This window comes from Cetorhinus maximus, unplaced genomic scaffold, assembly GCF_964194155.1.
Source record: "Cetorhinus maximus unplaced genomic scaffold, sCetMax3.hap1.1 HAP1_SCAFFOLD_501, whole genome shotgun sequence".
Classification (NCBI taxonomy): Eukaryota; Metazoa; Chordata; class Chondrichthyes; order Lamniformes; family Cetorhinidae; genus Cetorhinus; species Cetorhinus maximus.
Genome location: NW_027596443.1, coordinates 94,464 through 238,642, shown reverse-complemented (window position 1 = coordinate 238,642; position 144,179 = coordinate 94,464). Strand labels below are relative to the sequence as shown.

Here is a 144,179-nt window from a genome sequence, read left to right as displayed (position 1 = left end):
AAACTGCACACTGCTGAACAGAAGCTGAGGCACTGGATCACTACAAAAATGGTTTTCAAATGACCTAGAAAATGCACCAGATTGTATACATTTGATGTAAATACCTGCATTTTTTGAGTAGATGCATGCAGACATCCCTGGAATAACAACCTAGCCCTTCAGTGCTCAACTAGCAGATTTTAGAATGTGAGGAGTCCGCAGAATGGAGCAGCTTTTGGAGGAGATCCAAAATCTTTTGAAAGACCTTCAAAATCAACATTGCTGGACTCTATGGGTGTCCTGATAAAATAGCAGCCTGTGGTATTGACTGGCATCATTGCTTTCCCTCCAGTGATGCAGGTAAAACCATCTCCAGAGGTGGTTGATAGTGTCCTCAGCACCACTAATACAACCTGATCTACTTTGTTGCACTGAACACATCATTGTCTCTAGCAGCAGCTGTAACATCAAAGCAACACAATGTACCCAAAGTTATACATACAGGGAAATCTTTTGTTGTTTTTACTTAGATGCATTAGTATATGAGAATGTATATAGCTGAGATAAAACACACTCTGGAAAAAAACAAATATCTAAATAAAAACAATGTAAAGGATTTGAATGAACCTGTTTCCTTTTAATTTTAGCTTCTTATTGTGTTGTACAAATGGTTTTATGGTGTCTTAAACCTTTAAGAAGAGGAATCCCTGAGAATATGTTTTTAAATATCACATATTTATTTACAATACTCTTAGGAAAACTGGTAATTATCAACCACGTGTACGTGAAGTCAGGCAATATAAAGGCACAAGGGAAAAGCTTCTTCATTAGTGATGGATAATAGGGAAGTCGTTAAACATGAATTGCTTTGATATTTTGGAATATTTTTGAGCCAGTGGGATTAGTCTCACTGCAACAGAATGAGCAAGCAAGTGTGAGGATATTGGGCAGAAAATCCTTTCTTCAGATCTTTGGCCTGTTAAAAATTCAGCAGGTCAGCCTTTAATAAACCACTTGCTGAAATCAGGGATTCCCTACCCCATATGCTGCAATGGGTATGCAAGGCCAGGCACACTGTGGCCTTTCAGTAAGTGACTTTTTAAGTGGTGAACTGCTGCATTTCTCACTGGAGTAATTGGTGAAATTTCACTCTGGGTTTTTGACAGCTGAATTTGTGATTTTTTTTTGGTATCATCATCTTTTGATTTTTAATTGCAACAATTAAGACAATATGAGTATTTCTTTTTAGCTTAGTTTTTTTTAACAAAGGAAATAAGACACAAAAGGAACTGTGCAAGGGAGATTTGGTTGCACTGTCCTTGACAAAAAGGCTGCTCTTACCCACACAGGCCTTTGTGCAAGCCCAGTTAATGCCCACTTGGAAATGTCCAAAGAGTATGCAAAGGCTCTGTTTCTCCAGGAGTTGTGATGGAGCACCATCTACTGGAATCTAACCTACAGCTAACCTGCTGGACAGCGAGTCTGTACAGTCTTCAACTTTTATGCCTCAGGCTCATTTGAAATCAAAGACATCGGCAAAATTTATCAGCCAGGAGTGCAAAATGCATCAAATATTAATAGCCAGAACAAAATAATTTTCTCATTGGAAAAATTGCAGCTGAGTATGAGATAAGTTTAGCAGTTAATATAAAAGGGAACCTAAAAATCTTTCATAAACACATAAAATGTTAAAGGATATTTAAAGGAATGGTGGGAATGATTAGGGACAAAACAATATATGTGTGGTTGCAAAGGGCATAACTGAGGTACCGGATGAGTACTTTGCATCTGTCTTCACAAAAGAAGAGGATGAAGTTAACTTTGGAGGATGGAGTAGATATTGAACAGAATGAAAAACATAGATTGAAAGGAGGTGCACTTTGGCACTCAAAGTTGACAAATCACCCGGTCCAGACGGGATGCATACTAGCTTGCTGAGGGAAGTTAGGATGAAGATAGCAGAAACCTGACCACAATCTTTCAATTTTCCTTGGAAGGTTTCAAACATGGAGTTTAGGGCAAAAGGGCACAATTTGGGAGGCAACAACAATTGAAGGCATTTGGAGAGGAAAGGGATGTTGGAGATGGGGCAGTAATTTGCAAGGACAGAGGGATCAAGGTTCTTTTTATGGTGAGTGGTGATGTTGGCAGATTTGAAAGAGAGAGGGACGGTGACCGACAAAGGAACCATTAACAATATTAGCTAACATGGGAGCCAAGAAAGCTGGGTGGTCAGCAATTTTGTGGGAATAGGGTCAAGGGAGCAGGAGGTGGGCCTCATGGACAAGGAACTCAGAGAGGGTATTGGGGTAGATAAGAGAAAAAAAGAGAAAGATGTATGTTCAGACCTAGGGCAAGGAGGAGCCTTAGAATAAATATAGCACCATAGGCTAGAGGAAGGGAGGGAAGTGGCTGAAGCAGCTGAGTGGATGGTCTCCATGAACTCCTTGCACATGTTGGGGATCAGGATGGAGGAGGCAGGGTTCTGGGGTTTAAGAAAATGGTTTTCAGTAGAGAAAAGAAGCTGGGAACTATATTGACGTTCCAGTATGATCTTGGAATAATTTTGGCAGATGAGAGCAGGACCTGACAGTGCTTTATGAGGTCCAGGCAGATCTGGCGAAGAATGGCTAAACCAGTAATCTGCCATATCCATTCAAGTTGGTGTCTCTTAGACAGTTGGCGTTTTGAAAGTGTAAGTGAATTGGTAGAGAATCTTCTTTCAGGATGTGAACACATAAGGAAGTAGCTTTGAGAGGAGGCTGAGGGATGAGTGTTATAAAGGAAGCCACCAGTGATGCCCTTATCTATAGTGGGACATGTGAGATGGCAAGGTCAAGGGGAGGGCTGTGAAAATGGTTTGGGAGTTTACATGGAGGGAGAGGTTTAGGGAGGATAAGAGGGTGTGAAATCAGGAGAGAGAATATCATGAGTTGAGATGGAGGTTGAAACCACCAAGGATGAGAAGTCACTTGGTACAGAGGCTGAGTGAGGAAGCAAAGAAGATATCTCAGTGAGAATTTTTTTTCAATTGTCCTTGGGAGGACGATAGAGAATGAGACTTTTGAATGAGAAGTCAGGGGCGGGGGGGATCAAGGTGATTGCTCAAAGAAGGAGAGAGTGTCAGAGGACTACGGGGCACACCAAAGTATGATGTGGTGATAAGTGTCCCACCAGCATGGTCTGGGTGTGGCAAGGTTAGAAGGTACAGTCTAGCAGGGAGGTTTCATTTCATCCCTTGGCCAGGCTTCCATCAAGGCCATGATGCTGATGCAATCATCCACAACGAGCTCATAGACAGCAAGGTATTTGTTCACAAGTGAACAGAAATTTGGCAAGGAGATCTGGTGAAGGGTGGTGAGAGCTGATTGCTGGCAGAACCCACAGGGTTAAGACTGGGAGGGGTAAGTGGACGGTGAGGAGACTGGCAAGATTACCTCCCCAATTGTCATGCTGTGCAGGAAGTTCGGTGAGATAGTTGGATGGGGCAGTTGTGTTTAACTGCTTATAAGGAGGCAGCAACGAGTGCCTCGAAGGGCCATTCAGAGGATGCTAATAGAGACACAGAAAGAAGATATACGCTTATCTAACAGGGGGTCAAACTTGAGAAGATGGCAGGAGAGGAGGAAAGTAAGGGAGCATAGATTAGGTGGGATAGGAATTTGGGAAAAAAGAGTAGTTCAGATTGTAGAAGTGAAAGGAGCTGTGATGACAGTAGGGACAGATCTAGGAAGGATAGGAGAAAATAGGTTAAAGGGATAAAATAAAAGTGGAAATAGGAATAAATAGTGAGCATGATAATAACAGACTTCAGGAGGACATGGTGAAATGGGAAGATACATACCAGATAAAATTTAATGTGGAAAAGTGTGAAGTTATGCACTTTGGAAGAAACAACATGAAGCAGCAGAATAATCAAAATGGCACTCTTTGGGGTGGGGTGGGGTGGTTGTAAGAGCATGAGTACCTGGGGCTGCATATACACAAACCTTTGAAGGTGATGGGGCAAGTTCAGAAGCCAGTTAATTATTAAAGACTATAGGATACTTGGCTTTGTAAATTGAGGCAATGAATACAAAAACAAAAACATCATAATAAACCTTTACAAACCTCTTGTTAAGTCTCATCGAGAGTATTGTATACAATTCTGGGCACCATGCTTTAGCAAGAATGTCAAGGACCCAAAAGGGAACAGAGACCTAATAGAGGTATTCAAAATTATGAGAGCTTTTGATAGAGCAAGTAGGGAGAAACCATTTTGCTGGCAAGTGGGTCAGTAATTAAAGGTCGGATTTAAAATAATTGGCAAAAGGACTAGAAGGAAAGTGAGGAGATGTTTCTTCACACAGGGTTTCAAGATTTGGAATGCACTACCAGAAGAGATGTGGAATCAGATACTATAGGAACTTTTAAAATACAATTGTATGTGTTCTTGAAGAAGACTAATTAACAGGGATACAGGAGAAAAGCGTGGGATAGGGAGCTAAACTGGACAGCACTTTTAAACAGCTAGCGGAGAATAGCGTCCTTCTATATTGTAACATTCTATGACATCCTAAAGCTCAGTGTCTTATTAATAGCATCCAAATGACCACTCGGGCTCCTGTATACAATTCTCAAAGTCTTCACTAACCATAAGTGCTTCTACTCTGTCAGTGCCTAGGTGGTCAGTCACCAGCAGCATCGGAGAATGCAAGTTCACTTCCCGCATAGCAATGATGCCTTTATTTTAAGTTTGTTGCCTGTGGCAGTGCAATTTGAAAGAGAATGGAGATTGGAACAAAGACTGCAAAGATTCAGGTCTACCCTCATTCTCACAGCTATCAACATTAGCTGAACAAAGATATGGTGGCTCAAACCTTCTGGTATCTGGATTGTCAGAGATTGGATATAGCTTGGGAGATGCATATCAGGATACTGCATGAGTCCTGATGCACACACATGTTGAAATTGCCTGGGGAGTTTAAACTGCTGACGGTCTGATTTCTGCTGCCCAGGAGCCTCTGCGAATATCTCCAACACTGAGCTCAGTGTCAGAGACGTGGACCAGATACGTGGGACTAACCTGGATACTTACCCTGGAAATGTGATGCTGGTTAATACCTGGTTTAACTCAGCATTACTGAATTAAGCATCACGACAGATCCCCCCAATCATGCCCCCGACCCAACTCAACTAGCCCCCGACATGACGCAACTAGCCCTACACCTTACTACCCCACCTCCACCCGACTACCCCACCCCAACCCAAACAACCCCACTCCATCAGAGCTGATCCAACTGCCACCCCCCACCTAACAACCTCCTTCTCCCAACTACACCCTCGACCCGCCACCCCAACCCGACCTGACTACTCCCTGACCCGACTACACCCACTGGACTATCCCCTCTGACCACTTGGCTACCCCTGACCCAACTAACCCTGACTACCCTCTCACCACCCAAATGCTCCCCGACCACCTGATTATCCTTGACCTGACTTATCCACTCACGCGCTCACCCACACACTCACTCACTCATCCATTCACCCACTCACCCATTCACCTACTCACCCACTCACTCACTCACTCACCCACCCTCGCTCACCCCCTCACTCACCCACTCACTCACTCATCTATTCACCCACTCACCCATTCACCTACTCACCCACTCACTCACTCACTCATCCATTCACCCACTCACCCATTCACCTACTCACCCACTCACTCACTCACTCACCCACCCTCGCTCACCCCCTCACTCACCCACTCACTCACTCATCCATTCACCCACTCACCCATTCACCTACTCACTCACCCACTCACTCACTCATCCATTCACCCACTCACTCATTCACCTACTCATCTATTTACCCACTCACCTACTCACCCATTCACCCACTCACCCACTCACTCACTCACCCACCCTCGCTCACCCACTCACTCACCCACTCACTCACTCATCCATTCACCCACTCACCCATTCACTTACTCATCTATTTACCCACTCACCTACTCACCCATTCACCCACTCACCCACCCGCTCACTCACTCACCCACCCTCGCTCATCCACTCACTCATCCATTCACCCACTCACCCATTCACCTACTCAACCACTCACCCACTCACTCACTCATCCATTCATCCACTCATTCATTCATTTACTTATCCATTCATCCATTCACCTGCTCACCAATCACTAACTCACTCACTCACTAAAAGACTTGAGACCTTTAAAAGCTTACCTAAATATGGCAGCTACAGTGATGTAAAGGGGGCATGTCCTGTCTACGTCTGTCTTTTCTTGGTCTCGACGGTCTTCCTCATGAATGTCTGTGCTGACCCATCGATGCTTCAGCTCAGATCGGAGGTCCCAGCTGAAAAATCGCAAAAGGCCTGGGTCACAGAAATCTTCACGGGCAGTGACAATGTGCGCAGCATCAATGCTAACCAGACAATCTGGAGCAATGGCTTGTATACAGCCATTTCAGTCATTATTGAGCATACTATAGTCATTTTGAAGCATCTCAAATGTCTGAACAAATCAGTGGGCGTATTATGTTATGGTGCTATCAGTCTTTAATATGATTATGCTCCTGTGCATGCTTTATTTATTCAGGATGTAGGCCAACATTTATTGCACATCCCTAATTACCCTTGAGAAAGTGGTGGTGAGCTGCATTCCTTACCGCTGCAGTCCATGTGGTGTATATACATTCACAGTGCTGTTAGGTTGGGAGTTCCAGGATTTTGACACAGCCACAGTGAAGGAACAGCAATGTATTTCCAAGTCAGGATGGTGTGTTGCTGGGAGGGGAAATTACAGGTGATGGTGTTCCCATGCATCTGCTGCTGCCCTTGCCTTACTAAGTGATAGAGGTCAGGGGGTTGGAAGGTGCTGTCAAATGAACCTTGGTGAGTGGCTGCAGTGCATCTGGTAGATGGTACACACTGCAGTCACTGTTCATTGGTGGTGGAGGGAATGAATGTTTAAGGTGGTGGATTGGGTCCCCATCAAGCGGGCTGCTTTGTCCTGGGTGGTGTCAAACTTCTTGAGTGCTGTTGGAGCTGCACACATCCAGGCAATGGAGAGTAGTCCATCAGACTCCTGAATTGTGCCTTGTAGGTGGTGGACAGGCTCTGGGGAGCCGGGAGGTGCGTCACATGCAGCAGAATTCCAAGCTTATGACCTGTTCTTATAGCCACAGTATTTGTATGGCTAGCCCAGTTTAGTTTCTGGTCAATGGTAACCCCCAGGATGTTGATCGTGGAATGCAGTGATGGTAATTGAATGCCACGGGGGGATGGTTAGATTCGCTCTTGCTGGAGATGGTCATTGCCTAGCATTTGTGTGGCATGAATGTTACTTGCCACTTGTCAGCCCAAGCCTGGATGTTGTCCAGGTCTTGCTGCATTGGACATAGACTGCTTCAGTATCTGAGGAGTCGCAAATGGTGCTGAACATTGTGCAATCATCAGCGAACATCCCCACTTCTGACCTTATGATAGAAGAAAGGTCATTGATGAAGCAGCTGAAGATGGTTGGGCCAAGGGCACTACCCTGAGGAACTCCTGCAGTGATGTTCTGGAGCTGAGATGACTGACCTCCAACAACCACAACCATCTTCCTTTGTGCTAGGTATGACTCCAACCAGTGGAGAGTTTCCCCCCAGATTCCCATTGACTCCAGTTTTGCTAGGGCTCCTTGGTGCCATGCTCGGAGGAGGGAACCAATTTACAATGTTAGCTAACATGGGACTCAGGAAGTGAAATTGAGTGGTCATTAATTTAGTGGGACTGGGATTAAGAGAACAGGGATGAGACTCTTTAACAAGATAAACCCAGTGAGAACACGAGGAGATAGGAGAGAAACTAAAGAAAGGCATTGGATTGGGCTAGGCTAGGGGTTGGGGTGCAGAGCTGAGGGATCATTTGATTTGGTGGGAAGGGCCAATGTGGCAGAGGCAGATGAATGGGAAGCCCATGAGTTCATTGCACTTGTTGGAGGTGAGGCTGGTGGGTCTAGGGGAAGGGGAATAAAGGAATGAATGGTAGTGAAGAAAGAGTTAGTGGTTATCCTGAAGCAGTTATTGCTTTTAGCAGTGATGCCCAATAACGCTTGATGTGGTCCAGCCAGATCTAATGATGGATGATTAACCCTAGCAACCAAGACTTTGCCCTTTGGACTTATAGGAACAATGAGGGGCCCTTCCAGAGGGAACAGCTGTGATGGGAGAGAGTAAACATTTATTGGGACAAGAACATCAGAGGTGGAGGGGGAGGACTGATTGAGATAATCAACACCTACAGAAGTATTGTACTGAATGGAAGGCCAAAGGGATTTTGAAAGTTTTATTTTAAGTAACTTGGATGAGAGTTTTTTCCCAGGGCCAAACAGAGGAAGTAGAATTAGCAAAGGGTTATACAGGAGCAAAAGGTGTGGTTGAGGTGACCTGAGCTTTCCATGAAACCATGCGAGATAGTAAGGTCTAGGAGTTGGCCATAAATATGGTTAAAGGAATTTATTTGGAGGAAAAGGTCTAGGGAGAACAGGAGGGCAGTGAAACTAGAGGATAGAAGACACATTAATGCAGATGAAGATTAAAATCACCAAGTAAAGTGAGTTTCTCGGTGCAGAGGCTAAGGGAAGAGAGAAGAGACAATATCTTAGGAAGAAACTCAGGATGGGCCTTTGGGGGAGTGATGGAGAATGATGATTTAGAAGGAGAGCTGAGAAGATTAGAAAAAGACGAGGTGCCTGAAGGAGGAGAAGATACAAGAGGATTGGGGGGGAGTGCATTTTATGATTTAATAATTGTGAAGTTCTTGGGAAGAAACGGTAATATTCAATAAGAAGTATTCAGAATCAGAACTGCCCGTGTTATTAAAACGTGGATTCCTTTTACTCCCTTCTAGACTCCCTCTGCTGGTATATGTGTATGGTAGCCTTAAGTGGACTAAATACCCAATGCAATTTTCAATACACTGCAGTGATAAGGGCCACACCATTGTCACAGCGGTTTGGGTGGGGCAGTAATAGAAGGTATAGACAGGAGGCTTTCATGTCATCACCCGTGAGCCTAGTTTCAGTCAAAGCAACGATATCAATTAAATTATCCACATGTTACGACCTCGAGGAGCGAGAGGCCACTAACTTTACTTTTAAAAGTAGATGAAATTTGAAATCCCAGCTATTTACTAAAAGAATAAAACCACAAGATTCTACAGTTTAAAACAAGATTTTTTTTATTACATAAGACTCAACAAAGCAAACACTAAATATTATCTATCCTATATGCTAATGTTCAGAATTAACATGGTTGAACATGAATTAACAGGGTTGAACATGAATTAACAGGCAAATTGTGGTCGGAAATAAACAATAAATTCCACATTAAATGGCAGATACAACTAAGACAGTTCTTATGAGTTAGCTCAGCAGTCCGCTCAGATTCTGGAGATCACGCTCAGTCACAAAGTCCTTCAAACTCTGTCTTCCTCATGAAGAATTTCAGCTCCTCTTCTAGGAGCTAGTCTGATCCCCAGCCGCAATGCCCAACCACCCTGAGTTCCACAGATACAGTCTTCACCACAAATGGTACATACCTGCAAAACCTGCTCAATGCAGTCTGGATGGGGTGGATCCACCAGTGTTATCTTCCAGTGCCAGAAACAGCTGCAGCAACATATTCTCAGCTTCTGGATCTGGACTCTGCTTTCTTCATCAAATGCTATTGCCCAGCTTGGACTGATAAATGTCCTTATATTTCCTTTAAGCAGGGTCAGTTTGCCCAGAAGGTTTGGTTTCCAAACCTCAGTTTGCTTTTGTTTCCTTAGAAACTGGGAGAGTCAGTTTCCTTTCTTTGTTGACCTGTTCTGTCTCCCTTTCTGTTTCCCGTTTCAGTTCAGTTTCTGTTTTAGCTCATGGAAATTAAATTTAAAGACACAAATTCCTTCACACACAATAAGGGTGTGGATTGCAAGGACAAAATTCACAAGTGAATGGATATTCTGGACAGAGATCTGGAGAGGCTGGTGATTGTTGGTCCTCTGGCAGAGTCCGAGGAGGCAGTGGCAGGTGGGATGAGTGGATGGGTAGGGGGTTATTGCTAGTGGGTACACTGGGTTCAGAGCTTCACATGAGGAAAAAGGTGCCTTGATGAAACCTTCAGAGAATTCCAAGAAAGGCACAGAGTAACAATGGCCTTATCAAAGGGGTATTGAAGCCCGGGTTAGCCTCAGAACAGTAAAAGGCAGAAGAGTCATCATGGATTAGGTCAGAATTAGAAGAATGAGGTGCCTGAGAGGGTGACAGGAAGAGTAAAGCCTAAGAGAAGGCATGGACAAAAGAAGGATGGAGGTAAAAATGGATTTGAATCCAGAGTGGCAGCAAAATTGGGCACCATAAATGCACACAGATGAAACTCAGGTTCCAAAGGCACAGGGGAGATTAGGAGAGGTATGTCCTGACTGCAAACAGGGGGCAGGGAGGAGACAGTAAAAGAAAGTCCAAAGTTAAAGGCTGACCTTTCATAGTAGTTTGAAGTTGATTTGTAAACAGGGTGGAGTCAGCTTGGGGCATCAACAAAGTCCAGATCTAGAAATAATTGTGGAGTGAGGGTAAATTCAGGAGCTGTTTTGTGGGCCGAATGTCAGTGGATTCATTGCCCAAGGCTGTCCATGGGAGCAGAGCGTGGAGAAGAAGTGGGAAGCCAACTGTGAGCTAGCAGAGGTTGATTCAGGGATCCAGCAGAGACGTGTACAGCCTTAGGTTAGCGGTAGACATTGGTAGATTTGGTACACATCGGTAGATTTGGCACACTGGAGGACTGAGAAGCAGTTATAGTGAAACTCAAGAACCCAGAGCAGTGAAACCCAGTGAGCTGGAGGACAGAGAAAGGTAAATTCATCGAATCAGTACAGGTGAGGGGGTCTGTAAATAGGTGAGGAGCACACAAGATCAGACATGGAAATAAAAGCAAAGAATGATGATGGAGATGTGAAGGATGTGTGGAACCAGCAGCCACAAGAAGCAATAGGAAAACAGCAAAGCAAAGATCGTTTAGTAGCAACTGAGCAAAGTGGAAATTCGCAGGAATAAACTCAATGTAGAGTGAAAAATTCCCAGCTAAGGAGCAGATAAATGCCCGCAGAAATCGGGGCAGAAAACAAAAAATATATAGTGTCAGTAGAAAGCAGCAAAGGTAGAGATTGTAATAAAGCCCAGATGTCAGCAGGGAAATGGACTTAAGCCCAAGAGAAGATGAACTTCTGTTCAGAACTCAGAGCAGCCGAGTAAAGCTAAGAAGGCAGGATTGCATTGAAATACAGTCTTCAAGCTCAGCAGGTAACAACAATAGGTGGGCTGAAACAAAAACAGAAATACCTGGAAAAACTCAGCAGGTCTGGCAGCATTGGTGGAGAAGAGCAAAGTTGACGTTTCGAGTTCTGTTAGTTTCTGAACTTTTAGTTCTGTTGAAGGGTCATGAGGACTCGAAACGTCAACTTTGCTCTTCTCCGCCGATGCTGCCAGACCTGCTGAGTTTTTCCAGGTATTTCTGTTTTTGTTTTGGATTTCCAGCAGCCGTAGTTTTTTTGTTTTTATATAGGTGGGTTGAAGACTGTTGGCACTCTAGGCAGGAATAGGCTATCTTAAACCTGAAATGACCAAATGGCATAACAGTCACAGCAGCCAAGGCAAACAGTGTAATCCAACAAAGTAGTGCACCCCTGAAAGCAGGAAGTCCAGGAGGCCAAGAAACCAAACTTGAGCAGAGCTCCAGGGCTTGAAAAGGGAGCAGAGAAAGCTCTACCAGGAGCTGTTAAACTGAGGTCCTGCCTGCAGTGGATGTTAAATATACCATGGTGTCCTGGTCGATTCTTAGCCCTCAACTAACATCACTGAAACAACACTAACATTACTAAAGCTACCACCTTTCCTATATGGCAACAGTGACAACACTTCAAAAGCTACTTCATTAACTAAAAGCATTTTGGGATTTCTTGAACTTGTGAAAGATGCTGTACAAGTATTTGTTTTGAGGTCTATAAAACGGGATTAGGTCAGAGTGCAGACTACAAGAAGTGCCTTCAAACAACGCTTTTATTGCAGTGTCCTTACAGCATGTGATATTTTCATGGTTGTTTTTATGCCTATGACAGTAAGTAGGAGACAAGTGCAGGATGTTACTGGCTCTGAGCTTTGCTAGGGTTTTGGCTTCACCCTTCCCCTAATCCTTTGATATTCTTATGCCTGATCGTATCCAGGGTAGATTGCTTAAATAAACTCAAGGATTTGTGGTGTTTGTGACCTTCTCCAGTTCTGGTCTGTTCCGTGTTATTCTATGAGATCTTGTCCTGCAAATAGAGGTTTTAGGCTTAGCAAGTTTTGGGAGTGCACACAGTGACATACACATGTCACCCTGCAGACCACCTTTCCTTACAGTAAATAAACACACATCATGCATTTAGATAATTTTACGAGGATTTACTGCTTCAAACCTGTGTATGTTTCAGTTTGGCGACATTTCTGGTTCTAAGTTGCTTATTTTATTTGTGCAGAGAAACCATTCAGTAGGCTGTTCATCTTCTGTCTGGGTCACACAGGATAAGCTGGTCCAAATGGTTAGGATAAGGTAGCACAAAACAACTTGCAGGTTACGAATGTATTCTTAGCGTTGTAGCTGGCGTACAAAGCTTTCTTCAGATCCACCATCTTCTTTCTCATCACATCCATGGCTTTAGGGTTGTGTGGGCAATATTAACTCTTTCTGCTATGTGCTACTTTTGAGAAAGATGCATGTAAGTCAATAGTCCTTTCCCATACTGTTTGTATCAACAACTTCGGTGCTGTCACACCAAAACAAGAAACTGCCATCTTTGAATAATATTAAAACTTAACCCCTGTCTTGCTGTTGCTGTGCCCTGAACAATTGCAGCAGTATAAATGGCTGTCTAAGCTACTGAAATAACACGCAGCTGCTTAATGATACAGTGCAAGTACTCCATTGACAGCCTACTGTGTGGGCAGGAGAGGCATAATTTAACCAATTTGCTTGAAAGAAACAGCAGTAATGGGGGTGGGTCAATTGTCAGCAGGCTAGTATTCTGTAATCTTTTTCTTCCTTGTAGGCAATCCCTCAGGATCGAGGATGACTTGTTTCCACTCTGATTCATTGGGTTCTGAAATGGCTGATAAGTCCAATGGATGATCTGCAGACTCTGCCACATGTGGGCAGGCGATGCACGAAGGGTCGGGTAGATAGGTTGTTTGGAGGTTTGTGCGCTCCCTCCAATGCATCGAATTCATCCCTGCACGTTCCCGACAAAGTCTTTCAATGTGTTCGGCGCTTTCCTAAATGACCCTTCTCTATTTTGGTCAGTCACAAGCCAGGGACTCCCATGAGTCAACAGGCATGTTTGACCTCTTCAGGGATGCTTTGAGGACATCCTTAAAGGATTTCTGCTACCTTCCTGGGAGTCTCCTGTTGTGATTGAACTCCAAGTAGAGCAATTGCTTTGGGAGTCTGGTGTCAGATATACGAATGACACGTTCTTCCCAGATATAGTTTTGAGTGATTAGCATCCTAATGCTGGGCAGGTTGGCCTGGGAGAGGGCACTGCTGTTGGACCAACTTTCTGACCATTGGATTTGGAGGAGCATTAATGCATTATTAGCTCCTAATTAACATAGCTACAGAATTTTCCAGATTCCAAAAGAGTTATGTGTATTAAATGGAATAATGGCTTGATAAGAATAAGGAACATGAGATGGTTTCACTTTTAGAAATCAGACTGTTAATCCTGGCATTTTCTTTTTAATTTAACAGGAAGAGTGTGTTCGTTCAGTTTCATTTCAATTGCACCAAGTCTGATCAGTGAGGGTTCACCTACAAAAATCTTGATTTACATGGCTTAACAGCCACTTATCTATCTGGTCAAGTAACATTCTGTAATGATTGTGAGTATCAAACCATTTCCTACCGTTATGGGGATCATGTGACTATATAGACCAATCATCCCTAAGTGTGAAGAATCATAGGGGTGGAGCTTTTGAACCTTGGTCTTGGAATTAGCATGTAGCCTCATCTGGAGTCTGTTCATATAGCTCACTGTTTCTTACAAGAAACCCGTCCTGCACTCTCCAAGTTTATTACACATTCTAAGACATTAATCAAGTGGGGAATTGCAAGAAATGAGCTACAGCAGTCAAATTGTACAAACCAATCGATTGGATTTTGGAAGAATTACTTAAAGATTTGTAGGCAAAAGAGTAAAACTATTTGCTTTAGGTGTGTAATCAAAGCTGAATTTACAAATGAATAATAAAATAAAATTGCAATTCAACTTTAAAAATTGTATGTGCCAGCCTTGTGTATAGAATTAATTGCAAATATTTACATTTTCTGGTTTGTTTTGACATTCTTTGGGTTCATGATGTGTTAATTACTGGCCAAATCTTCAATTTGAATTTGGTTTATGCAATGTTTATTGCTGCCATCTAGTGGTGACTTTGATCATTTCAATATCAGTGCTAATTTAAAAAGCTAAAAGCTACTGCGGATGCTGGAAATCCAAAACAAAAACAGAATTACCTGGAAAAACTCAGCAGGTCTGGCAGCATCGGCGGAGAAGAAATCAGTTAACGTTTCGAGCCTTCATGGCCCTTCGGCAGAACTGAAGCATAGTTAGGAGAAGGGAGAAATATAAACTGGTTTAAGGTTGGGGGGGGTGGGGGGGGGTGGGGGGCTGGGGGGGGAAGAGAGACGTTGAGGGTGTGGTGATTGTGGAGATAAGCAGTGATAGGCACAGACAAAAGGGTCAAAGAGGTGTTGAAGGTGGTGATATTTGTCTAAGAAAAGTGCTAATTAAGAATGGAAGACAGGATATTCAAAGTACAGCTCTAGTGGGGGTGGGGTGGAAAGACTAACAAGGTTTTAGTTTTAGATTTAAAAATAATGGAAATAGGTGGGGAAAGAAGAATCTATATAAATTATTGAAAAAAAAAAGGGGGGTGGGGAGAAACGGGGTGGGGATGGGGGGAGGGGGAGTTTAAGATCTAAAGTTGTTGAATTCAATATTCAGCCCGGACGGCTGTAAAGTGCCTAGTTGGAAGATGAGGTGCTGTTCCTCCAGTTTGCGTTGGGCTTCACTGGAACAATGCAGCAAGCCAAGGACAGACATGTGGGCAAGAGAGCAGGGTGGAGTGTTAAAATGGCAAGCGACAGGGAGGTTTGGGTCTTTCTTGCGGACAGACCGCAGGTGTTCCGCAAAACGGTCGCCCAGTTTGCGTTTGGTCTCTCCAATGTAGAGGAGACCGCATTGGGAGCAACGAATGCAGTAGACTAAGTTAGGGGAAATGCAAGTGAAATGCTGCTTCACTTGAAAGGAGTGTTTGGGCCCTTGGACGGTGAGGAGAGAGGAAGTGAAGGGGCAGGTGTTGCATCTTCTGCGTGGGCATGGGGAGGTGCCATAAGTGGGGGTTGAGGAGTAGGGGGTGATGGAGGAGTGGACCAGGGTGTCCCGGAGGGAATGATCCCTACGGAATGCCGTCAGGGGGGGTGAAGGGAAGATGTGTTTGGTGGTGGCATCATGCTGGAGTTGGCGGAAATGGCGGAGGATGATCCTTTGAATGCGGAGGCTGGTGGGGTGATAGGTGAGGACAAGGGGGACCCTATCATGTTTCTGGGAAGGAGGAGAAGGCGTGAGGGAGGATGCGCGGGATATGGGCCGGACACGGTTGAGGACCCCGTCAACGACCGTGGATGGAAAACCTCGGTTAAGGAAGAAGCCTTTAAAAAGCCTAATTTAAAAAGCCTGACAAGTTGTTAGTAAGCAAGCAGCAATGTTTTCATAAGCCATTCTGGCTATTCCACTGAAAAACGTCGAAATAGTTACCCTGTCAGTCAGCAGAATTGAATGTTTTTTTAAATTCTTTCACGGGATGTGGGCTTTGCTGGCTAGGCCAGCATTTATTGCCCATCCTTTGTTGCCCTTGAGAAGGTGGTGGTGAGCTGCCTTCTTGAATTGCTGCAGTCCCCGTGGTGTAGGTACACCTGCAGTGCTGTTAGGAAGGGAGTTCCAGGATTTTGACCCAGTGACAGTGAAGGAACGGTGATATATTTCCAATTCAGGACGGTGAGTGACTTGGAGGGGAACTTCCAGGTGGTGGTGTTCCCATCTATCTGCTGCCCTTGTCCTTCTAGGTGGTAGTGGTCATGTGTTTGGAAGGTGCTGTCTCAGGAGCCTTGGTGAATTCCTGCAGTGCATCTTGTAGATGGTACATGCTGCTGCCACTGTGCATCGGTGGTGGAGGGAGTGAATATTTGAGGATGTGGTGCCAATCAAGTGGGCTGCTTTGTCCTGGATGGTGTCCAACTTCTTGAGTGTTGTTGGAGCTGCACTCATTCAGGCAAGTGGGGAGTATTCCATCACACTCCTGACTTGTGCCTTGTGGACAGGCTTTGGGGAGTCATGAAGTGAATTAGTCGTCACACGATTCCTAGCCTCTGACCTGGTCTTGTAGCCACAGTATTTATATGGCTAGTTCAGTTCAGTTTCTGGTCAGTGGTACCCCCCAGGATGTTGATCGTGGGGGATTCGGTGATGGTAATGACATTGAACATCAAGGGGCGATGGTTGAATTCTCTCTTTTTGGAGATGGTCATTGCCTGACACTTGTGTGGCACAAATGTTACTTGCCACTTGTCAGCCCAAGCCTGGATATTGTCCAAGTCTTGCTGCATTTGGACATGGACTACTTCAGTATCTGAGGAGTCGCGAATGGTGCTGAACATTGTGCAATCATCTGTGAACATCTCCACTTCTGACCTTAGGATGGAAGGAAGGATGAAGCAGCTGACGATGGTTGGACCGAGGACACTACCCTGAGGAAATCCTGCAGTGATATCCTGGAGCTGAGATGACTGACCTCCAACAACCACAACCATCTTCCTTTGTGCTAGATATCACTCCAACCAACGGAAAGTTTTCCCCTTGATTCCCATTGACTCCAGTTTTGCTAGGGCTCTTTGATGCCAAACTCGGTCAAATGCGACCTTGATGTCAAGGGCAGTCATTCTCACCTCACCTCGGGAGTTCAGCTCTTTTATCCATGTTTGAACCAAGGCTGTAACGAGGTCGGGAGCTGAGTGGCTCTGGTGGAGCCCAAACTGGGCATCAGTGAGCAGGTTATTGCTCAACAAGTGCTGCTTGATAGCATTGTTGGTGACCCTTCCATCACTTTACTGATGATGGAGAGAAGACTAATGGGGTGGTAACTGGCCAGGTTGGATATGTCCTGCTTTTTGTGTACAGGACATGCCTGGGCAATTTTCCATATAGCCGGGTAGATGCCAGTGTTGTAGCTGTACTGGAACAGCTTGACTAGGGGCACGGCAAGTTCTGGAGCGCAAGTCTTCAGTACTATATCCGGAATATTGTTTAAAGATTACAAGGGCTGTGACAGGATCTCCAATTGGATCCATGATGCTGCTGCAGATGGAGGTTGTGAGAGTCAATTTTACTGTCTGCTTCCAGTTTTACATGTTAGTGGCTAGTCTAGTTCCCTCACCCCCAGGCACAGGTCTCTCCAACAGACCCATCTCACCTTACTACTCCATTCTATACTCTCTAAAACCAAAAGGTATAGAAAAGTTACTTACCAGTTTATTTTGTGATCATATTCATAAACAAAATCTCAATTTCATAAATCTTGTTAAAGTAAAGGTGTATAAATGTTGGCCAAGGGAGATATTTGATTACACTACCTCAGAAAATCAAAATCTTTTCAAGCCAATCCTACAATCATGAAACTCTTCTTTATGGCTGTAAAGAGTGTTATCCTTCTTGGGTGTCTCATCTGATACTGTTATCTTAGGAAAGCAGACTTTTTAAGGGGGCAGAGATTATTGAACCAGGTAGGAAGGGTATTTGATGAGCAGATCTTTCTTGATGAAATCTGCTCTTGAAGAATTTTGATGAAAGTTAAGAGTGTCATGAACACTAAGAATCACCCCTTATCTCGGTATTAATGCTGTTTACATTCAAGAAAAGGGCTACAAACTCTCAGATGCAGAACAAGTTGGTTCCCGAAGTCATTTGCGCCCTTTTCTACAAGAACTTTTAACAGGAATTTGATGTATGGATGAGGATATGCACTCATGGTGGGACTCACTGACTGATTATTTTAATTGGAATGGTTTTTTAATACATATTTAATTAATGTTAAGTCTCTGTAAAAGGGTAATTTTATTTATTTTATTGTTATTATTCATTTATATTGTCATGGATGCTTTAAATTGGTGTTTCCCCAAATCACCCCTGAGCAATGTATTTGTATATGTGTGTGTATTTTCTTATCTGTGGAGTGAGAAATTCAATTTAAAATAAAACAGCAGCAAAGCATTTTTCTTAGAAAAAGAAAAAGTTAGTTTACTTCTCTCCATTGCTCTGAAGGTTACTTAAGAAAAGATAAACTAGAAAAGATACTAACACTTACACACACAAAGATTAGTTACAAATAAAGATAAAATGATACTTATAAAAATTAGATCAGTTTAGTCCATATTTGATGCAGGCTTAATATTTATGAAGTCAAGATGTTGCATTGTCTGAGGTGAAGGTTTTGAAGTTGTCGGATTGTCTCTGCAGCTACGATGGCTTCCACTGTCAAATTGCTGGAGGTTGCTTGAACAGGTGAGCTTAGGTGAAATCAGGTTTACAGGGAGGAGAGAAAACTCCTTTTTTCTGGTTCTGCAAGCTTGGCATTTTCAAAATGCCTAGTTACTTACAACAGAAGCTGTGGCTGTTTCCAGATTACTTTCTCTGTATTTCCCTGGGTTGAAGCTTCTTCAAGATGACCCTCTGTGGATTTGCCCACTTGCTACCCTTTTCAATGCTCTTTGCAGGTAAGGCAAGATTACAACAGGGGTTCTGATGCTGACCAGAAGATTTGGGTCAATATATTGTTCTTTATTCATGTGGGGTACGTTTGGAGTCCTAGCCCACAACAGCTTTCACCTTTGAGTTTCACAGGTACGATTATCATTAACAAGGCATGCTTCTATGAACCTTCCCTCCCTCAGATCATTACATTCCTGATGGTGTAGCTTTCCAAAGTTCCTTTTCAACAGACCAACCAATGACAGCCCAGTTCACGGTTTGGCCACTTCTGGGAAAGCACCCAGCTCCTTACTGTCTCGGAGCTATTCACACAGCTTTTCAGGTTTTAGACCTTTGTAGTCAGCTCACACAGTACCTTCAAGAACTCCTGTCTCCTTTTCTGTCAAACAGAAAACCTGACCTCTTCCTGACAGTAATTTGCTTCATCTCCTCACAAGAACTCTGTATGTTCCTCTTTCTGTCTCTATCTGATTTCTTGTTATGTCTGCATCTGTGCACTTCATCCTCCAGCTTGTCTGCCTGCAGCTCTCCTCTGTGCTTGCAGCTCTGCTTTGTGTCTGCCAGCCCACACAGCTTCTCTATTAACATCCTTCCTGTTGGTACTGCTGCCAGCTCAAGGGTTGCCAAGTCACATGGACTAGTATTTCTTATTATCCAAGAAAATTACAATTGATCCCTTTATAATTGATGCAAACTCTTAAAAGTCCTTTTCAAACATTCTTGAAAACAATTACAGATTCCAGAGACCTTTTAAAGACATTTCAAATTTTCCTTACTGTATTATGTCAGGGTCAAAGATCATCACAGTATCAAGCTGAAAATGGGATTGGAGGTTATGGAGAAAAACAGACAGAAATAATCAAATATTCCAGAGACACATAGATCCCATGATGATGATGATCATCTCATCTGCCGAGGGCAGTTGTTTTACATTTCAAAGTATCATTCTACTGCCTTTAGAATCAGGGTGGATTCTTCCTGGGCTTTCAGGTATAGCCCATAACAGTAAATTGATGGAAGGTGTGCACATTGAAATGTCATAGGCTGTCCTTTCCCTTTCCAGGTTCCTCACAATTGACATTTGGCTTGTTACTTTACAGTGTAGATTCCACTAATGTCATCCCTTCCCTGATCAATGAACCAAATCATTGCCCAATTTCTTAGGTAAAAGATAGAAGATACCATATGGCCAGGATTGAGGTACCAGTGCTTTTTAAAGTTGGTTCATGAATTGAGAGAGTTGATGGCAAGGCCAGCATTTATTGTCCATTCTAACTGCCTTTGAGAAGGCAGTGGCGCACTGCCTTCTCGAACAGCTGCCATTCATGTTGTGTAGGTACACCCAAGTGTTGTTAGGGAGGGAGATCCAGGATTTTGACCCAGCGACAGTGAAGGAATAGCAATATAGTTCCACGTCAGGATGGAGTATAACTTGGAGGGGAACTTGCAGGTGCTGGTGTTCCCATTCATCTGCTGCCTCTGTAGATGATGGACAGGCTCTGGGAAGTCAGGAGGTGAGTTAATTGCTGCAGAATTCTCAACTTCTGACCTGCTCCTGTAGCTACAGTATTTATATAGCTGGCCTAGTTAAGTTTCTGGTAACACTCAGGCACATCAATAAAAAAAAATGGAATTCTGTGATAGGAAGAAAACCATTAAGGGAGACACAGGATAAAACCACAGGGACAGAGAGAGGGCTGAAATATTAAATAATTAGAATAATTGGAATCAAAAATACAATTTTGAAATTTTCAGATGATACCAAATTGGGTGCAGAATAGTCAATACTGAGGAACACTGCAATAAATTACAGCAGGATATTAAAAGACTTGCAGAATGGGTAAATATTTGACAAATGAAGGTCAACATGATAAATGTGAGGTAGTACAATTTAGTAGGAAGAATAGAGGGGTCACATTACTTGAAAGGTGCAAGTTTAAGTTTGGGAGAGGAACAATAAATACACCAGTCGCTAAAAGTTATGCCATGGTTCACAATGCCATTTTTTAAAAAAAAAGCCAAGCATAAGGCTGCATTTCTAGAGGTCTAGAATTGAAAAGTAGGGAAGATATACTAAACTTGCATTGAACCTTGATGAGACCACACATGGAATACTGTCAGGAAACTATAATAATTTTCATATTATTGTGGGTTATTGTAAAGTAGGTTTATAGGGGTGAGTATGAATGATTCTGTCTGTGTGTGATTTAATTGGAGTCAGCTAGACTGCAAGCTTGAGATTATCAAAAGGAGTTAAGTGTAGAGGGTACTTGAAGTGCTAATGAGGAAACATGGATGAGGTCTTAGCATATAAATTGTGAAGAAAATGTGCATTGTTAGATAAGTGAAGGAGTTATTTGGACTTCAAAGGGATGGTAGGATATTTACAACTGGCAAGATAAGCAAGGCCAAGCAGTGTGTTTATTTTTTCCAAAAAGAAAGAGGTCATATTGGCAACATGAAAGCTTTTTATATTATGGGAAAAGTAAATTTGCAAAGATATATGGAACAATGGAATTTATAGATTAAAGAGAGAGAAACATATAGAAAGGGGAATGAAAGACCATGATTGGGTGGGGGGGAGAACCATGTAAGATCTAACAGAAACAGCCTTGAAGAAGCCTCCAGCCATTTTTGTAAAAGTCTTTTATGTCCATTAACTAAAGTTGGAGAAACGCTTTTGGAATTCTACTGTCAAGTGTGTGCTGCGGTAACTTGCTGGCTTGCTTTTAAATTTAAAATCAATTTTGGACTGTTGCCTTAAAGTGGGTATGTAGTTGTGAGTTAGGTTAATTAAGAATTTTAGGATTTTTTATAGTATTAAGTAACTGTAATCTTATGTATGTGCTTGAAATTTTTTTTGTTAATAAATATTTTAATTTAATTTTTAAATTCTCTAAATGTCTTAGTGGACTCATTACTTCTGAATTCAATGCGCACAACTTGTAATAAATATAAGTTGCAAAACCATTGTGATAGCTTGACCAAGTTTCCCTTGTGGATTTGGTCCGCCTGGCACATGTCACCTGCCACATCATAACAAAATTGGGGCCTCTTTGTGGGATTTTTGAGATTCTTTGATTGGTTTGGAGTTGGTGAATTTTACAACTATGAGTACAAGAAGAACTCAGGAGCTGGTGTTGAGGGATCTTAAAGTGGTGAGACTGCAGAAATGGCCTTATCCATAGCTAAGACTTTTCTGGGAGTAGAAGATATAACTCTGAGTTGTTTACAAAAAGTGTCTAAGGGTAAGTTCATAGAATTGATGGATACATTGCAGTTGAAGTTAACTGTGGGGGCAAAAAAAAGCAGACATCATTGAAGTGATGGCACAGCATATGAATTTGGAAGGGATACCTGAAACTAGTGAGTCACAGCTGGAGGTAGTGAGACTTCAGTTACAAATGAAGAAGCTTAAACATGAACAAACAATGGAAATGAAAAAAACTGGAATTCGAAGCAAAAGGAAAAGAAAGGGCATTTCAAAGGGAGCAAACAGAAGGCAGGAGAGAGAAAGAAAACAGGAAAGGGAACTGGCACTGGAGAAATTAGTAAGGGAAGAAAGAGAGGAGAGGGAGAGAGAATATCAGATTAAAAAGCTGCAAGTTAAAAAAGAGACCTCAGAGGCTGAGGGAGGCTCTGAGGATCAAATGATCACTTCCAATCTAAAGCCCAGTGGGGAGATGTTTAAATTTGTACAAGCACTTCCAAAGTTTGAAGAAAGAGAGATGGAAGCATTCTTTATTTCATTTGAGAAGATAGCTAAGCAGATGAAATGGCCACAAGAAATCTGGACATTGCCTTTACAGTCTAGGTTAGTAGGTAGAGTTCATGAGCTTTATGCTTCACTCAGAAGAAGTATCGGTGGATCATGATGCAGTAAAAAAGGCTATTTTGAGTGCATATGAGTTGGTTCCTGAGGCATACAGGCAGAAATTTAGGAATGCAGCATGGTTTTGTGAAGGGGAGGTCGTGTCTCACTAACTTGATCGAATTTTTCGAGGATGATCGACGATGGAAGGGCAGTGGATGTTATATACATGGATTTCAGTAAGGCCTTTGACAAGGTCCCTCATGGCAGACTGGTACAGAAGGTAAAGCCGCACGGGATCAGAGGTGAGCTGGCAGGATGGATACAGAATTGGCTTGGTCATAGAAGACAGAGGGTAGCAGTGGAAGGGTGCTTTTCTGAACGGAGAGCTGTGACTAGTGGAGTTCCACAGGGATCAGTGCTGGGACCTTTGCTGTTCGTAGTATACGTAAATGATTTGGAGGAAAATGTAACTGGGCTAATTAGTAAGTTTGCAGACGACACTAAGGTTGGAGGAGTTGCAGATAGTGAAGAGGATTGTCAAAGGATACAACGGGATATAGATCTGTTGGAGACTTGGGTGGAGAAATGGCAGATGGAGTTTAATCCGGACAAATGCAAGGTAATGCATTTTGGAAGGTCTAATACAGGCAGGAATTATACAGTAAATGGCAGAACCCTTAAGTGCATTGACGGGCAGAGGGATCTGGGTGTACAGGTCCACAGGTCACTGAAAGTGGCAACGCAGGTGGATAAGGTAGTCAGGAAGGCATATGGAATGCTTGCCTTAATTGGCAGGGGTATTGAGTATAAAAACTGGGAAGTCATGCTGCAGCTGTATAGAACCTTGGTTAGGCCACACTTGGAATATTGCGTGCAATTCTGGTCACCACATTACCAGAAGGATATGGAGGCATTGGAGAGGGTGCAGGGGAGGATGCTGCCTGGTCTGGAGGTTATTAGCTATGAGGAGAGGTTGGAGAAACTCGGATTGTTCTCACTAGAGCGACGGAGATTGAGGGGCGTCTTGATAGAAGTTTACAAAATTATGAGTGTTATGGACAGAGTAGATATTCAGAAGCTTTTTCCCAGGGTGGAGGAGTCAATTACTAGGGGACATAAATTTAAGGTGAGAAGAGAAAACTATAAAGGAGATGTGCGGGGCAAGTTTTTTTACGCAGAGGGTAGTGAGTGTCTGGAATTCACTGCCAGAGGAGGTGGTGGAAGCAGGTACAATAGTGGTGTTTAAGCGGCAGCTTGACAAATACATGAATAGGATGGGAATAGAGTGATACGGACCCCAGAAATGCAAAATGTTTTAGTTAACGGGCAATGATTGGCGCAGGCTTGGAGGGCTGAAGGGCCTGTTCCTGTGCTGTACTTTTCTTTGTTCTTTGTTCTTGAATATAAGGAAACTACCAGGTCAACCTTATATTGAGTTTGAGAGAGTAAAACGAAGTAATTTTGACCAGTGGATATGGCCATTCAAGGCAGAGACAACATATGCAGCTCTTAGGGAAGCAATTATTTTGGAAGAATTTAAAGATTCAATTCCTTTGGTAGTGAGAACTCGTGTGGAGGAATAGAGGGTTAAAACAGCAAGGCAAGCAGCAGCTGATGTTTTTGAGCTCGTCCATAGATCTAAACCTTTTTTGTCACCCTTTTAAATCAGAGAAGGATAGAAAGTGGGAAGGTGAAAGGAAAGTAGGTAGTCAGCGAAGAGGAGTAGTTGGAAATTCTCAGGAAGTTTTGTCTCAGACCAGAAAGGAAGGTGCTGAGGGTAGAAGTGACACTCGAAAACTGAGGTGGTTTCAATGTAATAATTGGGCACACAAAGCCAATGGGTTATAGGGAAAATCTGTTGCAGCAATTAGAAAGCAGAAAAATTCTGGAAGTAAGAGTACTGTGGGTCCTGAGATCCAGGCACAGGAAAAACCCAGTAGTTTGTGTACAGGTAAAACAGGAAGAATCGGTGATAGGTGAAGAAGTGGGAATGTGTTCACAATTTACCCAAGGGAGTGCTGAAGAGCAGGTTACAGAAATGTTTAAAGACTTTGTATGTGAAAGGAAAGTCTTTCCATGTGCACAGGGTGGACTGGCAAAGATATTAAAGTTTTAAGAGACACAGGGGCTAATCAATCCTTAATGTTGTGGGATAGTGATATTTGTTGTTCAGAGGAAGTATTACAGGAACAGGTGATAATAAGTGGGGTTCATGGACATACTAAACCTATTCCATTGTGGAAGGTGAATTTAAAGAGTAAGTGGAAAACAGGTGAGGTGATTGTTGGAAGAGTGGAAAAACTGCCCATTGCAGGGGTTCAATTTATTTTAGGTAATGATATAGCTGGGTCACAGATGTTGGTGATGCTTACTGTAGTTGAGCAGCCTGTGGAGATGTATTCAACAGAGGTGTTGCAGAAAGAGCATCATGGATTGTTTCCAGATTGTAGTGTCGAGATCACAAACTCACAAGTCAAAACAGGAAGAGGAGTTTAAAAGGCAGGGAAAATATGCTGATATTCAATTAGCTGATACGATCTTTTATAAGATTGTCCAGGGAGAGAGAATAGAGGAGAATGAAGTTTAAGTGTTTAGTTCAGTTAAATTTGTAGAGTTACAGCTGAAGGATCCATGAATAAAGCAGTTATATCAGACAGCTTACTCAGAAACAGAGGCAGAATGTAGTCCAGAATTTTATTACCTTAAAAGGTAATGTGTTAATGAGGAAGTGAAGGCCGTCTTATGTTTCAGCAGATGAAAAATGGATGGTAGTGCATTAGACTGTTATACCATCTGGATACATAAATGAGATATTAAGAGTAACTCATGAAATTCCAACAGGGGGGACATTTAGGAATTAAGACTCAGGCAAAAATACAAAAGCATTTCTATTGGCCTGGATTGCAGAGATGTAGTCAAATTCTGTAGAAAATGTCATACATATCAGGTTGCAGGGAAACCTCAAGCAATAATTAAACCGGCATCTTTAATTCTGATTAAAGCCTTTGAGGAACCTTTCACTAGGGTCCTGATTGATCGTGTAGGGTCCCTCCCTTAGACTAAAAGTGGAAATCAGTACTTGCTGACAAAAATGGATATCTACAAGGTTTCTGGAAGTGATACCTTTATGAAATATTACAGCATAGAGAAGGGAGAAACAATGATCATGAAGGTTGTGCTCCCAGGATGAGGCTATCCCTTTGCACTCCGGGTGTGCTGACGCCTGTGATGTTCCCAAACGTGGGCTACTCAACTGCAAAATAGAGAATTGTGGAAGAGTTGACTAAATTTTTTTACCAGATATGGTTTACCAAAAGAAATACAATCAGATATGTGTTCAAATTTCATGTCACAGCTGTTTAAGCAAGTAATAAACAGTTTTGGGGTACAACAGTTTAAGTCAACAGCCTATCATCTTGAATCACAAGGTGCTTTGGAAAGATGGCATCAAACTTTAAAAACTATGATGAGGGCTTATAGTCAAGACTGTCCACAAGATTAGGATAGGGGAATTCCATTCTTGTTTTTTGCTATTAGGAATGCTGCTAATGCATCAACCAGATTTAGTCCTTTTGAATTAATCTATGGTTATGAGGAAAGGGGACCACTTAAGTTGATTCAAGAGAAGTCAGTGAATCAGAATTCAGAAACTACTCTTCTGGATTATGTGACAAACTTCAGAGAAAGATTGAACAGGGCACGAGAGTCAGCCAAGGAACATTTAAAGATGTCACAGCAGGTGATGAAGGTGGAGGCAGATAAGAGAGCCACACAGCTCGTAATTTTGTTGCCAGAGAATAAGTGTTAGTTTTAATACCAATATTGGGTGAGCTGTTAAAGGCAAGGTTTAGCGGGCCTTATAGGATTGAGAGCAAACGGAGTGGAGTAAATTATTTAATAAATACTCCAGATAGAAGAAAGAAGCAGAGAGTGTGTCATGTGAAAATGCTTAAAAATTACGTTGACAGGCAACATGACAAAAAGGAGGTATTAGTGGTGGTAGATAAAGAGAAAGAGGTAGAGATGAAAAATTCTAAACTTGATTTTCCTCTAATAAAATTAGATAATGAGGGCGTATTTAAACATTTAAGTGCAATATTGAGTTATCTTCCAGACAAATGTCAAAGTAATTTGGAGAAGTTATTGCAGTTATACAAGGCTATTTGTGGGAATTATCTAGGGAGGACAAATTTAACTACACATGATGTAAATGTAGGTGATTCAATTTCAATAAGGCAACGTGCTTCTAGATTAAATCCAGCAAAATTATCACAAGTACAGAAAGAAATTGAATTCATGCTTCAAAATAACATAATTGGGACTAGCTGCAATAACTGGAGTTCGCCTATTGTGATGGTACTGAAACTGAATAGAGCACAAGACTGTGTGGGGATTATTGAAAGATGAATGCAGTGACAATCAAAGTTTATCACACAGATTGACTTGCTGAGAGGATCTTGTGCTGTTTATTTTGACGACTTGATCGTTTCCACTCACACATGGGAGGAGCACTTACAACATCCGAACAAACTGTTTCATCAACTGCAAGGAGCTAATGTGGTGGTGAACTTGGCTAAGAGTGGGTTTGCAAAAGCGCAAGTTACATATCTAGGCCATACCACTGGACATGGTAAGCTGGCTCCGAGGGACGTGAAAGTAAAAGCCATCATGAATTTCCCCCTGCCTACAACAAAACAAGAAGTTTTGATATTCTCGATTTTACCGGATGCTTGTACCAAATTTTAGCAGTGTGGCTGCGCCATTGACTGAACTATTAAAAATAATAAATTTCAATGGACACAAGAGTATCTGAAATCATTCGACAGTTTAAAAACTGTATCAACTATGACAGAAGTTTTGGCAAATCCTAATTACGCCAAGCAGTTGAAGCTGGCAGTCGATGCAAGCAATGTAGGCATTGGTGCTGTACTGTTGCAAGAAGAAATTGGAATTGAGAAACCAATAGGATATTTTTCACGGAAGCTGAATGTACATCAGAGAAGATATTCAACCATTGAAAAGGAGACTTTGGGTCTGTTGTTAGCATTGCAGCATTTTGAGGTTCATGTTGCAAGCAATTCATCAGAAACAATTGTTTATACAGACCACAATCCTTTAAAATTTCTGGACAAATTTCAAGACCAAAGTGCAAGACTGTTCAAATGGAGTTTATTGCTACAATTGTTTAATTTACAGATTATACATGTGGCTGGACGAGAAAATCTAATTGCAGATGCCTTGCCGAGAGTTTAAAACTCAAGAGAAACTGGACATTTAAAACCTGGACACTGGACTGAAATGACCTCTGTTGACACAAAGAATTTGTATATATTATGTTAATGCATGCACCTGGCAATGTAATGGTTTGTTCATATAGATAAGTATAGTAAGTAATGTAAGATAGGTTGAGAAAATTAAGCTGTCCTTTAAAATTACAATGATTCATTTTTCCATAAGAGGTGTCACAAAACTATAATAATTTTCACATTATTATTGTGGGTTATTGTAAAGTAGGTTTATAGGGGTGAGTATGGATGAGTCTGTCTGTGTGTGATTTAATTGAATTGGAGTCAGCTAGACTGCAAGCTTGAAATTACCAAAAGGAGTTAAGTGTAGAGGGTACTTGAAATGCTAATGAGGAAGCATGGATGAGACCTTAGCATATAAGATGTGAATGAACTTTGCATTTTTAGATAAGTGAAGTTGTTTGGACTTCAAAGGGATGGTAGGATGTTTACAATGGGCAAGATAAGCAAGGCCAGTGTGTTTATTTTTCCCAAAAGGAAAGAGGTCATATTGGCAACATGAAAGCTTTTTATATTATGGGAAAAGTAAATTTGCAAAGACATATGGAACAATGAAATTTACAAATTAAAGAGAAACATATATAAATGGGAATGAAATACCATGTTGGGGGCAATGTAAGATCTAACTGGAGCTTGTGAAACAACTTTGGAGAAACCTCCAGTCATTTTTGCAAAAGTCTTTTGGTCCAGTAACTAAAATTGGAGAAAAACTTTTGGAGTTCCATTGTCGAGTGTGCGCTGTGGTAACTTGCTGGCTTGCTTTTAAATTTAAAGTCTATTTTGGACTGTTGCCTTAAATTGGGTGTGTAGTTGTGAGTTAGGTTAATTAAGAATTTTTGGATTTGTTATATTAAGTAACTGTACTTATGTATCTGCTTGAAATTTCTTTTTGTTAATATTTTAATTTTTAAAATCTCTAAATGTCTTAGTGGACTCATTACTTCTAAATTCAGAGCACACATCATCTCGTAATAAATATAAATTGCAAAGCCACCGTGATAGCATGGCCAAGTTTGTCTTGTGGATTTGGTCAGCCTGGCACACATCACCTGCCACTTCATAACAATACTGCGTGCAGTTCTAGTTGCCATATTATAAAAAGGATAGAGGGGTGCTGGAGACGGCACAGCGAAGGTTTACAAAAGATGATAACGGATAAATGCATTTCAAGAAAAGGCGAACAGGCCAGGTCTCTTTTTTCTGAGGGGTGACTTAATAGAGGTCTTAAAGATTCTGAAAGGTTTCCTCTTCTGAGGAAAAGCATAGCTAGACACCATCAATATAAGATAGTCACCAAGAAATCCAATAAGGAATTCAGAAACTTCTTTACCCAGAGTGGTGAGAATGTGGAACTTGTTACCACAGGGAGCGGTTGAAGCAAATAGTATAGATGCATTAAGGGGAAACTAGACACACATATGAGGGAGAATTGAGGGATACGATGGTAGATTTAGATGAGAAAAGATGGGGGGAGGCTTGGGTGGAATATAAACTTTGGCATGGAATGATTAGACCGAAAGAATATACAACACAAATAAAAGACCAATGTAATCCCATGTTGATAGTGGGGGATTCAGCAATGATAATACCATTGAATGTCATGTTGATATGGTTAGATTCTCTCTTATTGTACATGATCCTTGCCTGGAAACTTGTGGCATGAATGTTACTCACCACCTATCAGCCCACATTGGAATGTTGTGCAGGTCTTGCTGTACGTGGACATGGACTGCTTCGGTATCTGAGTTGTGAATGGTACTGAACACACTGCTATCATCAGTGAACATCCCTACTTCTGACCTTATGATGGAGGGAAAATCATTGATGAAGCAGCTGAAGATGGTTGGGCCTAGGACACGCCAACAACCACAACCATCTAGCAGTGGAAATTTCTCCCTCTTCCCAACTGATTCCCATCGACTTTAACTTTGTTAGGACTCCTCAACGTTGCTGAAAAGAGACATGTTACCAAGCTTTTCATTTTGCACTCATCAGGACAAATGCAAGAATGCCAAATTTCAAACTATCACGATTTATAGTACAGGAGAAAAAAAGTGTGCTGATTGGTTGGCAAGTCAATTCTAATTGGCTGAGGTGTTGCCATGGAGAAAGTAACAGGGAACTATAGGCGCCCCAAGCTCCTGAGTAATTCAAAAAAGACACAAGGCTTGAACATATTTCTTTTGTTTGTAATGGGTCCCTGTGTATGAACTTATACAAGCGCAGATGAGCCACATTATGAGCTGGACTTACATTGATTGTTGGTGTAGCTATTCACGCATTCAGGACTGTTGAGCAAGTGCTGCCCAATCACGCAATCACATCTAACAGGTGTTTTGGTTTGGGCTTTGCAAGAACTGGCTGATTAAGTATGGTCTGTCTATTACAAACAACTGGAGGAACTTGCTGCATGATTTGATCAGTGAATTGCTCGCACTTACAACCTACATACCTGACATCACACTAGCTCTGAAATTCATACACAATGTTCGTCAACATGTGGGAGGCAGAACGTTTTTTTGGACTGGTGGCAGCATCCTGTTAGTGCAAAATACCATTTGTGTAGCCACTGCATAGTAGTAACTCCTTAATGCCACTTGATCAAATGTTGCTTTAATGTCGAAGACAGTCACTTTCACCTCATCTGTGGAATTTAGCATTTTGCCACCTTTGAACCAAGGCCGTAATGAAGCCTGGAGTTGAGTGGCCCTGGCAGAACCCAAACTGAGCATTGTGGCGCAGGTTATTGAGGTGTTAAGTGCCACTTGATAGCATTGTCAACAACATCTTCCATCACTTTGCAAATAATTGAGTGTACACTAATGGGGCAGTAATTGGCTGGGCTGGATTTGGCCTGCTTCTTGTGTATTGGACATATCTGGGCAAATTTCCACATTGGATAGATGCCAGTGTTATAGCTGTACTGGAACTGCTTGGCTAGGGGCACAAGTCTTCAGTAATATAGCCAAAAGTGGCTCATCGCCTTTGCTGTATCTAGTGTGTTCAACCATTTTTTGATACCATGTGGAGTAAATCAAAATGGCTGAAGACTGGCATTTATGATGGTGGGGACCTCAGGAGGAGGCAGAGATGGATCAGTCACTCGTGCCATTGATTTATCACCAAAATATTGAAATGAAAGCCAGCTGTGATTATTTCCAAGTCTTCCTTTTCTCCCCATTGGTTAGGCTCTAACTTCCTCATTAGGATCCAACTCCATGTCTTCACTTGACAATACTCCACAGCAAGCTGAGTGATGCAAGAATTTAAGTTCATAGTCATTAAGGTCACAGGTCAAAATATACAGCATAATTTCACCATTTACTTTTTCAATGATTGTATAATATTACTGAAGATTTTAAGAAATCTAATAAATGATTAGATGTGCAAGAAATTAACAAATTCAGTCACAAAGTAGGATGGACAGTTTTACTTCACGTTTGCTCTGCAATGAATGCAGTTACAGGAAACCAGGCTGCTCTTTCAGAACTGAAATTACAATTTTTAGACAATATACTTTTTAATAAAACCATGTCTCCTGTATTATAATCAGAACCTTGATCTTAGTTCTGTAAGATGTACCGCATCTTAATGTACTCACAACAGATCTAGTCAAAAGATTACATTTTTCCAGCAATTTTAAGTGTCTAAAATAATAATCTGTACTAAGCAAACTTGAAGTTAAAGAAATAATCCCTGGATGTTCCATTCAAAACTACAGCACTGGACTTATTGTTTACAAGTATATTTTGGCAGCGAGGTGAACTGGTGCGCTCACTGATGTGAGGAAGGATAGTACTTGTGAAGAAAATACTTTTCCACTTCAAACACTCAGCAACAATCAATCCCAGGTCAGGTTTAGCAGTCAGGCACAATAGGAAGCTGCTTTTACTCTGTTTCTACTCTTGACAACATGACTCATCCCAACTCCCAACCACTCCTTGGCCACCCTGAGACTGTCACTTTAATGAAAATTGTGGATAGTTTTGTGCTTTGGGTCATTAACTGGGTTACAGCTACCCAAATTCATATCATACAGGAACCATAGCCAGAGACAGAGGCCTTCACCTCATTACTCTGTTCAACTCTGAAGCGAAGAGACAGACCCCATTGTGCCACCTAGTCCCAGTGACCTTTGCAGCAGAGAGTGGTCACCTTCTTGGGTTTGAGGCTGCATTGCAGCAAAAAGGACAATCTGCATATTATCCTCTACTTCTAGCCCTTCATCCGCATACAAAAATTAAGTTATATTCCAAACTATATTCAGGACTGTATTTTCCAGGAGAAAAGTATTTGAAGTGCTTCATCCAGGAACATTCCTTAATTTACAAAAAGAAAATGTATTGTAACAAGGCTCCATCATTCGTTAGCAACCTAGGAATGACTAAGTTTAAGGTAACAAAGATCTTCGTATATGAAATTTTCATTTATCTAAATTGTTTTATAAAATTAATAAACTTCTTTTGAAATCAACAATTCCCTAAGTAAAGATTGTTGTACAATAATTGTCCACTTAATAACAGTCACATAATTATCTATCACATCAGCCGTTTTGCCATACTAAGGCCTAGCATAAGTTTTATAAAACTGCTATTAAAATTTGGCAGCCCTTTTTGTGTCTTTTATTAGAGTAAAAAAATAAAAAAGCATATTTCTTTTCTCCTCTATGAAGCTCTGCTGCAATGTAATTGTTGCATTTTAAAAGAAAAACTTTATTGCAGTGGTCTCTTCACAGACTGCCCCTGTTCAAAATTAACCTGAGAACATAGAGTTTGGCTTTGAAGTTATAAAACTGATTGAAAATAGTCAAGTAGATTAATGGAGAAGAATACTGCTGTTCCAATTACGACAAATTAAGGCATAGAAAATTAATCTGCTATTAGCAGCCTGTCATAAGAACTTGCATTTATTTTAATCCAACTTATTTAGCTTTGAAAATATACATGTCTCCTCTTTGATAATTTCACTTTCAAAATCATTTCCCATAAGTATCAGTACCAACTATGAACAATAATTAGAGACTCATAGAATTTGACAATGTTGCTCAATTTATAGCATTTGAAATTAGAATTTAGGTGATGAGTTTCTGACTTGTAATATAATCAAGCTTGCAATTGGCAAAACAACCCTTCTTACAGGTGGGAATGGTTTCCAAAATATAACTTGACACACACCACAGGTGAAAACAAGCATAATGTTAAAAATCATTCTATTTTTCATATTGTGTCACTGCCCAAATTCTCTCTCTGCAGCCCATCACAGTTTTACATGATGTTCACAAAATTTTTCTTACTATTTTATTGGCATGTGGCACCTGCCACCTCCTGCCAGACCAGTTGCTGGCACTTCCAGTGGGCAGATCATAGCAAATGAAGGCCCCCCTGCAATGTCTGTAGATGTGCCCATGCAAGTGCCACGCCATACAGGGGGAGCCAGATCGCTGAATCACCCATGTAAGTTTTTAATCTGAGAAAATTCTAGCAGAAGTTTTTTTTGACACATTAGCACAATCATGTTTCTTACTAGCACAGAGATCCTTAACTGCAGTCCTCCATGCTCAAAGACATCACACTGCGTCTCCTGAAGTGGTTCAGTTAAAAAAAAATCAAGGATTTGTTCTCTGACGAGTCACAACAGAGCTGTCCAAACTTGAGAAACAACACTATGGGTTGAGAAACCTGGATTCTAGCTATAGTGCAGTTTCTCAAAGCTAGCAGCTCTGCACCTGATCTCAGATCAGCTTTAAGTTGCTTCCCTCCATATTTTCTAATGGTGTTGCTCTGGGAGGCAAGATCTTACTAAAATGTCAAAAATAAAGCATCTGTTCAAGCTATTATTTTCCTTCTATAAAACAGGGGAATTATTTGAATAATGAGTAACCTCCCACCCTCAGCTTTTCTTTCCCTTTAGCTTTATTGGCTTTTGAATGCACAGCATTACACAGGTACTTAGAAGTAAATGTTGCTTGCTGCAGCAAATAAATAATGTTTGGAGGGGAAATTGTCAAAGCAGAAACAAATCATGAAATTGGCAATTTATGTACCGATGTAGTATAACTTTCAAGACGATTTGACTTTTCTTGCACGAGGAGAATCTCTATCTTCAGAAGTGACGGTCCCATTTACTCCATTAGCTGCAAAACAGGAAGACCAGTTACAATTGTTTGTTTCCTGTGGGAGACTTGGGATTGAAATATGATATTTACAATTTCAGTCAATTACAGTTCTGGACTGCAACCAGTCTGTACAATGGGGAATACAGACAAAAATTGGAACCAATATAAAAGCAGATGAAGTGGTAATAAATTACAGGCTAAACCATACAGGGCAGAACTTTCAGCTTCAGTGGCGACAAACTGGCAGAATCAGATGTAGTCAACATAAATGAGAAGTGGTTGAGGTGTATAATGGGCGGTCAATCAGACATCGTTAGTTTACTCTCCAGCTGAAGTACCGCTACGGACTACAATGCTTCAAATAAGAAACTAAGATGCAAGGAAAAAAATTGAGATCTTCGAACACATTTCAGGAATAGCATGATATTATTCTTAATAAACTTGCAGCCAGAGTCAAGAACCTTTAGCATTTCTTCAAGTGAGAGAGAATACAATTGCTCCTCACAGAAGTACATATGGTGCCTAACTAGGAATAGCCTAAAGATAGGGCAGAATAAACACAAAAAAACAGAAACGGTGCAAATCTGGTATGAAAACAAAATGCTGCAAATTTGCAGGTCGTTATCTGTAAGAAAAATAATAGATAAAGGAGTTCAACCTGAAATTTTCATCTATTTTTTCCCTACCGCATACCTATGGACCTATGAATTTACACCACTTTCTATTTTCACCAGTCAGAGAATCATTGTAACATGTTAGAATTGAATTCAACTCGCAACAGATTGAACATTACAACATAATTTGCATTACTGCAGTATGGAATCAAATGACGTTTTTGCATTGTTTTAAATGATTAAACTAACCTTTATTTTCTCCTTTTTTAGCTGCTTTGCTCTTTGTAATGGTAGCTTTCTTTTTTAGAGCCTGAATTTGTGCATGCTCTTTCCACCGCTTAAGTTGGAAATTAATGAACTTCCACATCATATATGCTTGTGTCAGGCAAATGGCAGCCAGGGCACTTATTCTGGAATTAATAATAGAATTATATTTGTGGTTAAATTTCTTCAACTTCAATTTTATTAGTTTCACATATATTGTTCACAAAAGACAAAAGTCTGTCTTACACATGTGCCTTAGTATATTCATTTACACAATCTGTGACTCAGTTTTAAAATAATTTCAATTTTCTTCCTGCCTGCCCATAAAAACTGCTGTTCCTGCTGGAGTACAGTTCAATAGGTAAGCCAGTACTTATCTCTTCATGCCTGAGCCAATTGCACTGCAGAAGGTATCACAGTTGATCCTAATTTCACATGGGCCTGAATCTTCTGGTTGGTGGGCCCCGCTCACTGATGCGTAAAATGACACGCGGTGATGTCAGGCGTGTGCCCCGACATCACTGCGCGTCATTCATTGGGTGGGCACGCAGCGGAGTCGGCTGTGCGCCCGCCAAACTGTCAAAGGCCTATTAAGGCCATTATTAAAACTAATTGTGGTACTTGTCTGGGCTGCCCGTCCAACCTTAAGGTTGGCGGGCAGGGGAAGAGCCCAGGCGGCCTTCGCATTTTTCATGGAACCTCATCGACGGGTGGGATGAGATTTCATGAAGCGTTTATACGTTTAATCAAAATTTTTATTAACATTCATTGACATGTCCCAGCTCATGTGAAATTTAAAAAAAAAATTCTTTCATTCAACTTTTCATTATCAAAGTAATCTCCCCGAGGCAGCTCTGTGCTTCAGGGAGATTGCCGCGCCCTTGCGAATCTTTGCGTGCACATGTGTGAAGGAGTGCAGACCTTGACTCTCCCTCCTCCCCCCACCCGCACAGGGAGTGCTGAGTGCTTCCGGGTGCGCGTCATGCTGGGCGGGCCTTAATTGGCTCACCCACAGAAAATGGCGGCGCACAGCCGATCACGGGCAGCAATCGGCTACACGCCCACTCCCAAACAGTCTGCCCGATGGCGAGAAAATTCTCCCCATGGTATACATATACGCCAGCCAGGAACAGGAATTCTGGTTGATTTTTTTCCTTGCTTATTAGCCCAGAGTCACTGATGTCAATTGTAGCTCTCAAACTGATCATCAGCTAACTTGGTATAGACAAAAGACTGAAAATTTAAAAAACTCGTGGAATGAGTGTGTCACTGGTAAGGACAGTATTTATTGTCTATTCCCAATTGTTCAAGGTGGTGGTGGTTGAGCGCTGCCATCCTGAACTGTTGCAATCCTTGTGGTGTACGTATGTATGTCCCACTGCTCTGTTATAAAGGCATCTGAAGACATTCAGCAATGCTGAAGGAATGGCAACAGATTTTCAAGACAGGATGGTGGATGACTTCTTGGCTTAATACTATACCACTTGGTTCAGTTACCAATGGGACATGGAGGGATGCATACTCGAAAATAGTTCTAAACCAATACAAAACTAGTTGGGTGGTTTGGTGGCACTGTCTATTGAGAAGCAGGCTTGTACTCTTGATTCCCCAAAATTTAAAATATTACCATAATTCAATAGGAAGGATGGCAAAAATGTCCACCAATCAGGAACTGGTACAGCTAATGGAGAGGAGTGTTTCATTTCCCACGCACCTTTCTTTATTTCACAAAAGGCACCGACACAGCCATCATACTTGTCCACATTTTGGGAGACTGACAAATCTACATTGAGAATGAATAGTAGGGGGACTGTGTCTAATTTTACAAGAGCAGCTCATTTGAAAATAATTAGCATAAGCTCCTAACACAGCTCTGGCCTTGCATAGGCAGGTAACTTAAAAGGAGAAAGTTCAAAATTTGGCTAGCAGTTAAAGTGCACGCATTCCCTTGAATTTGAAGTGAAGTGTTGTTTCAGCATTTGTAAAGGATTAAAATGGATTTGAAATATGTCGCTCTTTGCCAAGGTTCAAAAGTGGGCGTGAGGAAGAAGCGGCATGCTCAAATGTGGCAAATAAAGTGACAGAAATTCCTGTCGAAGTGTAACACTAAGCCTACGGGTAAGTGACCAAGTGGGGCAGCGCCCTACCCAGTCTGACAGCTGGCAATGTGGACGCGCTGCATGAGGTGGGCCTGAGAGACCTAACCCCGTTTGGTAGGATCTGCTGAATCGGAAATGTAATTCATTCAGAAGATGCGCTCTTCCTAAGTTGGCAGCAGGTGGCTTCCAAGAGTCAGCATAACTATATATCAAGTAAAGGCACTAAAAAGTCTCTTGTCTGGACTAGCAAATGTAGGTATTGGATTAAGTACAGGCGTATACAAAACTAATTAAGTACTCTCACAACATTTCTTGCACTCACCATGGGAGTATTATTTGTGAAGATTTTCTGTATCTGTTTCTCCCTGCATCTTTAAGAGGTACCAATACTGGCTATAATTACAGTTACAGTCACAGGTAGCGCTTCAGTACCTTGTGCAACTCATGGTTCATGTGCACGCTTAACAAGGGAGTGGTGGTTGGTTATTAATGCTGTACCAATTCCTGATTGGTGGACATTAAAATTCAATCCTGATTCTGTCCTCATCCAACATCCACACTTACATTTTGCAGCAGGGGGATCTGGATCATAAACAGGAATCACCACCTTAGCCGAGGGATGGTGAAACCAACTTTAAAATCCAAATACACACTGACCAGGATCAGCTAGTTCAGCACAGGCCAAGAAATGAACCCAGGACCCCTTTGGTCATATGGCTTTTAACACCACAACACAAAATGCAATTATCCATACAGCCACGAGGGAGCTATGGAGGACGATAGCATTTTTAATGCAGCGCTGCCAGCTTAACACTGAAAAATTCTTCCATGTTAAATTACACTTTATAATTGATACAATATAATTCTCTCTCACTGCCATTAACTGCATTGCTGAAACTAGATGCAAATGCCCACCACAGGCCCTTAGTGCTGGACACCACAGACACACAGAAATGACCATAGATTGCAGCACATAAGGTGACTTTTGAAGCCTTGAAAAATCCTTCCAAATACAGGGGTTGACACATACTCCAAGTATAAAATGTGCACCACCAATGTAGTGTAGCCAGTTGCCATTTTGAAATGAGAAAAAAAAATGTACTGCCAGTAACTCAAATTAAATCAATTCAATGAGACATGTTTTATTGAATGAATTAATGATACAAAGATATCTCTAACCACAATCAAAATGGTTTTTTAAATTAATTTTTTCAAGGGATGTACTTGTCGCAGCATGAGAAGCATTTGCTGCCCATCCCTAATTGGCCTCAGTGACTCACAAGGCTATTTTCAGAGGGCTGTTAAGAGTCAACCACATTGCTGTGGATCTGGAGTCACATGTTGGCCAGGCCAGGTAAGGACAGCAGATTTCCCTCCCTGAAGGGCACTGGTGAACCAGATGGGTTTTTATGACAATTGATGATAGTTTCATGGTCACCATTACTGAGACTAGATTTTAATTTCAGATTTTATTAACTGAATTTAAATTCCACCAGCAGCTGTGGTGGGATTTGAATTAATGTCCCCAGAGCATTAGGCTGGGCCTCTGGATTACTGGTCCAATGACTTTACCACTATGCCAACATCTCCCCCAAAAACCATCAAACTAATCATCTTTGGCCAAAGATGCAAAGAGTTCATCAAATACATTATGAGTCACTTTGGCCCTGGCATCATTCGCATTCTGGATCAGATTTGGCACTTCTCAGTTTCAGAATCATCCCTCCACAACAAATCATCTTTCTCTCCATCCATGGAAATGGGTATTCCATATTTTTTTGAAGGATTTAATGACACAGTGCACGAATAGCATCCCACGATTTGATGATGAAACTACACAAAACATCAAGCGGGGCAGTGTGCATATCTCTACTCCGTGAAGTTTTTTTCTCCAGCAACCATACATCTATTCCATTCAGTGCGAATATGATCCTTGAATGGCTTGTTGAGGCAAGGGTTGAATATGGACGTTAGGCCACTGCATTATCTGCAGTGTGGGTGTTATTTCTTCACAGGCGCCTCTTGATCTCATTGGTTATATGGGATCTGAATATGTCCCACAGTAATAAGCTGCATTCTTTGAGTAGGCCACTGGGATACCTATTCTATACATTATTGGTCCACAACTTCACTCCACCCTCATCCATCCAACCATTGTCATGGACCTGCACAAAACCTCCTGCAGGGAACTTGATTTTACATTTGAAAATTACCATAGGCTTTAAATTTTGTTCCTTTGGCCATGCAGGCTGGTACCACCATGAATATTTTTTCTTTATTCTTTCACAGGATGTGGGCATCGCTGGCAAAGCAATATTGTCCTCTCCTATCCTGTGGTTTTCACTAAAACCCACTTTTGAACCATCCCACTCCACAGGTTGCAGGCATATCGAAATTCATGGGAGTTTCATCCACCTTGCCGATGTGATTTAATGGATACTGATGTTTTTGCCGCTGTCTGATGAAGAATCACTGGAAACTGGTAATTTTGACATCAAGATCTTTTGGTGGTCTCTGAGCAATCTTGGTCTTCTGCCAGAACACTAAAAATTTTCATTCCATAAAGTGGCTACACCAACTAGCTATTGCTCTGAAATCTTGGCTGGACTTGGAGTTTGATTTGCCCCACTTATATGTGCCATTTTGACAATTTGGGGACCCATTCCAATACATGCTTCTCAAGGTCAGGCCAGTAGCTGGTCCCTGTTCTCATGGTGATCTTGGGCATCTTCTTCAGGACAAATTCCTCCTTCTTCCATTCTCTTAGCAGTTTTTCACCAACACCAAATCCTTTCGCGGCAGCAGTTACTTGACAAGTTAGCAAGTGCTGCTACTTAGAGATTGAAAGCAGCCTTATACTTCATCCTTTCTGCCAGAGGACCCATTTCTGTCCATAATTTGCCGTGCATGGTCTGCTCTGCGTGGTTGTGTTTTGAACGCCCATGCATCTTCTTGGCAACACAGCCCATATGGTTGGCTTGATCCCATACACCAACTTATAAAGGGAGTAAAACATACATTTCTAAGGTGGAAAATTGAGGTTGACTCCTTAAGCAAGTCCAACATTTGTTAGCAGAAAAAAGTTTGGGAGTGGGGGGCGGTGTTCAACTTACATGCAGAGTATAAAACTAAGCATGATTTTTTGGCACTGAACAAAATGGGGGCGTCTTGTATGTTGGGTCAAATTATTCACCATGATCTATGGAATATCATGTAATGTATTTCCCTCAGCTGAATGGTATTGTGACACTCCTGCACGCGCTTCAAGTAGTCTTTTTGATGGATACAAAAAGAGCTTAGATGCCCATCTGCCCAAGCAATGCTAGTTTCCCCATGTAACTGGAAAGAAAATTCAGCATTGTGTTAGAAGTATACAATAATAATTGAGAGGTGAATTGTGGGTATCTGAAAAGAATCCCTTGGTAGCATTAAAAGAATAAGGCGGCAACTTTCTACCATTAAGATGTTTTATTTTACATGTTTTATTTCTGATGGACCATGATTGTCTTTTCTGTTTATCTCCCTTGGTCTGAAACAACTGAAATAGAATGTTGAATGTTCAATTAAATCAAACAGATACCATTTGAGATATACAAAGATCAATTTTGTAGTGTCTGTATTTAAAGATGATCCAAAAATGCCATGTCATTAGTGACCTTAAAACCTATTCTTCTATCCTGAATAAAAGTTCGAGGAAACAATATATCTTTCAGCATTAATAGATGTAAAATGTTTACCTTACAGCCAGTATGTTAAAGTTTCCTGAAGCTAAATCCAGGCTTTGATTTTGAGCTCCAGCAAGGCCAAATCCAAATGTGAGGACAGATAGAGAGAGAGTAAGCAGACGTGCCACTACAAACAAGAAGGCCCAAAGGGTGAATCTAGAATTAGAAAGATAGATTAAATTGAAGATATTGCATTCAATACACACACAGCTGAGAAAAACAAGTGTCAGAAGGCTGGAAAATTCATTTAAAAAGCCAAGTGAATTTTAACTTGCTCTTCAGGAAGGAACCTGCAACATCAAATTATTTTTGCTCTTCTGTATTAAGTTTTCTCCTCCAGCTCAGAGTAAAGAAATAATTTCTATTTATATAGCACCGTTCTTGGGCTCAGGACATCCTAATGTGCTTCATAATCAACAAAGTATTTTTAAAATGTGTAGTTATTGTTGTAATATAGGGAAACATGGAAGGCATTTAAAGCCCAAGAAGGTCCCACAAAAAGCAACAAGATAAAAGACCAGATCATCAGTTCAATGATGTTGGTTGAGGAATAAACATTGGCCATTACACTGGCAGAATTCACCTGCTTTTCTTTCATTCATTCATTCGGCAGAACAGACTTGGTCTAATGTTCACGCATAACAGTACCCATGATAATGCAACACTCTGTACTGCACTGAAATGTCAGCCTGAATTATGTGCTTAAGGCTCTGGAGTGGAGCTTGAACCCACGATCTTCCAGAAATCTGGACCACAGATGATCAATGCAAATTGCAAGAAGCTGTTGCTGGACTAAACCATTGCTTTCAATTCTCTCTCTGGAGGTGGGGTGATTTTTATTTTTAGGTAGGTGAGTTACAAACTCAAATCTGTATGACTGGGAATCCGATCCTCCTTGCTCACATATTTGTAAGCTGTAGTTCAGTAGAGATGCCACAGAACAAGTCATTATGCAATTGTATTATTTGAATTTGTGTATCATCAATAATCATATGGCATTCTAGAATTAAATTGACTTTGTCTGCCAACAATGATTTATAGAAACCAAAGTGGTGGTCAGTATGACAAATGAAGCAACACACTATTTACACTTTAAATCATTTTTCTGTAACTCAGATAATTGGTTGTATAATGAATCCATATCAGCAAAGATTGAGTGTAAGGGTATCGCAAATACAGATCCGTCCAAATTTGTTTTCCTTAATTTTCCCTTTCTCATGAATATATTACAATTAGTTCTTGAAGAGAATGCAAATAACTCAGCTGCAGACTGCATGTAATCCTAATCTCCAAACTAAAGGGACCAAATAGCAAATCTGTTAAACTTTAAAATAATGCCTTATTTATACAGTCTAATGTTGCTCCTATCCTGTTTCAGTGGACTATTCTAATGCTCGTTTAAGTTGAATCTCAACCATGCTCTTTGCTTTGCACTTGGCTAACTAAATGTTTTGGTGTTGTATATTAGGTGGCAAAATAAGAGTAAAAGCTGAAGCAACTGCAAGAAGGGTTGATGTCTCATGAAACTAATCTCAAATTGTTTTGTGTCATATTGTAGGTGCTCTCTATAGGTGAGGGAAATATCTGGTTGGATTGTGTTGATGCTACAAACAGTCTCATTGTCTCTATACCAAGAGTAAAAATAAGATCATCCAGGGGTTCTCATTCTGGAGCTCCGTCTGGTCAACCATGCAGCAAAACTCATGTGTACGGCCAATCAGGTATTGACATGTGGTGGTGACTGGATTAGGTTAGGCTGTGATGCTCCCAAGATGCACTGTTTCTGCTATCACCTGAGAATGGTCATTTTGATAAAGTAATGGGGACCTAGCAATGCTCTTGGGAACCATATCACAATATAAAGTGACCACACTAAAAAGGAGGAAATCAGGAGCAAACAAAGGCCTACAAATATTTTTCAGAGGTGTCAGGTGAAGACGCCAGAGATTTTCCACAACCTAATGCATTTTCCAACAATAAAGATTCAGCAAGTAATCTGTGGAGAGAGTAACAGAGTTAACGTTTCGAGACCGTATGACCCTTCTTCAGAGCTAAAGAGAAGTAGAATATGATGGATATTACACTGTTTAAGAGCGGGTGGAGCAGGTGGAACAAAATAGAAGGTCAGGGATAAGTGGGAGTTCAGGAGAGATTGACAAAGATGTCATGGATACAAGACAAAGGGAGTGTTAAAGACACTACCATTGAAACATTAACTCTGTTTCTCTCTCCACAGATAACCCTAACCCTAACCCTAACCTGCTGAGTTTTTCCAGCATTTTCTGTTTTTATTTCAGATTTCCAGCATCTGCAGTATTTTGATTTTATTTCAGCTAGTAATGGTTAACTTGTATATGAACTTTTCATCAAAGGAACAGAGCTTCAAGGTGTCTTATTTTGAGTATTTGGATCACACTGAATAATTAAGCTTTTAGTGGTCAAAACTTAGAACTGTTTGCTCAATTGGAAATACTAGATGTACTTACCCCCTTTCATTCTTTTCATCACTGAAGTAAAACAGGCGAGAAATGTGAAACAAAAGTTCCACAAAATAATGCAACACCAGTAGTACTAGGCCAAAACGGTTCAGGCTAGAAAATAAAAAGGTAAAATTATTCACAAAAATCTGTCATATTAGCAGGTAAAGGGCAATGGCATCTGCAAGTTCTGCTGAGGAGTTACCCCATTCAGAGCAAAGGCTATAAGATCAGCATTGAAGAGCCTGATTCTCAATAGCTAATTATAATATGCACAAGTGAAAGCTGTCCAACACATAACTACTAGTGTATTAGAGTGTTCCATCTCTAGATTAGGGAAAAATTCAGCTACAATTTACAGTACACCGAATTCCTAATTGCAGCAGCTGTGCAAGGCAAGACATGAAGGCCTTTTTTGAAAAAAAAGTATGTGGATGGATAAAAATCTGACTCCTGTACATAAGCTCATAGAAGACTATTTGCAAGGTGCTTGCCTACTCTCTGGTTTGCGAAATACAAATAAATAAAACTAAAAAAAGAACACTTACTTTAGCAGATAAGCTCCAGCAATATGAAAAACATACAAACTGGTATACAGAAGCTGCCGAGGAATATCCTCCTGAAAAAAGAAAGGTACACAAGTGATTAGAAACCAGTAACAGCAGAGTATAATTTGAATGTTCATTTTACAGGTCTTTGATTCAAGCAAACAATCTCACTGGAATGCATAATGTCATTACTGCAAAGCACTATTTTAGTAATATTTCTAATCAATAATTTAAACCTCCGACTTATCAGACCATAGTACAGCATTAGTACACCAACCATTTAGCTCTTTTAAATTTAAATGACAACCTTGCAAACAGTTAGTAAGCCCACTCCAAATATTCACAAGGAAACCAGTCTGCTCCTTCTTAAGGAAGCAAAGATCTGCGCAAGGTGTTGTAAAGCATTTACTCATTAGACACAATAGAAATTGTTTTACCCAATCTCCTTTCTTCTGAAAAGTACTGTTTTGTTGGAGTGTGGCTCCACATGTACTGATCATGCTCTGGTACCTCTCCCAATTGACCACTGTGTGGGTGGAAATTAATGCTCTTCCCCGGAAGTAGGCTATAATGGGGCAGGAAGCTAAGGGGTGGAGACCTCATCACCTTCCCAACTCCCCCCTATTAAGTCCAGGTCGTGCAGAATCAAGGACAGCCTTCTTGCCCAGAGGCCAATTGAGGCCCGTGAGTGGTGAGTTAAGGGCCTCATTCCACTGCTGCTGGTATTCAACCTGGGGCCATGACATGCAGGTAAACCATCAGGTAAATCCTTGTGGGTGCCTGTCGGACTGTTTGGTTGGTGGGGGCGTTCCTCCTCAGGCAGCCTGTGCCCAACGGAAGGCAAGGGAGGGACCGGTGGGAAGACACCACTGCCCTTCCCCCACCTTCACATAAGTGTCTCCAACTGGCCCAGGGTTCCCACTCCATTCACCTTTGTCTAGGGGGGGACTCCAGTAACAATCTTCGTCCTCAGGCTGCCAGCAGCAGGCCACCGCTCCTCGTGGTGCTGCCAGTACTGAAGAGCTGTCAGCCTGGTTGGCCAGCATTTCTTTGGTGGGACATCTGCCCAGCACCAGAAACTGCAGCAGGAAATTGCCCTAGGGAGCCAGGAACTGATGGCAGACAACGGACTACCTAATTTGGTCACAATCCTGGAGGGACTCCCAGAAATGTCCGTACCTCCAGCCAGTGGACTAGTCTACTGCCATGCTCATTAAATTCCACCATGGGCGAGAGCCTTGACATTGTACGTTAGACTATTCAATGACTAGGCAGGGTAGGGGTTGGGGGAAAGGTGATATGAGACACAAGTGTGGCAATGTCCTCATCCAATGATCACACACACATGTATCCACTTTCCAGTCCGTCATTTGACTGAAATTAGGAGTTTAAACTCTGACGGTTTTTGTCCCCCTCCCTAGCCCAGAAGCTCTAAGACTTTCAGCTGCCTAGCTGCAAAAAACACAGAGTGGTAACTTAAACCAGAAGCTTCTTGTCTATATAGCTATGCCAAGCAGTGGCTTTGCTCTCTCAGCCACAAGGAAAAACTCAGAATTGCTTTCTATAACATAACCTACCTCCAATATCTATGCCTACCTCCAATAACTAAGCCGTAGATATTGGAGGTAATTTTACAATGGCCCATCATGGAGCTTTGTTAGCCATTAGTGTGGGTTGGATCTGCCATCATGTTTGCTGCTAGGGACCCTCCATTGGGAGAGCAAAATCACCCCTATTATCTTTACTCAATTTTCGTTGTTAAAACACTGATGCCTCCCACCTGCTGCTACAAAGATATGCACAACATCTTCTAAAAAAAAGCCCTCATGCTCACCTTCCGGGTTTTCTGAAAATAAAGTTCTGGCAAGGCATGAAACCAATATGCCAACTGTGCGATGTAGAAAAACTTCACCTGAAACCTAAAAGGACAACAAAAACTATTACAAAAAATATACAAGAGAATATGACAATTTAGAACAAAATATGTGCTGTATAGTCCCATGCCAAAATCAAAAAATGCATAAGACAAAACAGGAGTACAAACAGTTAAAGATATACACTACTAAAGCAGTACAATATTTTGAGAACCTTAACATTACTATAGGTAATACATGGAATTTCAGGCATCCTAAGGATTCTACATTATCCACGATCATCAAATAAAATTTTGTTCCAGCTCTGAATGGTTACTGCCAATAGCAGAATATAACAATTTTGTTCATTTTGAGAAGACATTACTTCTCTTTCCTACATTCATTCTGACAGGATGACATAATTATGATTGATAGTACTCTTTACCTGGGATGGCTGTAAGGTGCTCTAGCTAAGTAACTGAGTGATCAAATACACAGCATCATATTTCACCGATATAAAGAGTCATACGGACTCAAAACATTAACGCTGTTTCTCTCTCCACGGATGCTGCCAAACATTGAGTTTTTCCATCATTTTCTGGTTTTACTTCAGATTTCCAGCATCCACAGTATTTTGCCTTTAATCATATCTCACCTCTTGTACAAATGTTGCGACTGGTCAGCAAAATGTAACACTTTGGAATATTAATCTATTCATTGTCCTTATTGTTTTGAGCTTCTCACATTGAACATTGCAGTCCTAAGATTTGTACAAATTTAATTAAGCAGAAGATGTTACAATTAAAATTGGGGTTACAGCCATAATCTCACATCACATGAAAGATGTGGCATCATGCTCAGTAAGCTTATCACGATGCCCAGGTTGGAATTTGGCTTGGCCTTTCCTTGTATCCTCTTCTGAAGGCAGTCAACTCCAGTGCATCACCCAAGTTACAGTTTTCAATGCAACAGTCTGGATAGTGAGTGTCAGCACAATATTACATTGTAGGGAACAGTAAAACCACAGTGTGGGATATCAACATTTTGGAAAAGGTTGGTGGGGGGAATGGTCTGGCCCCATGATAAGTCCCAGGATGTTGATGGTGAAAATTTAGAAAGATGGGCTCCTTAAATGGACAGTGGGTAAGGACAATGTGTAACTCAATTAAACAAACCAGAAGGTCCCTGATTTGATACAGGTCCGAATTACCTTATCTCAACTGAGGTGCCAGCTGTTATGTTCAGTGAAAGCATGTTAAACATGGACTCTTGTATTCATATAGAAGTTTCTGGAATTGTCTTTTATTTAAAATGGATACTAATGAACTATTAAGATGGCCACCAAGGGTCAGGTGGCCTTTGCAACTTCAACACAGGCAATCTGAAGCTTCTGGAAAGTTAATAATCGCATCACCCTGGGTGGGGCCTCCCCCTGGAATGAGTATATCAAGACAAATACTATCTGTGGAATTTACACTCCCTATTGTCTGGGGATTTACCCAAAGCACAAATCCAAACTCAATGGGCAGAATTTTACAGACCAATTTTGGCAGGGGCAGGACCATAAAATGCAGCATGGACTTTGGTGGGACTATAAAATCCCGACCCCTGTCTCGGAATTGGAACCCTAATCCTGAGAGCTGGGCAGAAATCAATTCTTCCTGACTAAGTGTGAACAAATCATCCATTACCCCATTGTATAGCAATGGGTTTCAGCTAAGCTATTCTGAATGGACAATACCAGTATTGCTCATGACTGAAGCCAACTGGAAATAATGAGTTTTTATCCAAAGATCCAGAAAGACCTGGGCAGTCTGCAGAAAACATGGAAGAGACAGCAGGTACAGCAAAAGGCTGTGTCATATTTGCCTTTAAGGACCTGGAGGCCATACATCTTAAAAGAGTCTCCTAGGCTGATTCCAAAATTCCAAGTCCATCTATAAAGAAATTTGAGCCTCTATACAAAAACCACAAGTGCCTAGCTGCATGACCTACCGAACATTCATCTCTTCAAGGGAATCCTACAACAATCCGATGTCTGATTGCAGCTATTTGAACCCATCTGAACTAAACTCAATAGTGGAAAAAGATTCCTTTCTTTATTGGGCCCGCAGTGACTGTTCTTCTACTATGAACTCAACACTCACTACGAACTATTCTTTTGGTTTTCTTTAACTACCTTTCTTGTGTGTGTGTGGGAGTGACTGACATGGCATTTAGACTTTTGGGTTGAATGTATGAATAAATAACCCTCTTTATTTAAACCCACGAAAGCTTGCTGCTGTTATTTCTAAATTGACCACACACTTTGGGAACTAAAAGCCATACCTATCTTCCTCTCCAAAACCACACTGGTTACGGGCAGTAACGGGAAGGGAGTTCGGGGTTTCAGTTTATCTCTTCTCCCCTGTCGTAACACAGCAAAATTATCAGTCAATGATAGAGGAAAGCTATCTAAGATCCCCTGCTTGCCACCCAGTTATTCCGACTAAAAAGCATTCACGTGTAGAAATGAGATAAACATGGAATCCAGCATGGCTGTAGTGCTTCCAATGTTTAATAGGCTAAAATGGTCACTGTGTAAGCTCATATGTAAAGAACTAGGCACAGGAATATGATTGGTGCCCAATAAACCACAGGGATGATTCTATAGTCCTGAACTCTCAGCACAGAGCTGTGCTCTACAGGGAATACAGGGCAGAACAAAAATTACAACATTGTTGCCAATTCTTTGAGCCATACTACCTGCAAGCACATCTTTGAGAGTGCATCATCACCCCTCATATGCCAGTATATGTCAGTGCTTCAGATATGGAAGGTAAACGGATAAAAATAAAGCAAAAAGAAACTATTTTTAGGAAAATAAAAGGTATCTCTATGATATTTTTCACAATCTCTCCTTTGCCTCCACCTATTGCTGGCCTTCTATCTAGCTTCACCTATTCCACCCCCCTTAAACCGTATACATTTCACCACATTTCTACTTCCCTTTAGCTCTGAAGAAGTCATATGAACTCGAAACGTTAACTCTGTCTTTCTCTCCACAGATGTTGTCAGACCTGAGTTTTTCCAGCATTTTTTGTTTTTATTTTTAGGAAGGCTCATGTTTGAATATGGCACTGATGTTTCCAATTTGTGCTTCTTTTACTTTCAGGAATTAAAAAAGTACTCACGGCATCAGTGTGTGGGGATAGCTTTCCCATAAATTTGTAGGATTTGTTGCATAATTTTCCTATAAAATAAAGGAAGTGTTTATTTCGGCCATGTGATAATGCACTATATTTAGTGAAACTAATAACCATACAAAATAAATGTTATACTTACAGAGTATAGAATGCACGTTCCCCAGACAAAAGAAACCAGGTAAAAGGCGCCGAGTTGTCCAGATTCATTGAATTTGCTATGCTTTGTTTTTGAAAAGTGCATTCGCCTGTTGATTTTCTGTAAAGGAAGTTCGTGGTCATTTTTCGAGTGGAGAAATGCATCACTTTAGAGATTCGAAAAAAATGTAACCATACTCACATCAAGCACGTACTCTTGCAAGATGGCATGGAGAATGATAGCAACCAACGTGTAAAAGAAAATTGTGGCCAAATCTTTCAAGCCGTAATGGTAAAGAATAAATTGTTCAGTCTTTTCATCTAAGAAATTAAACAAAGAATTCATGATTTATCGGGATAATCAAGACTCAAATTTTATATATAAAACGAAAGCACAAATAGGTCTATTATAGATGATTGTCTCTAGGAATTAATACATGCAAATTGTGGAAGGAAATGGAAAAGGAAATCTACAGGCAAAGAGAGATGAAAAGCAACATTACCTTTGGGGAGGTTTTCAATTATCAATTGGAACAGAAAGAAAGACTTGCATTCATATAGCACTTTTCATGGCCACCAGATGTCTTGAAGCACTTTACAACAAATTAAGTAGTATAAATTGTAGTCAATGCTATAATCTAAGGAGTGTGGCAGCCAATTTTCACACAGCAAGCTCCAACAAACAGCAATGACCTTGTAACTTTTTTGTGATGTTGATTGAGGGATAAATATTGACCAGAACACAGAGGGTAACTCCCATGCTCTTCTTCGAAATAGTGTAATGGAATCATTTGCAGATGGCGGCGGTGGGGGGGGGGGGGGGGGGGGGGGGGGGGGGTGGGGGAGGAGGTGCAGGACTGGTAGGGCTTTAAGAGTGCAGGTGTTCCTGGACCTCAGTAATGAAATAGATCAGCTATATAAGCTAAATATATGAGTATCTTGAGAATAATGACCAGCATATGGTATGGTTTAAGATTCCACTATAAAGGGAAGATATCAGTACACAAACTGGAACTCTAGATTGGATTAGTGTATTTTAGAAAGATGAGCTGCAAGCTAGCTCAGGTGAAGTGGCAGGGGAAATTGGCACACAGGACTGTAGAGCAAGAGTAGGATTAGGGTCAGTATATTCCATTAAATGGAAACAATTAGCAGTTTTAAGATGCCATGGATAAAGTTAGAGGTTAGAAACGAATTAAAATTGAAGAAAGCCTACAAGGATTATAAAAATAAACAAAAATCAAAAGGAGAATTAGAAAAATAATGAAGTGCAGGACAAGGAAAGCTAAAAACAGCTGAAATTTATATAGCACTTTTAATGTAATAAAACGTCCCCAGCTGCTTCACAGGAGCATTATAAAACAAACTTTGCCACATAAAAAGATATTAGGTCAGGTTACCAAAAGCTTGGCAGAAGAGATAGATTTTAAGGGGTGTCTTAAAGGAGAAGAGAGAGTTAGAATGCTGAGGTGGTTGAGAGAAAGAGGTATGACATTATGGGCAAAAAGGAAAATTTTAGCTACGTTAGTTAGGCTAAAGTAAGACAAAGCACCAAGGTCAACCAGCTACATTCTCGGATCCTGAGGGAGATTAAGGAGGAAACTGCTGAAGTCAAAGGAATTATAGATGCGATTTTAACCTCTCCAAGGAGGTGGTAGTCAGTGGGACAGAGTTGGGGCTGAGGTTAAATTGTTAAAAATGGAAACCCGACCGCAACATGCTGCAAATGTGCTGACATCCAGTTTAACTGGGCTGTGTTTTTAGGTCAGATAAGTAACGCGCTCTGGAGAGGCCAGTTGGTAATTATAATATATAAATGAGGACGTCTGCTTCAGTTTTTAGCAATTTGAATGTAACGGCTATGGATCTAGTTTCCCAGGGCTCAGGAAACCCGGCAGCTGAAGGGAAGCAAGAGCGGCCAGATGTGGGCTGGTGGAGCAGGAGTAAGTTCCCCCGGCCTCTCAAGGAAACCTGCCACAATCTCTCCCCTCATCTGCTGATCTCTTCCCCACTTCATGTTAATCTCTCAGATGTCATCCTCGTAATTTCCCCTCTCTCTCCCTCCACACCCTGCACTCTGAATCTCACAAGCCCACACCAATTGATATTCTTGATTTCTGGGGACTGTCCTGCTGCACTTTTTCCATAATTCTTCTTTCTGTAAGTTATTATTGATTCTGTTCTCACCACCATTTCAGGCATTGCATTCCAGATCATCATAACTCGCTATATTAAAAAAAAACTTCACATGTCGCCCCTGGTTCTTTTGCCAATTACATGGTAGTGGATCCTTCTGCCTCCGGAAACAATTTCTCCTCATTTACCCTTCATGATTTTGAACGTCCCTATTAAATCACCTCTTAAGCTTCTTGGCCTTAAGGAGAACAACCCAGTTTTTCTGGTTTCGCCACAAAACTGATGCCCTGCAATGCTGGGACCATTCTGGTGAAACTCCTTTGCACCCTCTCTAAACCCTTGACTGGCTTTCTAAAATATAGCACCCAGGATTGGACACCATATTCCATCTGCAGCCTCAGCGACTCAAAAGTTTAAAATACCTTCCCTGCTTATCTATTCTATCTATATTTAACAGCTTCCCAATTTGCCCCACTATGTTTAAAGCCTATGTACATACACTCCACGCTTCTTTGTTCCCCTTAAAAATTGTAAGGCGTTAGAACAGGAAGCAGGAGAACTTCTTGTGAAAATTCAGAAATACAACACCTATGACATTCCCTTTATCCAATTTGTCACTTCTTAAAAAAAAATTATTACATTTGTCAAACACACCTTGCCGTTAACAAATCTCTGCTGGCACAATTAGGGTAAGAGAAGAGACAGTCAGTCAGGACACATTTCCCAACTGCCACCCAGTGACTCCCCGGCTCAATATCAAGTATCCACGGGTGGATACCAGTGAGGAAAGGATCAGTTTGAATGTGCTGCTTGCCACAATCACGGTCAAGGCTCACAAAGGAAGAAATGCCACTCAAATGAAGCACAGGCAGCACCTCAGCAAAGAGCCAATGCCTTCAAGACAAAATAGAAAAGGGAGAGAAAACAAGTCAAGTAGTCCAGGACTCCCAAATATTAAACTCATTATAATTAATCACTAATCTACAACAAATTAACTGCAGTATCTATATATCAATACTGTGCAATAACCAATCCCTCCCTTTTTTCTTGCTTTGGTGTCGGATCAGAAAGAGGAAGAATGGAAAATGCATTAAATGAAAAATATAAAAATGGAACTTTATTTCAGTAGAAAATTACCTCAAAATATGTTTATTTAATTCTCAAAGTCTAGAGATATTTTGCAATAGTACTTGCCTCACTTTTAGGTAACTTAGCACCTTTGAGAACCATAAAATTTAAAAAGTAACCCAATGAATTGGCCAATCTTAGTCACAGCAGTAATAAAGAAACCAAAGTTGGTCCAAGTTCCTGTAGGAAAAGGAAAAAAAAAAACTCAACCAAGTCTCTTGATTGCTACCAATCCTGCCTGAAAATGTACATGCGGTTGGCAGATAAAGCTCAGCTGACTTACATCACTGCCTCTGTTCAGTCAAATAGCCTGCCAACATTCACCATCCACCTTCATAGGCACAAAATACATGTGGGCAACCAATGCCGATGTGCCAACAAGGAAGCAATAGACTTAGGAGAGGATGGGAAAGGGAGAAAGCTGGTAAGGAAACACCACCGTCATTAAAATGTACAACTCTGCTATGAAGGCCAGTGGCCCACATTAGCAATTCTTCTCCTCAACTTCTTTGTTGCTTCTCGACTCAGCTATTTCACAACTCTCCTAGCCTTGCACCCTCCAAAACTTTGCTGCCTGTGTCATGAATCGCACCAAGACCCATTCTGTCTTCATCTCTGCGCTCACTTGATGTACATTGGCTCTCAGTCCAGCAATGCCTCAATTTTAAAATTCTCATTCTTCTTTGCAAATCCCTCCTTAGCACCACCCCTCCCTATCACTGTAAACTCCTCCAACCCTCCGCGATCTCTGCACCCTCTTAACTCTTGCCTTCTGCACATTCTTGGTTTTAAGTGCTTTACCACTGACGGCCATACCGTCAGCTGCCAAGGTCCTAAAACTCTGGAATACCCTCCTTCAACCTTTCCACCTCTTTACATTGCTTTCCTCCTTTAACATGCTCTTTAAAACCTACCGTTGTCCTAATATCTCCTTACATAACTGTCAAATTTTGCTCGTTAATATTTCTGTGAAGCAACTTGGGACATTTAATTACATCAAAGGCAGTATACAAATGCAAGTTATTGCTGTGAGAAATCTTAAAAAGCTGAGAAAACATACCTGTTGCAGCGAATGTAACATTATATTGAAGAGTGACAAAAGAAACAGCTATCTTAGCGGTCATCTGCAAAACAGGAAAGTTAAAATATCAGCTCAGCTACCATAAATAAGAAATGATATCTTAATCATTAGAAATCTTACCCAATTTGCAAGCACCAAATAGAATGTAAAATACAGCACTTGACCTCCACCTCCTTTTCAATGGCTATGAACCAAGTCCAAGAACTCGAGAACAAAGCTAAGGTACCATCCCAAGCTCTGTTTTAACCTTGCCTTTCATACATTCCAGTCAACAATGCAGCAAATTATTATGGACCACATACACCACAATAGCTGCAAAACAGTATTATTCTTTTCAAATTTATGTACATGCTGGTGTATGAACAAAATATGTTTTGATCAGTATTAAGTCATCGCTGGAAGGAAGGACTTTAAAAGTTGTTCATCTTGATCTGATAAGGGCAGCACTTGAGGCAATAATTTATTTAGGAGGGAAAAATAACATCCACAGTTCACATCTGATCATTATCTGCTCACGTGCGTGTTTTGGCAAGGAATGAGGTCAGAATTGGACTTCACAGTCAAATGTTAATCTGTATGGTTTAGAGTCACAAGTGAATTAATGGTCACCATGGTGAAATAACAGGGCTGTAGGGATGTATGGTGGGTTGTAGGACTGGAATTTTGAATGTTCAGTTGGAGGGTGGAAGTCAGCCAGGAAAACATTGCAATAGTTGATTGTGGAGCTTACAAAACCAAGGATGAGAATTTCAGGCATAAAGGCTGAGGAAGGAGCAGAGGTTGGAGATATTATGGAGCTGGATGTAGGAAGAACATATATAGAATACAGAATTGGAATTTCAGCTCAGGGTTAAAGAGGATGCCAGAGTTGCAAATATGCCTGATGAAACATTAGACAATGGCTAGTCAAAAGAACTGAAAATTCCCAATGTTTAGTTGGAGGAAACTGTAAACAGTCCAGAGAAGCTTTTTCAAGACTGATTTGGTCAAGTAGTCAGATAACAAGAAGCAGAGGAGAGATTGATTGGCGGTGAAGAGATAAAGCTGGGATGTCAACACCATGCAGCTGACTCCACATCTAATGCATGGTATTGTAGATAAGGAAGAGGGTTGATTCTTAGGGAACTCCAGAACAATGGTTTATGAGGCAGGAAGAGAAGCCATTAACTGGAGATGACCTGTCTACACTGGACAGGTAAGAGTAGAATTAAGTGGGGCAGTTCCACTAAGTTGTACATTGGAAGAACGGTGTTAGAGCAGGGTGGTATGGACAAATGTCTCAAATACTCCAGAAATCAAAGAGGGATAATATACCATGGTTACAGAGGATGGCATTTGTGACTGGTAGGAGAGTTTCAATGCTGAGGCAGGGGCAGGAAACTGAGATCAAGAGATGCAAATGTACCGTTGTGGGAAAGATGAGTATGGGAGGTGACACATGTTCAAGAAAAGGAGATTTGGAAATGGACAAATAGATTGTGGTTTCTTTCCCCAGAAGGGATTATCAATTCTCTAAGATATGGGAAGCCAGTAAATTTTTAGTGAGAATGGGGGTGATAGGTGTGCAAACTATAGTGTAGATGAGTGGTAGGAGTGTGACAGCCAACAAGAACTGCCAAGAAGTCCATTTGTAAGATTATAAAGATAAGGTTTTACTGGAGAAAGGCAAGAAGCAGGGATGCAGCCAGGAAATGTTGGAAGGGTGAAGATTGGTATTCGAGGATGATGTGTGGACTTCCTTGTCAAAAGCTTTAGGTCGGTCGAGGAGCTGCTGGATGACTATGCACCAAAGCTCACACACTGGTGACAGATTGAACCTGGTGCAGAAAGCTGAGCTCAAGTTCAAGCAATGAAAGAAAGGTTCCATACCTCTGATGGGGCAACTGAGGCAGGCAATGGATTTGAAGCTCAAGTCAGGTAAGTGTTTAACAGTGGTGTACAAATTCTAAAACTGGGAAAGTAGCAAGTGTAATGACAAAATAGGAAAAGACATTCAATGAAGGTTTAGGAATGGAGAGATTTTAAAAAATGAACTTTAATTTAAGATGGCAAATAACTTGACCCTACTTCGTGAAATTTTTTAGAAGTGACTTGCATTATGTTTATATTTGCTCTTTAAACCATCTCTTTTGGTTTTTCAGATGAAGAGTCAAATATTCTCTTCAGGTGAAGCAGCTTGAAAGGGCAGAGGATAATTGAACCAGGGTACACACATGTACTTCAGTACCATTTTAAAACCAAAAATGTTACCCTTATTTTTTTTAAAATAAATGATAGGTTTCTATGTCTACATTTATGATGGAAACTGCTTATAATGCAAACATGTTATAACTATACCTTTTTGCCAAGCAGGGCCTCCTCCACGGAGAGTATAATCACAGTGTGGCAAGTCTGTGTGTGCAATTTGATTTTAAATACAATCATAGGAAATTAAGAAAAATATGGATATACAGGAGAGGTTTTCCGGGGAATCAAGGAGTGTGGAGAGTGGGCGGGAAAGTACAGTTAGAGTCGAAGATCAGTCATAATTATACTGAATGGCAGAGCAGCCTTGACAGGCTGTACACTTATGGAGGGTCTACTCCTCCTCCTATTTCTTATCTTATGTTCTGTTCTTATGTCAAGTGTGGTTAAGATACAGGGTCTGCCCCTGTGATTCTACATGAAGCAAATTTCCTACATCAGTGAGGCCATTTAGGACAAAAACAGCATTAGCTGCAGGATGTCTCCAAACCTCTCTAAGAGGCACACGTGAAAGAGACGCCAAGTTAAAGTGAATACAACGATAATCTAACTCTGCATTTGGATCAGGATGTATTATCCTTTGACCCAGTTCTGAAGATGATTCATATTTGACTGAAACGTTAACTTTATTTGTCATTGGGAAAATGTTAGAGTCCATTAGGATGTAGTAGCAGAGCATTTAGAAAAATATAATATAATCAAGCAGAGTCATCATGGCTTCATGAAGGGGAAATCATGCCTAACAAATTTATTAGAATTCTTTGAGGTGGTAACAAGCAAGATTTATAAAGGGGAACCAGTAGATTAATATATTTGGATTTCTAAAAGGCGTTCGTTAAGGTATCGCACATAGGGCTACTTAAAAAGATGAGCACTCATGGTGTTAGGGGTAATATATTAATATGGACAGAGGATTGGCTAACTAATAGAAGACAGAGTTGGGAAAAGGGAGGCATTTTCAGGATGTCAACCTGTAACTAGATGAGTGCCACAGGGATCAGTGCTGAGGCCACAATTATTTACAATATATAATAATTACTTGGATGAGGGAAGCCAATGTATTATTGCCAAGTTTGCAGATGACACAAAAATAGGCGGGAAGGCAAATGGTGAGGATGATACAGAGTCTACAAAGGGATATAGATAGGTTAAGTGAGTGGGCAAAACTTGGCAGATGGAATATAGTGTGGGAAAATGTGAGATTATGCACTTTGGCAGGAAGAATAGAGGAGCTGAATATTACTTAAATGGAGAAAGACTGCAGAAAGCTGCTGCACAGGGGGATTTGAGGGTCCTCGTGCATGAATCACGAAAAGCTAGCATATAAATTTGGCAGGTAATAGGGAAGGCAAATGGAATGTAGGCCCTTATTTCAAAGGGAATGGAGTATAAAAATAGGGAAGTTTTGCTAAAACTATCCAAGATACGAGTTAGACCACACCTAGAATATTGTGAACAGTTTCGTTTCCCTTATCTAAGGAAAGATATACTGGCATTGGTGGCAGTCCAGAGAAGCTTCACTCGGTTGATCCCGTGTATGGAGGGATTTCTTATGAGGAGAGGTTGAGTAGGTTGGGGCTGTACTTATTGGATTTTAGAAGAATGAGAGGTGACCTTATTGAAACATATAAGATTCTTAGGGGGCTAGACAGGGTAGATGCTGAGAGGTTGTCTCCCCTTGTGGGAGAGTCTAGGATCAGAGGGCATAATCTCAGAGTAAGGGGGCACCCATTTAAGACAGAGATGAGGAGGAATTTCTTCTCTCAGAGGGTAGTGAGTCTGTGGAATTCTTTACCACAGAGGGCTGTAGAGGCTGGGTGGTTAAGTATATTCAAGGCTAAGATTGACATTTTTAATCAGTAAGAGAATCAAGGGTTATGGGGAAAAGGCAGAAAAGTGGAGTTGAGGATTAACAGATCTCATTACATGGCGGAGTAGACTCCATGGGGCGAATGGCCCTACTCTTTGCTCCTATGTCTAATAGTCTCTCTCCACCGATGCTGCTCATTATTTCCGACACTGTTATTATCCTTTTAATACCTTTTGCGTGTATTTAAAACAAGTACAGGAACATCCAAGAATTCAGATATCTAGATATTAATGTTGGAAACTATGGGTAAATATAAAGCAGAACGAGCTGGGAAACTACACAACACAGAATTGTACACGTCAGCCCAAGCTGTTCCTCCAGAATGAACAAGAGCAGAGCCCCCGCCTTTCCTTCGCGCACGGCACACTGGGTACAATAGTCCACAGCCTCGCCGCCTCCATTCACTGACATCGCAAGGGCACTGCAGCTCCCAGAGCGCTCCGCGGCAAAAGCCTGGTGGCTGCAGGCAGTGTGGTCGCCGGGGGGGGGGGGGGGGGGGGGTGTTGGGTCGGGGGGGGGGGGGGGGGGGGGGTGTTGGGTCGGGGGGGGGGGGGGGGGGGTGTTGGGTCGGGGGGGGGGGGGGGTGTTGGGTCGGGGGGGGGGGGGGTGTTGGGTCGGGGGGGGGGGGGTGTTGGGTCGGGGGGGGGGGTGTTGGGTCGGGGGGGGGGTGTTGGGTCGGGGGGGGGGGTGTTGGGTCGGGGGGGGGGGTGTTGGGTCGGGGTCGGGGGGGGGGGTGTTGGGTCGGGGTCGGGGGGGGGGGTGTTGGGTCGGGGTCGGGGGGGGGGGTGTTGGGTCGGGGTCGGGGGGGGGGTGTTGGGTCGGGGTCGGGGGGGGGGTGTTGGGTCGGGGTCGGGGGGGGGGGGGTGTTGGGTCGGGGTCGGGGTGTTGGGTCGGGGTCGGGGGGGGGGGGTGTTGGGTCGGGGTCGGGGGTGTTGGGTCGGGGTCGGGGGTGTTGGGTCGGGGGTGTTGGGTCGGGGGTGTGGGGTCGGGGGGGGGGGGGTGTGGGGGTGTTGGGTCGGGGTCGGGGGGGGGGGGTGTTGGGTCGGGGTCGGGGTCGGGGGGGGGTGGGGGGGTGTTGGCCCTGTCGGTGTGCTGAGGGGGGGGTCGGCCCTGTCGGTGTGCTGAGGGGCGGTGGGGGGGGTCGGCCCTGTCGGTGTGCTGAGAGGGGGTCGGCCCTGTCGGTGTGCTGAGGGGGGGGGGGGGGGTCGGACCTGTCGGTGTGCTGAGGGGGGGGGGGGGGGGGGTCGGACCTGTCGGTGTGCTGAGGGGGGGGGGTCGGCCCTGTCGGTGTGCTGAGGGGGGGTCGGCCCTGTCGGTGTGCTGGGGGGGGTCGGCCCTGTCGGTGTGCTGAGGGGGGGTCGGCCCTGTCGGTGTGCTGAGGGGGGGTCGGCCCTGTCGGTGTGCTGAGGGGGGGTCGGCCCTGTCGGTGTGCTGAGGGGGGGTCGGCCCTGTCGGTGTGCTGAGGGGGGGTCGGCCCTGTCGGTGTGCTGAGGGGGGGTCGGCCCTGTCGGTGTGCTGAGGGGGGTCGGCCCTGTCGGTGTGCTGAGGGGGGGTCGGCCCTGTCGGTGTGCTGAGGGGGGGGGGGGGGGTCGGCCCTGTCGGTGTGCTGAGGGGGGGGGGGGGGGGTCGGCCCTGTCGGTGTGCTGAGGGGGGGTCGGCCCTGTCGGTGTGCTGAGGGGGGGTGGGGGGTCGCCCTGTCGGTGTGCTGAGGGGGGGTCGGCCCTGTCGGTGTGCTGAGGGGGGGTGGGGGGGTCGGCCCTGTCGGTGTGCTGAGGGGGGGTGGGGGGGGGGGGTCGGCCCTGTCGGTGTGCTGAGGGGGGGTGGGGGGGGGGGGTCGGCCCTGTCGGTGTGCTGAGGGGGGGTGGGGGGGGGGGTCGGCCCTGTCGGTGTGCTGAGGGGGGGTGGGGGGGTCGGCCCGGTGTGCTCGCCCCCCGCCGAGGGTGCAGTGTCTCCTGGGCAGGGCGGCTCTGCCATTAACCGGCTCCGGTCCGCCGGGGACACTGAGCAGAGCCGAATGCCACGTAATCCGAGCCCGGACAGCCGGCCCGATTCCACTCATCCCCGCCCCAAGCGCAGTGCCCCCAGGCCCCGCTCACCTCGAACATGAGTCCGAGCAGGAAAACCATGGCGACACACGACACGATGTCGGCGTGGTTCTGGATGATGAATTCGTGGCTGAGCACCGGCGGGTTCTTGCTTTTCTTGCGCAGACCCATGGCAGCGGCTTCCGAGCCTCAGCTACACTCGGCAAATAGCGATGGGCCCCCGAGCCGGTACCACGTCTACAGGAGCCGGGCTAACCCCACCCCCTGGAGCAGGGAGGGCCAGGCTGAACCTCCCACTACAGCGCCCCTTTATAGCCCTCGATAGTCATGTGTAACCCTTTGTATGAAAGACTGTGGGATATAACTGTTGAAAATCACATGAGGAACTGCAATTTAACTAAGATACCAGAGGGCTTTTGATGTCAGTGATATAAACGTCTCCTTCTGGGAGTTGGAAAGGGCTGATCATTGTATAAGCAGGATTGCTGGGACAAAATGAATATATGTTGAGAACACGGAGAAATTTGTGACAAAACCAGAAAGCAAGATCCAGGAGCTATGTGTTGCAGCACAGTTTGGGAAGTCGACAAATTAATGTGAATGCAGGACCATTAGTTGAGAATTAGATTGGGTTTCGATGCAGGCTGCGGGCAAGTTCTTAGTGCCAGGGTCAGAAAATGCCGAGAGTAGTGAGATAAACTGTTTTTGAGGAAGAAGTTGTTCATTTTACGTTTACATTAGATAAGGAAAGGTACTGAGGAAATACTTCTAGCTACAATAACGTAGCTTTAAAGGCTTCCTACATCACAATGAACTTGTTTTTAAATTAGCAGTATACTATATATACTTCGGTCATATAAATATTTTTATACTATTGTGAAATTTTCTGTGAATGCTGGAATGCAATTTTAAGGCTCTAGACCTGTAATCAAGTACAATCAATGTATACCCTATGGGTTGAAGGAGGGAGCTGAAACGTCACTAACAACATCCTGTTGAGACCACAATTAAATGTTACATTACCAGAATATTTATAATTAATCTCCTAATGAAAATGTAATTTACTATTTCTGTTCAAAATCTCAATGGATAGGCATTCCATAATACTGCTCATGTAGAAAAGTACTTTTCTTGCAAATGTTCTACTTGCAAAATGTTTCACTTGAAAATGCTTCAGCTCTCTCGCAATCATGTCAACTACACCATGATTGAGCATAAACATACTTTATGAAGTTTCCTTCTCCTGTTCTCCAAATGTCCACCACAATTCTTGATTGAGTAACTATTGTGCTTCTATCCTGCTCTAATCCTTAGTGTATCTCTCATTGTTTCTTTTTCATTATACAGTTGTCACACTTTCAAATTGGTCCATATCAGAACATTTTTCTCATCTTTCTTTCAGTCTTTATATAAGCCTCTCCTCGGCTTTCTCTCCAGCATTTCTATTAATTATTCCATTAAACTTAAGCCTTTTGTCAAATTCCAGGGTATACAGAAAGATGGCAGCCAAATTGCAGCAGCTTGCATGTTAGGTACCAAGATTGGTTGCAGACAGACTGCTTAGGTGTTGGTATAAGTGCCTGAGTGAAAGAAAATGTGTGGAGTTGGGTTTGGAGTACGTGGCTTGGAGGAGTCTGGGACAATTTGTGGTGGGTACTTGGAAACATTGGACCAACAGCCTTGAAGATTTAGGGGAATTGTAGTTTGAAATAATAGAACACTTGGAGGAGTGCAGCAAGTGTTTGGGATCTGTGGCTGTGGATATAGGTTGATGTGTATAAGCACTTGAAGCAGTGAGCTGGGTCACTGTAACATGGCAAGGCTGGGGAGGAAAAATGTCCCCACAATGCAGGATCAGATCTAGAAGGCCTGGGCCTGAGCAACAGAGTATTTCACAGGGCAGGGATAATGAGAAGTCACTGTGAAGGGGAGTGGGCAGGAGCAGTGTTGGGGCACTTCCACAAGGAGCATTACAACAAAATTTTGGCTTGGAATTTTCTTCAACATATGTATTGTAAAAACATGCGGTGGATTCAATACCAATGCTTTTGGATTTTAGTTGGGAAAGGTTGCCCAATACCTGCGAGTTTTAATCTTTCAGTTCATCTTTCCTGTTGAGCTATCAGTTTTTATATGTGCCTGGTTGCTCATCCGGTTTGCACTCCGTGCAGTGACTCATCAGGCCCAGGCAGCTGAAGAGCACTGTAGGGACAGAAGAATCTAAGGCTGGACAATAGGTCTTGGAACCAAGTTGACGATGAATACATGAATGAAAGAGGCCTGAGGAGACAAGTCCAGAGTGCAGGCAAGTGCTTAAAGTAGTCGAGCCTCCTCTATTTTAGTGTTAAATGTAACCCATTGGTACCTTTCAGAGATAATAATGAAGTCTGCAACCAAGAGTGGCATGAGCCTGTGTCACATCTAGCCACTTTCAATCATTTGTTCTGATGAAGGGTCACAGACCTGAAACACAAACTGATTTTTCTTTCTATAGATGCCACCAAACATGCTGAGTTTCCAGCATTTTCTGTTTTTATTTCAGGTTTTCAGCATCTGCAGTATTTTGGTTTTGTGTTGTTCCAATCATTTTGCCTCTGAAATATCTCCACTTATCACACAAGCAACAATGCTTGTCCCAACAGGACAGTTTTCTGAAAAGGGATAGGTCTAGAAAAGAACAGATTAAATTCAACGTTTTAATATTATATTGATAGCTGGTATTTTATTGGAAGCTAAGTAAAATATAAAAATATCTACATACTTAGGAGAACTTACATACTGATTTCTTCAAATTGAGTGAAAAACTATTAGTATCAGACATAAAGTAAATATTTACTGATAGATAACATAAAGCAGACTTGACATTGCATTGTGGTATTGCAAGTACACTACATGTTCACCTTCACAACTGGGCTTAGCAGATCACTTGCCTATTATAGTATATGGAATTAGGACACAAATCAACCATGATCTCATTGAAAAGCGAACCAGGCTCAAGGGGCTAAATGGCCTACTCCTGTTCCTATATTTGAGATTTTCATCCCATTGATTTGAATTAAACAAAAGTAGCTGGATTCTACAAAAGGTGGGCAAATCTTTCCCAGGCAGTGATTATTCCTTGAATGTCTTAACAGTGACACCTGGATGTGGATCCTGCCTAGATTTTTAGGATGAATAACTTCTTTTTATGCTAACTGTAATGGACTTTTATGAACTGACTCTATGAATTCTGAATCTAGTTTTTAGTGGTGAGCTAGCCTAAATCTGGACAAACTTGCAATCTCGTTTAAAAAAAGGCTGGATGCTTGGCTAGTTAGGGCCCTGGTACATTTAGTACAAGGTTCCTTTTTCATGTTTCCATTAGGCATTTTACTGGGGCAAAATAGGGATACTGTTACCTTATGTCTGTCTGTGTAATACTTAACTGGGAAATGTTTGATGTTGTCACTAGGTACAGTGTTTCATTCTCCAATATTAACATTTACTTTGATGACTATTAACTATTTCAAAATATATTTGCAAGGTGCAGTTTTTAATTATTGAATCATAGATGTGATATGTTGTAGTTCAAGGAAAGTGTCAACTAATATTTAAATATTTTTGAATAAAACCTGCAATTTACTGTTATTAATCCAAAAATTACCCACAATTATTTAACTAAAAATAGCAAAAGGTTACTTATGAAACTATATAGATACATGAAAAAGAACAGTACAAAATATTCATTAAAATGGAGAGAATAAACACATTTTTTGACTGAATAGTAATACAATTTCTGTCAAGTCTACTCAGGTTAACTCACTGTACAAGAACATAAATACTTAAAACTGTTATTAAGTAATCAATCTTAATTTCTCAATTATATAGGTGAAATGGTAGGTTACCAAATAATACATTTCTATTGTTTTCTTACTAGGTTTCTGATGTCGCCTGAGGAAAGTCCTTGCTGGGAAATGTTTCAACGGACATTGATTGTGTTTTGGTACCACACTCAAGTAGCCGTTCTTCATGTATGAGTCTGCAGAATGGTGTCACTGAATTGACAATTGAGTGGAATCACAGGATCCTGCTTTCTTTGAATGTTCATACATACATTATTTCATGGCAATCAGGAGCAGGAACTCTGTTGGACTTTCCTCCTTATAGCTTGGATACCGAGGCCAACTGCTGATTTAACAGATCAGCTTGCCCAGTACGAACAAGGGATCAAACTGGAGATATTTCTGGACTGTTTAGCTCACCTATATATCCAGCTTTCAAGGCATCTCTAAAGTTAAGTGTCTAATGCCTCTGTATATTTGATTCATTGGACGAACCATTTTTTTTCATTGTGCCAAGTCTGGATTTTATTTCTAATTTTACTTTTTATGTAAAAATTAGAGTTAAATTGGGTACAGAAATTGTAGAATATTGTTGTTTCGACCCTGGTTAGTCAGTTTCAGCATTTTAATGACCAGAGTGAACACTTCTCTATGTCACATTCTTATTTTAGAACAAGTTTTAATAAGCAAAATGAGACAAATACATAGAGGCTTTCCTTTCTACACCTGTTGTTTTTATCATTTTATCAAGGTAAACACTCATTTCAGAGTTTCCATTTGAGGCAGAGTGAATGGTTTAAACACATGAAGTAATAGATTAGGGCCTGCAATTCCGGGAGGGTGCTACTGTGCTCACATTGACTGGAGACCAATGGGAAGCCCAAGGAAAGAGCATTCATGGCAGTTTTTAGCTATTTACATCATTTTTCTGGAGGGCTGCAGCTGGAGTTGAGTAGAACTCTTGCTGAATTTCAGGGTCTAGATTTATTACTTATTTTAATTAGTTTTGAATTTGCTTTGTACTCCATCACATACATTAGAAAGCAACATTTGTGCAGGTACAAATTTACATATGATAGCATTTTCATTTGGAGTGGTTGCACTGTGGAGCCCTGTTTAACTTTAATTTCAGTTATGGAATAGGAACCAGCATATTGGATTCTTTGAGAGTATTCAGTTTTTCAAAATGTTTGTTGATGTCCTTATTCTTTATATCCTTGGTCAATTAAATTAGATGTTTTAACACCTGGACTCAACTAAGTGCAAGCACAAACTCCTGTGGGAATAAATATTCCTATAAACTTTAACAAACATTTTTGAATGGGTGATGGGTGACCTTTTCCCTCTAGTACTTGGGCTTGAATTCAATCCTGTATTATGACATTAAGGGTCATCCATTCTCTGTTGGGCTTAAGTCTGAAATGTGTTTAGATGGTCTCAATTCAGATTTTAGTGGATATGAGCCCAGAACACAAGACTGCCCACAAGTTAGCATTAACTGTGCAGTCTGATCTGAGAGCTCACTTGCATGGCTGGTGTAGGAAATGGAAGGTGCATGGCTGGAGATAAAGCACATCACTGAAATAATTTAGGGGGAACCTTAGGGGATATGTTATAGCTTTCCTGGAGACTGGATGCCCTAAATGAAAAAAGTTTTATTTCTAGCATTATGTTCCAAGAGAGGAGACTTTTATTTTTAAAAAAAGTTTTCAATTGTGTTCCCATGGTAAGAAGCAGAAAGGGAAAACAAATAGCCTGCCTAAGTACCCTGCCAGTTTTCTCAATGAGCTATCTTCACAGATTTCCTTGCTGAGCTTCTGCACTGAGTGACTTCTCATCCTCGTGGCTTCAAACTTCATCTAAATTCAAATTGCTCCCACCCCACCACTGCTCTCTTAACCTCCCTAAATCTCTCCCTCCATGTAAACTCCCCAATCCATGTTCACGGCCATCTGCTTGACCTTGCCACCTTATGTAGCCTTGCTACTCCCATAGTATCCATCAAAGATAAGGCTTATTGTTCTCCACCCATATTGCACACCCTCTTCCAAACCCTACTTCCTTCTGTATCTGCCCCTGAAGTTTTACCAAAGTTTACTAACAACTGCACTATTCACAACTGTCCAGCCTTTGGCCTTCCGTTCACCACAACATTTCTGCAGCTACCAATCTGTTCAAACACACCCTCGCCTCCACCTTTGATGCTCTTCTCCCCATTAGTAAGTACATAAGAAATAGGAGCAGGATTAGGCCATTTGGTTCCTTGAGCATGTTCTGCCATTCAATAAGATCATGATTGATCTTCATTGTCACAATCTACTTTCCTCCTGCCCCCCATAACCCTGGACTCCCTTGTAGATCAAAAATCTGTCTAACTCAGCCTTGGATATATTCAATGACCCAGCCTCCACTGCTCTCTAGGGTACAGGGTTCGAAAGTCTCAGAGAAGAAATTCCTACTCATCTCCATATTAAATGGGAGACCCCCTTTAAACTTGAATGGATATGACAAACAACAGGTTTAGCCATTCACTGCCTGATCTGGTTGACCACAAAACACTATTGGTCCTGCCTTCATCCACTAGAACTGTTTACTATTCCAGGATCATTCTGGACCGCACAGATAACCCACAGCTTCTTTTCTAATGCAAACAGTCTTAAACCCCTTTTCCCTGTCCCCTCTACTCTCACCTCCAACACCAAATGTGAGGAATGACAGAATTTTTGCAGCAGAGAGCTCATGCATTTCTTTGTCACCAAGATTGAGATCAATGCCAGGATTTTTTGCAGTGGAGAGCTTATGCATTTCTTTGTCACCAAGATTGAGATCAATGCCTCTGCCACTTCCCTCCCTTCCATTAGCCTGCCGGGCTGATCTCTTCTAAAACTCCTATCTACGAGAGCTCTGATCTTGTATCTTTCACCAATTTCTCTCCTATTTCCTCTCAGAGCATCTTATTCCTGAGATCCATCTCCTGCTCTCTCAACCCTATTCCCAAACTACTGACTCCCATGTTAGCTGACATTGTTAACGGTTCTTTCCCTCTCTCCTTCAAATCTGCTCTTTTAACCCGTTTCATCAAAGAACCCTTGACCCCCTCTGTCTTTGCAAACTACACACCTATCTTGATTTCCTCTCCAAAGTCCTTGAACATGCCGCTGTCTCCCAAACAGATTGAGAAGAAAATTGAAGATAAAGAAAAATTTGACTTCTCACAATATAAGTTCTGCTTTGGGACCACTCTGTTTACACAATCATGAAATTTAAGTTAATATCATAATGAATAATTCTGAAGATTAAAGGAAGCTGCAAGTGCACACTGGTTGTCTGAGCAAAACATGTGGCAGATGTCACTAAATGGGAAGTGGCACAATTTGGTTAAAAAACAGTAGTAATTATATTTTGAGAGAATGCTGAATACTGTGGAAGAGAAGCTGGATCTGGGAGTTCCAGTTAACAAGACATGAAAAGCAACAGCTCAAATTATAAGACCTTAAAGAAAGCTAATGGAATACTGGGTTTTATGAGTAAGAAGTATAGAATATAAAAGCCAAGATGTAATAGTAAATCTATACAAAACCTTTCGAGTTAGTGTCTGTATACAATTTTGAAAGGATAGAAAGGTGACAGAAGGGGTACAGCACAGATTCACTGGTATGCTGCCATGTGTGAAGAAATAGATAGTTTTGAAAAAAAATTGGGCTGTTTTTGTTATGGAACATTGGAAATGAAGGGGTGATTTGATAAAAGTATTTAAAGTTATGAATGAGATAGAAACACTATTTCCAGTGATACTGACATATACAAGATTAAATCTAAGAGATTTAGTACTGAGAGGTGAAACTTTTTTTTACAAAGAGGGTTATGAAGTTGGACTATCAAAGTTGGTGCTTAAAATGGATGCCATGTCCACAATTAACAAATAGTTAAAGGAGGAAAAAAAGGATACGAGAACAGAACAGCTCAATTTCAATTTTCACTTTATTGTCCATAGTGAAATTCATTTTGGGTACATTGCTCATTTGTTAAAAAATTACATATAAATGAATAACAATAAAAAGAAAATTACCCTGTCACAGAGGTCTGATTTTAACTAAAATGTGTATTACAAACTATTCTAAAGTATTAAAATAATCAGTCAGCAAGTCTCACCACGAGTGCATATCCTCATCCATACATCAAACTCCTGTTAAAAGTTCTTATAAGTGAAGGGCACAAGCAAGTTCAGGAACTGATTTGTACTGCATCTGAGGGATTATAACCTTTTCCCTGGACACAAGCAGCAGTAATACTGAGACAAGGGATAATTCTCATTGTGCGTGACACACTATACTTTCGTCAAACTTCAAGAACCGATTTCGTCATGATTAGGACTACTATCTGGAGGATAAATCGGATCATGGGTAGGTTGGGCTGAATGGCCTGTTCCTGTGTTGTATATGCTATGTGATTCTATGTAAATCAGCATGCTGTTGCTTATTATCAATGATGGACTGAGGTAGCAAAGGGTTTCCTCCCAGCATGATTTTTATCTTTAGAAGAGGATTAAGGATGGAGGGGAGCAGTATTTGCATTAATTATTTTATGTAGTAAATTAACTGGTGAATCAAAAAAACCTTGCTGAGAAGCTAAAACACTGCTTTCTCTAACAGAAATATTGAGATAATATTATGGTTATTTTGACTTTAGCACAAGCAGAAATCAGAAAAGTGGCAGGAAAAGTGCAGTGTTGATTTCTTAAGTATGCAAAAATTATATTGGAAATAAGTAAAAACATATACTCACCTCACATGACACAGTGGCAAACTGGTATCACTAAGCGGTTTCCTTTGCCTCAGTTATTGATGCACTTATCAGATGTTATTTGTAGCCATGACACTTGTGGGGTAGATTTTAACTCCTGTCACTTAGCAGGAGCAGGGTAATAGTGCCTACAAAACTGTGGGGGTAAATTTACTGTTCCGGTCCTACGTGCTGACATTTTCTCAGAGGCCTCTTCATGGATGTCCTAAGCATCAGGCAGGAGCCTAATTCTAAATTAGAGCCAAGTGGCTTATGTAGGAGTTTGAAACAATTTTGAATTACCAATAGGAAACTGAGCTCCATTCCATTGGCACCTTGCATTGAGCTGCTCAATCAGCAACCCTTAAAGGACTCACTGGAAGCTGCCGTTCAAACCATCAAGTTTGTTTTTTTTTAAAAAAAGATTTTTCTGTGGTCAGAGGAAGCATGATCCTCCAAAAAATCCCACCCCAACATTAGATAAAAGCTTTGGATTGCCTTCATGTTGGAACTGCTCGATTTTTCATCCACTCTGATCAGCAAGCTGCTTGTGACCTGAATCAGCAGTTACAGCTCACTGACCAAATATAAATGTAGGCTTGCCATTAAAACGGGTCAGACTTCATGCAAAGGATCAGGCAGGTGTTGCACTTCCCCACCTGATGTTCACTTGGTCTTAAATCAATCCCATCCTCTAGATCACAAATGACGTCATCCACACAGAAATGAAAGGGGATAAATTCATAGGTATAATTTTCAAAAATGCATTCTTCCATGGGATGTGGTCATCAGCATTTGTTACCCATTGCTAATAACAGATTTTAGAATGGAACTATTTTCACACAAGGTGGCGGATATTATTGAGTCTTTGCTAATCACAAGCAGTTATAGGGAAATGGGCAGTGAGGTAAAGATTCAGAAAATTTACCCTCAAGTCTTTTTTTAACCATTTGTAGGATTAGAGCATTGCTAGCAACATCAGCATTTATTGCCCATCTCTAATTTCCTGTGAAAATATGGTGGTGAGCCACCTTGTGAGTCTACAGTGATTAGCTTTAGAACATGACAATTATTGCCCCTTAATGCTTAGCTGTGAAACGCAACACCTTGTGTGGTACAGTCACACACAATTAGATCTCATTCAGTTCTCTCTCTATGATAAATTAGTTGACCTTAGTTGGGGGGTTCAAATGGTTTCAGACCTCTGCTGTTAGGGAAATATTAGGTTGGGTTCATATTAGGCTATAATGCTCCCATATTCAAATTGTCTGTTGCTATAGGCTTACACTTGAGCAAAAAAAAAAGCCACTGAGCTGCTGCAAGTTCTCAGAATTGCATCTTGCAAATGTTTCTAAAAATAACGACTGCAGACATCCTGTGTACTGAATTTTCAGCTTCGTGCACTGACAGATAACACTACTATTATACTGAGATCTAGTAACATTACAATACATAGAATTACATCGAATCTGCCGTACAGAAACAGGCTTTTTGGTAGACCATTGTTTCAGACTATTCCTGCCCTACTGAATTAATTTCTACCTTTCTCAACTCAATTTTTTTTCTCCCCTTGTTCAGTCTCTTCCCACCTACACTAACGACTCTTCCAATGCCTCCCTATCACTTTAACAGTTTCCCTGTCTCCTTTTCACCATGGATGTCCAATAGCTCTAAATCTCAACCCCCCAACAGGATGTTCTGAGGGAACTTTTTTCTTGAATGAAGAACAACCAAACTCCATCCACCATCACCCTCCTCCACCTCATTGAACTTGTTCTCACAATAAACAACTTCTCCTTTAACTCCACTCACTCCCTTCAAATAAAGATGTTGCTATGGATACTTGCATTGGTCCTAGCTGTGCCTGCCTTTTTGTGAGATATGTGGAAGATTCCTTGCTCCAGTCAAACTTGGGGTGCCTCATCCCTTTTACTGGTACATTGATGTCTGTGTTGGTGCCATTTTCTGCTCTCATCGTGAACTGGAAAATTTCATTAACTTTGCTTCCGATTTCCACCCTTCTCTCAGCTTCACTTGCTTCATCTCTGATTCTTCCATTCCTTTCCTCAACTCCTTTGTCTCTATTTCTGAAGATAGGCTATCAACAAATATTCAATATAAGCCCTGTGACTTCTACAACTACTCGAATACACTTCCTCCTACCTCACTTCCCGTAAGGACTCTCTTCCATTTTCTGTTTCTCCGTCCCCAGCTGTTCTGATTATGTAACCTTCCATACCAGCACTTCTGATATGTCTTCCTTTTTCCTCAATCGAGCACTCCCCATACTGTGATTGATAGCACCTTTGACCACGCCCATTCCATTTCCCACACTCCTGCTCTTACCCCTCCTTACTCTTCCTCTCAGAACCATAATAGGATTCTCCTTCCACTCCATGAGTCTCCGTGGATGATCCATGGATCATCTCCCAACACTTCCACCATTTCCAGTGTGATACCATCATCAAACACACCTTCCTCTCCCCTTTCAGCATTCTATCTTTCCATGCAAACGCAGGAGATGAAACAGCTGCTCTTTTACTTCCTCTCTCCTCAACAACCAAGGCCCTAAACATTCCTTCCAAGTAAAACAACGATTTAAATATACTTCTTTCAATTCAGTATAGTGTATTTGCTTCTCACAGTGCTCTGTACTAGGAAGACCAAACTTGTATCAGGTGACCTCTTTGAAGAACACTTCTGTTCAGTTTGCAAGTGTGACTCCAAGCTTTCCAGACACCTGTCTGAATCACAGAATCACCCATTTTAATTCTCCACCTTGCTCCCATGCTGACCTCTCTGTCCATAGCTTCCTGCAGTGTTCCAATGAAGATCAACGCTTCATCTTTTGATTAGGCACTTTACAGCCTTCCAGACTCAACACTGAGTTCAACAATTTCAGACTGTTACCTCTGACTCCATTTTATTTTCCTTTCCTTTGCAGGTTTTGGTTTTAATGTCTTATATTTCACTTTCTTTGCTTTCAGGTGGGAGCTGTTCATCCTCTTACCATTCACACCTCCTCTAAACACATCTTTTGTTTCTTGATTTGTCCCATTACCACTCTCTTTGGCCTTGTACCACCAAACCTTTTGTCATTTAATCTTTCCTGTCTTCCACCCTATCATGGACCTTCTCTTTTGTTCATTTTCCAACCTTCTCCCCTTTCACTGCTTAAAATATTACATATCTGTTTCCCAGTTCTGATGAAAGGTCATTGACCTGAAATGTCAACTTTGTTTCTCTCCACAGATGCTGCATGACCTGATGAGTATTTCCAGAATTTTTTGTTTTTATTCCAGATTCTTTTCAGAATAAATACTATCAAAAAAGGAAACTTCAATTTTCAAGATGATGTGGATAAAAAGATTTGATTCAAACTAAAATTGAAGAGGTCATATAGGCTCTGTGGGTAAGATATAAATGATAAAATAAGAGACGATGACAAAATAAGGAAAGAAGTTAACAGACAGCAATGGGAAGCAAAGAGAGCATATTGGCAGCAAATCTCAAAATGTTAAAATGTATTCTAAAAATATATCAGTAAATAGAGAATTGTAATATGAGGTGGGAGCTCAGACCCCAGCAGGCTGAGGAGTGCAGCCTCTTCCATCATTGGGCGCTTGGATGCACTGGGGTTCCAAGTAGGTTGAGTCAGAGCTGGCGCAAAGTGACAACTGCTGCTGAGGGTGGGATGTGGCTGAGATCTGGTTGGCTGGAATCTTACTCTTCCCCTCCCGGGGTCAGAGCCGGAGCCTGAAGCTGAGCAGCGGGTTGCAGATGAGTCGGGGCCAAGTTGCTGCATCAGTAATGGGGCCTGGGATGGCAGCAGATTAAGGAAAGGGAGGCTGAGTAACAGTTGACCTGGGCCAGGCAGAGGTCCGAACAAAAAAATTAAAAGGGCTTAATTCTGTGATCCAAAAGTTGGAATTCCGCCAAAAGATAGAAATTTCTCATTTCTGAATAATACAGCAGTGGCACTATTCCAGTACTGGCAGTTTGCATACAATTGGCACTGGAGACCAGACCTCAATTTCTCCACCTATTACAAAGAATGTTTTCCTTCTATTTTCTCCTTGACTCCTCTCAGTCCCTTTCTCATTGCTTTCTTTCTTCTGCTTCCCTAAACTTCCTCTTCCTGGTTTTCTCTCATTTTATAGTTTATCTTTACCTGGTCTCCATATTTTTATTGCACTGAGTGAATTTTTTTTCACCCATCCAGCAATCCAACTCCCTTTGACCAGTGTGATAAATATATTTAATGTTATTTTGATAACTATTACTTTAAAACTCATAGTGCAAAGAGAGTTTTCTTTGTAAAACATTGAAATATATTTTAACAGTGCTGTATAAATGCAAATTGACTGTTATTTATGTATAAATATATATATATCTTCAAGGTTAGAAGTAAAATGACATTAGTGTCTCTTTAAAAATTAAATTCAATGCTTTGACTGGTTGAAATTTATATACGAGTTTGATGTTTCAGTAAGTCAGTATTATAAATTGCTTCGTTCAACCACTAAGAAAAAAGTGACACCTGAGTTTTTCTGCTACAGGTAGATTTAATGTGGCACCTACAGATTTAATGTGTGATGCATTATACAAAGACTGTTAATTACATAGATGCTAGTTTGAAGGTTTATAAGAATTATGTTCAATTAATATAATCACTTATAAATTGACATCTAATAAACTACAAGATTACAACATTAAGACACTAATAGAATTATTAGAAAACCACAGTGGGGCTGAATTTCCAATAGGGATCTCTTGATCCCCATATAACTTCTGTGAAAATCCTGAGAAAAGTCATTTACTCTATTCCTCTAGTTTAACTGCTGAAGCTGCAGCAGATGATCAGCAGAATGCCTGTGGAAATCCTACCCCAATCCCTTCTACAGCATACTTATTTTCGACTCTTTGATACTAAACCCAGCAAACAGTATACAGTTTTGACGAAAGGTCATCAACCTGAAACATTAACTCTGTTTTTCTCTCCACAGAGGGCATTTGCCGAGCATTTCCAGCATTTTCTGTTTTTAAATCAGAATATTACCTGTAATTCAAAATCAAATCTTTAAGAATTCACACAACCTTATTTGAAAAAAGATATACAAGTCCATTTTATTCATTCAAAAAGACGGAGAAGCATTACAAATTGCTTTTCCATTTCTGTGTTGCACCATCTTGGGCTGTAAGACAAAATAATTCCATTAATGTTGTTTACAACACTGAAAAATACTGCACTTAATCCATTTTGAAAAGCGCTAAATTAAGTATGGTCAGTAGTTCAGTGACAGCAACACATTGCTTCCCTGATTCATTTCTTGAAGGTAGTTACTGAGATTATTACCACAATACAGCAAAACCAATTTCTAAACTATTGATTGACCATTTTCTTTTCTCTGCCAGTTTTCATTCCAGTCCCTCACCAAATCATTGACTACTTGCTGTGAAGAGTTCCATGGGGGCAGTCATTTTCTATAACTTTGCCCAAGTGACTGTTCTTTATCAATGAGCTATGTAAGAAGTCTATTTGACGACAGAGGCTAATCCAGCTTTCATTCGACATCTGTAGAACACACATATCTATAGCAGCAAATCAGAAGTGGGAACAATCCCAATTTTCTCCTCCCTTACAATGGCACAAAGGTGAATTGTAGTAACATAATTGCCACCCCAGCTCAGATCAGTCAATTTAGCACCGATCAGAAATTGAACATGGTAGCATCTTAGTCTCTACGGCTCAGCTATTGTTTCAATCACAATAAACAAGACAAATCATGATTCCAAAGCAAGTGAACAAAGTCTTAAATATTAAATAAAAACAAAAAATGCTGGAAATGCTCAGCCGGTCAGGCAGCATCTGTGGAGAGAGAAACAGAGTCAATGTTCCTTCATCAGAACAGTTCTGATGAAAGGTCATTAACTTGAAATGTTAACTCTGTTTCTCTCTCCACAGATGCTGCCTGATCTGCTGAACATTTCCAGCATTTTTTGTTTTTATTTCAGATTCAAGCATCCATAGTATTTTGCTTTTGTATTAGTAGTTACCAAATATTAAAATTTCATTCTATTTGGGACTGTGAATGTTTGGTTTGGAAAATTACCATCTTGTTTCAGAATATTCAGAACTGTAAAGCCTAGACTGCCAATGTGAACTTCTGGGTGCCTCTTTGGAGATCAGGAGGTTCCATGCTGATTAAATTTACGAACATACCAAAAACCTTTTGGAAACACTGAATATTAGCAAAGCTGAAGAATCATCATCTTCCCCAGTTCAGCAGAGAAGGAATGGTGGCGCTTATTGTCTACATTTATTTACCCTGTGAAGGTCATGGTAGGTCTTCTTGAATGGCTGTGTTTATGTAACAATGATACTTTCACAATAGTGTTAGGTGGGGATTTTAAACCAGTGACAATGAAAGAACGACAGATTATGTCTTTATCAGGATAGTATGTCTCTTGGAGGTTACTGTGTTCCCACAACATTGCTGTTCTCATCTTTCTCAATGTTCAATATCAATGGCTCGGAGGTACTGTCAAAGTTTGGTGAGTTACTACAGTGCATCCTGCAGATATTGCTTAATGCAGCCAAAGTGTGTCAGTGGAAAAGAGAACTAAGTGCAGTTGCAGGGGTGCCGATCAAGTGAACTATTGTCCTACGCGTGGAAACGAAGTGCTTCAAAACTAGCAATGACCTTAACAGGACAAACAAATATGAGTCAGCAGCATCTTGCAGGAGTGCATTTTATATGGTGCGTCAGACAATCACAGTGATCTCCTCTTAATGTGTTAATTTTAAAAATTCATTTATGGGATGTGGGCTTCGCTGGCTGGGCCAGCATTTATTTCCCACCCCTAATTGCCCTTGAGAAGGTGGTGGTGTGCTACTGTCTTGAGCTGCTGCAGTCCATGTCGTGTAGGTACGCTCACAGTGCTGTTGAGGAAGGAGTTCCAGAATATTGACCCAGCGACAGTGAAGGAACGGCAATATATTTCCAAGTCAGGATGGTGAATGGCTTGGAGAGGAACTTCCAGGTGGTGGTGTTCTCATGTGTCTGCTGCCCTTGTCATTCTAGATGGTAGTGGTTCTGGGTTTTCCACTTTTCCACTGACACACTTTTCCATTGACGCACTTTGGCTGCATTAACCAATGTCTGCAGGATGCACTGTAGTAACTCACCAAACTTTGACAGCACCTCCTAGCCATTGATATTGAACATTGAGAAAGATGAGAACAACAATCTTGTGGGAACACAGTAACCTCCAGGAGACATACTATCCTGATAAGGACATAATCTGTCATTCTTTCATTGTCACTGGTTTAAAATCCCCACCTAACACTATTGTGAAAGTATCATTGTTACATAAACACAGCCATTCAAGAAGACCCACCAAGACCTTATTAGGGCAAATAAGTGTAGACAGTAAGCGCCACCATTCCTTCCCTGCTGAACTGGGGAAGATGATGATTCTTCAGCTTTACTAATATTCAGTTTTCCAAAGGGTTTTTGGTATGTTTGTAAATTTAATCAGCATGGAACCTCCTGATCTCCAAAGAGGCACCCAGAAGTTCACACTGGCAGTCTAGGCTTTACAGTTCTGAATATTCTGAAACAAGATGGTCATTTTTCAAACCAAACATTCACAGTCCGAAATTTTAATATTTGGTAACTACTAATACAAAAGCAAAATACTACGGATGCTGAAATCTGAGACAAAAACAAAAAATGCTGGAAATGCTCAGCAGGTCAGGCAGCATCTGTGGAGAGAGAAACAGAGTTAACATTTCAAGTTGATGACCTTTCATCAGAACTGTTCTGATGAAGGATCATCGACTTGAAACATTAACTCTGTTTCTCTCTCCACAGATGCTGCCTGACCTGCTGAGCATTTCCAGCATTTTTTGTTTTTATTTAATATTTAAGACTTTGTTCACTTGCTTTGGAATCATGATTTGTCTTGTTTATTGTGACTGAAACAATAGCTGAGCCGTAGAGACTAAGATACTACCATGTTCAATTTCTGATCAGCGCTAAATTGACTGATCTGAGCTGGGGTGGCAATTATGTTACTACAATTCACCTTTGTGCCATTGTAAGGGAGGAGAAAATTGGGATTGTTCCCACTTCTGATTTGCTGCTACAGATCTGTGTTCTACAGATATTGAATGAAAGCTAGATTGGCCTCTATCATTGAATAGACTTCTTACATAGCTCATTCATAAAGAACAGTCACGGGCAAAGTTATAGAAAATGACTGCCCCCCATGGAACTCTTCACAGCAAGGAGTCAATGATTTGGTGAGGGACTGGAATGAAAACTGGCAGAGAAAGGAAAATGGTCAATCAATAGTTTAGAAATTGGTTTAGTAATTGCTGTGTGGTTACTCCCAGACATTGGGACAACCCCTTCTGAGAAAATCCTAGTCTTGTTTTTTTTTTGCAGGCTCTCCCAGAACCCAAAATGTAATTTAAACTTTTTGCTCTTCTTCATTGACAAGACAACATCTAACAACGGGACAAGAATAGCAATAGGTGGTGAAATCCTCTAACCATATGAAGAGGAAGCCCATGGATTTGTGAGGGTGAGATGACAAAGTGTGTTGACGTTATGGAACAGTGGATGGTAAATGCCGAGCTGCTCAAGTCCCAGAGGGAAACTTGAAACAGCTGACACGATTGCTTTGCTATGTGTATTTTATTTTGAGATGTGCGCCTTGAGTTCAGTAGTAACATGTCCACCGAGTCTTAGAGATTTTTTACAAACTAAATTAAGCATTTATTAATAGAAGAAAAGATTTGAAGCACATACATAGGTCTACAAATTACTACTATAATAACTCCTAGATCCCCTAATTAATCCCAGTCACACCTCTGTTAAGGCAACAGTAAAAACAAATAATTTCAACAGACCCAGGCAAAGCACACAATACCCTGGACAGTGATATTCGCAGTGAGTTTTCTTAGCTTCGGTTCCTGTAGACCGCAACTTGATGTACAGAGGCTGGAGGCTTTTCGCACTTGTTAGATCTTAGAATGCCTTCCCCTTTCACATATCCTCATCTCCTTTATACATGTTTCTCCCTTTTTAAATTGTAAATTCCATTATTCCAATATGTCATTGCAACTTTACTTTTCTCATAACATAAATCTTTCATAGTACTCATATTATCAGTAACCTTTTGGAAAAATAAACAGAAAAATGTTGGGCTTAGATTCTTATGGCTAGGTATAACATCTTACCATCTCTTTGAAATTCAAACTAACCTAATTTGTCTAAAAATGCAAATGCTCCTCACGCCTCACATTCTAAAACTTGTCATGTTTACATATTTGGCATTTCAAACCTAGCTTCCCTTTTGATAACTCAAAAGGTCCAGACCAGCTGCCTTCAATTTTGCCCCCACATGCACATCCACACAGAGAAACTAATCCAAACCCCACTATTAATCTACCTTTCTAATAAATCACAATAATATTATGAAAATTATTATATTTTCATGACAGTTGAATACAGTGAACTGTCAGGACAGGTGTTAGCTGCAGGCCCATCATGGCATTCTGCTTCACCTTCTCATGATACTTTACCGCATATTACTTGCTTGCTAGCTATATCATGAAGCCCTCATTCAAAAGTGAACCAGAAGAGAGTGCACGAGTGCTCAGAAGGGGCTAGGAGTGAAATATAAGGAGGAACAAATTGACGGCTAGAAAGTAAATACATATTATACTAACTGTAGAATAGTCTGGGACCCACATCTTATAGGTGCACTTTTTTAAAAGAAGGATGCTTGAAAATCACTAAATGTATGTGTAGTCACTATGAATGGTCTATGGCAACACACAGTATATGCTGGTGCAGTACACCACCCAAATTAATGACACCTTATTTTCTCTACATTCCAGCACATCATGGGAGCAGCATATGGCATCTCCAGGCCAATCTGCATGGGAACACCTCAACCACAGATGCTCATAGTGGTCTGAGGTATCAACTTTCTCTTCCAGCCTCCAAACAATGCAAGCTAGGAAAGGGGAAGATTTTCTCTCAGAACTTCTCTGATGTCATTGATACCATTAGGATACCATTAGGTTTGCTTTTGTAATGATCAGTGACCATGCATAAGCATTGTCCAGTACTGGTGGCAAAGCAGAAATATGCTCACAATGGTGCTGTCTCCTAGAATAGCAGCTTATAAATACTTGCTTGTCAGTACCTTCACAAGACTGCCCATGGCAGAAAGGAAGCAGGGCTAGACTGCCCGTGTAACAAGTGGAATTGTGCAGTCTGCAGGAGATCCATATCTGGGCAATGCTCCTACAACATGAGGATGATCTCAAATCCAAGGCTCATAATGATATAGCAACAGGCCACCTCTCACACTCCTGCTTCTAATAGTAGCAGCAGTAGCTTAGATTTAAAAATCACAAACTGACACAAAGGGGAAGGACAATGCTAAGTAGTAGCTATGCGCTACAGTATGGGTTGTAAATAAAATTGTAGTTTTGTCTGCAGACCTTGTTTTTGGCAAAATTTGAAACTGACCTTGTTAAGGTGGCAATGAATGGGAGCAACTTGAACTGCTGCACACAGAGAAGGGGAAGACGGAGACAGGACTATTGCACTGCACAGATGTGGTAATCAAGGCATATTTTCCTGCATCACTTTGGAAAGAATGGCCAGAATTTCAGGGCCCTTTGGGAAGGGGCTGAGAGATTGGGAGACTGGCAAAATGGCCAGGGAGGGTGGGTACCTGACATCCTCCTGTCGCCATAGCATTTTGTCAGAAACAGGAAAAAAGTTGGCAGAACGGCTTGTCCATCAGAAGGCCAATTAAGCCACTTATGTATGCAACTAAGGGCCACTGCCTGCCTCCCTGGGAATTTTGGCCACCCTGGGGGCTGGGGGGGTGGGGAGGGGGCGGGTTGGGGGCTGGTGGATTGTTGCAGTGTGGATAGACTGCTTAGTGAAATCTGGTGGCCTCTCAGCGAGCTGCTGGAGGGGGTGAGAGCTTCCTTTTTGGGCACTTCATGGCTCTCCACTGGCAATGGCCAACCCAGAAACAATGGCACCACCAGTGCACCTCAAATGCCACCCCACCAGCAGCCCCATTCCCAATCACTGGAGCCTGCCTGTCTGGCCCTGGTGTTTTCCCAACACCACTTCAAGGGCAGTTGGTCATTGAGGCGACCCTCCTTTGAGCTGTAGCCTCAGCACTGGCTGCTGTCCTTAATTGTACAGCTACACAGTGGTAGCCGTTTTACTGGCCACTGCCAGCAATATGTCTTCCCGGGTCCCGCTGCAAGCGAAGCAGGGTTGCCTCCTGCTTCCCCCATCAGTTCAGGCAACGACACATCTGGTGGCCCAGGAAAATTCAGTCTAATGTCTTTTGCAAATAGCAATGAGTTGTCCTTTGAATCCTCTTTAGGCTGTTGCTGTACCTCTGGTTTATCCAGCGATACCCAAATAATTCACACTGAGGCTTTTATGTATGGAAAAGCTGTGCAGCAAATAGCACTCAACCACAGTCTTCAGACTACAATGCAGAGCAATTACAAACCGATCTAGGCACCTGAGGAGGGTGGAAAGTGTTACTCACTGCGGTGATGCTCAGCTGATGCCCTGGGAAACTAGAAAGGTGTCATCAACTATAGTGTAGGGTTAAGCCTGATCTCCCATGATCCACCCAGAGATTTGCCTTTCTGTGTAAAGAGCACTGGAGTGGTTGACCTCCTTAAAACGGAGGCATCATAGCAGTTAGAAGGCAGGCAAGCATTTACTTGCAAGGCGTAGTACTGCTAATCATAATTGAGCTGAACACTTAGAAATAAGAATTCTTTTTCATTGATGCAGGTGGTGGCATTGAACAGGAGAGCACATATGGCTACATAGGTGCAATCTCTGAATCCTTGGACCTTGGGAAAACCTGCCACTTCGCAAAAACGTAGTGCCCTGTCATGATGCGTGGGCAGCTTACAGGAAAGTTAGGTAGACCAATATATTACTTCTTGGATATTAAACAACTGTCTGGATAAATCAATGACCCTGGTAAAGTATCAGAAAAAATAATTTAGCTCTCCGATGCAAATTCTCCACTCTGTTTTCTGACAAACCCAGATCAAATGATATAACGAGATATTAAAATGACAAAAAGGTTACTGCTTCCACTATTATTCCATCAAAGAACTATTAAATTTGTCAGACACAAATTGCCTTTTGTTCCACTGAATTAATATTGAATTATTGCCTGTGGCCACTTATTGAAATATTTAATCCTGCTTGTGCTATATAAGTGGCTGAAGTATGTAGGTGAGAACTACTAAGGGCTGACAGCTCCTGTAAGGAGAGCAAACTGATAAAAGAATCCTGCAATTTGGCATCTTACTGAAAGTTCTCCCGGCTTCTATATGTACTGCATCATAATCCATCTTTTGAGCAGCTCTTTTTACAAGGATCAGAAATATCCACTTAAATCCTCCTTTCATCTAACAGTTCTTTTTTCCCTTTTCAGTTACCTTAACAGATTCTAGCAAGCTCTAGCACCAATTTGTTTGTGACTTCAACTAACAAGACAAAGATCATGATTTTTCATTTAGTTCACCCCATCAGCACTTACACAGGCTTGCTCCCAGGCTTAACGGTCAACAATATCCTTCTAGTGGATGAGTGCCTTGGCCCAACTATCATTTGGCTTGGCAGTCACCCTTTGTCTTCAGGGCTGAAATGTAAATGGGCCTCCATGTCTCACTAGAACATAAATGTAGCTATTACAATTTTACAGTATTTTATTATTCATTGCTGAGAATACTCACTTAATTTTCCTTCTTTTCCCAACTTCTTCAGGTGGTGGGTAAGATTAACTTCAGCTGCTTGATGTAAGTGTGGTGGAGTATCCTATTGGAGAAGAAAACCCATATATTATATATTGCATTCATCTAAGAATAGACTGCAATGTTTTTCAATTAAAAATAAACGTTGAAAATTATTTTCATTCTTTTATTTAATGTTTATGTAGGACATATAAAGCTGACTTGAATTTGAAGTCATTATCAACATAAATTAATGAATTCTAACTTGAAATGATCAGTCTGAGCAATATCAACCCAGTTCCCCGTAAAGGAAGAATAAAAAAAGAATTTGCATTTATATAGCACCTATCACAACCTCAAGCTGTCCCAAAGCACTTTACAGCCAATATGTTTGGCATGTAGTAATTGTTGTAAGAAAAGTAACAGCCAATTTATGCACAGCAAGGTCCCACAAATGGTAATGTAATAACCAGATAGTACATTTTAATGGTACTAGTTGAGATAAATATTGACCCAGTCATTGGGGAGAACTTCCTGCATTTAACTGCAATTAATTCTGCTTTATTTAACCTGGAATGAGCACAAAGGCTGCCCATCCCTACTTTCACAAGATTCAATCTTGGGATGTGGGCATTGTTGGCAAGGCTAACATTTATTGCCCACTCCTAGTTGCCTTTGAAAAGATGTTGGTGTATCATCTTCTTCAACTGTTGCAGTCTGTACAGCGAAGGTACAATTAACAATTAACAAATTAGGGAGCTCCAGGGTTCTGACCCAACAATGATGAAGGGATATACTTATTTGTCCAAGTCAGAATGTTATATAGCTTGGAGGTAGTGGGCTTTCCACGCACCTGCTGCCCTTATGCTTCTAGGCAGATCTAGAAAATTTAGTCAAAGATACTACAATGAGTTGCTTCAGGGTATCCTGTAGACAATATTAACTGCAGAAATGTAAAATGCAAGTGGACAGAGTGGATGTTTAGCTTAGTGAGTAAAGTGATGATTAAACGGACTCCTTTGCCTTGATAGTGTCGAGCTACTTGAGTATTACTGCAGCTGCACCCATCCAGGCAAGTGGTGAATATTCCATTACATTCCTGACTTGTGCCTTGCAGGTGCTGGTTAGACTTTAGGGAGTCAGGAGCTCAAACACTCACCTTAGATTACCCAGTGTATAATCTGCTTTAGTAACCCTGGCATTTATGCCACTTTAACAAAAATTTTTCTCTCTTCCCTTCAGGTGTTAAGGAACGCAAGTTCTTCGTGGATACCAATGCCCTGCCAGATCTTTCTCCCCTTCATTTCCCTCTGACCCCATCCCTTCTTTTAATCCTACCTCTTGCTGTGTATTCACAATACCCTCTAATCTTCCTGTCCCTGACGCTGAATGATCTGTACTTAGCAGAGGACTTAGCTTTATCACCTCATGCCCCCACCATAATGAATTTTGAGCTTGGCAAGACATGAGCTCTTCTTCCACTACCTTCGTCTCTGTGCTCACTTCTTTGGTAAGGAGTCCCTATCACCCCCACCCTCTCGCAACTAGCAGACACTTTCACCCATCCCCAGTATTCTACCTCCACATGGACCTCTCCCTCCGGCCTCTTACCTGCTCTTGATTTTTTGACTGAGAATTGTTGGTGTGACATCAGCCATCTTAATTTCTCTGCTCCCCTGACTCACTCTAACCTGTCTCCCTCTGAACTTGATGTACTCCGTCCTCTCAGGTCTAACCCCCAACACTGATTTTTAAAAAATATACTCTTTCTCAGTTGTGGGTGTTTTTGGCCAGGCCACTATTTGTTGTCTATCTCTAATTGCCCTTGAGAAGGTGGTGGTGAACCACAATTAGGTCAGGTCCATCTCCGACATTGTTTTTTTTTCAATCAAACCCGCTAACAAGGGTAGTGCTGTTGTCGTTTGGCAAAGGCAGAGCGCCAACTCTCAGGCGCTTCTTCATACATCCCCCCTGGACCATGACCCCACCACCAAACATCAAGCCATTGTTTCCAGGAGTGTCACTGACTTCAGCTCCTCTGGAGACCCTCCCTTTACAGTTTCCCACTCACAGTCCAACCCCGAACAGCCTGCTTCCACCTCCTTTCCAAAACCGCAAACAGGATTGTTCAGGTAGACTCATCATTACAGCCTGTTCCTGCCCCATTGAACTTATTTCTTCCTACCTTGACTATTTTTTTCTCCCCTTATCTTGTCTCTTCCCACCTACATCTGTGACTCTTCTGATATCTTACATTTTTTCAACAATTTCAACTTTCCTGGGCCAAAGCGCCTCCGCTTCACTATACATGTCTAATCTCTCTACACCTCCATCCCCCAACAGGACAATCTGAAGGTTCTCTGCTTTTTCTTTGAACACAGGCCCAACCAGTCCCCATCCAGCACCACCCTCCTCCAATTGGGTGAACCTGTTCTCTCATTTAACTTGTCTCACTTCCTCCAAATAAAAGGTGTTGTTATGGGACCTGCATGAGTCTTAGTTGTGCCCGTCTTTTTGTGGGGTATGTGGAACATTCCTTGTTCCAGTCCTATTCAGGCTGCCTCCCCCAACTCTTTTCCCGGTAAATTGCTGACTGTATCAGTGCTGCTTCCTGCTCCCGCCCAGAACTGGAAAACGTAATCAACTTTTCTTCCAATTTCCATCCTTCTCTCATCTTCGCGTGGCCCATCTCTGACATTTCCCTTCCCTACCTCGACTTCTCTGTCTCCATATCTGGGGGTAGGCTATCTACTAATATTCATTACGAGCCCACCGACTCCCACAGCTACCCTGACTATACTTCTTTACACCCGCCTCCTGTAAGGACTCCATTCCATTCTCCCAGTTTCTCCATCTCTATTGCATTAGTACTGATGATGCAATCTTCCACAACAATGCTTCTGACATGTCTTCCTTTTTCCTGAACTGAGGTTTGCCCCCCCCCACCCCCCACCCCCAACACTGTGGTTGACAGGGCCCTCAACTGTGTCCAAATCAATTCTTGCATTTCTGCTGTCACCCCTTCCCCTCCCTCCCAGAACCACAATAGGGTTCTCCTTGTCCTCACTTCCAACCACACCTGCCTCCATCTTCAAAGGATCATCCTCCTCCATTTCTGTCACCTCCAGCATGATGCCACCACAAAACACATCTTCCCCACCAGTCAGCATTCTGAAGGGACCGTTCCCTCTGTGACCGGTCATCTCCAACACTTCAAAACCTTCCCATGCAATTCCAGGAGGTGTAACACCTGTCCTTTTACTTCCTGTCTCCTCACCGTCCAAGACCCCAAACACTCCTCCATGTGAAGCAGTAATTTATCTGTACTTCTTTCAATTTAGGATACTGTATTCGCTGCTCACACTGTGCTCTTCTCTACATTGGGGAGACCAAACGCAGACTGGTTGACTGCTTTGCAGAACACCTCTGCTCAGTCCGCAAGCATGACCCTGAGCTTCCGGTTGCTTGTCATTTTAATTCACCACCTTGCTCATGCTCACATTTCTGTCCTTGGCCTGCTGCAATGTTCTAATGAAGCTCAATGCAAGCCTCGACGAACAGCACCTCATCTTCCGATTAAGCACTTTACAGCCTTCTAGATTCTACATTGGGTTCAACAACTTCAGGCCATGCATTATGTCCCCCATTTTGATTCTTTTTTGCCATATTCCAGTTTGAATGTTGTTTTTCATTTTTTGCTTATGGACAGAGCTGTTCATTATTCTGGCATTTACACTCACTCTGGACAAATACTTTGTTCGTCACTATAACCATCACAACACCTGTTGCCTTTTGTTCCATGATGCCTTTGTCATTTAATCTCTCCTGCCATCTACCATATTCCAGACCTTCCGTTTTGTTCTCTCTCCCACTTTCGGTGGCATAAAACCAATCACATTTCTACCCTCCTTCAGTTCTGAAAAAGAGTCACATTCAACTTGAAACGTTAACTCTGTTTTTCTTTCCACAGAAGCTGCCAGATGCGCTGAGCATTTCCAGCATTCTTTGTTTTCATTTCTGTGTCCTGTCCAGTTGAGTCTGGCCAATGGTGACCCCAGGATTTGATTGCAGAGGTCTTAGCGATGGTAATGTCATTAAATGTCACAAGGAGCTGGTTAGACTTCCTCTTGTTGGAGAGGTGTCAGCTGTGGCTCAGTTCATAGCACCCTCGCCTTTGAATCAGAGGGTTGTGGGTTCATGTCCCACTCCCGGAAAACCAAGAACTGTGATTGTACTCGAAAGAAGTTGCAATCTGTGACTGTTGGTAACTCGAAAGAGTTTCCTCTTGTTGGATGTGGTCACTGGCACTTGCATGGTGTAAATGTTACTAGTCATTTACCAGCCTAAGCCTGGATGTTTTCCAAGCCTTACTGCATTGTGAAAAGGATCTGTTTCATTATGTGAGGAACTAGAAATGAAACTGGACAATGCAATCATTGGCTAACAGCTCAATTTCTGGCATTATGTTGGAGAGAAGGTCATTGATGAAGTAGTTGTTGGAGAGAAGGTCATTGACGAAGTAGCTGAAGATACTTGGACACAGGATTCTACCCTCAGGAGCTCCTACAGCGATGTCTGGAGGCTGAGATGATTAACCTCCAAGAGCCACAAACACCTTCTTTTGTGCTAGGTGTGACTCAAGCCACTGGAGAGTTTTTTCCCTAATCCCCATTGATATCAGTTTTACTAGGACTCCTTGGTGCCACACTCAGTCAAATGTTAGCCTTGATATCAAGGATGGTTATTCTCACCTCACCTCTAGCATTCAGCTCCTGTCCTTGTTTGAACTAAGATTATAATGAGGCCTAGAACATAGGAACACAGGAGCAGGAATATGCTATTTGGCCCTTCGAGCCTGCTCAGCCAATTCAATAAGATCATGGCCGATCTAGTTGTGGTCTCAGTTCCACTTTCCTGTCTGTCCCCCATAACCTTTCACTCCCTTGCCTAACAAAAATCTGTCTAATTTGCCTTTAATAAATTCAAAGACCCAGCCTCCACTACTTTCTGGAAAAGAGAATTCCACACACCAACAACCTTTTGGGAGAAAACGTTTCTCCTCATCTCTGTCTTAGGGAGACCTCTTACTTTAAACTATATCCCTAGTTTTAGTCTCCCCCACAAGAGGAATCATCCTCCAGGTATCCAACCTATCGAGTCCCCTCAGGATCTTATATGTTTCAATAAGATTACCTCTCATTCTTCTAAAGTCTGATGGATACATGTCTAGCCTGTTCAACCTTTCTTCATAAGACAACCCTTTCATCTCAGGAATGAGTCCAATGAACCTTTTCGCGAGAGGAGGTGGGAGTTGAAGAGGAGCGTGAGAGGAGTCTGGAGTTGAAGAGATGCGCGAGAGGAGCCGGGAGTTGAAGAGGAGCGCGAGAGGAGCCGGGAGTTGAAGAGGAGCGCGAGAGGAGCCGGGAGTTGAAGAGGAGCACGAGAGGAGCCGGGAGTTGAAGAGGAGCGCGAGAGGAGCCGGGAGTTGAAGAGGAGCGCGAGAGGAGTGGGGAGTTGAAAAGGAGCGCAAGAGGAGCCGGGAGTTGAAGAGGAGCACGAGAGGAGCCGGGAGTTGAAGAGGAGCACGAGAGGAGCCGGGAGTTGAAGAGGAGCGCGAGAGGAGCCGGGAGTTGAAGAGGAGCGCGAGAGGAGCGGGGAGTTGAAGAGGAGCGCGAGAGGAGTGGGGAGTTGAAAAGGAGCGCGAGAGGAGTCGGGAGTTGAAGAAGAGCGCGAGAGGAGTCGGGAGTTGAAAAGGAGCGCGAGAGGAGTCGGGAGTTGAAGAAGAGCGCGAGAGGAGTCGGGAGTTGAAGAGGAGCGCGAGAGGAGCCGGGAGTTGAAGAGGAGCGCGAGAGGTGCCGGGAGTTGAAGAGGAGCGCGAGAGGAGTCAGGAGTTGAAAAGGAGCGCGAGTGGAGTCGGGAGTTGAAGAGGAATGCGAGAGGAGTCGGGAGTTGAAAAGGTGCGCGAGAGGAGCCGGCAGCTGAAGAGGAGCCCGAGAGGAGTTGGGAGTTGAAAAGGAGCGCACGAGGAGTTGGGAGTTGAAAAGGAGCGCAAGAGGAGTCGGGAGTTGAAAAGGAGCTGGGAGAGCAGAGATGACTGAGGGTGTTCGGTGAGGAGGGAATGAGGTGATCCTTTGAGTATTGTGAGTACGGTCGGGTAAGTATTTACTACTTTTATCACTTATACTTCTTAAGTTCTTATTTTGTGGTTCATCGTTTGTTAGGGCTATATTCTGTAACAACGAGGAGCAGGGAAGAAGGGCCCTAGAGTAATTGATTTTATTTAATATTAAATATCTTCCAAAAGGTTTAATTTAATTTAAAGGGGTAAGTCATGGCAGGAGAGCTCGAAGCCGTGGTGTGCTCCTCCTGCTCTGTGTGGGAAGCTGAGAACATTTCCAGTGCCCGGGGCCAGCATGTGTGTGGGAACTGTCTCTAGCTGCAGCTCCTGGAAGCTTGGGTTTCAGAGTGCAGCGGCGGCTGGGGACACTGTGGAGCATCTGCGAGGCGGAGAGCATCGTGGATAGCACGTATAGAGAAGTGGTCACAACGCAGGCTAAGAGTCCACAGGCAGGAAGGGAATGGGTGACCACCAGGCAAAGCAAGAGGACTAGGCAGGCAGTGCAGGAATTTCCTCTGGCTATTCCCCTGCAAAACAGATATACTGCTTTGGATACTGTTGGGGGGAATGGCCTCTCAGGGGAAAGCAGCAACAGCCAAATTCGTTGCACCACGGTTGGCTCTGTCACACAGAGGAGGAGTAAAAATTGTGGGAATGCAATAGGTAAAGGGGATTCAATTGTAAGGGGAATAGATAGGCATTTCTGTGGCCACAAACGAGACTCCAGGATGGTATGTTGTCTCCCTGGTGCTGGGGTCAAGGATGTCTCAGAGCAGCTAGAGGACATTCTGAAGGGGGAGGGTGAACAGCCAGTGGTCGTGGTACATATCGGTACAAATGACATAGGTAAAAAAAGGGATGAGGTCCTAAAAGCAGAATATAGGGAGTCAGGAAGTAAGTTGAAAAGTAGAACCTCAAAGGTAGTGATCTCAGGATTACTACCAGTGCCACGTGCTAGTCAGAGTAGAAATCGCAGGATATATCGGATGAATACATGGCTGAAGAGATGGTGTGAGGGGGAGGGTTTCAGATTCCTGGGACATTGGGACCAGTACAAACTGAATGGGTTACACCTGGGCAGGACCGAGACTGATGTCCTAGGGGGAATATTTGCTCGAGTGGTTGGGGAGGGTTTAAACTAAAATGGCAGGGGGATGGGAACCTATGCAAGGAGTCAGAGGAGGGGGAATCAAGGACAAGAACAAAAGACAGAAAGGGGAATAAGAAAAGTGAAAGGCAGAGAAATCAAGGGCAAGAATCAACAGGGCCTCAGTGAAAAATAGTGGGAATGGGACAAGTAATGTTAAAAAGACAAGCTTTAAGGCTTTGTGCCTTAATGCAAGGAGCATTCACAATAAAGTGGATGAATTAACCACGCAAATAGATGTAAACAGGTATGATATAGTCGGGATTACGGAGACATGGCTGCAGGGTGACCGGGGATGGGAACTGAACTTCAAGGTGTATTCAGTATTTAGGAAGGACAGACAAAAAAGAAAAAGCGGTGGAGTTGCATTGCTGGTTAAAGAGGAAATTAACACAATAATGAGGAACGATATTAGCTCCGACGATGTGGAATCTGTATGGGTAGAGCTGAGAAACACTAAGGGGCAAAAAAAACGTTATATAGTATAACGTTAATTGAATATAGACCCCCAAACTGTGGTAGTGATGTTCGGAATGGCATTAAACAGGAAATTAAAGACACATGCAATAAAGGAACATCTGTAATTATGGGCAACTTTAATCTGCATATAGATTGGGCAAATCAAATTAGTAACAATACTGTAGAGGAAGAATTCCTGGAGTGTGTACGGGATGGTTTTCTGGACCAATATATTGAGGAACCAACTAGAGAACAGGCCATCCTAGACTGGGTATTGTGTAATGAGAAAGGATTAATTGGCAATCTAATTGTGCGAGGCCCCTTGGGGATGAGCGACCATAATATGATAGAATTCTTCATCAAGATGGAGAGTAATGTAGCTGACTCTGAGACTAGGGTCCTGAATCTTAATAAAGGAAACTACGACAGTATGAGGCGCAAGTTGACTATTATGGATTGGGAAACGTAACTTAAAGGGATGATGGTGGATAGGCAATGCTAAATGTTCAAAGTGCGCATGGGTGAACTGCAACAATTGTTTATTCCTGTCTGACGCAAAAGTAAAATAGGAAAGGTGGCCTACTATGGCTTACAAGGGAAATTAGAGATATATTAGATCCAAGGAAGAGACATACAAATTGACCAGAAAAAAGAACAGACCTGAGGATTGGGAGTACTTTAGAATTCAGCAAAGGAGGACCAAGGAATTGATTAAGTAGGGGAAAATGAAGTACGAGAGTAAGCTTGCGGGGAACATAAAAACTTCTGCAAAAGTTTTGATAGGTATGTGAAGTGAAAAAGATTGGTGAAGACAAATGTAGGTCCCTTACAGTCAGAAACAGGGGAATTTATAATGGGGAACAAAGAAACGGCTGACCAACTAAATACATACTTTGGTTCTGTCTTCACAAAGGAGGACAAATAACATACCAGAAATGTTGGGGAACACAGGGTTTAATGATAGGGGCGGGGGGGGGGGGAACTGAAAGAAATCAGTGTTAATAGGGAAATGGTGCTGGAGAAACTGATGGCATTGAAGGCTGATAAATCCCCAGGGCCTGATAATCTACATCCCAGAGTACTTAAGGAAGTGGCCCTAGAAATAGTGGATGCATTGGTGGTCATCTTCCAAGATTCTATAGACTCTGGAACAGTTCCTACAGATTGGAAGATAGCTAATGTAACCCAACACGTAAAAAGGGAGTTAGAGAGAAAACAGGGAATTATAGACCAGTCAGCCTCGCATCGGTAGTGGGGAAAATTCTAGAGTCCATTATAAAAGATTTAATAGCTGAGCACTTGGAGAAAACAGTGGCAGAATCGGACAGAGTCAGCATGGATTTACGAAAGGGAAATCATGCTGGACAAATCTACTGGAATTTTTCCAGAATGTAACTAGTAGAGTTGATGAGGGGGAACCAGTGGATATGGTTTATTTGGACTTTCAGAAGGCTTTCAACAAAGTCCCACATAAGAGATTAGCGTGTAAAATTAAAGCGCATGGGATTGGGGGTAGTGTATTGAGATGCATAGGGAACTGTTTGGCAGACAGGAAACAAAGAATAGGAATAAACAGGTCTTTTTCCGAATGGCAGGCTGTGACTAGTGGGGTACCGCAGGGATCGGTGCTGGGACCCCAGCTATTCACAATATATATTAATGATTTAAATGAGGGAACTAAATGTAATATCTCCAAATTTGCAGATGACACAAAGCTGGGTGGGAGGGTGAGCTGTGAGGAGGATGCAGAGATGCTTCATTGTGATTTGGACAAGCTGAGTGAGTGGGCATATGCATGGCAGATGCAGTATAATGTGGATAGATGTGAGGTCATACACTTTGGTAGCAAAAACAGGAAGGCAGATTATTATCTGAATGGCTATAAATTGAGAGCGGGGAATGTACAATGAGACCTGAGTGTCCTCGTACACCAGTTGCTGAAGGTAAGCATGCAGGTACAGCAGGCGGTAAAGGCGGCAAATGGTATATTGGCCTTCATAGCGAGAGGATTCGAGTACAGGAGCAGGGATGTCTTGCTGCAATTATACAGGGCCTTCGTGAGACCACACCTGGAATATTGTGTGCAGTTTTGGTCTCCTTATTTGAAGAAGGATGTTCTTGCTATAGAGGGAGTGCAGCGAAGTTTTACCAGATTGATTTCTGGGACAGCGGGACTGACATATGAGGAGAGATTGAGTCGGTTAGGATTATATTTGCTGGAGTTCAGAAGAATGAGGGGGGATCTCATAGAAACCTACAAAATTCTAACAGGACTAGACAGGGTAGATGCAGGAAAGATGCTCCCAATGGTGGGGGAGTCCAGAACCTGGGTAACAGTCTGAGGATACGGGGTAGACCATTTAGTACTGAGATGAGGAGAAATTTCTTCACCCAGAGAGTGGTGAGCCTGTGGAATTCACTACCACAGAAAGTAGTTGAGGCCAAAACATTGTATGTTTTCAAGAAGGAGTTAGATATAGCTCTTGGGGCGAAAGGGTTCAAAGGATATGGTGAGAAAGTGGGAGCAGGCTATAGAGTTGGATGATCAGCCATGACCATGTTGAATGGCGGAGCAGGCTCAAAGGGCCAAATGGCCTACTCCTGCTCCTAGTTTCTATGTTTCTATGCTTCTAAAGTGATTTTATCTTTTTTTTGAACATGAGATCAAAAATGCACATAGTACTCCGGATGTGGTCTCACCAAGACCCTGTACAGCTTCAGTAAAACTTCCCTATTTTTATATTCCATTCCTCTTGCAATAAAAAGCAACATTCCATTTGCCATCCTAATCACTTGTTGTACCTGCATACTAACTTTATGTGATTCACATTCATATGTGATTCTTACTAGATCCCTCTGTACCATCGAGTTCTGCAGTCTTCCTCCATTTAAAAAGTATTCTGGTTTTCTATTCCTGCTAAAGTGAACAAGTTCACATTTACCCACGTTATACTCGATCTGCCAATTTTTTCCCACTCACTTAACCTGTATATATCCCTTTGCAGACTCTCTACCTGCTATTGAAAACTTTCTTTCTTACTTATCTTAGTGTCATCAGTAAATTTAGCTACCATGCATTTGCTCCCATTATCCAAGTCATTGATATAGATTGTAAATAGTTGAGGCCCCAGCAATGATCCCTGTGGCACTTCACTAGTTACAACTTGTCAATCCGAAGAACTGAACAGTTCTGGTAGAAACAAAAACAGAAAACGCTGGAAAAACTCAGCAGGTCTAACAGCATGTGCGGAGAGAAAAACAGAGTTAACGTTTCGAGTCCGTATGACTCTTCTTTAGAGCGGGTTCTGGCGGAATCCTAGTTCAGTAGGATATTGGTAAATGTCACTTGATTCCACTGTTAACAACTCTGTCCATTGAATCATAGAATGGTTACAGCACAGAAGGAGGTCATTGAGTCTGTTGTAGCTAGTCCCACTCCCCTGCCCTTTTTCTGTTGTTGTGCAACTTTTCTCTCTTCAGGTGCTTATCCAATTCCTCTTTGAAAGCCACGATTGAATCTGAATTAAGAACACTATCCTGCCATTATGTTCATATATAAATAAAAATAAAGTTTACCTGATAAACACTTTTAACAAGTTCCATTGAGGTGAAATACTCCTCCGAATGCTCCTGAAAAACCTTTAAAATCTGCTGTTCCCTCAAGTTTCTGTGAGCTATGTACTCCCTAATTTTATCAGATGGATCTCGCACAACTGGGCCATGTCCTGGATTTCAAAAGAAATATACATAGAAGATTAAGAGGGGAATTTTAAGGCAGCGTTCTGATTGGTCATCCAGAAAACAGAGGCGTGCATTTATGAAAGCCAGAATACCTGAGACTTGGATGACTAGCTCTCTCTAACATGTAAACTAGTTGAGGTTATTGTTCCATCTGGCTAGATATCTTATGGTTATTTCTGTTCTCTATAGATCTGAACAATATATAGAAGCTGAGATGTGCAGCTAGTTGAAAAAAATAAACAATGAGGAGTTTGATTTCAGGTGTTCAAATACATTTATGGTTTAATGAAGGCACATCAGTGAATTTTTGAAGTGTTTTCAAAATATTTGGCTGCCTCACACTCATTCAGGTTTCTAATTTGCTCCCATTCCATGTTTTCTTAATACCAGCTTAATGATATTTGTAACAAACACTGTCAAACACTGGAAGGAAACATTCAGCAATAGTACATAGACAAGCGCAGAATTACTACTTTTTGTTTAGTTTAACTGAAAGGCTTCTGCTGGATGTGTATGTATTTGCATTATGTTTTCCCTCAGCTGCTTCCCCATAATTTTAAAATATCAGCAATTAGAGGAACAGGAGTAAGCCATTCAGCCCATCTTGCCTGTTCTACCATTCAATTAGATCATGACTGATCTGTATCTTAACTCCATTTAGCAATCTTTGTTCCATATCCTTTTTTAAAAAATACAACTTTACAATAACATGTACAAATACAGGTATTTATGTTGTCATGCCATGAGTTGGTTGTCAATGTGCTGCAGTTTCAGATTTAAAATGGGATACTATAGCCTATAAAAATGTACATATCCATATTGTGACTTCCTGTTGTCACGTTTTTGCTACATATTTTATGAATTGCTTTCCCACTATAATTTGTGTCCATATTTACAATGAGTTTTGTCTATGCAAACTTATAATGCTGTAATTACAGTGTGGCTGCTTGCTGGCTTTCTGCTCAAATTGTGAATATTTTCACAATGCCTCTTTGTAAAATTTCAGAGTACCAGGCTGCCATCTCCAGGTAGGTTTCATTTAAAAGTTAGAGGGTATTTTTTTTGTTTAGTTTGTTCAGTTCAGTTTCAAATTCTATGACTTTCTTTGTTATTTGTAGTCTCTCAGCTTTAAACATCATACTTAACCTTTGTATTTTAAAATAAACTTATTTTTAAGCCTCCATTATAAACCTTGTTGCAGTGTTAGTGACCTATTTACGATTAGATCACAGGTGTAAATGCCATAACCAATGCAGAAACCTATGGTGTAAAGATAATTGGAAATAGTTTAGAAGAAATCTTCAAACTTTTACTCTTGGGCCTCGTAGCGAAGGCCTACCCACATCCATGACCCCTGTTTTAACTCTCAACCAGATAGCAATTGATTTCCCAACTGTGACACACAGTCCCAGTGGAACACATCATCTCTGAATGGAAGCACTCATTTGAGTAAGTATTTACCACTTCTGAAAAACTTCGAGACTGTAATTAAGTGGAAAAGAAAGTTATCTTGCCCTAAACTCCATCACTTAGCAACATACTAACCCACCTGGCCCCTTGCCACTAGGGTAGAATACACCAATAAACGAACAGTAATTATACCTCATAAAACACTCTTCCATTTCCACTGAACTATATATCCACTCCTAAGAAGTCCACACCTCCCCACAAAGCAGCATATGCAAATATACAGCTGCGGGAACGAAAACGACACAATCAAGCATTGTTTACAAGAAACACCCCACCCCACCACAGTGAGTTACACCATCTCCATTTCCTTCCACTTTTACCTTTCCCTACTCATGTATTCCTCCCCCCCTCCTCATTCCCACCCTCCTCTCTTCCCCACCCTTCTTCCAATTCCTCCTCCCAACTCCATTCTTACTTCATCTCCCCACTCCCAGAGTACATTCTTAGCCCGTGCTTCCTTCATTACTTCCAAGTAATATTCAACATGGAGCAGTATGGATTTTTCAGTTGGTGTGCATGGGGGATGGTGGGGTGTTGACTTGCAGAGAATTTCCTTAGCTTTGTATGACAGCTTTCCCAGCTTGGGAACCTCAAAATATTACTGAGGAGAAATATGCAAGGTCAACAGGGTGAGACTACCAGTTATGTATATTTAAGGAGATAATTAGTTAAATAAAACATGATGTTCAAAACACTTCAGTTATGAAGTAATTACCAAGCAATTATCAAGTAATTGGCTATAATTGCAGTATTTTACATATGTGCTTCTTCAATAATCCTGAGGCAAATGGCTCAGGATTCGGTGACACTTCTGTTCCTGGGCAAGGAGGAGGAAATTGGGAATATAAAGGCAAAACCCAGAAAGTTGGAGTTATGAACAAATATTTATAGATTACTGTACTATAATGAAAGTAAAACAATGAATGATAAAGGTAAGGATTTAAAAACCATCTTACCTGGATATATTAAGTCAGCTTTTAAATTTAGCAGCTTTTCCAAAGAAAGCATATAAGTATACAAGTCCTCAAAGACTGCTGTCCCTTCTCCCAGAATACAGTCTCCAGAAAATATAGCATTTTCCTCTTGTAGTAATAATGCCATATGATCACTAGTGTGTCCTGGTGTGTAAATAACCCTAGCAGCAAAGGCAAAGATGGAATTCAGTTGTTCATATTAAAAAGAACTTCATACACACTATTGTACAGAACATTGGTTTGTCACAGATACGCTACATAATGCATGGATGAATAATTACAAGACAGCAACAGGTTTGAAATGACAACAAATCTCCATTTACTTAACTTATACTTATGTAGCAACTTTAAGGCGCTTTACAGGACCATTATGAAACAAAATAAGACACTGAGCCACATAGGAGATATTAGGTCAGATGAACAAAAACTTTCTCCAAGAGGTAGGTTTTAACGAGTAATTTAAAGGAGAGCGAGCTGGAGAGTTTAGGGTCTAGGTGAGCTCAAAGTGCAGCCACCAATGCTAGAGGAAAGATATCTTGGAGCTTTGCGGGGCTGGAGAAGATTACAGAGACTGGAAGGAGTGACTATGGAGGGATTTGAAAACAAGGATGAGAATTTTAAAGTCAAGATGTTGCTCCACTAGGAACCAATGTAGGCAATACCTCCAAGTTTTGTATGGTCAGTGATAATACTTCCAAGTTTTATGTCATCTGCAAATTTTGAGATTGTGTTCTGTTCACCCAAGTCTAAGGATGGGATTTTCCGGCTCTGCCCACTGTCGGGATTGTCTGGTCCTGCTGAAAGTCAATGGACTTTTGGCTGGGCTGTTGCATCACCCATGGCCGGGCCGGAAAATCCTGGCCTAAGTCATTAATACATATCAAGAATAACAGTGGTTTTAGTACTCGGGAAAGGGGACTTGATGCAAGTTAAGACAAGGGCAGTTGAATCTTGAATGACCTCAAGTTTATTTAAAGTTTCAAGTACACATATTCAACATTAATCACCTCTCCTCTCTCCATCCAAACCCAAATTTTCTTTTGACCTTAAGGCAATGGCCTAGAAATTCGATCGCAGTCAAAATAGTCAAACAGGAGCTGCAATAACACCAACAGGCATAAGCAGTGTGTACCACAGGCAGCACATAATGTTTTTTGTGTTGGCATGGCTCTCGCTGTAGGCCAGCTCTGTTTCTATTTCTGGCAGGAATAATGAGCCACACCAGCCTGCTGAGAATGTGCCAGCTCTCTACAAAAGCAATTCAGCTAGTCCCACTCCACCGCCCTTTACCCTTAACCCTGCAAATTTTTCATCTTCAGGTGCTTATCCTATTTCCTTTTGAAAGCCATAATTGAATCTGCTTCCATCACCCTCTCAGGAGAAGCATTCCAGATCCTAACCACTTTCTGCATAAAAGCATGTTTTCTCACATCTCATGCCATTGATTCTTTTACCAATCACCTTAAATCTGTTCCCATTGGTTCTTGACCCTTTGACCAAAGGGAACAATTTCCCTCTCTCTACTCTGTCTAGAGCCCCCATCATTCTGAGTACCATTATCAAATCTCCTCTCACATTTCTCTAAGGAGAACAACTCCAGCTTCTCCTATCTATCCTTGTAACTGAAGTCCCTCATCTCCAGCACCATTCTCATAAATCTTTACTGCATTCTATTACGCCTTCACAGCCTTCCTAACACGCTGTGCCCAGAATTGGACACAATACTCCAGTTGAAATTGAGCCAGAGTTTATAAAGGTTCATCTTAACTTCCTTGCTTTTGTACTCTTATGCCTCGATTTATAAAGCCCAGGATTCCATATGCCTTTTTAAACACTTTCTCAACGTGTCATACTTCCCTCAATGATTTATGGACACATACTCCCTCACCCCCAGCATCCCTCCGGTCGCTCTGACCCTGCACCCCTTTAGTTTATATTATGTCTCCTCATTCCTCCTACCAAAATGAATCACTTCATACTTCCTTGCATTAAATTTCATCTGCCATGTGTCCTCCCATTCCACCAGGCTGTGTCCTCTTGAAGCCTATCACTATCCTCCTCACAGTATACAATACTTCCAAGTTCTATGTCATCTGCAAATTTTGAAAATATGACGAGTATACTCAAGTCTAAACCATTAATAGACATCAAGAAAAAGTGTTTCTAGTGCCGTTCTATGGGGAACACCACTGTATACGTTCCCATTGTCCGAAAAACAACCATTCACCACTACTGTCCGTCTCCTGTCACTCAGCCAACTTTGTATCCATGCAGCCACTATCCATTTTATTTTTTGAGTTTCAACTTTGCTGGCAAGCCTATTATGTGACACTTCAATCAAATGTCTTTTGGGAGTCCATGCACACCACATCAACCTCATTATTCTCATCAATCCTTTCTGTTACCTCATCAAAAAACTCAAGTCAAATCAGTTGAACATGAGTTGCTTTAACAAATCTGTGCTGGCTTTCCTTATTAACCCTTTACCTGCGCGAGTAATGGTTAATCTTGTCCCAGATTATTGTTTCTAAAAGCTTTCCTGCCCAGCACTGAGGTTAAACTGACTAGGCTGCAGTTACTGGGTATATCCTTACACTTTTTTTTGAACTAGGGTGTAACACTTGCAATTTTCCAGTCCTCTGGCACCACCCCTGTGTCTAAGGAGGCCTGGAAGATTATGGCCAGTATATCTGCAATTTCCATCCTCATTTTCCTCAGCATTTCCTAGGCAAAGCAGGGAACTGGCACAAGGTAACAGTTATTACTGTTGCCTGGTTGCCGGGCACAGACCTGTATGGCGTGCCATCTGTGCTTGCAAATATTTGCATGATGCGGGAACTTAATCCCTTTCTATTGATAAAGATGCCAAGCTGGTGATGGGGAGCAGGTAAAGCAATCCATTGCAATACATAGCGCCTTACATCACGAGGAAGCCTGCAATGTGGTTGAAAGCTGGTACATTCTTGTTCCATTTCACTTTGTCCATGGGTAAAGAATATAGAGAACCTTGGTGACCTCCCTGATACATTTCTGTACTGCAAATTGTGAGATGTTGCTCAAGTCACCTGCTGTAGCTTGAAGGGAGATTTTGACATGAAAGATGACCTTAATAACCATTGACAGTGCTATCTATGCCAAGGTGTGTGGCTGCAGCAGGTGAAATAGCTTGGTGGCAGCCTCCTTAGTGCAACAAAGTTCATGTAAAAGTGCTCCCTTAATACCCACTGTGGGTTTGGAGTAATACCCACTTCGTCACAGGTGCTCCTCTGACTTCCATCCTACTCCCCTCATCCTTCAGTTCCAAAGGCAGCCTTGCCAGGCTAGTTAAACTGTTTATAAGGCAGTCAACACCAACAAAATCATCACAGCAGTCAAACTTAAATTTCCAGTTTCAAAAAAGCAGGCCAAACAAACACCCATCATGGGCCAGCATTTGGCAATGATAAACCAGCAACTAATCCGTAAGTATGATCCCTTTTTAATAATATTGGTGTGGAGTCCTTTCTGCCTGTTAGCACCATTAGTTCATGAGCTTAATACATGGCAAGGCAGGCGCTGGGGCACACCAAAATCAGGAAAGGATCTTTCAACAAGAGCAGGATCCTAATCTAAGTTATTTAATATTTTAAGTATTTCTGCCATGAGCTCTGAACACCCGAGCAAAAGCTCGATCCCATATGGTGGGATGTGTACTTCCAGCTCGAAACGAGTCTGTGCCTACTACTCTATGTGTTAGAGGCTTATGCACCCATTAAGTGTCTGATTGCATGGTGTCATTGAATTTCTAGGCTGATGATTTTTGCTGTTGTGGAATTGATGTTAAACATGCTAATGGCATGTTGCCCACCTAGCCCTTCTTCATGTGTGAAGAATGAGTGCCATCAAGTCATACCAACACAGGGACATCAAGCCAAGCCAAATCTATCCTCGCCTGATTACCATTCACCACAATTTTCAATCAGAGTCAATGGTGAAGATCAGAAGTGGGAATTGTGGGTGATTCACTCCTCCTCAAGTCAGGCATTGAAACCAAATGTTGCACATTGGCAGCTACTTCAGCTGAGGTTAATTAAATCAGATTTTCAATGTTTAAATACACAGTACATATACTGTGGACAATTACAGAAGTTATGAATTAATGATTTGAATTACTACAGGCTCCTATGGGGTGATTTCCAAGTTCACAATACAATCCTTGTGGTGTTGGAAAATGCATGCTCCTAATTACAGCCTAAACGTTTTCTGGCATTCACTCAATATCTTGTTTCTGTATATATGCTGTTACTGACTAGGACAGCTTGTTCTAGCTTTTCATTTTATTACTCTGTCTCTTACCTTACTTCTGCACCAAGCTATACTAACCCTAATGCTGCACATCGAATTCCAAATTGATCCAAAACCAACTGTGCACCAACACAAAAATGAAACATTAGTACAACTGCAGAATTAGTGGGATGAAATTAAAACATGAAAAAATGTGTGCCTCAAGTTGGTGATTTCCTGATATGCACTCCCAACAGGCCAGGCTCCACATCAGAATTCAGAAAACTGGCTCTTGGCATTTCTTTGAATGCTCTCCCATGCATCAATTCTCTATCAGGGAGCAGAAATCCAAAATTGGCCACAATAATCAATTTAGACTTTACTAAAAAAAATTTAAGTTTGAAAACACTTTTCAACTTATTAAAAAGTGCCTTTCAAATGCAAAACGACCTTGGTTAGCCTAGTAGATAATAGCTTCATACGATATAAGTTTTCTATAATCCAACCCAAATCTTTTGCTTTTTCTATCTTCATTGAAGGTCATTCATTAATTGTGCACATTATATACCTTCTGTACTAATCTGCATTACCTTTAATTTATTCACATTAAAACAAAGTTGACATTCATTCCGACCTCTTTAAAGACTGCACAACACTAGGCAGGATCTACTGGTTTTTGGGAGGAGAGGTGAGTTAGAGACCCTTCATCAGACATAATGTTGATGGGGAAGATGGTATGCAGTCCTTTTTCTTCCTTTTTTCTAACAGACTTCCCCAGTATTTTAGGTTTTAAAATCAGACTTGATTTGGCTTTCAGCGTTTTCAAATATATTTTCTTGTATTTTTCTTTGATGGGCCTCTCTCTGCCTTAGCTAATTCTCACTTTTTCCTTGTGTTTATAAATTCTTTAATACTTTGCCTGACAGAGGTGATTGTTTACAAGATCTAATAATCTGCTTTTCTTTTAAGCACATTACAGGTATTTCACCAATTAATTTTCTCCATATGGTTTGATCATCTCTTTGACACTTCTTCTCAGGCAGGGGGAGGTGATGGCGTAGTGGTATTTTTGCCGGGCTAGTAATCCAAAGACCCAGGGTAATGCCCTGGGGACCTGGATTCGAATCCCGCCATGGCAGATGGTGGAATGTGAATTTAAAAAAAACAAATCTGGAATCAATTAAACCATTGTTGTAAAAGCCCATCTGGTTCACTAATGCCCTTTAGGGAAGGAAACCTGCTGTTCTTACCTGTGACTCCAGACTCACAGCAATGTGGTTGACTCTTAAATGCCCTAGCAAGCCAGGGTTGTAACAAACCACCAGAAAAAAAGGGAATGAAACTGGACGGACCCCCAGCATCGACCTAGGCACCGGAACCCTGCAAAGTCCTCCTTACTCGGGGCGACTGTCTCACAGACTAGTCAAGCAACAGCCTGACAGTCAACCTCACGGAATCATACCTTACAGATAATGTCCCAGACATCCCTGGGTATGTCCTGTCCCACCGGCACTGTGGTATACAGTCAGGAGGGAGCTGCCCTAGGAGTCCTCAACATCGACTCGACGAAGTCTCATGGCATCAGGCATCAGGCCAAACATGGGCAAGGAAACCTCCTGCTGATTACCACATACCACCCTCCCTCAGCTGATGAATCAGTGCTCCTCCATGTTGAACATCAAGGGTGCAGAATGTACTCTGGGTGGGGGACTTTAATGTCCATCACCAAGAGTGGCTCGGGAGCATCACTACTGACTGTGCTGGCAGAGTCCTAAAGTACATTGCTGCTAGACTGGGTTTGCGGCAGGTGGTGAGGGAACCAACAAGAGGGAAAAACATACTTGACCTCATCCTCACCAACCTGCCTGCCGCAGATGCATCTGTCCATGACAGTATGGGTAGAGTAACCACCGCACAGTCATTGTGGAGACAAAGTCCCGTCTTCACATTGAGGATACCCTCCATCGTGTTGTGTGGCACTACCACCGTGCTGAATGGGATAGATTTCAAACAGATCTAACAACTCAAGATTGGGCATCCATGAGGCGCTGTGGGCCATCAGCAGCAGCAGAATTGTACTCAAACACAATCTGTAACCTCATGGCCCGGCATATCCTGCAGTCTACCATTACCATCAAATCCTGCTTTTTTTTTCTAACCCGGCCAATTACTGTCCCATCAGTCTACTCTTGATCAGTAAAGTAATGGAAGGGGTCATCAACAGTGCTATCAAGCGGCACTTGCTTAGCAATAACCTGCTCACTGATGCCCAGTTTGGGTTCCGCCAGGGCCACTCAGCTCCTGACCTCATTACAGCCTTGGTTCAAACATGGACAAAAGAGCTGAACTCCTGGGGCAAGGTGAGAGTGACTGCCCTTGACATCAAGGCAGCATTTGACTGAGTGTGGCATCAAGGAGCCCTAGCAACACTGGAGTCAACGGGGATCAGGGGGAAAACTCTCCATTGATTGGAGTCATAGCTAGCACAAAGGAAGATGGTTGTGGTTGTTGCAGGTCAGTCATCTCAGCTCCAGGACATCACTGCAGGAGTTCCTCAGGGTAGTTTCCTCGACCCAACCATCTTCAGCTGTTTCATCAATGACCTTCCTTCCATCATAAGGTCAGAAGTGGGGATGCTCGCTGATGATTGCACAATGTTCAGCACCATTCGCAACTCCTCAGATACTGAAGCAGTCCATGTCCAAATGCAGCAAGACCTGGACAATATCCAGGCTTGGGCTGACAAGTGGCAAGTAACATTCGCGCCACACAAGTGTCAGTCAATGACATCTCCAAAAAGAGAGAATCCAACCTTCACCCCTTGTTGCTCAATGGCATTACCATCACTGAATCCCCCACTATCAACATCCTGAGGGTTACCATTGACCAGAAACTGAACTGGACTAGCCATATAATTACTGTGGCTACAAGAGCGGGTCAGAGGCTAGGAATCATGCAACAAGTAACTCACTTCCTGACTCCCCAAAGCCTGTCCACCATACAAGGCACAAGTCAGGAGTGTAATGGAGTACTCCCCACTTGCCTGGATGAGTGCAGCTCTCATAATACTCAAGAAGCTGGACACCATCCAGGACAAAGCAATCCACTTGATTGGCACCACATCCACAAAAATTCACTCCCTCCACCACCGACACACAGTAGCAGCAATGTGTACCATCTATAAGATGCACTGCAGGAATTCACCAAGGCTCCTTAGACAGCATCTTCCAAACCCACGACCACTACCACCTAGAAGGACAAGGGCAGCAGGTAGATGGGAACACCACTACCCGGAGGTTTTCCTCCAAGTCACTTACCATCCTGACTTGGAAATATATCGCCGTTCCTTCACTGTCGCTGGGTCAAAATCCTGGAACTCTCTTCATAACAGCACTGTGGGTGTACCTACACCACATGGACTGCAGCACTTCAAGAAGGCAGCTCACCACCACCTTCTCAAGGACAACTAGGAATGGGCAATAAATGCTGGTCCAGCCAGCGAAGCCCACATCCCGTGAATTAATAAATAAGAAAAAAGATTCTATTAAATTGATTGTTTATGTTTCATTTTTCAGTCCTAAAGTACCTTGGCTACAGAATCATCCCCTCTTCCTTTTCCATTCCACTGAATAGTCTGCTATGTATTTCCAATCTTTCCTGTTTTTGTTTCAGATTTCCAACATTAACATATTTTTTGCTTTTTATTCTACAATTTAAATCTTAACCCTATTTTGAAAATCAGAATTACACTGTCTATCCTTCAGTCCAGTTCTTGAATTTATGGAACTTCTTAGCAACTTTTGCTTAAAATTTTGGGTTCAACATCATATGTAATGTTGGTGGTCACTCAATGTCAGTATCAACACTCAAGGCCAGTAAGAAAAGAAAAATAACATTTATATTGCATTTTTCATGCCCTCAGCATACTCCAAAGCACTTTACAAACTGCTTTTAAGTGTAGTCCATGTTGTTTTGTAACCACATGGAGTAGTCAATATGTGCACCGGTTGAGGGCTAAATGTTGGTCAGAGTTGACTGAGGAATAAAGGTTGGTCAAGGTACTGGGGAAACTTTCTGCCTCTGCTTTGAGTAGTGCCACGGGATCTTTTGCATCTACCTGAGCAGGCACATGTGGTCTTGGCTTGACGTTTCTTCTGATTGACAGCCCCTTCTACTGTACAATGTTTCCTCATAGCTCACTGTACTATGTGCTGCCATCCTAGAATGGGTCTTCACCTATCAACCCTTCGACTCAGAATGACTCAAAGAAATATATACATCATCCTTGTTCTTCTAATTTTCTCATTTTCCTCTTCTCATTTTCCCAAGGACGATTATCACAATGACTTTCCTGTTTGACCAGTTTGTTATTTGTTCACCTTGAGTTGACAGTGATGAAACAAATGTTTTTATCATTACAAATTGCCAGACAAACTGCCTCTACACTTCCCCTTCAGCTATTATAGACATGTAACCGATAACATTTGTAAACAAAGCATTTATATTTGGAGGAGAAGCAAACATGTGACTTTCAAAGTTAAAATGTCACCATGATGGAATTAGGTTCTCGTCACAAGATTAAAGGTTCAAAGCCCATTCTAGAGACTTGAGCACAGAATTTAAGCTGACATGTTAGTGTGGTACTGAAGGAGTGCTTTAGCGTTGGAGGTGCTGTCAAACTGAAGCTCATCTGCCCAATCGGAAGGATCCCATGTTACTATTTAAAGTGGATAACATTTTGTCCTCTCTCAATACATTTAAAACAAATTATTTGATCATTATTTTATTGTTATCTGTAGAACCTTGCTGTTTGCAAATTGGCCACGACCTTTTCCTAGTAACTATACCTCAGAGATACTTAATTGGCTGTGTAGTGATTTGGGATGAACTGAGTTTATGAAAGATTCTGCATTAATGCAGGCCTATTCTTTCTTTCTTAGACTTCTGTGAATGTAAATGAATAGTCTTTGCTAAATGGCTCAGGCAATGAGGTAGCACCCATCAGATATAATTTTCAAAACTGTACAGTTTCTTGGCACAATATTTAGACTCAATATTTAGCTGCCTTTGCTTCATCTGTTTTCAAAAGAAAATTGTGTTAAATGGCACTACATCCAGCAGCCACTATACTATCAGACAGCTGTGGCAATGAATTTTCACCCTCCATTTTGAAAAGATATGAATATCACAATCTGCCGCAGTACATTAATCACACATTACTTTTATTCATACTTCCTGGTTTCTAAGCTTAGCAAATAAGATTTCTGTTTGTACCTGTAGCATAAAATAAAAATATATCAAGAACCTAAATACAAGACCTGTACATATTCTAATGGGTCAAATTCTACATCTGTAATTAAACAACCTTGGTCAAGAAAAGAGGTCAGAGGCTTTATAAAACTAGAAGAAAGTACCTACATGAATGTAAAGAATAGTAATAGTAATAAAGAAGAGATCCCACGGTGAGGACAGGACAACAAAGGGATGTTAGGAAGGTAGTAAGAACTGCAAAAAAAGAAATATGAGAAATACTTTATGAGATATGAAGGATGACACTAAAGTCTTTACAAATGTGTTATGATAGCAGATGGTAAATGCTGAGCTGTTCAAATCCCAGAGGGAAACTTGAAACAACTGTCATAACTAATTTTCAACTTGTATGTTTTGAGATGTGGGCTTTGAATTGAGTAATAAGACCACCAAGTCTTAGGAGGTTTTTGTAAAACTAAATTAAACATTAATTCATAAGAGAAATGATTTTAAATACATACACAGATCTACAAATTACTACTATGATCCTTCTAAATCCCTTAATCAATCTAACTCCCATTAGCTAACACTTTCATTAAGGCAACAGTAAGACACCTAGATTTTAAAAGACCCAGGCAAAGAAACATGATACCCTGAACAAGTCGAATTCAAAGTGAGTTCTCTTAACTTCAGTCCCTGGAGGCGGCAGTTTGGTACATACAGGCTACAGGCTTTTCACACTTGTTGGATTTTAAACTGCCTACCCTTACACACAGCCTTCACTCCTTTATACATATTTCCCCCTTTGAATGCAAATTCCCATTGTTTCACTATGTATTTGGACTTTATCTTCCTTATAATAAAAACCTCTCATAGTACGAAGTTTTACCAGTAATCTTTGGGAAAAATAAACACACTGTTTCTTAACTTCACCTGGCTAAGTGACACATTTCCCCCTCCTTTGAAAACAATCCAGTTTGATTTATTTAAAAATGCAAATGTCCTTTTACCTTACATTCTAAACTTCCCATGTTTACCTGATGAACATTTCAAACCTAACTTCTCTTCTTACATCAAAGTACCCTGACTAGCTGCCTCTAATTCAATTAAGTCTCACGCACACACATATACACATCCCACTATTACTCTATTTTACAATAAATTCCAATAACATTACAGAAATTGTATCTTCCTGACAAATGTACTAAGAGAAAGAGGGTAGCTAAGCTAATATGGACCCATTAAAGACACTTGTAGATAAATTGTAATTGAAAATAAGGAATTGGCAGATTTGTTAAATGACTATTTTCTATCAGTCTTCCAGGAGAGGAAGAAGATAAACTACCAGAGGTCTAACGAAAACTAAAAACAAACCACTGGTAGGATTTTATTTGATTGAATACAAGTTAAAAGAAAATAAGGTAATGGAAAATATAATGAGACTGAAGATAGACAGATCACCAGGACCAGATGGTTTTCACGCCAGTATATTAAAAAGTAAATTACAGCTGCTTCAGTTATGATCCTCTCTCTTGTTTCAGGAATAGTACTCTTGTACTGAAAACTACCAACACCACTCCACTATTTAAGAAGGGTGGGACAGAAAAACCAGACGTATTTAGGTTAACATCTATTGTGAGGAAGTTACTGTAATCTGTCATTAAGCGCAGAATGACCGAGCACTTGGAGAAATACGAACTGATTGGAGCACCATAGCATGGATTTGTAAAAGTTGTTATGTCTAACTTGCGTAGTTGAACTTTTTGAGATCATTAACATAGTTGATTAGGAAGTGGCTATTAACATGGACTTCCCGGAAGCATTCAGTAAAATTCCACATAAGAGACTGCTAGCAAAAATGAATGTATATGGAGCTGGAAGCAACCTATTGAGATGACAGAAAATTGGCCAGGAGTAGTGTAGGAATAATTGATATATACGCCAACTGGTGTGAAGTGATACCACCTAACCACCGCCACCAATGCCTCCCTCCCAACACCCTGCTCTCCCCACCCACCCCCAGATCTGTATTGGAGCCTTAGCCTTTCACTATATTTATCAATTGCTCAGATGAAGGAATAGAGAACATATATCCAAACTTGTTAAGTTAGGTAATGCAATAAGTAGATGGGAGCAGAAACTTACAATGGGACTTTAATAGATTAAATGGAGAAAAACTGTGGCAGATGAGGCTCAGTGTGGGGAAATTTAAGTTCTTGATTTTGGACGAATTGGAAACATCTTCTAGAATGTCTACCCTATTGAACTCTTTCATGATTTCAAAGATCTCGATCAGGCTACCTTTACCAGAAAAAAAAGTCTGAGCCTAATCAGTCTTTCCTGGTAGTTGTAACCTGTCAGTTCTGGTACCATCCTTGTAATTTTTTGGCACTTTTTCTAGTGCCTCTATGTCCTCTTTGTAACATGGAGAGCAGAACTGTGAATAGCACCTCTTGCTTTTTGAATTCTATTCTGTTGCAAACTGTTTTTTTTGTATTTGTAATAGCTTCATTAACTTGCACTGCTACTTTTAATGATTTAGGAATCTGCAACCCTACATCTTTGTTAAGCAAGGGTATTAAGGGATGTGGAACAGAGGCAGGTAAACAGAGATAAGGTACCTATCAGCCATGATCTAATTGAATAGCACAACAGGATCATGGAACTGGATGTCCTATCTCTGTTCCAATGGTGGTTAAAGGTCACCAATAAGTGATCTGATTATCAAAATGCACTTATCCAACAGGGAAAAGAACATCTGACATTCCCATTAAATCACATTGAATGGCAGGGAAAATATTGTTTTCAAGAACATAAGAAATAGAAATACGACCCGTCAACCTGCTTCACCATTCAATATGTTCATGGCTGATCCTGGGCTACAATGCCACGTTCACACTCGCACCCCATATCCCTTGATTCCCTGAGACACCAAAAATCTATTTAACACAATCTTAAATATATTCAATGATGGCTCATCCACATCTCTCTAGGGTAGAAAGTTCCAAAGATTCACAACCCTCTGAGTGAAGCAATTTCTCTTCATCTCAGTCCTAAATGATTTGTCCCTTATCTTGAAACTGTACCCTCTTGTTCTAGATTTCCCAGCCAGGGGAAACAACATTTCAGTATCTATGCTGTCAAGCCACTTCATGATCTTGAGTGTTTCAATGAGATGTCAGCTCATTCTTCTAAACTCCAGAGAACATACAGGCAATTTACTCAGTCTCTCATCATAGGACATACATGCTCACAAGATAATTACAGATGGGGAAAGGTCATTCAGTCTATCTTAGTTTTTCCATCAAGAATGATCCTAAAGTCCTCCCACTGCACAACGCAATTATTTCAAGGTTTTCATTTCTACTACCCTATCATTCATGTATTGGTTACTCATTGTGAGAAGAAGAATTTCCTGATATCAGTCTTATGTTTGCTTTTTAATAGTTTGTAGTGTTCACCTGCACTACACTTGCAGTTTTAATATTCAAGATTTAGTTGCATTATGTTAAATATTTTATATACTCTACAAGATCAACACGCAGCCACTTCCTTTCCTATCCTTCCTCGTAACTCACACCTTTGACACTTGGGTTCAACTTTGTGGTTCCCTACACTTCCACCACAGCTTTAGTGTATCCCAGGTGTGTTGGTGATCAGAAATGGATATTGTACTTAAGGTGAAATCTGACCAGAACAATGCTGTTTAATCATGATTTCCCGAAACCTTATAGTTTTCAAGCTTGTGTGGCTGCTGCTCTGCATTGGTAAGACATGACAGGGTCAATTTTGACATTTCAGTGGTCAACTGACAGAACACATTGGCTACCTGCCCATTTGACAGCGAAGAGGCTGCTGTGATTTTGAGGCCCCAGTCTCATTTGAATTTGGCAGTTGAGCAGTGAATGCCAAACAGGACTGCTGCAAATTGCTGCTCTTCAGTCTCAGGAATGTCAGCTGGTTAAAATACAGACAGAGGCACACAAATAGGGGCTTGGAAGGAATGAACATGATTCTAGTCAGGCAGTGGCCTGCATTTGTTTTAAAAAAAGCTCATTTGTGGAATGTCGGTGTTGCTGGCAAGGCCAACATTTATAGCCCATCCCTAATAGTCCTCGAGAAGGTGGTGGTGAGCCCTTTATTGAACCACTGTAATCTGTGTGGTGAAGGTACTCCCACAGTGTTGCTAGATAGGGATTTGCAGAATTTTGATCCTGTGCCTATGATGAAGGAACAGTCAAGATGGTGTGTGATTTGAAGGCAGTGGTGTTCTCAAACACCTGCGACCTTTGTTCTTCTAGGTGGTAGAGGTCGCAGGTTTGGGAGGTGCTGCCAAAGAAGCCTTGGTGAGTTGCTGCAGTGCGTCTTGTAGAGGTACAAACTGTAACCAAGTTGTACTGGTGGCAGAAAGATTAAATATTTAAGGTGGTAGATGGGATGTCAATCAAGTGGCTGCTTTTTCCTTGCATGTTATTGGAGCTGCACCCATTCTGACAAGTGGAGAGTATTCTAATACACTCCTGACTTGTGCCTTGTAGGTAATGGAGGGGTTTTGGAGAGTCAGGAAGTGGTGCACTCATTGGAGCGTACCTAGCCTCTGACCTGCCCTTACAGCCACAATATTTATGTGGCTGGTCCAATAATGTTTCTGTTCAATAGTAACCCCCAACATGTTGATGGTGGGGGATTCAATGATGGCAATGCCATTGAATGTCATGGGGAGATGGTTAGAGACAGTTTACTGGTTGGAGACAGTTGGATATCATCCAGGTCTTTCTGCATTTTGGAAAGAACTACTTCATTCAAGGAATTGTGAATTGGATGGAACATTGCAACCATCAGTGTGCATGCCCACGTCTGACCTTATGTTGGAGGAAAAGATGTTGATGAAGCAGCTGAATATGGTTGGGCCTGGGACACTAACCTGAGGAAATCCTGCAGTGATGTTCTGGGGTTGAGGTGATTGGCCCCCAAAAACCACAATCATCTTCCTTTGTGCGAAGTATGATCCAGCCAATGGAGAGCTTTTCCCCTGATACTCAGTTATTCAATTTTATTAGGGATTCTTGGTGCCAACCATGGCCAAATGCTCCCAAGGGCATCACCTCTCCTCATCTTTATGTGGAGTTAGGAGTGTTCCTTTATTTTTCGGTTCCAAAAAAATCATACAATTAAAAAAAAAATTCCAGCTGTTTCCTGATCAGAATGTAAGTATGCATGTGTGGAACAATCTTGATGCAAGTTGTCCTCTGTGCAAGTTACAGAGTGACGATTGCTGAGATTAACGAGGGAATAGGGATACTGAGCCTATTTCAAGGCCCTTAATGCCCGTTAATACTGATTTTTCCCAGGCCCTGCATAGCTTAGAGTCTATTAACATTTCTAGGTTCTTTCAACTTCATCCTTTTAAGCACTGCATTTTACCCATTTTGCTGTTAATTCTGACTCAAATAATTCTTTGATTTCTATCAGATGTAATATTCATACATTTACGAATAGAGAAAGAATCAAAAGCTTGCTCAGTAAAATGGCAACATTTTGTCCAAGAATACCTTAGTGTGGCTCCCTCAGTTTCCAACACATCTCCATCCTTTAGATATGTGTACTGATTGTCATCTTTTCCGATTGTCTCTTTCTGAGGTGGTCGGTGTGAAAGTTTGCTAATGCGAACATCGCCACCTTATAAAATTCAAACAGACACATTAAAAAACTGATCTAATTTATTTATAATCTTCAGAGGATATCCTAGACCTAATTAAGATAAATGTAGACTGTTTACAAATCTGACAACACAAAAGGAATTAGATATAGAGTATGTACAAATGATGAGTTCCGAAGAAGTCATATTGGACTCGAAATATTAATTCTGTTTCTCTTTCCACAGATGCTACCAGACCTACTGAGTTTTTCCAGCATTTTGTTTATTTCAGATTTCCAGTATTTGCAGTATTTTGCTTTTATCTAATTTCTAGCTATATAATGACAAAAGCATATTTTTAATTATTTTCAGAGTAAAGAAACATTCTTTATTAAGATTCACTAATGGTACTTAACAAATAAGACTTGTACTTATGCAAATAAGTCTTGAATGCCCAAATAGAAAACAAAAGTACTGGTAATTTGCAGTTTGCTTGGGTTTCAGTTACCAGTACTGTACAATTTGTTGTCTCTACAGTCTCAATCTTCCTATAGAACAGATATAGAAAATGCAACATCAATCGCCTCTCCTTTGGAGCAACTGACACCACTTGTATTTAGATAGTACCTTTAATGAAAAACATCCCAAGACATATACTGAGGTTTAATCCAAAAATGGTGATGAACTAAAGGAGGAGGAAGGTTAGCTGACATGGACTCGATGGGCCAAATGGCCTCCTTCTGTGCCATAATGACTTTATGGGTGAAATGGGGGTAAGGGTGTTGAGATTTGGCTTGGTGGGGGAAGAGAAAAGCAGCAAAGCTTGCTTGAAAAAATGGTCTCAATTTCACTGATTCACCAGCCTGAGTGAAGAAATTTCTCCTCATCTCAGTCCTGAATGGCCTACACCTCAGACTGTGACCCCTTGTTCTAGACCCCCTAGCCAGGAAACATCATCACTGCATCCTATCTGTTCAGCCCTGTCAGAATTATACATATTTCAATGAGATCCCCTCTCATTCTTCTAAACGCCATTGAATACAGGACTTGTCGACCTAATTTCTCCTCATATGACAATCCTGCCATCCCAGGAATCAGTCTGGTAAACCTTCACTGCACTCCCTCTGTGGCAAGTATATCCTTTCTTAGGTACAAGCCACATGCACCAAGATCTGGACAACATTCAGGCTTGGGCTAATAAGTGGCGAGTACCATTCATGACACGCAAGTTCCAGGCACTGGCCGTCGCCAGCAACAGAGAGTTTAACCATCTCCCCTTGACATCCAACAGCATTACCATCGCTGAACCCCCACTATCAACAGCTTGGGGGGTCTGCATTAACCAGAAACTTAACTGGACCATTGACATAAACACTGTGGCTACAACAGCAGGTCAGAGGCTGAGTATTCTGTGGCAAATGACTCAGCCTCTTGATTCCCAAAAGCCTTTCCACCATCTACAAGGGCAAGACAGGAGTATGATGGAACACTCTCTATTTGCCTCGGTGAGTTCAGCTGTTATGTGGATGGTAAATGCCAAGCTGCTCAGATTCCAGAGGGAAACTTGAAACAACTGCCACAACTGTTTTGCAATTTGTATATTTTGAGATGCGTGCCTTGAACTCAGTAGTAATAAGGCCACCAAGTCTTATAGGTTTCTTACAAAACTAAATTAAACATTTATTTATTAGAAGAAATGATTTTAAGCACGTACATAGGTCTAGAAATTACCACTATAATAACTTCTAACTCCCCTAATTAATCTAACTCCCAGTTACACCTCAACTAAGGCAACAGTAAAACACATAGATTTAAACAGACCCAGGCAAAGCACACACCCTGGACAGTCAAATTCAAAATGAGTTCCTTGTAGACAACAAGGACTCCTGGCTAGGTAAAACATTGCACCCCCTCTTTTGAATTCAAGCCACTCTGGTTTATTTAAAAATGCAAATGTTGCCTTTATACCTCACATTCCCTAAAACTTCAATCATGTTTACCTATTTAACATTTCAAACCTAGCTTCTCTTCAGACATATCAAAGCCTTCATACCAGCTATCTTTAATTCAGTTAAGTCCCCCCCGTACACACACACAGACCCCACTATTACTCCACTTTACAATAAATTCCAAATAACATTATGAAAATTATTATATCTTCCTGACAGCAGCTCCAACAACACTCAAGATCAATGCCATCCAGAACAAAAGAGCCCGTCTGATCGGCACCCTAAGCACCAGCTTAAATATTTGCTCCCTCCACCACTGGCCTACAACAGGTGCAGCGTGCACAATCTGACAAGATGCACTACAGCAGCTCGCTAAAGCTTCTTTTACAGCATCGCCTAAACCCATGACCTCCCCCACCTAGAAAGACAAAAATAGAAAGTACACACCATCCTGATTTGGAAGCATATTGCCATTCCTTCATTGCTTGGGTCAGATCCTGGAAATTCCTACCTAACAGTACTATGGCAGTAACTTCACCACATGGACGGTTCAAAAAGGCGGTTCACCACCATTCAAGCTAATGGACAGTAATTTTTGGCAGGGTGTAAAACCAGAATTTCAACCAATATGGTGGGTTTCCCATTGGTCGTTTAGGTTAAAATTATCCCCATCATGTCTGTTTGTAGTTTTTTATAGTGTCATGTGTCTGGCCTGTGGGGCTAGCCATTGTCTGTTTCGTAAATGATCTGCTTAATTCATCATTGAGTTTGCTGCACCATTGCTGAATCGATTTTCCAGAAAAAACTGGCACAAATACAGAGTAAGATATATTATAATGCCATATTAAGAGTGTATTGCACCTCATACTGTTCTAGCAAATTCTGGCCCAATCTTTCATTATTTAACCTCTCAAATACTTTGCTTATTTTGGTTGCTTCTGTTAGATCTTTTTCACTTATTCTGCCTCGGCTTTTTTCAAACCTGCCATAATGACTATATCCTCTCAATCCTGATATCAATTCTTCCATGGCTCTTATGACTTCCCATTATAGGAAGGGTATAAACAACACACAGTACTCTAGCTGTGGTCTAACAAACACCTTCTACAGATTCATCCTTACATGGTTTTTGCATTCAGTGCTCTTATAAATAAAATACATATTTCCTTTTGTTTGCTATTTCCACCTGGAATCTTGCTTTTAAAGATCTGCAAATTTGACTCCCAAATATCTTTGTTCCTCCATTTCACTGAGAAATGATAAAGGGATTTGATAGGGTAAATGCAGAAAAACTATTTCCCCTGGTGGGGAAATCCAGAATAAGGAGGCTTAACTTAAAATTAGAACTAGACCATTTAGGTGTGAAATTATAGAGTCATAGAGGTCTACAGCACAGAAAAAGGCCCTTCGGCCCATCGAGTCTGCGCTGGTCAAACAAGTACCTAACTATTCTAATCCCATTTTCCAGCACTAGGCCCATATCCTTGTATGCCATGGCATTGCAAGTGCACATCCAAATATTTCTTAAATGTTATGAGGGTTTCTGCCTCTACCACCCTTTCAGGCAGTGGGTTCCAGACTCCCACCACCCTCAGTGAAAAAATTCCTCACATCCCCTCTAAACCTCCTGCCCCTTACCTTAAATCTATGCCTCCTGGTTAGTGATCCCTCGACCAAGGGGAAAAGTTCCTTCCTGTCTACCATTAGGAAGAACTTATTCCACAAAAAGAGTAGTGGAAATGTGAAATGTTTCCACTGTTCCTCAAAAGGCCATGGCTGTTGGATCAATTGAAATTTTTCAAGATTGATCATTTTAGGTTAGATAAGGGTGTTAAGGGATATGAATCAAAGGTGGGTAAATGGAGGTGACATACAGATAGCCACAAACTAATTGAATTCTGAAACTGACCCCAGATGCAGAATGGCCTAATCCTGTTCCTAAGTGCATATATTTAGGACATATTCTCATTCCTTTTTTCTTCAACATATACCACTTCACATTTCTTCATTGAACATGTTCCAAACAGTGCCCATACCCCCTAATGCAGTTCCTTCAACAATTTCTCAGTTTTCTGTATTTTTATTTACAACTTGTATTTATTTACAAAGTCGTTTGAGTTAATATCACCAAATGTGCCTCCTGATAACTGAATGATAAAAGGAGATTAGTAAATGGGTGAGTCTCATATTTATTAGCTGGGCACTTCTGACAATCCTGGGACTGAAATTCCAAATACACTTTATTATAGGTGCAGTTGGCAATTTTTATTTTGCAAGACACATTTTGGATTTCCTTTATTCCTGGTTAAATTTCAAAGGATATTTATCTTCCAATTCACCAGTTCTACAGAGGGCATCAAGAGGGTGTTGGGAAACACATGGGGGAAAGGCAAAGAAAATCACTAACATATTGCTATTTTATGTGATATTTTTTATGAGAGATTCTGAAAGTCCAAATATATCACTTTCACTGCATTTTCTTTTGTCAAGACATTTAGTAGTCTCCTTTAAAAATGTCATTAATTTACTTGAACGGCCTACCATTTACAAATCAGCTTAGACAAATAAAAAGCTCACTATTGCCTCACACTGCAAGCTGTGCACAAAAAAAAAAGTTTTGCCATGTTATAATGGAACAAATCCAGACAGAAACATAGGTTAATTCACTTAATTACATTTGATTTGAACCAATGCACTATAATTTTGACTTTAAGTAAGCTTTCTGATGGAGGTCAAAAAAAGATTTAAGGTGATTTACAATCATCAGTGTTAGGGCTCTTAAATTCGGAGGCTTAATAATTAAAAGTTACCAATATTTGAGAATTGGGGGTGGTGGAAGATGATGGAGAAAATTTCTGAATGCAGATTTGTTTCATTTGACTTTCTTCATTGTATATATAAAATATTGCAGTAAATATAACATTTCAAAGTAAAACTTAACATAACGGAGCAGTACTGTTCCCATTTCTGCTGTAGTAGGCTTGCACATATCCCATTTATACTACCTAGATCCAATCCACTAAAATACAACTGGATTTTGAATTACAGTAACCAGCAAATTACACAAATTCCAGCGATGACAAATTATGTTTCAGGTATTCATTCTTAAATATACTGCATTACAGATTTACCGTAAAATCTTATTTTACACCACTTCATTTTAGAGTTTTGGAAAACCACCTACAAATTACCTGCTACCTGAGTTACTCCTGTTCCTGGAGGATATAAAAACAACTTGTATTTCTAAAGCAACTTTAACATAGTAAAACATTGCTGGCCTAGATGTAGTAAAACATTGTAAACATAGGAAAACATTGCTGGCCTAAATGCTGGTATAGCCAGTGACGCTCACATGCTATGAATGAATGAAAAAAACATCCCAAGGAGTGTTATCAAACAAATGTGACATTAAGGCACATGGAGAGATACTAGGGCAGATAATTTATTTATTTGTTCATGGAATGTGAGCATCCTGAAGGACATCATTTATTTCCCATTCCTAATTGCCTTTGTAAAGGTGGTGGTGAGCGCCTCCCACAGTTCAACTGGTGTAGGTACACCCACAGTATTATTAAGGAGGAAGTTTCAGGATTTTGAACCAATGACAATGAAGGAATGGCAGGATGGTTTGTGACTTGGGGCTGTGACTTAGAGGGGAACTTGGAGAGATTGTGATATTTCCATACTTCTGCTGCCTTTGTTCTTCTAAGTGGTAGAGTTGGTGCATTTGGAAGGTGCTATCGATGGAGCCTTGGCTGCAATGCGTCTTGTAGATGGTACTTACTGCTGCCACTGCGCATCAGTGGTGGAGGGAGAGAATGTTTAAGATGATAGATGAGTGCTGATTAAATGGGCTGCTTTGTTGCACTTCTTGAGTGCTGTTGCAACTGCATTCATCCAGGCAAGTGGAGGGTATTCATTCACACTCCTGACTTGTACTTTGTAGATGGTGGACAGGCTTTGGAGAGTTAGGAGTTGAGTTACTTACTGCAGAATTCTCAACCTCTGAAGTGCTCTTGTAGCCACTGTATTTATATGTCTGGTCCAGTTAAGTTTTTGGCCAATGGCAAGCCCCTCAGGCTGTTAATGGTGGGGGAATTCAGTGATGGTAATGCCATTGGACGTCGAGGGGAGAAAATCATTGCCTGGCACCTGTGTGGGGCGAGTGTTACTTATCAGCCCAAGCCTGAATATTGTCCAGTTCTTGCTGCAAGCAGGAAGGGACTGCTTCAGCATCTAGGCGTTGGCAATGGGATAAGACCATTAGACGCAGGAGCAGAAGTAGGCCATTCGGCTCATTGAGTCAGCTCCACCATTCAATGAGATCATGGTGATCTGTTAATCCTCAACTCCACTTTTCCGCCTTTTCCCCATAACCCTTGATTCTCTTACTGATTAAAAATGTCTATCTCAGCCTTGAATATAATTAACGACCCAGCCTCGACAGCCCTCTACGGTAAAGAATTCCACAGATTTACTTCCCTCTGAGAGAAGAAATTCCTCCTCATCTCTGTCTTAAATGGGTGACCCCTTACTCTGAGATTATGCCCTCTGGTCCTAGACTCTCCCACAAGGGGAAACAATCTCTCAGCATCTACCTTGTCAAGTCCCCTAAGAATCTTACACGTTTCAATAAGGTTGCCTCTCATTCTTCTAAATTCCAATGAGTACAGGCCCAACCTACTCAACCTCTCCTCATAAGAAAATACCTCCATACCCGGGATCAACCTAGTGAACCTTCTCTGGACTGCTTCCAATGCCAATATATCTTTCCCTGGATAAGGGAACCAAAACTTTTCACAGTATTCTAGATGTGGTCTAATTAGCGCCTTGTATAGTTTTAGCAAAACTTCACTATTTTTATACTCTATTCCATTTGAAATAAAGGCCAACTTTCCATTTGCCTTCCTTATTACCTGCTGAACTTGTATGCTAGCTTTTTGTGATTCATGTACAAGGACCTCCAAATCCTTCTGTGCTGCAGCTTTCTGCAGTCTTTTTCCATTTAAATAATATTCAGCTCCTCTATTCTTCCTGTCAAAGTGCATAACCTCACATTTTTCCATCTTATATTCCATCTGCCAAGTTTTTTGCCCATTCACTTAACCTATCTATATCCCTCTTTAGACCCTTTGTGTCATCCTCACCACTTGCCTTCCCACCTATTTTTGTGTCATCTGCAAACTTGGCGATAGTACATTCACTTCCCTCATCCAAGTCATTAATGTATATTGTAAATAATTGTGGCCCCAGCACTGATCTCTGTGGTACTCCAATAGTTACAGGTTGCCATCCTGAAAATGCCCCCCTTAACCCAACTCTCTGTCTTCTATTAGTTAGCCAATCCTCTATCCATGCTAATATACTACCCCCAACACCATGGGCTCTTCTCTTATTAAGTAGCCTTATCTGCAGTACCTTACTGAATGCCTTTTGGAAATCCAAATATATTACATCGACTGGTTTCCCTTTATCTAACCTGCTTGTTACCTCCTCAAAGAATTCTAATAAATTTGTTAGGCATGATTTCCCCTTCATAAAGCCATGCTGACTCTGCTTGATTATATTATTCATTTCCAAATGCTCTCCTATTACATCCTTTACAATAGACTCTAACATTTTCCCAATGATAGATGCTAAGCTAACTGGCCTATAATTACCTGTTTTTTGTCCCCCCTCCCTTTTTGAATAAGGGTGTTACATTTGTAGTTTTCCAATTCTCTAGGACTTATCCAGAATCTAAGCATTCTGGGAAGATTACTACAAGAGCATCACTATCTCTGTAGCTACTTTCTTCAATATCCTAGGATGCAACCCATCAGGTCAAGGTGACTTATCGGCCTTTGGCCCTATTAGTTTCCCTAGTACTTTTTCTGTAGTGATAGCTATTGTATTTGTTTCCTCCCCTCCTTTTGCCCCTTGATTATTTAGTATTTTTGGTATGCTATTAGTGTCTTCTACCATGAAAAGACTGATGCAAAGTATTTATTCAACTCGTCTGCCGTTTCCTGGTTCCCCATTATTATTTCCCCAGCTTCATTCTCTAAGGGGCCTATGTTCACTTTGGCCTCTCTCTTACTTTTTATATATTTGAAGAAGCTTGAACATCAATCATCAGCAAATATCCCCACTTCTGACCTCATGATGAAGGATTGACCAAAAAAGGTGGGCTTTAAGGAGTATCTTAAAGGAAGAAAGGGAGGCAGAGAGGTGGCAAGGTTTAGGAAAGGAATTCCAGAGCTTAGGGCCTCGGCAGATGAAGGGACAGCCATCAACAGCAAAACAATCAAAACTTGGGATGTTCCAAGGCCAGCACTGGAGGAGTTCTGAGAACTCGATGGATTCTAGGGCTGACAGAGATTATAAAGACAGTGAGGGAGAGAGACAGTAGATAGATTTGAAAACAAGGATGAGAATTTTAAAATGGAGGCATTGCTTAAGTGGGAGCCAATGTAGATCAGTGAGCACAGGGTTGCTGGGTGAATGGGATTTGGTGCATAGTAGGAAATGGGGAGTTTGTATGATTTCAAGTTTAAAAGGGGTGGAAGAGGGGAAGCTGACCAGGGATGCATTTGAATAGTTAAACCTAGAGGTAACTAAGGCATGGATGAGGATTTCAGCCACAGATGAGGTGAGACAGGGGTGGATTGACAATGTTACGGAGCTTGAAAAAGATGGTCTTAATGATCACGCAGACACGTCATTGGAAGTTCAACTCATAGTGAAATACGACACCAATGTTGCGGATGTCTGGTTCAGCCTCAGACTTTTCCCAGTGAAAGGGATTTGCCAATTGCTATGGAACAGAGTTTATGAATAACGGCTTTGGTCTTCCCAACATCAATGTTGGAGGAAATTTTTGTTTTTCCAGTCCTGAATGTCAGACAAGCAGTTAGGCACTTTAGAGACAGTGAGGAATTGAGAGAGGTGGTGGTGAGGGGAGCTGAGGCTGTAAGAGTACACGGACAAAGACACTTTGATGGGATTTTACGGGACCTGGCAGAAGAGGGAAGATGCAAGAGAGTAGCGAAGCAACTCTCGCTCCGACTCCCGTTTCTGTAGAACTACTGTGCCAGCTAGCCAATTAATGGCCAACAGTCCAATTGCTCAGCAGTCGGAGGTGGGCTTTGAGATGGCAGCAGTGTCATGTTTAAAGGGCTGCCAGCACCCAAGCACTGACACAAACATTCACTGCTTTAAAAATCCTCTGAGCAACCATCCTCCAAAGACTCAGGCATGCAAGCATCCAGCTCTGAGTGACCCCCACCAACATCCGGCCACCAGTGACCCCCACCAACATCTGGCCACCAGTGACCCCCATCAAAATTCGGCCATCAGTGACCCCCACCAACATCCGGCCACCAGTGACCCCCTCCAGCACCCAGTGACCCCCTCCAGCATCCGGCCACCAGTGACCCCCTCCAGCATCCGGCCACCAGTGACCCCCTCTAGCATCCGGCCACCAGTGACCCCCCCCAGCATCCAAGCTCCCAGTGGCCTCGCCATAATCCAGGTACTTGTGACCCCTCCAGCATCCGGCCACCATTGACCCCTCCAGCATCCGGCCACCGGTGACCCTTCCAGCATCTGGCTCCCAGTGACCCCTCCAGCATCCGGCCACCACTGACTCCTCCAGCATCCGGCCACCATTGACCCCTCCAGCATCCGGCCACCAGTGACCCCTCCTGCGTCCAGCTCCCAGTGATCCCTCCAGCATCCAGCCACCATTGACCCCTCCAGCATTAGGCCACCACTGACTCCTCCAGTATCCGACCACCAATGACCCCTCCAGCATCCGGCCACCACTGACCCCTCCAGCATCCGGCCACCACTGACCCCTCCAGCATCCGGCGACCACTGACCCCTCCAGCATCCGGCGACCACTGACCCCTCCAGCATCCGGCCACCACTGACCCCTCCAGCATCCGGCCACCACTGACCCCTCCAGCATCCGGCCACCACTGACCCCTCCAGCATCCGGCCACCACTGACCCCTCCAGCATGCAGCCACCACTGACCCCTCCAGCATCCATCTCTCACTGACCCCTCCAGCATCCGGCCACCAATGACTCCTCCAGCATCCGGCCACCAGTGACCCCTCCAGCATCCAGTTACCAGTGACCCCTCCAGCATCCGGCTACTACTGACCCCTCAAGCATCCGGCTACCAGTGACCCCTCCAGCATCCGGCTGTCAGTGACCCCTCCAGCATCCGGCTGTCAGTGACCTCTCCAGCATCCGGCTGTCAGGGACCCCTCCAGCATCCGGCTGTCAGGGACCCCCTCCAGCATTCGGCTGTCAGGGACCCCTCCAGCATCCGGCTACCACTGACTCCTCCAGCATCCGGCTACCAGTGACCCCTCCAGCATCCGGCTACTAGTGATCCCTTAATTGAACTATTTCCAATGCAAGTATATCCCTCCTTAAATAAGGAGACCATAACTGTAGTTTTTCATGGGGTGTGACATCGCTGGTGAGACCAGCATTTATTGCCCATCCCTAATTGCCCTTGAGAAGGTGGTGGTGGGCTGCCTTCTTGAACTGCTGCAGTCCATGTCATCTAGGTACACCTGCAGTGCTGTTAGGGAGGGAACGCCAGGATTTTGTCCCAGTGACAGTGAAGGAATGGCGATATATTTCCAAGTCAGAATGGTAAGTGTATTGGAGGGGAACTTCCAGGTAGTGGTGTTCCCATCTATCTGCTGCACTTGACCTTCGAATTGGTAGTAGTGGATTTGGAAGGCGCTGTCTAAGGAGCTTTGGTGAGTTCCTGCAGTGCATCTTGTAGGTGGTACACACTGCATTGTGTCAGTGGTGGGGGGAGTGAATGCTTGTGGATGGGGGGCCAACCAAGCGGGCTGGTTTGTCCTGGATGGTGTCAAGTTCCTTGAGTGTTTTTGGAGCTGCACTTATCTAGGCAAGTGGTGAGTATTCTATCACACTCCTGATTTGTGCCTTGTAAATGGTGGACAAGCTTTGGGGAGTCAGGAGGTGAGTTACTTGCTAGTCTCTGACCTGCTCTTGTAGCCACAGTATTATGTGGCTAGTCCGATTCAGTTTCTGGTCAATGATAACCCCCTGATAGTGGGAGATTCAGCAATGGTAATGCCATTGAATGTCAAGGGGAGATGGTTAGATTCTCTCTTGTTGGAGAGGGTCATTGCCTGGCACTTATGTGGCATGCATGTTACTTAACACTTATTATTCAGGCTTGGGCTGATGTCCAGGTTTTGCTGCATTTGTACATGGACTGCATCAGTATATGAGTCATCACAAATGGTCCTGACCATTGCGCAATCATCAGTGACCATTCGCACTTCTGACCTTATCATGGAAGGAAGGTCATTGATGAAGCAGCTGAAGATAGTTAGGTCTAGGACATTACCCTGAGGAACTCCTGCAGTGATGTCCTGGAACTGAGATGATTGACTTCCAACAACCACAACCATCTTCCTTTGTGCTAGGTATGATTCCAATCAGCGGAGAGCTCTCCTCCGATTCCAACTGACTCCAGTGTTGCTAGGGCTCCTCGATGCCACACTTGGTCAAATGCTGCTCTCACCTCACTTCTAGAGTTCAGCTCTTTTGTCCATTTTTGAACCAAGGCTGTAATGAGATCAGATGTTGAGTGGCCGTGATGGGACCCAAAATGAACATCAGTAAGAAGGTTATTGCTAAGCAACTGCCGCTTGATAGCACTGCTGATGACCTCTTCCATCACTTTACTGATGATTGAAAGTAGACTGATGGGGCGGTAATTGGCCAGGTTGGATTTGTCCTGTTTTTGTGGGCAATTTTCCACATTGCTGGGTATATGTCAGTGTTGTAGTTGTACCAGAACAGCTTGGCCAGGGGCTCAGCTAGTTCTGGAACACAAAGTCTTCAGAACTATTGTGGAATATTGCCAGGGCCCAGAGCCTTCTGCTGTTTCTTGATATCACGTGGAGTGAATCGAATTGACTGAAGACTGGCAGCTGTGATGCTGGGGACCTCTGGAGGAGGGCAAGACGGATCATCCATTCAGCACTTCTGGCTAAAGATTATTGCAAATGCTCCAGCCTTATCTTTGCACTGATGTACTGGGCTCCCCCATCATTGAGGATGGGAATATTTGTCGAGCATCCTCCTCCAGTGAGTTGTTTAATTGTCCACCACCATTCATGACTGGATGTGGCAGGACTGCAGAGCTTAGATCTGATCCGCTGGTTGTGGAATTGCTTAGCTCTGTCTTTCATTTGCTGCTTATGCTGTTCGGCATGCAAGTAGTCCTGTGTTATAGCTTCACCAGGTTAGCACCTCATTTTTAGGTATGGCTGGTGCTGCTCCTGGCATGCCTTCCTGCACTCTTCATTGAACCAGTGTTGAGCCCTTGGCTTGGTGGCAATGGTAGCGTGGGGGATATGCTGGGCCATGAGGTTGCAGATTGTGGTTCAGTACAAGTCTGCTGCTGTTGCTGATGGCCCAGGGTGCCTCATGGTTGCCCAATCTTGAGTTGCTAGATCTGTTCGAAATCTATTCCATATAGCAGAGTCGTCGTGCCACACAACATGATGGAGGGTAACTTCAATGTGAAGATGGGACATCGTCTCCACAACGACTGTTGCCAGTGTCAGCCCTACTGACAGATGCATCTGCGGCAGGCAGGTTGGTGAGGATGAGGTCAAGTACGTTTTTCTCTCTTGTTGGTTTCCTGACGATCTGCTCCAACCCAGCCTAGTAGTTATGTCGCTTAGGGCTTGGCCAGCTTGGTGAGTAGTGATGCTACTGACCCTGCTCGGTGATGGACTTTTAGGTCCCTCACCCAGAGTACATTCTGCACCCTTGCCACCCTCAGTGCTTCTTCAAGTGATGTTCAACATGGAGGAGTACTGATTCCTTAGCTGGGATGGGGGTGGGGGGACGGTAGAAGGTTTCCTTGCTCACGGCTGATCTGATGGGATGAGACTTCACGGGGTCCGGTGTCATGAAGCTATTAATGTATATAATATTATTGGAAAATATTTTTCTTTTAAAAAAGAGGTTTAGTCTGTGGGTGTGTCTTAATTGGATGAAAACCAGCTAGTCTGGGTGCTTTGATGTGTACTAGTTTTGAGATGTAAGAAAGGTAGAGGTAGCATTTTTTTGAATAGAGCATTCAAGAAGTGTGGTGAAATCTGACACCTAGCTGGCAGAGACCAAGTAATGTTTATATTACTAATAAAATTAGTACTATGAAAGGGCTTTTATTGTTAGAAGAGGTGGAGTGCAAAGGAGCTGGTGATACAATGAGAATTTACATTCAATGAGCTGTGCTAGGTATAACACTCAGCAGTTTTGTGTGTGCAGGGCAGAGGCAACGTATGATCAAAACAGCTGTAAGTCTACAACAGTCTCCACAGGAAGCAAAGTGAGAGGAACCTCATTTTAAATTTGTAAGGTGAAAACGCTTTGCCTGGTAAAGTCTATGGGTTATTGTTACCTTAATGGAGATTAGTCTGGGAATTTATTAAAAGTTATGATCGTAGTAATTTGTAGCCATGTGTATGTGTTTAATGTGTTGTAACTTAATAAAATGTTTCATTTAGTTTAACATAAAAACCTCTCCAGAATTGATGGACTGATTCCTGAATTTAGAGTTGCATCTCAAACATACCACTTAAAATATATGTTATGACAGTTGTTTAAAGTTTCCCTCTGAGATTTTTAAATAACTCAGCTTTACCAACTGCTGGGTCATAACATCTAGAATCAATGTTGACGACTCCAAGGGCAATTCCCTCCTGACTGTATACCACTGTGCATCACCTCTGCTAGGTCTGTCCTGCTGGTGGGACACCATTGCTTTCCTTTTTGTATATTATAGAAGCTTCTATAGTCTGTTTTTCTAATTCTTGCTTGTTTTCTCTCATAGTCCAATTTCTGCCTCTTTATTTTTTTTGGTCATCCTTTGCTGTTTTCTAAAATTTCCCCAATCTTCTGGCCTACCACTAATCTTCACAGCACTGTATGCCTTTTCTTCCAATCTGATACCTTTCTTAACTTCCTTAGTTAGCCATGGGTGCTACACACTTCTCATAGTCTTTCTTTTTCTATGGAAAATATCTTAATTGAGTTACCCCAGAGTTCTGAAGGAGATAGCTGAAGAGATAGTGGAGGCATTAGTGGTGATCTTTCAGGAATCACTGGAGTCAGGGAGGGTCCCAGAGGACTGGAAAATCGCTAATGTAACCCCCTGTTTAAGAAGGGAGTGAGGCAAAAGACGAGAAATTACAGGCCGATTAGCCTGACGTCGGTCGTTGGTAAGATTTTAGAGTCCATTATTAAGGATGAGATTTCAGAATACTTGGAAGTGCATGGTAAAATAGGGCAAAGTCAGCATGGTTTCATCAAGGGGAGGTCATGCCTGACAAATCCGTTAGAATTCTTTGAGGAGGTAACGAGTAGGTTAGACAAAGGAGAGCCAATGGATGTTATCTACTTGGACTTCCAGAAGGCCTTTGACAAGGTGCCGCACAGGAGGCTGCTCAGAAAGATAAGAGCCCATGGCGTTAGAGGCAAGGTATTAGCATGGATAGAAGATTGGCTGTCTGGCAGGAGGCAGAGAGTGGGGATAAGGGGGTCCTTCTCAGGATGGCAGCCGGTGACTAGTGGAGTTCTGCAGGGGTCAGTGTTGGGACCACAACTTTTCACTTTATACATTAATGATCTAGATGAAGGAACGGAGGGCATCCTGGCTAAGTTTGCAGATGATACAAAGATAGGTGGAGGGACAGGTAGTATTGAGGAGGCGGGGAGGCTGCAGAAGGATTTGGACAGGTTAGGAGAATGGGCAAAAAAGTGGCAGTTGGAATACAACGTGGGGAAGTGTGAGGTCATGCACTTTGGTAGGAAGAATAGAGGCATAGATTATTTTCTAAATGGGGAGAGAATTCAGAAATCTGGAGTGCAAAGGGACTTGGGAGTCCTAGTCCAGGGTTCTCTTAAGGTTAACTTGCAGGTTGAGTTGGTAGTTAGGAAGGCAAATGCAATGTTGGCATTTATTTCGAGAGGACTAGAATATAAAAGCAGGGATGTGCTGCTGAGGCTTTATAAGGCTCTGGTCAGACCACATTTAGAATATTGTGAGCAATTTTGGGCCCCGTATCTCAGGAAGGATGTGCTGGCCCTGGAGAGGGTCCAGAGGAGGTTCACGAGAATGATCCCAGGAATGAAAGGCTTAACATATGAGGAACGTTTGAGGACTCTGGGTCTATACTCGATGGAGTTTAGAAGGATGAGGGGGGGATCTGATTGAAACTTACAGAATACTGAAAGGCCTGGATAGAGTGGACGTGGGGAAGATGTTTCCATTAGTAGGAGAGACTGGGACCCGAGGGCACAGCCTCAAAGTAAAGGGAAGACCTTTTAGAACAGAGATGAGGAGAAACTTCTTTAGCCAGAGAGTGGTGAATCTATGGAATTCATTGCCATAGAAGGCTGTGGAGGCCAGGTCATTGAGTGTATTTAAGACCAAGATAGATAGGTTCTTGATTGGTAAGGGGATCAAAGGTTACAGGGAGAAGGCGGGAGAATGGGGTTGAGAAACTTATCAGCCATGATTGAATGGCGGAGCAGACACGAGGGGCTGAATGGCCTAATTTCTGCTCCTATGTCTTATGGTCTTATGGAAATATCTCCTTAGATGTCTGTCACTGCATCTCCACATCTTACCTTTTAACTTATTTTCCAAGTCCACTTTAGCCAACTGTCTTTATGCCCTTGTAATTGCCTTTAAGTTTAAGATACTAGTTTTAGACTCACATTTCCCACCTTCAAACAGAATGTGAAATTCTATCATCTTATCACTCTTGCCTAGAGGATCCTTTATTATCAGGTCATTAATTAATCCTGTAAAATTGCACATTACCAGGGCTTTGACCTCAATCAGTGGCTGCCTGACTCCTTTCAAGCAACAAAAGAAAAAAGTCTTACTTCATGGCTGCCGAGTGTAGCAATAACAACAGCTACCAACCCATTCAATTTTACACCACCCCCCCACCTCATTGCCCTCCATTTCTGAGGTTAAAAATCCCAGCATGTTTTTGGATAATGTCAATGAGGCGAGCATGTAGATGGGAAGTAGGACGACGGATCATGTTCAAAGGCACAACTGTACTTTAATATATTGTACCAGAGCTCTGTATTGGTGATGCCACATGGTGAGCTTCTCAGGAAGGAGTTAATCACCATCTACTACTACAGGCAAACTTTTAACAGCATTGTCTCCTGTTCCCCATTAAAATTACAAAGCAATATAGTTCCCATTTACAAAGTGGCATTTACTTAGGCATGAAAGTTCATTTTGCAAAGCTTTAAATACATATGATTATATTTTTAAATACTGGGCACTAGGGTCTGGGAGACCGCTTGCCTCTGTATACTCACCGTCATCAACATTCTTCAATACATCTGGTATACCTCCAACATGATCTATGTGCCAGTGTGTCACCAGAATTTCTTGAATACTGGCACTCAATTGGGTCAAAGTTTCTTTTAAACAGGTGATGTATTCAGGCACACCTGGCTCGCCAGTATCAATCAAGAATCGTCTGTCGGAAAAATGTTATAATATTCAGTATCAACTTAATCTCTTTCAACTACATTACTTGGTTCACTTTTTCAACCCTTATATTAACTGCAGGACATTTCCCTAAAACAATGTGGCAATATAAACACAATACAGTAGTTAAAAAGTAAGGAGTAAAGATTAATTTGATTGTGGCATGTTTTTACCCTTTGAAGATGCATCTTACAACAGTGCTGATGCTGAACCAGGTCTGGATCACGTCCTAAGATACCATGTGGGCACCCAGTTTCCACATTTTACATGATGTGTGTGGAAGTCAGGTAACATTGACTCTCATGGCATTTCGACTCCTGCACTTTTTAAAGTCTTGTACATGAAATGGAGCTGCAACTGTTTACATCAACGCTACTTATTATACAACCAGTACATGCGCTCCCTATAATTTTCCAGGGGACAATTGGGCAGGAATGCATTGTGTGGGCAATGCACGTGCAAAGAAAGACAAGCTTCACTCAGTTTCCTCACACATCACAGAAACTAATTCAGTAGAACATAGCATGTGGTGGAGGGAGAGGCCAACAAGGTGGCAGAGACCATATCAGCAGTGCTTGATGAAAGTATATGAATTACTTCATGTAATAGCTTTGCAGATACAGTACTATCTATGGAAATTTGACTCAATAATGTACAAGCTTCATCTGTCTAACAGGTAGCGTGAGCTCCAAGAGCTACTGGTTCAACTACAAGATAGATAGTAACAGTGCAGAATGCATTACACTATCCAGAGGTTTGTTGGAATTGGGGGATACATAGCTGCAGTAGAACTAATTTAAGATCCTAATTTGGTGCTTCATTTTCAAAATGCCTTTGCAAAATGAGAAAGCATATGCCCTTCTAACAACCAAATTAAAAAAAAGACTTGCATTTAGATAGTGCTTTTCATTCCCTTAGGCCATGCCAAACCACTCTACAACCTATGAATTACTATTAGCGTACTCACTACTGTTATGCAGATAGCACAGCATCCAATTTGCACACAGAAACATCCTACATATATAGCAATGAGATACTAGTAAAACTTCTCTGTTCTTCTTCGAAAAGCTCCATGGGATCTTTTACATTCACTAGCACAGGCAAATGGGGTCTCGGTTCAACATTTCAGCTCAAAGACAGCACCTTTGACAATGCAGCACTCCTCAGTACTGCACTCAGGTGTCAGCCTGGATTATATGCACAAGCCCTACAACAGGCTTGTCCAACCCGTGGCCCGCATTCATGTGGCCGCCAGAACGATTGTTGAAAATGCTGGTAAGATGACTCAGTGTATTTGAAGATTTCTTCAGGGGCCTGCTCCTCCAATCACAGCTTGTTTTTTCTCCCACATTTGCTGCTGATAGGGTCACTATTGAATTTCTCAGCATCAAACATGGGAGAGAAACAGGCTGTGATTGGAAGAGAAGCGTACACCGGCAGCTGCAGGTATTTGAAGATAGAAAGAAAGAGGCTTTGGAGCGCATGTTCACCATGCTTTCCCATGGCTGCCGGTGCTCTGGGCCTGCTGTGGTCGCTTTACCCCGGCTGCCGGTGCTCTGGCCTGGTTGCGTTTCCCCAGTACTCCTCGCGTCCCACTGGTTCTCCCCTGGTTACCCCCCGCGTTCCCCTGGCTCTTGGCCATCCCCTTGGCGGGCAGCTGCGTTTGGGTGCCGCTAGGCCTCAGGTCTCGCTACAGCTCACATCATACCTACCCCCACCCCTAAGCCGATTTTGTGAGTGAGTGAGAGTGTGGGTGAGCGAGGGTTTATGGGTGAGTGAATGAGTGTGAGAGTTTGTGGGTGACTGAGTGAGTGAGTGTATAAGGGTTTGTCCTGCAAGTGTGTGTGCAAGAGAGGGTGAGTATGCACGAGAGGGTGAGCGCACACAAGAGAGTGAGCATGAGCTTATGTGACAGAGAGGATGAGCGCGTGAGTGTGTGTGAGAGAAAGTGGGGTGATTGGGAGGGGAGTGTGTGTCTGGCTCCCTCCCAGTCGCAGGGTTCTCATTCACCCTCACCCCACACGCCAACAGGCACTCTCAAAGTGGGTGAGGGTGAGTGAGTGGGCACCCTGAGACTCGGAGTTAGCTGGGCACACACACTCTCACCCTTTCACACTCGAACAGTTGTCTTTATTTATTACTCATTTTTTAATTATCAATTTATTGTTTGTGATTTTATTTTGCTCAGCAAGTTGTTTCCAATCATATGTCAGCTTTTTTTTTTCAAATTCATGCTTAATGTTGCGCCAAGCCTTATTTTTCCGAAATTTGCTCGTTGGCAAGTACCAAGTGTGAGGAAAATCGAAATGTGGCCCCCCACGTGAAAAGGTTGGACAAGCCTGCCTTAGAGGGATTGGGGTCAAGATGACTGTACATGCAGCCTAGAAAATTAACAAAAGCTGGCTAACAGTTTTTTAAAAATCTGACTATTCCCTGACATACCAAAACAAGTTGTTACAGATGCTTTATAATTTATGTTGTATTGTTAAGATCTCCTTAGAGACTGATACCTGTTAAAAGAGATACGAATTTCCCAGTGACCTATATAAAGAATAGCATCGCAATGTTTCATATTTTAAGATTTTTACTGTAACAAACAAAAATCATTAGTTTGAAACATTACAAAATAGGCAACGAATACACTAAACTATAGAAAAGGTTTTTCTCAGTAGTACCTTAACATAACTGAAAACCCCATGCCATGTTTCTACGTTACGTCACAATCTCAGCAGATACTCAGCCTTGTATTTAAAGTCCCAAATGTCTTCCGGTGATTTAACAGACCCTCTTCTCCCTGCCCTGCCAGGGTGAATCCTCCAGTGTCCTTTTAAACAATGCCCCCTTTGCTCAATCTTCTAAGCATACTTGAATGGACTTCCAGCACCCACCGATAATTCCCTGGTCTTCAACCTTCCACAACAAGCTTTGTCCCTTTGAACAGGGGTTCCGCCCTCACCAGAACTCCTCTTGGTGATTAATCCAAAGTCCTTTTCTTCAGCCTGGCAAAGCAGCACCTGCTTTTGGTCTGACAGCCACTGAGAGTTTGAAAACAGCAAGAACAGCTGCCTTTGCCTTTGTGTTCAGATGTTAATGCTCGCACCTAGCTTTCAAAAGGACTTGATCTGGGCTCCTTGTCCCCATGGCAAACTGGTCACATGGATCTGTCGCTGGGCAGAGTTCAGTACAACTTCACACCATCCCCCATTCCAGGGTATTCTGTTTACCTTAAATTAAAAGGGGCAATTTAAAACGTAACAGTCTTACACATCCAGTGGTCATAACAATCATATAGAAGTTTTTTCATCCAGTATAGATGAAAAAATTTGTACATAACGATAGAAGGCACTATCCAAGGCACAAAGTTAGCTATACATTTCTAAAGGGATTGGTGGCATGCTGCCTTGATTTTGAATGTTTACACTATAACAAATGGATTTTGGTTCATTTTAAGCATGTTTATCTGTGGTAATTTAGGTGTTCAGCAGGCCATCACATCTCTGAAATTTACCTCAAATGATCATTGTCTCGAATCCAAACCTTCCTTCCCCTCCCCAAGAAAAAAATCCTCTTGGCCTAATTTTAACTTTGCCCCAAATGAGCGTGACATCGGTGGTGTGTCTATGGCAGTCCACTGTAGTTTTATAAAGGCTATGTTTCATGTTTCACTTTCTCTGGGACCTAAAATAATCTCCCACAAAAAAATTTCCAGACTTGACTGAAGCATTCTCCAGCAGTCCCTTTAAGAAACCCTGCTTAGGCCCCTCAACATCTGGTACAACTGAGCATAGAATGCATTGTGGATTCTCCACCCATTTGAACATTAAAATGGCACTAGTGGCCCTGTAGCCAGTGTAGGATCCCATTTTTTGTATTTAAAACATCCTCCCACATTTTCTGGGTGGGGTAACTTGATGCTCATTTAAAGGTTCACTTGAGAATTGAATCAGATAAGCTTGGGAATTAGAAGGGTGTCCAATGCCCCTCTGATCTTCCTCTGCTGGTTGCCCATTTATCAAGAAAGAAATGGGTGAGTGGCAGTTGAAAAATCGTCTCCTCCATCTTTTCTGGATCTGGTTCAGAGATAATGCATTCCATCAAACTTCCTAACCTTTCAGATACACATTTTCCTCCAATTTTTCCAGTTCAGATTGGCACTCTTATAACTATGCTGTCAATTCAACTTGACACATTTCTTCCACTTTTCCCCATTCAATTATACCATCTCCCACAGAATTCATGCTGGTATCCTTGTTTCTTTACCCATTCTATTCATGGTGTGTCTCTCTCTCTCTCTCTCCATGCATTCTCTCAGTTAATTCTGGTATTGACTTTCTTCCACCACCTTAAAGTGCCGATACTTTTCACTGCCATCCACCCCTCCTTCTCCCCTCAGTGATTTCCCATCTCTAAGAAGGTTGTATTACCATCTCTATATAATTTAGGCAATAAATGCGAGAACTTCCATGAACAGTTATGGAAAGAGCAATCCTGGCACTGGGAGCACACTGAAAGACTAGGAACAACCATGAGGGGCCGGAGTGGAGAGGAGGATTGGGGGAGGGAAGGAACGGTCAAGAGGGAATGAGAGGGGGGTGGCCACAGTCAAGACAGGCCAAAGTGGGGCATTCTCTGAGCAGGCTCTCAAAACAATTTGGAGAACAAGATTAACATCAAATGAGCACAATTCAGTTCCAGCATACTGCAACCAGGGCCGTCCCTAGAGGGGTGTGGGGCCCAGGGAAAATCACAGTGTGAGCCTCCCATAATATTTTTAGACAAGTTTCCTCTGACGGCTGGGCCCCTGAACGCATGTGTGAAAAGGAGCACCAGCAGTACCCCAGCTACTGAGCACTTGGTTACAAACACATACTGCACTATTGACTGTGATAACTGTGTCGCACATAAAACTACACCTTGCTTCAAGGCTGAACATAATAGTTGGCTCTCGTGTTGTTAAGGAGCAATCCATGATCTCCATGGGATTCCATTATAACACTTTTAGTAACACACCCCACATCCCAACTGGAGAAAACTTTAAGGCCGGAATTTTCCAGCCCCTCACACTGCCAGGATCTGCCGGTCCCACCAATGTGAACGGAGATTTTAAAGGCTCGCCCGCCTAGCCGCAGGGGAACCTGGCACAGGGTGGGGGGTTGGAAAATTGTGGAGATGAAGTCCTTCCTTCACATTGAGGATTCCCTCCATTGTGATGTGTGGCACTATCGCTGTGCTATATGGGATAGATTTTGAACAGATCTAGCAACTAAAGACTGGGCATCCATGAGGCACTGTGGACTATCAGCAGCAGCAGAATTATACTCAAGCACAATCTGTAACCTCATGGCCCGGCATATCCCCCATTCTACCATTACTATCAAGCTACGGGATCAACCCTGGTTCAATGAAGAGTGCAGGAGGGCATGCCAGGAGCAGCACCAGGCATACATAAAAATGAGGTGTCAACCTGGTGAAGCTATAACACGGGACTACTTGCATGCCAAACAGCATAAGCAGCAAGTGATAGACAGAGCCAAGCGATCTCACAACCAACAGATCAGATCTAAGCTCTGCAGTCCTGCCACATCTAGTCGTGATTGGTGGTGGACAATCAAACAACTCACAGGTGGAGGAGGCTCCACAAATATCCCCATCCTCAAAGATGGAAGAGCCCAGCACAGCAGTTCCAAAGATAAGGGTGAAGAATTTGCAACAAACTTCAGCCAGAAGTGCTGAGTGGATGATCCATCTCGTCCTCTTCTTGAGGTCCCCAGCATCACAGATGCCAGTCTTTAGCCAATTCGATTCACTCTATGTGATATCAAGATACGGTTGAAGGCACTGGATACTGCAAAGGCTCTGGGCCCTGACAATGTTCTGGCAATAGTACTGAAGACTTGTGCTCCAGAACTTGCTGTGCCCCTAGCCAAGCTGTTCCAGTACAGCTACAACACTGGCATCTACCCGGCTATGTGGAAAATTTCCCAGGTATGTCCTGTACACAAAAAGCAGGATAAATCCAACCTGGCCAATTACTGCCCCATCAGTCTACTCTCCGTCATCAGTAAAGTAATAGAAGGCATCATCAACAGTGCTATCAAGCGGCACTTGCTTAGCAATAACCTGCTCACTGATGCCCAGTTTGGGTTCCGCCAGGACCACTCAGCTCCTGACCTCATTACAGCCTTGGTTCAAACATGGACAAAAGAGCTGAACTCCCGAGGTGAGGTGAGAGCGACTGGCCTTGACATCAAGGCAGCATTTGACCAATGTGGCATCAAGGAGCCCGAGCAAAACTGGAGTCAATGCAAATCGGGGGGGAAAACTCTCCGCTGGCTGGAGTCATACCTAGCACAAAGGAAGATGGATGTAGTTGTCAGAGGTCAGTCATCTCAGCTCCAGGACATCACTGCAGGCGTTCCTCAGGGTAGTGTTCTAGGGCCAACCATCTTCAGCTGCTTCATGAATGGCCTTCCTTCCATCATAAGGTCAGAAATGGGGATGCTCACTGATGATTGCATGATGTTCAGCATCATTCACGATGCCTCAGATCCTGAAGTAGTCCATGTCCAAATGCAGCAAGACCTGGATAGTATCCAGGCTTGGGCTGACAAGTAGCAAGTAACATTTGTGCCACACAAGTGTCAGGCATTGACCATCCCCAACAAGAGTGAATCCAACCATCGCCCCTTGAGGTTCAATGGCATTACCATCACTGAATCCCCCACCAGCAACATCCTGGGGGTTACCATTGACCAGAAACTGAACTGGACTAGCCATATAAATACTGTGGCTACAAGAGCAGGTCAGAGGCTAGGAATCATGCGACGAGTAATTCACCTCCTGACTCCCCAAAGCCTGTCCACCATCTACAAGGCACAAGTCAGGAGTGTGATGGAATACTCCCCACTTGCCTGGATGAGTGCAGCTCCCACAACACTCAAGAAGCTGGACACCATCCGGAACAAAGCAGTCCGCTTGACTGGCACCACATCCACAAACATTCACTCCCTCCACCACTGACGCACAGTAGCAGCAGTGTGTACCATCTACAAGATGCACTGCAGGAATTCACGATGGCTCCTTAGACAGCACCTTCCAAACCCACAACCACTACCATCTAGAAGGACAAGGGCAGCAGATAGATGGGAACACCACCATCTAGAGGTTCCCCTCCAAGTCACTCACCATCCTGTCTTGGAAATATATCGCCGTTCCTTCACTGTCGTTGGGTCAAAATCATGGAACTCCCTTCCTCTTAGCACTGTGGGTGTACCTACACATGGACTGAAGCAGTTCAAGAAGGCAGCTCACCACCACCTTCTCAAGGGCAACTAGGGATGGGCAATAAATGCTGGCCCAGCAGCGAAGCCTACGTCCCGTGAATGAATTTTAAAAAAAACTGCAGCTTTAACGTCGGAGTGAGGACAATCACTTCGTTCAACTTTTTAAAAAAATTACAAACACAACGCAATGAGTAATTCGGCTTTAAAAAGAATGACTGTCCATCTTCCAATGTTAAGCAACCATTAGTTGCAAATGCGTACTGGAAGAAAAATAAGAAGCAGAGAGTTTCAATTGCCTGGGGCTGAAAATAAACACAGCAAGCGAGTGACTTACCCCGCAGGTCAGAAGCTATGTGCTATATGCTTTAAAGATATTAACTAGTTCGGAATAGTTCATCTTGCCCCTCTGCGTTGAGTTGGAATAAAAGCCACTCCGCTGCTGCTGAGGTCAGCACTGTCGTCTCCAAGGGCGACGGATGGTGTTGAGCCCGCCCCATGCTTCCAGTCGCCCAGCCCGCTGCCTTGGCAGGGATTTATCCCAGTTCACATGGTTTTAATCTGCTTTCTCTGCTACCCTCTTATGAGGTTTGGAGAGGGGGTACTTGCTTTGTTTATTCATTTATTTTGAGCTTAGAGTGCAAGATACAGTGAATCAGCTGGAATGTACCACAGGCTGTATTACACCTGACACCGTGATTTCAAAGCTCAGGGCCTCGGGTGGTTGCACCGATTCGCTATACCCTTGGGGCAGCTCTGACTGCAACATATATTACTAAGTTGAAAACTCAGCGATGCAGAGTAAACCCTAAGCTATGTAACTACGGAATGTGTATGAGGGGTTGGCTGTCAAAGAAATGTGGGACAATGAAATAGATGGATTAAGCCATGACAGGTGAAGTTTAATGAGATCTAACAGAGGAGGCTAAGGGGAGGTTAAATTGAAGGATACAAAATTATGAGGGGCCTGGATAGTGTGGGTAGCAAGGATCTATTTTCTCTAGCAGTGAGTCAATGAGTCAGTGAGTCAATGGCATAGATTTAAAGCAATTGGCAGAAAAATTAGATGCGCTGAGGATTTTTTTCATCTCGTGGGTGGTGCAGGTATGAAGCTCGTTGTTTGAAAGTGTAGTAGAGACAGAAACCCTCACTGAATTTAAAGGATACTTGGGTATGAGCCTAAAGTGGTTTAACCCACAGGGTTGTCGACACAAAGTCGGAAAACAGGGATAGTTCTTTTTCAACTGGCACAGATTCGATGGGCTGAATGGTCTCCAATGCTGTAAATTTTCTATGTAGGTGAGCTTCAACATGCAGCTGTTGGGCAGAGGAGACAGATCAAGAGTAACTGTTCCTGGATCAGTCCCTCCTGGGACTGGATTCCTGGCGGATCCGAGAACAGGCCCTGCCGGGGGAGTGGCCACGGCTTCCAGCTCTGTCCCTCCCGGAGGCCTCACTCTTTACTCACCGGGGCCCAGTCCCCACCAGGTAGGTGTTGGTTCCCTGCAGAGTCATCGGGCCCGGGTTACAACCCAACACCCGGACCACCCGGGCCGACAGACGCTGCACCTTCGGCAGTGCCACCGCCATCCTGCTGCCGGCGCTTTACCAACAGAAGGCGCGTTCCTGACCGAGAGCACGCACTCTCGCTCACGGCGCCACGTCGCCGTCACCCCGAGCGCGCTCCCGCTGCTCATGTGGGCGCGCCCCTGCCGTCAGGGTCAGGAATCCGGTCCGGTGCTTGTTCAGAGGCACGGAGCAGAATGCAGCGGGGTCTGGGTCTGGCAAGAGTCCATAAGGCGGCGGGGTCTGGGTTTGGCAAGAGCTGTGGAGGAGTGGGAGGTTTGGGTCTGGCAGTAGTTGGAGGAGTGGGAGGTTTGGGTCTGGCAGTAGTTGGAGGAGTGGGAGGTTTGGGTCTGGCAGTAGTTGGAGGAGTGGGAGGTTTGGGTCTGGCAGTAGTTGGAGGAGTGGGAGGTTTGGGTCTGGCAGTAGTTGGAGGAGTGGGAGGTTTGGGTCTGGCAGTAGTTGGAGGAGTGGGAGGTTTGGGTCTGGCAGTAGTTGGAGGAGTGGGAGGTTTGGGTCTGGCATTAGTTGGAGGAGTGGGAGGTTTGGGTCTGGCAGTAGTTGGAGGAGTGGGAGGTTTGGGTCTGGCAGTAGTTGGAGGAGTGGGAGGTTTGGGTCTGGCAGTAGTTGGAGGAGTGGGAGGTTTGGGTCTGGCAGTAGTTGGAGGAGTGGGAGGTTTGGGTCTGGCAGTAGTTGGAGGAGTGGGAGGTTTGGGTCTGGCAGTAGTTGGAGGAGTGGGAGGTTTGGGTCTGGCAGTAGTTGGAGGAGTGGGAGGTTTGGGTCTGGCAGTAGTTGGAGGAGTGGGAGGTTTGGGTCTGGCAGTAGTTGGAGGAGTGGGAGGTTTGGGTCTGGCAGTAGTTGGAGGAGTGGGAGGTTTGGGTCTGGCAATAGTTGGAGGAGTGGGAGGTTTGGGTCTGGCAATAGTTGGGGGAGTGGGAGGTCTGGGTCTGGCAGTTGTTGGGAGGCGCGGTCTGGATCTGGCACTAGTTGGGATGTCTGAATCTAGCAGTAGTGGGGGGATCTGGGCCTGGCGGCGGGGGGTGGTGGTGTGGTCTGGGTCTGGCACTAGCCGGAAGTGTCTGGGCCTGGCAGTAGGTGGGGGAGAGCGGCGGCAGGGGTGGGGGGTAGTGCAATCTGGGTCTGACAGTAGAAGATGGGGCAATTTTTAATTTTGTTGTTGTGGATCGGCTGCTTGACTTTCTATTCCATGTCTGTTAGTTTCCTAGAAATGTAGTTTTGCAATTTAAAGTATTAGCATGTATTTATAAAGTTGACAAATACATTGAGTGTTTTTAAAAGATAAACAGTTGGCTTTCCCCACTCAGAGTGGAGCAGCATCTGAGGAGATAAGCTGCAGCATCTGGCTGGGGAAAACCTGAGCCCTAAAGCAGGCAGATAAGGACCCGTATGTGGGTGGAAATCAGCTGATGGAAAATGATGAGGTGGGAGGATGGGGCTTCTTGGGCAGAGATGAATGTGAAAAGTAGTTGAAGAGGCAGGTAAGTTTTAGAAACAAAATTATAAAGTAAAAAGTAAAAGTTTACAGAACTGAGAAAGGAGAAACAGAGCCACTATGGCAGAAATAATGGATATGGTAGATACAATTTGAAGGCACAACAATGCTAACTCGTATATAGAGGCCTGAAAGAAAGTCTAACATACAAACTTTAATGTTTATTTTGTACGTTAAAAGTACCACACCTCCTGTGCATTAGCACATATGAAAGAGCCATTACAGAAAGGAGGTGATTTAATTTAGAACAGCCCTGATTTCTCCACTCTGTACATTCACTACCCATCTGTAAACAGAAAGGTATTTTTGATTCCCCCTTTATATGTGGTGGCATATTTTCCTCAACCCTTCAGTTTTGGAGTGATCCAATCCTTTATCAACAACCCCACAGCAAACTCGAGATAAGGTAAAATACCCCTCTTATTTTACATACACACAAAATGTGGGATGGAGTTTCACAATGTCCACTTCTTTTTGCTTTCATACAATAAAAGAGGGATAAGAGAAAGAAAGGGGTTCAGGGCAAAGACCAGGATAAAAATAAGAATTATGGTCTCACATGAGTCCAGAATTAAAAAAGTCCAATAGTGTTTTCCCTCAGAGGTTAATAGGCTGAAACTTGCAGGGTGTTCTACTTTTCCAGAAGTGATGACTTCCACAATGGAGGAAGGCACGGAAAGATTAATTAGTCTTCTAGGCACAGATACAGAAGTTCAGATGTTCCAGTAGTACACAGTGTAGATGAGGGCCAGGTAATTTAAAACCTGGACAGAGCCCTGGTTCTGTTGCTGCTCTGTTAGGTGGTAAATGGTGGACAAAGCCTGGAGTCCTGTTTCTCTTCTGATGTTAAACAGCGACTGCTGATAAAACCCAAAAGCTGTTTAATTATAGCAATTCAAACAGCTCAAGTCTTGGTCATGTGATAGGGTGGTTTCGGTAGAGTTATTCAGCTAACTTGTTAAAACCCATTGTATTTTGACCAGTTAACTGTGGAACCATTAGCACAGTGTTGGAGATGAGGAATCACAAATAGCTCTGCCTTTGTTCATAGCTGGCCGGTGCAGATGCTTCATCGACTACCTTTGTGCGGCTTGGCTAGAATGTTTATACAATGTAAGGAGTGTTACACTCTAGGGTTTTGATGCGTTAGCCTTTGTCCATTTTTTTGTCCAGAACTACCATCATGTGGTCAGCAGCGGCCATTTCATCAGTCCAGCCATTTGTCCATTTTAAAAAAAAACAATTTAACCAAGAGAATATGGAAGAGAAACAAATTTATTTTAGATGCTTTTCTTTTTTGTGCCATCTCAGTGGGACAGAGTCATGACTCAAAAATCATGAACAATTGTTTATGCAGACAGAAGAATTTTTAATATATTCATCATTTGGAACTCCAGGAAACTTTTCATGTCCTGGACATCTACATGTGCAGGAAGTGTCATCAGCTGGAGGAGCTTGAAATTTGGGTTCTGCAGCTTGAGCAGCAGCTGGAGTGACTGCCGTGCATCCGCAAAGCTGAGAAATACATGGAGAACATGTTTCTAGAGGTAATCACCTCAACGTTGAAGAGCGTGCAGGCAGAGAGGGAATGGGTGACTGTCAGGCAGTCAAGGAAGAACAGTAGGTAGTCCATGGAACGCATCTCGCTCTCCAATCAGTATTATACTGATGAGAGTGATGGTTCCTCTGGGCAGTGCAGCCAGAGCCAAGTCCATGGCACCATTGCTGGCTCAGCTGTACAGGTGGGCAGGGGGAAGATTGGGAAAGCAATAGTGATAGGGGCTTCTATAGTTAAGGAACAGACAGATGTTTTTGGGACCAGAGACATGAATCCAGGATGGTATGTTGCCTCTTTAGTGTCAGGGCCAAGGATGCCCCTGAGTACTGCAGAATACTCTGAAGGAGGAGGGTGAGAGAGAATGATCCCAAATCAGGTAGTCAGCAGCACCTAGAGGAGAGTGTGAGAGGAGGACCCTGGGACAGGCAGTCAGCAACACCTAGAGGAGAGTGCGAGAGGAGGACCCTGGGACAGAAAGTCAGCAGCACATAGAGGAGAGCAGAGGAGCTATAAAAACACCACGAGAAGTGGCAAGAGTTCGAGAGCAGAGCTGACTGAGGGAGTTCGGTGAGGAGGGAGGAGGTGCTCCTTTCTTAACTTTCCTCAGAAACTAGGATGGCTGCCTTGGTAAGTAGGACCTGGTGAGTAAATTAGAAAAGTGTAATTTTTTTAAACAAGTAATTATACTTGGATTTAACTGAGAAGCACCAGAAATAAGGGAAATTTCAGGCCAATATAATAAGCTAATATAAATAATCCAAAGTAGAATAAAGTTAACGTAAAGGAAGCAGAGTTAACACATAGCAGGGCAGCTCAGTCGAGTGGAATGTGTGTCCTGTAATATGTGTGAAGTCATGGACGCTACTGGTGTCCTAGATGTGCAGGAAGTGTTGCCAGCTGCAGAAACTTGAGCTCCGGGTTTCAGAGCTCGAGCAGCAGCTGGAGTCACTGTGGCATCCGTGAGGCTGAGAGCTACATGGATAGCATGTTCAGTCTGGAGATAGAGAGGGAATGGGTGACCACCAGGCAGTCCAAGAGAAATAAGCAGGTAGTGCAGGAGTCCCCTGAGGTCCTGCTCACAAATTGGTTTTCCGTTTAGGAAGCTGGTGAGGGCACTGGTTCTTCAGAGGAGTGTAATCAGAGCCAAGTTTGTGGCATCATGAGCAGCTCGGCTGTACAGGAGGGGAAGAAGAAGAAACAAAGAGCAATAGTGATAGGGGATTCATTGGTTAGGTGGACAGACAGGCATTTCTTTTTTTTTATTCATTCATGGGACGTGGGCTTCGCTGTCTGGGCCAGCATTTACTGCCCATCCCTAAATGCCCTTGAGAAGGTTGTGGTGAGCTGCCTTCTTGAACCGCTTCAGTCCATGTGGTGTAGGTACACCCTCAGTGCTGCTAGGAAGGGAGTTCCAGGTTTTTGACCCAGCGACAGTGAAGCAACAGCGATATATTTCCAAGTCAGGATAATAAGTGACTTGGAGGGAAACTTCCGGTGGTGGTGTTCCCATCTATTTGCTGCCCTTGTCCTTCTAGATGGCAGTGGTCGTGGGTTTGGAAGGAGCCTTGGTGAATTCCTGCAATGCACCTTGTAGATGGTACACACTGCTGCTACTGTGTGTTGGTGGTGTTTGTGGATGTGGTGCCAATCAAACAGGCTGCTTAGTCCTGGACAGTGTCAACCTTCCTGAGCGTTGTGGGAGCTGCACTCATCCAGGCAAGTGGGGAGTTTTCCATCATACTCCTGACTTGTGCCTTGTAAATGGTGGACAGGCTCTGGGGAATCAGGAGGTGAATCACTCGTCGCATGATTCCTAGCCTCTAACCTGCCCTTGTAGCCACGGTATTTACATGGCTAGTCCAGTTCAGTTTCTGGTCAATGGTAACCCTGAGGATGTTGATAATGAGGGATTCAGTGATGGTAATGCCATTGGAAATCAAGAGGTGACTGCTGGAGATGGTCATTGCCTGACACTTGTGTGGTGTGAATGTTACTTACCACTTGTCAGCCCAAGCCTAGATATTGTCCAGGTCTTGCTGCATTTGGATATGGACTGCTTCAGGATCTGAGGAGTCGCAAATGGTGCCGACTGTCATGCAATCATCAGCGAACATCCCCATTTCTGACCTTATGATGGAAGAAAGGTCATTGATGAAGCAGCTGAAGGTGGTTGGGCCGAGGACACTACCCTGAGGAACTCCTGCGGTGATGTCCTGGAGTTGAGATGACTGACCTGCAACAACCACAACCGTCTTCCTTTGTGCTAGCTATGACTCCAATCAATGGAGAGTTTTCCCCCTGATTCCCGTTGACTCCAGTTTTGCTAGGGCTCCTAGATACCACACTCAGTCAAATGCAGCCTTGTTGTCAAGGGCATTCACTCTCACCTCATCTCGGGAGTTCAGCTCTTTTGTCCATGTTTGAACCAAGGCTGTAATGAGGTCAGGAGCTGAGTGGCCCTAGCGGAACCCAAAGCGGGCATCAGTGAGCAGGTTATTGCTAAGCAAGTGCCACTTGATAGCACTGTTGATGATGCCTTCCATTACTTTACTGATGATGGAGAGTAGACTGATGGGGCAGTAATTGGCCAGGTTGGATTTATCCTGCTTTTTGTGTACAGGACATACCTGGGAAATTTTCCACATAGCCGGGTAGATGCCAGTGTTGTAGCTGTACTGGAACAGCTTGACTAGGGGCACAGCAAGTTCTGGAGCACAAGTCTTCAGTACTATTGCCAGAACATTGTCAGGGCCCAGAGCCTTTGCAGTATCCAGTGCCTTCAACCGTATCTTGATATCACATAGAGTGAATCGAATTGGCTGAAGACTGGCATCTGTGATGCTGGGGACTTCTGGAGGAGGCCAAGATGGATCATCCACTCAGCACCCCTGGCTGAAGATTGTAGTAAATGCTTCAGCCTCATCTTTTGCACTGATGTGCTGTGCATGACGATGGGGATATTTGCGGAGCCTCCTCCTCCACTGAGTTGTTTAATTGTCCACCATCATTCACGACTGGATGTGGCAGGACTGCAGAGTTTAGATCTGATCCGTTGGTTTTGGGATCGCTCAGCTCTGCCTATTCATTGCTTATGCTGTTTGGCACACAAGTAGTCCTGTGTTATGGCTTCACCAGGTTGGCACCTCATTTTTAGGTATGCCTGGTGATGCTCCTAGCATGCCCTCCTGCACTCTTCATTGAACCAGGGTTGATCCCCTGGCTTGATGGTAATGGTAGAGTGGGTGATATGCTGGGCTGTAAGGTTACAGATTGTATTCAAGTGCAGTTTTGCTGCTGCTGATGGCCCACAGCGTCTCATGGATTCCCCGTCTTGAGTTGCTAGATCTGTTTGAAATCTCTCATTTAGCACGGTGGTAGTGCCACACAACATGCTGGAGGGTATCCTCAATGTAAAGGCGGGACTTCGTCTCCACAATGACTGTGCGGTGGTCACTCCTACCAATACTGTCATGGACAGATACATCTGCGGCAGGCAGGTTGGTGAGGATGAGGTCAAATATGTTTTTCCCTCTTGTTGGTTCCCTCACACCTGCTGCAGACCTAGTCTAGCAGTTGTGCCTGTAGATATGACTCCCGGATGGTATGTTGCCTCCCTAGTGCCAGGGTTAAGGATGTCACAGAGCGGCTGCAGAACATTCTACTGGGGAAGGGTGAACAGCCAGAAGCCGTGGTCAACATTGGTACTAATGACTTAGGTAGGAAAGGGGATGTGGTCCTGCAATCATAGTTTAGGGAACTAGGTAGAAAATTAGCAAGCAGGACCTAAAATGTAGTAATCTCTGGGTTACTCCCAGTGCCATGTGCCAGTGATTATAGAAATATGAGGATAAGGCATATGAATGCGTGGCTGAAAAGATGGTGCAGGAGGGACGCCTTTAGATTCCTGGGACACTAGGACTGGCTCTGGGGGAGATGGCACCTGTACAAGGACGGGTTGCACCTGAACAGAGCTGGGACTGAGTTCCTTGCGGTGCATGTTGCTAGTGCTGTTGGGAGGGCTTTAAACTCACTCGGTAGGGGTGTGGGAACCAAGAGAAAGTATTAGAGAGGAATACCAGGGTGTACAAAATACTGGGAGGGATAAATAGCACTATTATAGAGAATAGTAAGTTAATAGATGAAGTCGGGGTGGGGGAGAAAGTAACAAAATCTAAATCAGGGTTACTATGCATGTATGTGAATGCACAGAGTATAGTAAATAAGATTGGGAAGTTACAGGTGCAGATTGCAACATATGATGTTGTGGCAATAACAGAGACCCGGCTCAAGGAAGGGTAGAACTGGATGTTAAATATTTCTGGGTACAAGGTGTTCAGAAAAGAAAAGAAAGGAGGAGGGGTGTCGGTATTGGTTAAGGAGAGCATTGCAGTGCTGAAGAAAGTGGATGTCCAGAGGGTTCAAGGACAGAATCAATTTGGCTAAGGTTAAGGAACAAAAAGGGTGCAATTACATTGCTCGGTGCAGTCTGTCGACCACCAGCTAATGAGAAGGACGTAGAAGAACAAATCTGCAGGAAAATTGCAGAGAGATGCAAGCATTATAAGTGTAGTTATAATGAGTGACTTTAATTACCTGAGTATAGACTGGGACAGTTGTAGTGTAAAGGGTGGAGAGGGGCAAAAGTTCCTAGAATGTGTTTCAGGAGAATTTTTTACAGCAGTATGTGTCCAATCCAATAAGAAAAGACACACTGTTGGACTTGGTTCTTGCAAATGAGGCGGTCCAAGTAGATCAAGTGTCAGTGGGGGGCATTTAGGAGACAGTGATCATTGTATTGTACGTTTTTGGATGATGATAAAAAAGGATGATAGGCAATCCAGAGTAAGAATAATTAACTGGATGAGAGCCGACTTCGATGGGATAAGAACGGAGCTGGGCCGGATAGACAAGAATGAAAGATTGGTGGAAAAAACTAGCTGGACAATGGGCTACCTTCAAAAAAGACTTCATTTGGGTATATTCCATTGAAAGGGAAAGGTAGGTAAACAAACCCAGAGCTCCCTGGATGAAAAAGGAGATAGAAATTAAGATAAAGAAGAAAAAGTGTGTTTTTGACAGGTGTCAGGTAGAAAATACAATTGAGAACCAAGAGGAATACAGAAGGTTCAGAGGGGAGGTGAAAAAGCATATTAGAGAAGTGAAGAGGGATTATGAGAAAAGACTGGCAGCCAGCATAAAGGGGAATCCTAAAGTCTTCTACAGGCATATAAGTGATAAAAGGGGGAGTAGGCCTGATTTAGGGACCTAAAAGGGAATTTACACATGGAATTTACACATTTAATGAGGTATTAAATGAATACTTTTCATCCATCTTTACCAAGGAGGTAGATGCTATCCAGGCTATGGTGACAGGTGAGGAAACTCTGTCACTAGAAGGGTTCAAAATTGATAAGGAGGAAGTGTTGAATAGACTGTCAGTATTGACAAGACACCGGGGACCAGATGAGATGCATTCAAGGATATTGAAGGAAGTGAGAGTAGAAATTGCAGGGACACTAGCCATAATTTTTCAGTCTTCCCTAGACTCCGGGGAAGTGCCAGAGGACTGGAGAGTTGCAAACATTACATCCTTGTTCAAAAAAGGTTGTAAGGATAAGTCCAGCAATTACAGACCAGTCAGTTTAACTTCAGTGGCGGGGAAGATTCTAGAAACATGTATTCAGGATAGAATTAGTAGTCACATGGAAAAATATGGGTTAATAAGGAAGAGCCAGCATGGATTTCTAAAAGGGAAATCAT

The 144,179-nt window shown here is 42.5% G+C and overlaps 2 protein-coding genes and 1 pseudogene across 3 annotated transcripts; 1 reads left to right on the top strand and 2 right to left on the bottom strand.

The window, feature by feature from the left end:
• The first annotated feature begins 25,824 nt into the window (after positions 1-25,824).
• Positions 25,825-25,927, top strand: LOC144673874 (U1 spliceosomal RNA; annotated as a pseudogene).
• Positions 25,928-31,395: 5,468 nt separating this feature from the next.
• On the bottom strand, positions 31,396-59,795 carry tram1 (translocation associated membrane protein 1). The gene is made up of 11 exons (XM_078535511.1): positions 59,551-59,795; positions 53,320-53,383; positions 49,198-49,316; positions 49,000-49,116; positions 48,849-48,907; positions 45,657-45,741; positions 43,823-43,893; positions 43,284-43,388; positions 40,810-40,953; positions 34,959-35,119; positions 31,396-34,113 (listed from the first exon to the last, which is right to left on the bottom strand). The coding sequence occupies exons 1-11, from the start codon at positions 59,668-59,670 to the stop codon at positions 34,040-34,042; spliced, it is 1,119 nt and encodes a 372-aa protein (XP_078391637.1). The 5' UTR covers positions 59,671-59,795; the 3' UTR covers positions 31,396-34,039.
• Positions 59,796-72,647: 12,852 nt separating this feature from the next.
• On the bottom strand, positions 72,648-135,467 carry lactb2 (lactamase, beta 2). 2 transcript variants are annotated; one of them, XR_013574436.1, is made up of 8 exons: positions 135,254-135,467; positions 126,331-126,494; positions 109,894-110,020; positions 94,811-94,989; positions 92,220-92,368; positions 80,923-81,004; positions 80,727-80,828; positions 72,648-73,297 (listed from the first exon to the last, which is right to left on the bottom strand). XR_013574436.1 is itself a non-coding variant. In XM_078535512.1 (7 exons), exons 1-7 carry the CDS (start codon positions 135,373-135,375, stop codon positions 73,257-73,259), a joined length of 864 nt encoding a protein of 287 aa, XP_078391638.1. In that variant the 5' UTR covers positions 135,376-135,467; the 3' UTR covers positions 72,648-73,256. The 2 variants fall into 2 exon arrangements, 1 of the variants encoding a protein (XP_078391638.1); XM_078535512.1 differs by lacking the exon at positions 80,727-80,828.
• Positions 135,468-144,179: the final 8,712 nt, after the last annotated feature.

What these genes read in the sequence shown, in the direction of transcription:
- tram1 (XM_078535511.1), bottom strand. Translation starts at nt 59,670, where the DNA reads ATGGGTCTGCGCAAGAAAAGCAAGAACCCGCCGGTGCTCAGCCACGAA. An exon ending in TGTTACATTCGCTGCAACAG is followed by an intron (nt 49,317 to 53,319) that starts GTATGTTTTCTC and finishes TTAATTTCTTAG; the next exon opens with ATGAAAAGACTGAACAATTT. An exon ending in GAACGTGCATTCTATACTCT is followed by an intron (nt 48,908 to 48,999) that starts GTAAGTATAACA and finishes TTTATTTTATAG; the next exon opens with GAAAATTATGCAACAAATCC.
- lactb2 (XM_078535512.1), bottom strand. Translation starts at nt 135,375, where the DNA reads ATGGCGGTGGCACTGCCGAAGGTGCAGCGTCTGTCGGCCCGGGTGGTC. An exon ending in ACTGAGGGAGCCACACTAAG is followed by an intron (nt 94,990 to 109,893) that starts GTATTCTTGGAC and finishes CTTTGCTGCTAG; the next exon opens with GGTTATTTACACACCAGGAC. An exon ending in AGCTGACTTAATATATCCAG is followed by an intron (nt 92,369 to 94,810) that starts GTAAGATGGTTT and finishes TTTGAAATCCAG; the next exon opens with GACATGGCCCAGTTGTGCGA.